General features: G+C 52.6%; 4 protein-coding genes across 6 annotated transcripts; all 4 read right to left on the reverse strand.

The window, feature by feature from the left end:
• Positions 1–5729: 5729 nt before the first annotated feature.
• On the reverse strand, positions 5730–66372 carry LOC145337117 (segment polarity protein dishevelled homolog DVL-3-like). Of its 3 annotated transcripts, none has more exons than XM_080181882.1 (15): positions 66151–66372; positions 40941–41010; positions 33784–33905; positions 31599–31705; positions 30445–30574; positions 27950–28040; positions 25806–25875; positions 23840–23979; positions 20510–20586; positions 16666–16733; positions 15105–15239; positions 12387–12518; positions 11412–11588; positions 9812–10039; positions 5730–6978 (listed from the first exon to the last, which is right to left on the reverse strand). In XM_080181882.1, the coding sequence occupies exons 1-15, from the start codon at positions 66309–66311 to the stop codon at positions 6524–6526; spliced, it is 2163 nt and encodes a 720-aa protein (XP_080038008.1). In that variant the 5' UTR covers positions 66312–66372; the 3' UTR covers positions 5730–6523. The 3 variants fall into 3 exon arrangements, with proteins under 3 accessions (XP_080038008.1, XP_080038006.1, XP_080038009.1); XM_080181880.1 differs by having other exon boundaries at positions 15105–15284; XM_080181883.1 differs by lacking the exon at positions 66151–66372 and adding an exon at positions 65265–65282 and having other exon boundaries at positions 15105–15284.
• Positions 66373–74288: 7916 nt separating this feature from the next.
• Positions 74289–96164, reverse strand: LOC145337130 (uncharacterized). Its single transcript, XM_080181908.1, has 12 exons — positions 94998–96164; positions 92502–92564; positions 91607–91751; positions 88973–89063; positions 88239–88329; positions 84358–85958; positions 82460–82616; positions 81889–82019; positions 80751–80810; positions 77927–78085; positions 76856–76945; positions 74289–74485 (listed from the first exon to the last, which is right to left on the reverse strand). Exons 1-11 carry the CDS (start codon positions 95035–95037, stop codon positions 76907–76909), a joined length of 2577 nt encoding a protein of 858 aa, XP_080038034.1. The 5' UTR covers positions 95038–96164; the 3' UTR covers positions 74289–74485; positions 76856–76906.
• Positions 96165–100448: 4284 nt separating this feature from the next.
• Positions 100449–113025, reverse strand: LOC145337101 (uncharacterized). Its single transcript, XM_080181856.1, has 5 exons — positions 112997–113025; positions 107367–107462; positions 104627–104817; positions 102173–102230; positions 100449–101016 (listed from the first exon to the last, which is right to left on the reverse strand). The coding sequence occupies exons 2-5, from the start codon at positions 107460–107462 to the stop codon at positions 100939–100941; spliced, it is 423 nt and encodes a 140-aa protein (XP_080037982.1). The 5' UTR covers positions 112997–113025; the 3' UTR covers positions 100449–100938.
• Positions 113026–124323: 11298 nt separating this feature from the next.
• On the reverse strand, positions 124324–134327 carry LOC145337086 (PHD finger protein 23-like). Its single transcript, XM_080181834.1, has 4 exons — positions 134310–134327; positions 133792–133884; positions 131937–132513; positions 124324–124601 (listed from the first exon to the last, which is right to left on the reverse strand). Exons 1-4 carry the CDS (start codon positions 134325–134327, stop codon positions 124402–124404), a joined length of 888 nt encoding a protein of 295 aa, XP_080037960.1. The 3' UTR covers positions 124324–124401.
• Positions 134328–142703: the final 8376 nt, after the last annotated feature.

Raw genomic sequence — 142703 nt, forward strand, 5'->3', positions numbered from 1 at the left:
GGCGGTGGTATTGAGTCTGGATAAGGATGGCAGATTTCCTTCCCTAAAGGGACATGAGTGAACCAGATGGGATTTTCCCACAGTGGATCACCAATACATTCTTAATTCCAGATATTTTTTATTTCCACCATCTGCCATGATGGGATTCGAACCCGGGTTCCCCCAGAACATTACCCCGAGTCTCTAGATTACAAGCCCAGCCACAATACCACCAACTCATTGCAGGTGTTTCCTCAGCACTGTGAATCCCTCTGGAGGGGTCAGTAACCAGGGGGCAGGAGATTTCGAGGGGATTTGAGGGGAAACTTTTTCACCCAGAGGGCGGTGGGGAATCTGGAACTTGTGGGGTCGAGGCAGGAACCATCACAACATGGAAGAAGCATTTAGATTGAGCACCAGAACATACAGGGTTACAGAGAGAGTGCTGGAGAATGGGATTGGAATTTGATGTGTTTGATGGGCTGAAGGGCCTCTTTCTGTGCTGTTCAGCTTCTATTTACAATGTACAGTGTTCCCTGACCACACAGCAGTTGTGGCCATCAGCAAAGACTGAACAGGATGGACAGCACAGTGACACAGTGGGTTAGCGCTGCTGCCTCACAGCGCCAGGGACCCGGGTTCAACCCCAGTGGCACGGTGACACAGTGGGTTAACACTGCTGCCTCACAGCGCCAGGGACCTGGGTTCAATCCCAGTGGCACGGTGACACAGTGGGTTCGCGCTGCTGCCTCACAGTGCCAGGGACCTGGGTTCAATCCCAGCGGCATGGTGACACAGTGGGTTCGCGCTGCTGTCTCACAGCGCCAGGGACCCGGGTTCAATCCCAGTGGCACGGTGACACAGTGGGTTAGCACTGCTGCCTCATAGCGCTAGGGATTAGGGTTCGATTCCCAACTTGGGTCACCCTCTGTGTGGAGTCTGCATGTTCTCCCTGTGTCTGCGTGGGTTTCCTCCCACAGTCCAAAAGTGGGCGGGTTAGGTAGATTGGCCGTGCTAAATTGACCCTAGTGTCAGGTTGTATCACAGCTTGGTCTGGGCTCCTGCTCTGACCAAGATCGTAAGAAACTACAAAACGAATGTAGCCCAATCCATCACACAAACCAGCCTCCCATCCATTGACTCTGTCTACACTTCCCGCTGCCTCGGGAAAAGCAGCCGGCATAATTAAGGACCCCACACACCCCGGACATTCTCTCTTCCACCTTCTTCTGTCAGGAAAAAGATACAAAAGCCCGAGGTCACGTACCGACCGACTCAAGAACAGCTTCTTCCCTGCTGCTGTCAGACTTTTGAATGGATCTACCTTATATTAAGCTGATCTTTCTCTCGCTCTGACTATACATTCTTCACCCTCTCCTTTCCTTCTTCCCGTCTACTCTATGAACAGTATGCTTTGCCTGTAAAGACACAAGAAACAATACTTATCACTGTATCCCAACACACATGCCAATAATAAATCAAGAGCCCCTCTTGTCCTACACCGTTCACTTAAAGATTCTGACATTCTCCACCCGATGGACAGCATGGTGGCACAGTGGTTAGTACTGCTGCCTCACAGCTGCCAGGGACCCAGGTTCGATTCCCGGCTGGCGTTACTATCTGTGTGGAGTCTGCACATTCTCTCCTGCATGTGTTTCCTCCGGATGCTCCGGTTTCCTCCCACACTCCGAAAGACGTGCTGATTAGGGTGCTAAATTCTCCCTCAGTGTACCTGAGCAGGCGCCGGAGTGTGGCGACTAGGGGATTTTCACGGTAACTCCACTAATAAATAAATCTTAATCTCACTCGATCACCTTTGGTCTGAATTAAGAGGCGGAAAGAATGTGTGTTTTACAGCTTTGTATGTTCCCTCCCGCTGAGAGGGCAGATTGGGCCTCCATTTATGACCCAAAAGACAGCGTCACCAACCGAGCAGCACTCCCACTGTACCCAAACCGGAGCCTCGACAGCCTCAGATTTCACTCATCTCTCTCGAGAATGGGGCCGAGATCACCTCTGAACAACCCCAGCCCAAAAAAGAACAGTTCCTCTCAAACCACATGTTCAAATCTCTTTGTTTTAAATACTATTAAACCCAAGGAAATAAATGGCCAAGCTGGTTCTGTATCCATCCTGCCAGCTCACCTCTGATCCCATGCAACTTCACCTTCTGTACCAGTCCGCCATGAGGGACCTTGTCAAAGGCCTTACTGAAGTCCATGTAGACAACATCCACTGCCCTACCCTCATCAATCATCTTCGTCACTTCCTCAAAAAACTTGACCTCCCCTTCACAAAACCATGTTGCTTCTCACTAATAAGTCCAAATGTGAGTGAATCCTGTCACTAAGAAACTTTTCCAATAATTTCCTGGGTTATCCCTCCTGCTGCCCTTCTTAAACAATGGAACAACATTAGCTATTCTCCAATCCTCTGGAACACAAATCAGTTAGATACTCAACATCTTTTCCCAAAAGTAGGGGAGCCTAGAACTAGAAAGCACAGGGGTTTAAGGTGAGAGAGAAGAGATACAAAAGTGTCCAGAGGGGCAATTTTTTCACACAGAGGGTGGTGAGTGTCTGGAACGAGCTGCCAGAGGCAGTAGTAGAGGTGGGTACAATTTTACCTTTTAAAAAGCATTTAGACTGTTCCATGGGTAGAGAGGGACATGGGCCAAACGCGGGCAATTGGGATTAGCTCAGTGGTTAAAACAAAAGGGGTGGCATGGACAGGTTGGGCTGAAGGGCCTGTTTCCATGCTGTAAACCTCGATGACTGTAAGGCCAGGTCCCTGTGGTCCAGGGCAATGTCTGCTTGGATCACCGTCAGCCACATTGATCTGCATCTGCCATCTGCTGGCCAAACCACACAAGTACAGTTTGAGCTCAGACTGAAAAGTGAGTTCCTTCATCACTGACTTGGAAAACCTGGACTCCGAAAACTCTTCGTCTATCCCTGATGGTCTGTTTCCCAGTGTTAGGATAACTCCTGATCCTGCGAAAGCTCAGCAATGTGCTCTCCTAATCATAGAATACCTAACACTGCAGAAGCAAGCCATTCGGCCCATCGAGTCTGCACTGACTGTCCCCAGTAGAACATAATACCTCGACTCTATCCCCATAGCCCCACATATTTACCCTGCTAACCTGCACACCTTTGGACACTAAGGGGCAATTTTAGCATGGCCAATCTACCTAACCCACACATCTTTGGACTGTGATTGGAAAGCAGAGCGCCCGGAGGAAACCCAACGCAGACTTCATACAGTCACCCAAGGCTGGAATTGAACCCAGGTCCCTGACAGTATGAGACAGCAATGCTAACCACCGTGTCACTATAGTGAGTGAAGTTAGCCCAGGTACAATTCACACAGGGTACTGGAGCAGATTTCTCTGTCCTGGGTCGGAGCATTTTGTTTTCAACCTCCACAAAAAAGTCTACTCCAACTTTGTACTCTAAGGTCTGTCACCAATCCTCTCCCCCTCCAGCCCAGCCTCCGAAATATCCAGTGTGTGCACAGATCACGAACCCTCCTGGACTGGCATTCTGGCACATCAGATGTTAACCCCCCCGATCTTACCAGGCAACCAGGTGGAAATATCGCTTCGTGCAAAGCTCCCCACATCCTCCCTAGGGAATGTAATTCTAATCTCACCAATTCCTCCGTGCCCCTGGCTGATTGTCCTTGCATGCTCTCCACACCTCCACCCACATCTCCTGCCCTCCATCCATCATCCAGACCGGCATTCCATCTCCCTGTCTAGACACACCCAGGTGTTTCACTTCCCCTGTCTAGACACACCCAGGTGTTCCAGTCTCTGTCTAGACACACCCAGGTGCAAGGGGTAATATTGCAGAATCTGTCAGGATGTTTGCAAACCTCTGCAGCCTGATGGAGTCCCTGCTCTATGTCTAGTGTCACAGTCGGCTTACATTAACACTGCAATGAAGTTACTGTGAAAATCCCCAAGTCGCCACACTCCAGCGCCTGTTCAGGTTACACTGAGGGAGAATTTAGCACCCTAATCAGCACGTCTTTCGGACTGTGGGAGGAAATTGGAAAACCCGGAGGAAACCCACACAGACACAGGGAGAACGTGCAGACTCCACCCAGACAGTGACCCAAGGCCAGGAATTGAACCCGGGTCCCTGGTGCTGTGAGGCAGCAGAGTTAACCCACTGTGCTGCCCCAATGTTTGGTCTGAACGGAGGGATGGGGGACAGTGGTACGCCCCGTGGTGAGTATTGCTTGGTTGAGGTTGGAAGGGGGTCGATAGAGCGGGAAACCCTATGGCCTGCCTGATACTTCTGAGCTAATGTCCATGTCCCCAAGGAAGGAGAGTTCCCTGTTCGCCAGTCACTGCCTTCTGGAAAAGCAGGATGCAGTATCCCAAGGACTTTTGCAGAGTGTCATTTTGAGTGTTTTAATAAGACCTTCCTCCACTGTAATGGTTTCACCGGCATCCATTGAGGATTCAAAATATGTGTGGGTTTTTCTCAGTCTGCAAGAGGGCAATCTGTAAATAAAACCTGTTTTTCTCCTGTTCCTGTTTTCATTGTTATCACTGCTATTGCCATTCTACTGAGTTATTCTTGTTAAACTTCCTTATTTCTTTATATAAGGTCGCCCCTTCTTTAAACGACACTACCTTGATCACTCCGGACAGTTTCCAAGCTTCCCTTTATTTTTAATTAGAGATCCCGGTTGTCTAACACCAGCTGAACATAAGAAATAGGAGGAGTAGGCCATCTAGCCCTTCGAGCCTGCCCCGCCATTCAATAAGATCATGGCTGATCTGAAGTGGATCAGTTCCACTTTCCCGCTCTCTCCCCATAACCCTTAATCCCCTTGTCTGTCAAAAACTTACCTACCCATGACTTAAATATATTTAGCAAGGTAGCCTCCACCACTTCAATGGGCAGAGAATTCCAGAGATTCACCACCCTTTGAGTGAAGAAGTTCCTCCTCAACTCCGATCTAATGGTGATGGGTTTGAGGTGAAAATCATTTGACAGAATGTGGGCTATTGTTGCCCATCCCTAACTGCCCTTTCAGAAGGTAGTGATGCGCTACCTTGGTGTCAAACAGCACAGAAACAGGCCCATCGGATCTAAACCAACCAGCAATCTGTTCATTCATCCCATTTACCAGTGCTTACCCACAGCCTGCTACAGCTTAGCAATACAATTCCTCATCCAGATGCTTCTGAAATGTTGTGAGAGTACCTGCCACCGTTGCCCTCTCAGGCAGCACATTCCACCACCTTCTGGGTGAAAAATATTTCCTCAGATGCCCTCTAAACCACCTACTCCTCACCTTAAACCTACGTATGCCCTCTCGTCTTAGACATCTCTGCCACAGGGAAAAGATTTTTACAGTCTGCCCCATCTACACCTCAGCGCCAGGGAAAACAAGCCCAGCTTTATCCAGTCTCTCCTCAGAGCTGAATCTTTCCATCCCAGGCAACACACTGGTGAATCTGAGCTGAGGGGAAATTTCTTCACCCAGAGGGTGGTGAATGTGTGGAATTCACTCCCAAAGTAATTGAGGCCAAAACATGTTATTTCAAGAAATTAGATCTAGCTCTTGAGGCAAAAGGGATAAAGAGTTTAGCAGGACTGGGTTGGGGGGGGGGGCGGGATCTTATTGAAAGAAGTGACACCGAGTTACGTTGAGTCAGGTTGAGAATCGCAGCTCTCAAAACAGGACAGGAAGCGTTGAGCCAGACCAGACCAGATCTGCTGCCAAGATTCACGACTTTAAAGTTTATTTTTTTTATTTTTTTTTTTAAAAACTCCAAAATCATTACAATGCAGCACTAACAACTTGATTACCAACAGTCTTTCCTTCCGAAACAAAAAAAAATTTCCAATAACGTAACCGGGTTACTTTTAATCTACAATTTTAAAAAGTAAAAAATACAAAGCCCAGACTTTCATCTGAAGAAACACCGCAAGGCACCAAGACACCTGCAAAGCTCGACTGCCACCCCCCCGTACAAGGCCGCAATTTCCAACGTAACCCTGCTGGAGGAGGTGGTGGGCAGCTGCTGTGCAGTGAGTTTTGAGTTTTATTTAGTGTTGAGGTGATGAGGTGGTGTTTGTACTATAAACCTGTCAGGGACTTTGTGATTACAGTGGACGATAATACTCAGTCCTGGTATATAATATTTCGTTTTTTTTCTTTTAAAAAAAAAGGAAAATAGAGAGAAGTAATGAGGCTAGGAAAATTGCACTTGTTAATTGTACTTCAATTAAATTATACTAAAACGCAGTTAATCTGAAAATACTTGTCTCGGTTTCTGCCCCCACCCTGGAACAACGGCTGCTCTGGTTTCCAGAGAGTCAGTAACAGCTACCCAGAGACTGCCAATTTCAGAGTGGCAGCTCTGTGCGGAGCTCCTTATCTACAACGTTCACAAGATTAGTGTCGGATCTTTTGGTCGCGCTCTCTTGCGGCCGACGTGAGGCAGGAGGGTTCAGAAGACGGGTCTCTCTCGCTCTCTCTCTCTCTCTCCCGCCACCCCCTCCCGCTACTGCCCGAGTCACATGACGTCCACAAAGAACTCACTGGGGTTTCCCATGGCCATATGGAAGGACTGGCGGCTCGCGGTCAGCTCGGGGGGCACGGAGCCCAGGTCGCGGACGGGCGGCGCCCCCGGTGGCACGGCGGTGGCTGCAGCCGAAGGCGGGGGCGCGGGCTGAGGCACCATCATCACCATCAGGGGGTTGTACTGCAGCGGGACCCCCGGAGGGCCGTAGGCGTGGACCGAGTGGTGGGAGCGCACGCTGCCCATCACCGAGTGGTGATGGCTCCGCTGGCTGTGCTCACTGTTGGCCGCAGAGCGCTCGCTGCTGGCGTGCTCGCGGCGCACGCTGCTCCGTGTGGAATACTCCGACTCGCTGCCGCTTCCCGACTTCGAATCCACCGTTTTACCATCCTTGTCTTTGCCGGTGCGCCTCTCGCTCTCGCTGCGGTTTGACCCACTGCTCCGGCTCCCTGAAACACGGTCAGAGAGAGTTCACGGTAATTTATTAACATTAACGCTGCAATGAAGTTACTGTGAAAAACCCCCCAGTCACCTGTTCCGGTAAAACTGAGGAAGAATTTAGTGCCCTAACTAGCACGTCTTTCGGACTGTGGGAGGAAACCCACGCAGACATGGGGAGAACACGCAGACTCCGTACACACAGTGACCCCAAGCCGGGAATCGAACCCGGGTCCCTGTGAGGCAGCAGCGCTAACCCACTGTGCCACCCCCTATCAGAGTGAAGGGAAACTGCAGGATAGCAATGCACCCGTAACCCTGAGAGACCTGGTCAAATCCCATCACAGCGACTGAGGGAGGTGATGCACTAGTGTTATCACTAAACTATTAATCCAGAAAACTCAGCTAGTGTTCTGGGGAACCCGGGTTCAAATCCCACCACGGCAGGTGGTAGAATTTGAATTCAGTAAAAAAAATCTGGAATTAAGAATCTCCTGATGACCCATTGTCGGAAAAACCCATCTGGTTCCTTTAGGGAAGGAAATCTGCCGTCCTTACCCCGGTCTGGCCGACCTGTGACTCCAGAGACACAGCAATGTGGCTGACTCTAACCTCTCCTCTGAAATGGCCAAGCTGGGTTCAAGGGTTTCCCCCTCAGCCTCACCCCACCAAAATATAGACGCTGAACTCCTTTTCCTCCCCCCTCATGGTATCATTAATCCATTTGACCCATCAGGTCGGCACCAACCACAATCCCACCCTGGCCTTATCTCCGTAACCCCACATTTACTCAGCAAACTTCCTGACACTAGGCTCAATTTAACACAGCCAGTCCCCCTAACCTGCACGTCTTTGGACTGTGGAAGGAAACCCACGCAGACATGGGGAGAACATGCAGGCTCTGCACAGACAGTGACCCAAGCCGAGAATCGAACCCGGGTCCCTGGCGCTGTGAGGCAGCAGTGCTAACCCACTGTGTCACCCACTGGCTGTTGACCTTTTTCGTGTTTGATGTGAGAACTAGAGAAAGAGAGAGTCCAGCTTGCAATGTTTTGGGGGCGAGGTCAGAGAAGGAAGTATGGCCGGCCATTTGTCTGGGCAGAGAGAGAGAGAGATAAAAGCTCGGATTTCTATCTAACCGTACCACGATGCTGGACAGCAGTGCCGGAATTCGGAACAATTCCATTAACCAGAGTGGATATCCCTGACAAAAACAATTTAAACAAAGCCCACCTCCTACACAGCAAACACTGTCACTGCAAATACAGCTTGCTCGGACACGGGTCAACGAGAGGGTGCAGTCTGGAATCCAGTCCAGTGGCTCCCAACAGTTCCAAATAACAGCAGACCCACCCCACCGCCCTCCCGACCTGCACGGCGCTGCAAACCATCTCAGGGTTGGAGTTATATAAAAATCAACTTACTCTGAAACCCAACACAGTGTGAAGGAGAAGGGAACAGCAGTCAGCTGGTCAGTATATCCTGTCACACACCTCCCCCCCCACCCCACTCCGCCAGCCCAACCTTCACCCACGTGTCCAACTCACCCTCCTTGCAGTGAAAAATCTCCCTCCAAGACTCAATCTGAAATATTCAATTCATTTTCTCTGGTCCCACGAACCGGAGCAAAGTCTCCTGAGTATTTTATATCCCTCAATGACCACGCCTTGTCTGCCTTCGTTTCTGGACAGCAGTGTCCAGCGAGGGTAGGCTTTAGGGGCAGCACAGGTGCCACATATAAAGTTCAGCTCGCTGTCCCCTTTCATCCCCGGATACCAGGCACCAACGCCTCTACTTTCTCAGAAGACTAAGGAAATTCGGCATGTCAGCTCCGACTCTTACTAACTTCTACAGATGCACCAGAGAAAGCATTCTTTCTGGTTGTGACGATGTGGCGATGCTGGTGTTGGACTGGAGTGGACAGGATGAGAGGTCACAAGACACCAGGCGATCGTCCAACAATTTTATGTAAAATCAAACTAGACTATAAATCTGGTGTTGTGTAATCTCTCATTCTTTCTGGTTGTATCACAGCTTGGTCTGGGCTCCTGCTCTGACCAAGACCCCAAGAAACTAACAAAGGGTCGTGAATGTAGCCCAATCCATCACACAAACCAGCCTCCCATCCATTGACTCTGTCTACACTTCCCGCTGCCTCGGGGAAAAGCAGCCAGCAGAATTAAGGACCCCACGCACCCCGGACATTCTCTCTTCCACCTTCTTCTGTTGGGAGAAAGATACAAAAGTCTGAGGTCACGTACCAACCAACTCAAGAACAGCTTCTTCCCTGCTGCTGTCAGACTTTTGAATGGATCAATCTCGCATTAAGTTGATCTTTCGCTACACTCTGACTATGTCTGACAGCAGCAGGGAAGAAGCTGTTCTTGAGTCGGTCGGTACGGGACCTCAGACTTTTGTATCTTTCCCCAACAGAAGAAGGTGGAAGAGAGAATGTCCGGGGTGAGTGGGGTCCTCGATTATGCTGGTTGCTTTTCCCGAGGCAGCGGGAAGTGTAGACAGAGTCAATGGACGGGAGACTGGTTTGTGTGATGGATTGGGCTACATTCATGACCCTTTTGTAGTTTCTTAGGGTCTTGGGCAGAGCAGGAGCCAGACCAAGCTGCAATACATTCTGCATTCTCTCCTTTCCTTCTCTATGAATGGTATGCTTCGTCTGTATAAGAAACAATACTTTTCACTGTATCCCAGTACATGTGACAATAATAAATCTGTGGGGATATAGGGAGTCGGGTGATCACTCAGCTCCTCCCTTGGTTAAATCTCCCAGCACTGACAGGGTGGGGCTGAATGGCCATGCCACATGTCCACAAACCGTTGTCTCACCTTCACTGTGCTGGCTGCCGGCACTCCCACCTCCCCCGTAGCTGTAGGTGGTGAGCTCATGGTAGCTGGGCGGCTGAGTGGAGTAGGGGTGCGGAGGCGGGTACGGATACTGGAAGGAATGCATGATGGGCCAGGGGGTGGTGCCCGGGTGAGGAAGGGGGGCCAGCGTGTCCTGGTCCGAGGCCCCGCTGGAACCATCGTTGTCGTTCAGGGAGAGGTTGGCCAAGTCTGGGTCAAAGAGAAACACAGCAGTTAGTTAACAGCCGGACACAGAGTCAGATCCCAAACACCAACCGGGGAGGGGGGGGGGGGGGGAGATGGGGGTTCCATCACATCACAAACCCCAGCGCAGGGATAGAGGGAGGGGGTGCTCGGTTAGGCCAAACCTCATTTCATCTCAACCCCGACACTCCCCGGATACCCAACCCATCCCTTCCCCCACAAACACACCCCATTGACAGAACCTTCCCAAGGTAACGCAGTCACTCGATATGCATCAAATTACCATCCCATTCCATAACTCCCACACTTCCCAATCTTCCCAAGAAAATCATAGAATCCCTACATCCCACACAGGCCCTATCCCTATAACCCAAAGTATTTACCCCGCTCGTCTCCTGGGCACTAAGGGGTAATTTAGCATGGCCAATCCACCTAACCAGCGCATCTTTGGACACTAAGGGACAATTTAGCACGGCCAATCCACCCAACTACATCTTTCGGACTGTAGCAGGGAACTAGAGCACCCGGAGGAAACCCACACAGACACGGGGAGAACTTGCAGACTCTGCAGAGACAGTGACCCAAGCCGGGAATCGAAGCCAGGTCCCGGTGCTGAGAGACAGCAGCGCTAACCCACTGTGGTCTGCCCTGTTCAATAAGAGGAGTAGGAGGCCATTCAGCCCCTCGAGCCTGTTCTGCCATTGAACTGGACTGAGATTGGTCTGTACATTCATTACACACATTCGAATGAAGAATAGTCAATCCAAGCTGAGAAATTCGATATTGACCCTGTGAGGTTCAATAGCATTTTGCAAAGGGTGGGGGGGGTGTGTGTGTGTTCCAGATTCCCACTCCCCTCTGAGGGGGGGAGTGTGTCCTGACATCCCTCCCCTGAAGGTTCTTGCCCCTTGTTCTGGGACCCCAATCTCCTTAACTGTCTCCCTGGATTAGATTGCCCCTTATCGCCTGCACGAGAGAATGCAGTCGATGAGGGCAGAATGGCCTCCTTCTGTAGTGTAGGGATTCCCTGGATACAAGCTTGCCTTTACAATTTAACACTTTAACCCTGGTATATCTGCAAGGCACCCACTTCAAGTTGCTCTTTCTCAACACCCTGGCTGTGACTGTAACACTACATTCTGCACCCTCTCCTGTCCTTCTCTATGATACTTTGTCTGTATAGCGCACAAGAAACAATACTTTTCACGGCATCCCAGTACATGTGACAATAATAAATCAAACCAAAACCCAAGGCCAGTACTCCTCCACCCACAAGTATGACATTAATTGGGAAAGATTTGCCCTGAAACTCTCTCCCTGCCCATGGTAGGGAAGAGGCTCCATTCTCTCTCTCTCTCTCTCTCTCCGGCACACTCACAATTTTCGCAGCCACTGAAATCACCAAAGATGTAGTAGCATTGCTCGGAGAAGGTGATTTTGTTGACCGTGTGACGAATGAAGCCAGCTTTCAGCAGGTTGCTGGCGTACTTCCTTGCCTCCCTGCGATCCTGGAAGCCCTCGATGTGGTGGTATAACCAGTCCACCACATCAGAGCCTGCGAACACAATAAAAAAAGGTTCGATTAGTCCCAATCACTGATCCCATCCACTGACTCTGTCTACACTTCCCGCTGCCTCGGGGAAAAGCAGCCGGCATAATCAAGGACCCCACGCACCCCGAACATTCTCTCTTCCACCTTCTTCCTTCGGGAAAAAGATACAAAAGTCTGAGGTCACGTACCGACCGACTCAAGAACAGCTTCTTCCCTGCTGCTGTCAGACTTTTGAATGGACCTACCTCACATTAAGTTGATCTTTCTCTACACCCTAGCTATGACTGTAACACTACATTCTCCACTCTCTCCTTTCCTTCTCTATGAATGGTATGCTTTGTCTGCATAGCGCTCAAGAAACAATACTTTTCACTGTGTCCCAGTACACGTGACAATAATAAATCAAATCAAAAGCCAGCAGTGAGGTTATGAATGTCATCACACTGTGAATGTTAAGACAGGCCTGGGTGGAGAGTGACACACACCAGGCAGTGTACTGAGTGACACAGTGAGCCTGCTGAGGACGGACCCTGCACACTTTACACTGTGAATAAGACTGACACTGCTGAACGAACAGCAGCCACGCCGAGTTAGTCAGCAAGGCAGATCAGTAACTTGATAATTACACAGCAACTGACCACAATCTCGGAACAATCGAGGAGTTATGGAGCCCTGGTTACACGTTAATTAGACACCTTGGTGATGAGAATGCTTGCACTGAGCTCCTTTCCAGTGTTTGTGTTTACACCTGTGGGTGTGAACGACAGTGGATCAACCAGGTCTTGTTGGCGAATTACCCACCTAAGAATGCGTTGGGGATTGTAATTTTCAACCACATTCTGTCACGAACTTCAAGGCCGGAATCAGGGGAAGCCATCGCTTTGGCAACCGACATCATATCCGTGTGGATCGACAGGTTAAAGTCATCAAAGCCTGCAGACAGAGATTGGAGACCAATTAGGACCCAGGCCACTCAGCCCAACACACAAACACAACGTCTGCTCCCTCACACCGTCCACCTCTGGGTTCCTCAACAGCCAGCGATCAGACTCTAGTAACACATCACTAACTGGGGGCAGGGGGCACAACATCAAGCGGAAACACGTGTGGGGGTGTCTAACCAACAAGATAACCCCACCACAAGCAGAACCAACTGGAGATCCCAGCTCTTTGCTCCAACATTGTGCCCCCTCGGCCAACAGTTACCCAACATCACAGGAACAGATGGTCCAGCCATCATTACACAGGCCATTTGGCCCTTCGAGCCTGCTCCACCATTCATTTTGATCATCAAATTCAATATCCTGACCCCCTCATCCCTCCATACAAGTTGGTGAGAGTCGTAACGGACATGTCAAATTTCCTTAGTCTTCTGAGAAAGTAGGTGGGGCTTTCTTAACTGTAGTGTCAGCAATGGGGGGACCAGGACAGGTTGTCCCTCCTGCTCCCCGCATCTCTGATTCTCTGAGATACCAAATATCTGTCCCTCCCAACCTTAAACATAATTCACCCACAACCCTCCGAGTGCAGTTATTTGTCCTCAGCTCCGTCCTCCTATCCCGAGGCCCTGGCCTCCCCGATCCATGGAAACGATCTCTCTGTGTCCACCCTACAGCCACCCTTCCCATGTCCCAGTGAGATCACCTCTCATTGAGGGGTGTGGACAGAGTGGATAAGCAGCAGCTTTTCCCCTTCATTCAGGAGTCAGTCACATGGGTTCACGGTGAGGGGCAGAAGGGGATGTGAGGGAGATCAGTTTCACCAGAGGGTGGTGAGGGTCTGGATCCCTTTAGCCCCAAGAGCGATATCTAATTTCTTCCTGAAATTACACAATGTTTTGGCCTCAACTACTTTCTGTGGGAGTGAATCCCACACATTCACCACCCTCTGGGTGAAGAAATTTCCCCTCACCTCAGTCCTGAAAGGTTTACCCCCTTATCCTCAAACTCTGACCTGCCCAAGTGCTCATCGAGGTACTTTCTGAACGATGTGAGGCATCCCGCCTCCAGCCCCCTCCCAGGCAGCACATTCCAGACCCTCACCACCCTCTGGTGAAACTGATCTCCCTCACATCCCCTCCTGCCCCTCACCCTGAACCCATGTGACTGACTCCTGAATGAAGGGGAGAAGCTGCTTCTTATCCACTCTGTCCACACCCCTCAATGAGAGGTGATCTCACTGGGACATAGGACAGGTCACGGTAGGGTGGACACAGAGAGATTGTTCCCACGGGTGGGGGAGGCCAGGGCACAGTCTCAGGATAAGAGGATGGAGATGAGGACAAATAACTTCACTCAAAGGGTTGTGGGTGAATTATGTTTAAGGTTGGGAGGGACAGATGTTTGATATCTCAGAGAACCAGAGATACGGGGAGCAGGAGGGAGACAGTGGACAATCTGTCCTGGTCCCCCCATTGCTGACACTATAGTTAAGAAAGCCCCACCAACGCCTCTACTTTCTCAGAAGACTAAGGAAATTTGGCATGTCCGCTACGACTCTCACCAACTTTTACAGATGCACCATAGAAAGCATTCTTTCTGGTTGTATCACAGCTTGGTATGGGCTCCTGCTCTGCCCAAGACCACAAAAAACTACAAAGGGTCGTGAATGTCGCCCAGTCCATCACACAAACCAGCCCCCCATCCACTGACTCTGTCTACGCTTCCCGCTGCCTCGGGAAAAGCAGCCAGCATAATTAAGGACCCCACACACCCCGGACATTCTCTCTTCCATTGGAAAAAAGATACAAAAGTCTGAGGTTACGTACCAACCAACTCAAGAACAGCTTCTTCCCTGCTGCCGTCAGACTTTTGAATGGACCTACCTTGCGCTTGTACTCTATGATCTTTCTCTCCACCCTAGCTATGACCGTAAAACTACATTCTGCACCCTCTCCTTTCCTTATCTATGAACGGTATGCTTTGTCTGTATAGCGCACACTGTATGTTAATGCATGCGACAATAATAAATCAAACCAAACCTGAAGCGCACAGTCCTGATAATATAAGAGCCTCCTGCTACTACATCACATGAAGGGAGCGTGCGGGAGAGTGCGAGTGAGTGAGAGAGAGAAGTTGGGAGAGTGAGAGAGTAAGAGAGACAGAGTGAAAGTGAGCGAGTGAGAGAGTGGGGGAGAGAGAGAGTGTGCGTGATTGAGTGAGTGTGCGTGAGTGAGATCTCACTGCCTGCACTTGGCTCTGTCCCACTGGAGAGGCACAGTAAAAAGTCTGACAACACCAGGTTTTAGTCCAACCGATAAACCTGGTGTTGTCACACTTTTTACTGTGTTTACCCCAGTCCAACGCCGGCACATCCACATCATGACCACTGGAGAGGCAGCAGGTTATCCACATTCCACTGGTTCAGTTTTCAAAGGATCGATCGGTGACTTCATCACATTCCACACACTGGCTCACCAGGACGCAAGGGGAACCACCTCTCCCGCCTCCGACACCCACCCCCTCCCCGCTTTTGTCCGGCACGGCAGAGACACACCGCCCCCGGAGGGGGTGAACTTACGCTCGGTTTCAGTGATGGAGCTGCTGGAAGTGATGGTGCTCATGGAGGAGCTGGCTCCGTAAGCTGGGTACGCCCCGGTCAAGGCAACAGAGTGAGAGACCCAGGCAGCCGGGTCAATAGGCCTGATGGGCTCATCTACAGAAAGAGGCACAGAGAATCTCATCAGTGAGTGAGGGACATCTGCAGAGGAGACAGAAGGACAACAACACAAAAAAAAACACAAGAGAATGGGTTCAACACAGTAGCTCAGCAACAGGTTGAAACAGAAAGTGACAACGCGTTTCAATATTCCAGCTCCTGTCTCTGTACTGCCCCTGCTTATTTACCCAGCCCTCTCCCGACAGCACTGAGCTATGGTGTTGCAATGTCAGCCCATTCACACAGGGAAATGTGGACCCGGAGAACACACACACAGCCGTCCCCGCCCAAGGTGGAAAACACTTCTTAAATATACTTCAGAACAACACCCCGACCGTTCCCCAATCAGCAGCAGACACTCACTCACAACAAGCACACACACTCCACCATGTCTGGGCAGCACACTGTCCAACTGATCTAACCTTCACCCACAACTCACTCAAACACAGGGGACAAAGGAGTGCATGGAACCGGCCCAGATTCTGGCTCAATGGTAATCCACACATTCACCGTCCAGCACAGTCACCAGGTAGACTCAAACAGGAGACCATTCAACACATCAAACCCACTCACTGGAACAGGTAACTGGTTAATCCCAGCGCAGAAGGAGCTTTACTCTGTATCTAACCCTGTGCTGTACCTGTCCTGGGAGTGTTTGATGGGGGACAGTGTAGAGGGAGCTTTACTCTGTATCTAACCCCATGCTGTACCTGTCCTGGGAGTGTTTGATGGGGGACAGTGTAGAGGGAGCTTTACTCTGTATCTAACCCCATGCTGTACCTATCCTGGGGGTGTTTGATGGGGGACAGTGTAGAGGGAGCTTTACTCTGTATCTAACCCCGTGCTGTACCTGTCCTGGGAGTGTTTGATGGGGGACAGTGTAGAGGGAGCTTTACTCTGTATCTAACGCCGTGCTGTACCTGTCCTGGGAGTGTTTGATGGGGGACAGTGTAGAGGGAGCTTTACTCTGTATCTAACCCCGTGCTGTACCTGTCCTGGGAGTGTTTGATGGGGGGACAGTGCAGAGGGAGCTTTACTCTGTATCTAACCCTGTGCGTACCTGTCCTGGGAGTGTTTGATGGGGGGACAGTGTAGAGGGAGCTTTACTCTGTATCTAACCCCGTGCTGTACCTGTCCTGGGAGTGTTTGATGGGGGGACAGTGCAGAGGGAGCTTTACTCTGTATCTAACCCTGTGCGTACCTGTCCTGGGAGTGTTTGATGGGGGGACAGTGTAGAGGGAGCTTTACTCTGTATCTAACCCCGTGCTGTACCTGTCCTGGGAGTGTTTGATGGGGACAGTGTAGAGGGAGATTGAGATATTGAAGCCTCTACTCAAGTTAATAAAAGTTATTGCTGTGGAACAGAACATTCTGCTCTGAAAGTGCAATGTAATATTTAGTCTTTAAACAGCTAGCCACTTACTTCTGGGCAAAGTGAAATAGCCCTGAGGCGATGGGTCCCAGCATTTGGCAACTGTTAAAATGATTGGCCTTAAAAAGAAATGGAAAAACATGCAAATTAATATTGGACAAAGTACACAAGCTTTCAAGTGAGGGAAACACATCACAGAGGGCACTGGGGGGGGTGGAAATCACAGAGTCGTGTCCAGACCTGCTTTAATAAAGATTCAGAGAATCCCTACAGCTCATCGAGTCAGCACCAACTCACTGATAGTACCATACCCACACCCTATCCCCGTAACCCCATTAATCCACCTAACCTGCAATCTTTGGGACACTAAGGGACAATTTAGCATGGCCAATCCCCCTAACCTACACATCTTTGGACACTAAGGGGCAATTTAGCATGGCCAATCCCCCCTAACCTGTACATCTTTGGATTGTGGGAGGAAACCGGAGCACCCGCAGGAAACCCACGCGGACACTGGGAGAATGTGCAGACTCCACACAGACAGCGACCCAAGCTGGGAATGGAACCTGGGTCCCTGGCACTGTGAGGCAGCAGTGCTAACCCACTGTGCTGCCATGCCCATCAAAAATCTATCCATTTTCTGTTGAAATTTGCAGTTGGACTGCAGAATTGACAGCTTTTCAGGAACATTAAGAAATAGCAGCAGGAATCACACATCCAGCCTGCTCCTCCAGTCTATACCACCACGGCTGATCACGGATTCAACTCCATTTTCCAGCCCGCTCCCCACATCCCTTAATTCCCCCAGAGACCGAAGATCTATCTGCCTTCCCCACCTTAGATATATTCAACGATGGAGCATCGACAACCCTCCGAGTGAAGAAATTTCTCCCCGTTTCAGTCCTAAACGGCTGCCCCCTTCTCCTGAGACTGTCCCCCCCGACCAGCAGGAAACAATCTCAGCGTCCACCCTCAGGATCCTGTACCTTTCTCACTGAGATCACCTCTCATTCTTCTGAGCTCCAGAACACATCAGCATAAATCACTCACCATCAAATCCTTTACCCTGAGACCTTCCCTACTCCGCCTTCATTACAAGAATATCCTTCCTGGAAACCGTACACAGACGTGATCTCACCAAGACGCAGCAGCAGATGTAAGCCCATTCGGCCCATCGAGTCTGCTTTGCCAATCAATGAGATGGTGACTGATCTGGAGTGATGAACCTCAGCTCCACTTTCCCGCCTTATCCCCATAAACCTCGATTCCCTAATCAGAGGGTCTCAGCGTTGAAAACACTGATTGACCCAGGAAGTAAAGAATTCCACAGATTCACGCCCCCCTCGGAGAAGAGTTTCCTCCCCATGTCTGTCTCCAATGGGCGACCCCCTCACTCTGAGATTCTGCCCTCTGGACCCAGACTCTCCCACGAGGGGAAACAACCTCTCAGCACCACCCTGTCAAGCCCCCCCCTGAGAATGCGATACATCGCAATAAGATCACCTCTCATTCTTCTCAACTCCAATGAGTACAGGCCCAACCTACTCAACCTCCTGAGAGGATCCCTCCATTCCTGGGACTGACTGAGTGAGCCTGGGACCTCCTCCAACGCCAGTCTCTCTTTCATAGAGACGTAGAGGTTCACAGGCCCCTCCGCCCAGCTTGTCCATGCTGTCCTTTTTTTATTATCACTAAGGCAGTCCTAATTGCCCGCAGTTGGCCCACATCCCTCGACACCCACCCTTCCTTAGATAAGGGGACTAAAACTGTTCACAGTATTCCAGCTGTGGTCTAACCGGTGCCTGGTGTAGCTTTAGGAAGATTCCCTATTTTTATAACCCATTCCCTTTGAAATAAAGGCCAACATTCCATTTGCCTTCCCTATCACCCGCTGAACTTTCCGCGTTCCTTCTGCAAGCACACCTGAGCCTCTCTGAACAGTAACACTTGCAAGAACAACGGACGGCACAGTGGGTTAGCACCGCTGCCTCACAGCGCCAGGGATCAGGGTTCGATTCCCGGCTCGGGTCACTGTCGGCACGTTCTCCCCGTGTCTGCGTGGGTTTCCTCCCACACTCCGAAAGACGTGCAGCTTAGGTGGTTTGGCCGTGTTAAATTGCCCCTTAGTGTCAGGGGGATTAGCAGGTTAACAATTGTGGTCCCAACACTCATCCCTGAGGCACTTCCGTCTGCCACGGTGGGATCTGAACATGAGCTAAGTTTGTGAATTAATAATCTGGCGATAATATCGCTAAACCATCGTGTCCCCGTTTTACGGGGATAGAATCTGGGTGGGATTGTGGTGGGTGCAGGCTCGATGGGCTGAACAGCCTCCTTCAGCGCTGTCGGGATTCTGTGATTCTATGATTTTAAATTTCTCACTTTCTCAAAAATATTCTGCTTTTCTAATTCTTACCAAAGTGAATAATTTCACATTTTTGCTGAATACTTCTGAACTGTTTGGGGGTGCGGATTCCTGCGCAGTGTGTGAGAGAACAGGAATCACCCCTGCTGTCACCCGTGAATATCTTGGTTCTGGTGTTGAGGTTATCACACCTTTCCCGATTCTCCCACCCCATCCCACCACAGAGTGAATAGATTCCCCCTATTTAAGTTTAAAGTTTGTTTATCAGTGTCACAAGTAAGGCTGACATTAACGTCACAATGAAGTTACTGTGAAAATCCTCTAGTCGCCACACCCTGGGACCTGTTTGGGTTACACTGAGGGAGAATTTAGCACCTAACCTGCACGTCTTTCGGACTGTGGGAGGAAACCGAAGCACCCAGAGGAAACCCACGCAGACATGGGGAGAATGTGCAGACTCTACACAGACCCCGACCCAAGGCTGGAATCGAACACAGGTCCCTGGTGCTGTGAGGCAGCAGCGCTAACCCACTGTGTCACCGTGCCGCTGGGATTAAACCTGGGTCCCTGGCGCTGTGAGACAGCAGCACTAACCCACTGTGTCACCGTGCCACTGGGATTGAACCCGGGTCCCTGGCGCTGTGAGGCAGCAGCGCTAACCCACTGTGTCACCGTGCCGCTGGGATTGAACCCGGGTCCCTGGCGCTGTGAGGCAGCAGCGCTAACCCACTGTGTCACCGTGCCGCTGGGATTAAACCTGGGTCCCTGGCGCTGTGAGACAGCAGCACTAACCCACTGTGTCACCGTGCCACTGGGATTGAACCCGGGTCCCTGGCGCTGTGAGACAGCAGCGCTAACCCACTATGTCACCGTGCCACCCTATTTACTTTAATCGATCAAATCGCCCCCCACTAATCTTCTGTTGATGACAACACAAGAGATGCCAGAACCTATCATTATAATTTAACGGTCTCAGGCCTGGTACCATCCTTGTACATCGGCACGGCATCTGCGCCAAGGCCAGTTCGTACAACTATCGTCAGAATCCACGTTGGCAGGCGTGTGATCAAAGAACAACAACACAGCACAGGAACAGGCCCTTCGGCCCCTCCAAGCCTGCACTGACCATGTCGCTAACTAGACCATCCGTTTGTATCTCTCTATTCCCAGTCTGTTCATGTGCCTATCCAGATAAGTCTTAAATAATCCCAGCGTGTCTGCTTCAACCACCTTGCTTGGTAGTGCATTCCAGGCCCCCACCACCCTCTGTGTAAAATACGCCCCCCACCCCTGACCTTGAACTCGTTTGTCATTTCTGGCCTGGGAAAAAAGCTTCCACCCCATCCGTGCCCCTCATAATTTTATAAACCTCAATCAGGTCACCCCTCAGCCTCCGTCTTTCCAGGGAGAACAATCTCAGTTTATTCAATCTCTCCCATAGCCAATACCCTCCATGTCAGCAGGCTCGCTCCGTGTGTGTGCGTGTGTGGCAGGGGAATGATTCAGTGTTCGGGTGGCGATGTCACTTACCCAGGCTTGTGCACGATCTCCCTCAGAACCCGCACAGCGTCATCATTACTCATGTTCTCAAAGTTTATATCATTAACCTGAGGGAGAGAGAGAGAGAGAGGGAGAGAGAGCTGGAGTGAGTGACGCAGGAGGAATCCAATCCACTCAGACACACAACCATCAGACAAAGCAATCCCACATCCACTTACAACGGGATGGCAACACTTCACAACCATACCCGCCCGGATAATAACACCACCCCCAGTGAATCACCCACTGTCTACAACTCGGGAAGAGTTTGGGGAGGGTGCGGGGTGGTGGTGGTGGTGGTGGACCACCAGAGGCTGGGAATCCTGCGGAGAGTAACCTCACCTCCTGACTCCCCCCCCGTGCCTGTCCACCGTTTACGAGGCAGAAGTTCAGGATGTCTGACGGAGCGCTCCCCCCCCACCTGCCTGGATAAATCGAGCCCCCAACAGCTCGCCGAGTGCGAGACCACCCTGGACAAAACAGCCCCATCCACACCTTAAACCATTCACTCCCACCACGCAGTGGCAGCACTGCAGAAACTCAGCAAGGCTGCGACAACAGCACCTCCTGAACCGAGACCATCTCGAAGCACAAGGGGGTGCTAATGCTGCCGTTCCCCTTCTCACTGAAATATTTTTCTGTGCACCCCACAGACAAAGGAAAAGTGCAGCTCAGGAACAGGCCCTTCGGCCCTCCAAGCCTGTGCTGGTCACGGGGCCCTAACTAACCCGAAATGAAACTTTCTGCCCCTTACTCAGTCCCTATCCCTCGATTCCCTCCCTATTCACGTTCCATCCAGATGCTCCTTAAATATTGATAACGTTCCTGCTTCCACCACCTCCTCCTCTGGCAGCGCGTTCCAGGCACCCACCGCTCTCTGTCCCCCCCCCCCCCCCCCCCCACACCCATCACCCTTAAACATTTCCCCTCTCACCTTGAGCCTGTGACCCCCGTGTAATTTAAACTTCCACCCTGGGGAAATGCCACCTCCCGGTCGATGCCTCTCAAATTCCATAGACCTCTTTCAGGAGGCCCCCCTCAGCCTCCACTTCTGCAGTGAGAAGTAGGGGAGTGGGTCAGGAGGGGGTCATGGGTTGGAGGTGGGGGGGGGGGCTGTCGGGTGTTTGGAGTGGATGGTCAGGTGATTGGGGTAACAGGGTGGTTACTGAGGGGAGGAGGAGGGGTGTAGTCTACTGGTTCGTTGGGGGAATGGTCAGTTATGTAGTTTTCCAGACGTTTGACCAGAATTTAATCTGTCGCATCGTTCCTGGGTAAGATCCTCATAACGTCTCTGGGTGGAGACTCGGGGCGCGCACACACACACACAGACAGGGACACACACACAGACAGGGACACACACACACACTCAGACAGGGACACACACACACACTCAGACAGGGACACACACACACACTCAGACAGGGACACACACACACACTCAGACAGGGACACACGCACTCAGACAGGGACACACGCACTCAGACAGGGACACACACACACACTCAGACAGGGACACACACACACACTCAGACAGGGACACACACACACACTCAGACAGGGACACACACACACACTCAGACAGGGACACACACACACACTCAGACAGGGACACACACACACACTCAGACAGGGACACACACACACACTCAGACAGGGACACACACACACACTCAGACAGGGACACACACACACACTCAGACAGGGACACACACACACACTCAGACAGGGACACACACACACACTCAGACAGGGACACACACACACACACACACTCAGACAGGGACACACACACACACTCAGACAGGGACACACACACACACTCAGATAGGGACACACGCACACACTCAGACAGGGACACACACACACACTCAGACAGGGACACACACACACACTCAGACAGGGACACACACACACACTCAGACAGGGACACACACACACACACACACTCAGACAGGGACACACACACACACTCAGACAGGGACACACACACACACTCAGACAGGGACACACACACACACTCAGACAGGGACACACACACACACACACACTCAGACAGGGACACACACACACACTCAGACAGGGACACACGCACACACTCAGATAGGGACACACGCACACACTCAGACAGGGACACACACACACACTCAGACAGGGACACACACACACACTCAGACAGGGACACACACACACACTCAGACAGGGACACACACACACACTCAGACAGGGACACACACACACACTCAGACAGGGACACACACACACACTCAGACAGGGACACACACACACACTCAGACAGGGACACACACACACACTCAGACAGAGACACACACACACACTCAGATAGGGACACACGCACACACTCAGACAGGGACACACACACACACTCAGACAGGGACACACACACACACTCAGACAGGGACACACACACACACTCAGACAGGGACACACACACACACTCAGACAGGGACACACACACACACTCAGACAGGGACACACACACACACTCAGACAGGGACACACACACACACTCAGACAGGGACACACACACACACTCAGACAGGGACACACACACACACTCAGACAGGGACACACACACACACTCAGACAGGGACACACACACACACTCAGACAGGGACACACACACACACTCAGACAGGGACACACACACACACTCAGACAGGGACACACACGCACACTCAGACAGGGACACACACACACACTCAGACAGGGACAGACGCACACACTCAGACAGGGACACACACACTCAGACAGGGACACACACACTCAGACAGGGACACACACACACACTCAGACAGGGACACACACACACACTCAGACAGGGACACACACACACACTCAGACAGGGACACACACACACACTCAGACAGGGACACACACACACACTCAGACAGGGACACACACACACACTCAGACAGGGACAGACGCACACACTCAGACAGGGACACACACACTCAGACAGGGACACACACACTCAGACAGGGACACACACACTCAGACAGGGACACACACACTCAGACAGGGACACACACACTCAGACAGGGACACACACACTCAGACAGGGACACACACACACACTCAGACAGGGACACACACACACACTCAGACAGGGACACACACACACACTCAGACAGGGACACACACACACACTCAGACAGGGACACACACACACACACACAGACAGGGACACACACACACACTCAGACAGGGACACACACACACACACACACACACTCAGACAGGGACAGACGCTCTGACAGAATGCAGGTTTGTCTTTGCGGTTTGAGGGTCGCCTGCGCTTACCTGTAACAGCATGTCACCCGGTTCAATCCTCCCATCTGCTGCCACTGCTCCTCCTTTCATTATTGAACCGATGTAAATCCCTCCATCCCCTCGCTCGTTGCTCTGACCAACGATGCTGATACCCAGAAAGTTGTATTTCTCTGGAGTTGAAGGAATCACAGTCAGTGGAGTGTTTTCCTGATGGTGGCGACAGGTTTTGAGATAAACTATTGCGATTACTGCGTTTGATTTATTCGTTTTCTCACAGCACCATCCCCTCTGGACTCCACTCCACAGTAAATAAAATACTGTTTGACGTGTACTCACATGTTGTAATACAAAAAACGTGGCAGTCAACTTACACACAGCAAGATCCCACAAACACCAACGAGATCATCGGATAATCTGTTTCAGCAACATTGATTCGGGGAAAATATCCACCTAGTCTTTCCCTGACACTAAGGGGCAATTTGTCATGGCCAATCCACCTAACCTGCACATCTTTGGAGTGTGGGAGGAAACCGGGGCACCCAGAGGAAACCCACGCAGGCTCGAGGAGAATGTGCAAACTCCACACAGACAGAATCGAACCTAAGTCCCTGGCACTGTGAGGCAGCAGTGCTAACCACTATGCCACCGTGCCCTCTCCAAAGCCTCCACATGGCGACCGGAACTGTGCGCGGTATTTCAGAAGTGTCCTCACAGAAGCTATGGGATGATTCCCATGAAACATATAAGGGGTTGGAAAGAGCAGCCAGTCTGAGGTTGCTCTGCCCCGAGCGGTAATCTCGAATACAGGGTCTCATCACACTTCCTGACTGAGCTGAGGAGGATCACTTTACTCAAAGGCTTTTGGATCTTTATGATTCTCTCCCCCAGAGTTTAAGGTGCTCCATCATTGAAAATGGAAGCAGATAGAGGAACAGATGGATTTTTAGTATCTCGGGGAATCGAGGGATACAAGGATCAGGCAGGGAGAGTGCAGAGACTCTGCTTTAGCCGAGATCAGCCAGGTCCGATGGGCAGAATGGCCTACTCCTGCTCCTATTTATATGGATAGACTGGGATATTTCTCCCTGAAGCGTAGGAGGCTGAGGAGTGATCTTATACAGGTCTATAAAATAATGAGGGGCACAGATCAGCTCGATAGTCAATATCTTTTCCCAAAGGTAGGGGAGTCTAAAACTAGAGGGCACAGGTTTAAGGGGAGAGGGGAGAGATACAAAAGGTCCAGAAGGGCAATTTTTTTTTTACACAGAGGGTGGTGAGTGTCTGGAACAAGCTGCCAGAGGTAGTAGTGGAGGTGGATACAATTTTGTCTTTTAAAAAGCGTTTAGACAGTTCCATGGGTACGATGGGTACAGAGGGATGTGGGCCAAACACGGGCAATTGGGACTAACTTAGTGGTTAAAAACTGGCCAGCATGAGCAGGTTGAGCCTGTTTCCCTGCTGTAAACCGCCATGAGGCCTTCAGGCCCGGCACCGCGGGGCGCACTCACCCAGGCCCGGCACCGCGGGGCGCACTCACCCAGGCCCGGCACCGCGGGGCGCACTCCCCCAGGCCCGGCACCGCGGGGCGCACTCCCCCAGGCCCGGCACCGCGGGGCGCACTCCCCCAGGCCCGGCACCGCGGGGCGCACTCCCCCAGGCCCGGCACCGCGGGGCGCACTCACCCACGCCCGGCACCGCGGGGCGCACTCACCCACGCCCGGCACCGCGGGGCGCACTCACCCACGCCTGGCACCGCGGGGCGCACTCACCCACGCCTGGCACCGCGGGGCGCACTCACCCACGCCTGGCACCGCGGGGCGCACTCACCCAGGCCCGGCACCGCGGGGCGCACTCACCCACGCCTGGCACCGCGGGGCGCACTCACCCACGCCCGGCACCGCGGGGCGCACTCACCCACGCCTGGCACCGCGGGGCGCACTCACCCACGCCTGGCACCGCGGGGCGCACTCACCCAGGCCCGGCGCCACGCACTTACCCATGTTCAGTGTGACGGTGATGATGTTCAGAGACATGGTTGAGTCCGTGACACTGCTAAATGAGGAGGCCTGAGAGGAATTAAAAACAGAAAAGCTTCAAAGACACATTACCACAGACTGACAGCCCGTAACCCAACCCCAATCTCTAACCTCCCCCTGCCCCCCATCTCTGAACCCCTACGCTCTCGATAACCACCCCCCCCAATCAGTAACCCAACCCCAATCTCTAACCTCCCTCGCCCCCCCAATCTCTGAACCCCCACAGTCTCTATAACCACCCCCCCCAATCAGTAACCCAACCCCAATCTCTAACCTCCCTCTGCCCCCTATCTCTGAACCCCCACACACTCTGTAACCCCGTCCCCAATCAGTAACTCATCCCCAATCTCTGAATCCCCACACTCTCTAACCTCCCCCCTACCCCCCATCTCTGAACCCCCACACTCTCGATAACCACCCCCCTCAATCAGTAACCCCCTGCCCCAAATCTCTAACCTCCCCCTGCCCCCCATCTCTGAACCCCCACACTCTCGATAACCACCCCCCTCAATCAGTAACCCCCTGCCCCCAATCTCTAACCTCCCCCTGCCCCCCATCTCTGAACCCCCACACTCTCGATAACCACCCCCCTCAATCAGTAACCCCCTGCCCCCAATCTCTAACCTCCCCCCGCCCCCAATCTCTAACCTCCCCCCGCCCCCAATCTCTAACCTCCCCCCGCCCCCAATCTCTAACACCCCCCACCCTCAGTCTCTAACCTGCTCCCCACCCCTAATCCCCAGAATCTCTGCACCACAAGATGCCAACTTTTACTAGAATACAAAGCCTCGCGGCGCCAGAGGCCTGGGTTCGATTCCCAGCCTTGGGTCACTGTCTGCGTGGAGTCTGCATGTTCTCCCCGTGTCTGCATGGGTTTCATCCGGGTGCTCCGGTTTCCTCCCACATACGAATGACGTGCTGGTTAGGGTACATTGACCAGAACAGGCGCCAGACTGTCTCAACTAGGGGAATTTCACAGTAAACTCATTGCAGTGTTAATGTAAGCCTTATTTGTGACTAATAATTAATCTTTATTTTAGGTTAGGGGGATTGGCCATGATAAATGGTCCCTTAGTGTCCAAAGATGTGCAGGTTAGGGGGATTGGCCACGATCAATGCACAGTGTTATGGGGATAGAGAGGAGGAGGAATGGGCCACAGTCGAGTGCTCTCTCGGAGGGTCAGTGCAACTCGAAAGGGCTGAATAGCCTCCCTTCTGCACTGTAGGGATTTTACACTCAGCACCGCCCACCACCCCCCCCCCGCAGTGCCTCATCCAAGTAGCAACGGCAGACTCTGAGGTGCCCATCTAAAGTAAGGTTTATTTATTCGTCATGTGGAGAATACTTAACACTGCAATGAAGTTACTGTGAAAATCCCCAAGTTGCCACACACCGGCACCTGTTCGGGGTACACTGAGGGAGAATTTAGCAACCTAAGCAGCACGGCTTTCCGACTGTGGGTGGGAACTGGAGCACCCAGAGGAAACCGGCAGCCGGGGACTGGGGGAGGCACGCGCGCGGGGACCAGGGGGTGGGGGTGTGGGTGTGGGGGGCGCGCGGGGACCAGGAGGTGGGGGGGGGGGGGGGGGGGGCGTGCAGGGACCGGGGGTGGGGGGTGTGGGGGGCACGCGGGGACCGGGGGTGGGGGGCACGCGGGGACCGGGGGTGGGGGGCACGCGGGGACCAGGGGGTGGGGGGTGTGGGGGGCGCGCGGGGACCAGGGGGTGGGGGGCGTGCGGGGACCAGGGGGTGGGGGGCGCGCGGGGACCGGGGGGTGGGGGGCGTGCGGGGACCAGGGGGTGGGGGGTGTGGGGGGCGCGCGGGGACCAGGGGGTGGGGGGCGTGCGGGGACCAGGGGGTGGGGGGCGCGCGGGGACCGGGGGGTGGGGGGCGTGCGGGGACCAGGGGGTGGGGGGTGTGGGGGGCGCGCGGGGACCAGGGGGTGGGGGGTGTGGGGGGCGCGCGGGGACCGGAGGAGGGGCAGAGATTTAAGAGTCCAGTGTTCCTGCTCGTTTACACAAGGTTTTTGTGATTCCACCGATACAAAAGGCAGCCCCTTGGGGCCACTAAACCCAACAACAGGGTGGGCGACAGCCCTCTTACCCTCTCGAGCCGGGGAGGTCTCTGCTTCCGTCTGCGCCGGTGACGTTTCAGAATCCGGGAGGAGTTGCTTTGCTCAGTGGAGCTGCTGAATCTGAGGAGGAAAATGAAAAGACGGATAAAACACCTGAACGAAACCCAACGTTACCTGCTCTCCCTGCGCCTGGGGTGAAGGTCGCGACCACCAGCTTGCTGCAGGAGTGGCTTTTCGAGAGTAATAAAAATAATGAAGCAGCGGTGGGCCATTTGGCCCCTCGAGCCTGCTCCACCCGAAGGTGATCACAACTCAACTCCACTTTCCCGCCTACCCCCATTTACCACCCCCCCACTCTCCTGGTAATCAGGAATCTGTCCAGCTCAATGTTAAATATGACTCTCCACTGCTCTGTGGGGGACTGTAGAAAAGCTACAGCACGGGAGGAGGCCATTAGGCCCATGCTCGCCCAAGGACACCCAGATGTCCTCTCTCATCCCTCCTTCCTTGCACCCAGCCCATAACCCTGTAGCTTACAGCACTTAAGGTGCCCATCCAGGTACGGTGGCACAATGGGTTAGCACTGCTGTCTCACAGCACCAGGGACCCGGGTTCAATCCCAGCAGCACGGTGACACAGTGGGTTAGCGCTGCTGCCTCACAGGGACCCGGGTTCAATCCCAGTGGCACGGTGACACAGTGGGTTAGCACTGCTGCCTCACAGGGACCCGGGTTCAATCCCAGTGGCACGGTGACACAGTGGGTTAGCACTGCTGTCTCACGGCGCCAGGGACCCGGGTTCAATCCCAGTGGCACGGTGACACAGTGGGTTAGCGCTGCTGCCTCACAGGGACCCGGGTTCAATCCCAGCGGCACGGTGACACAGTGGGTTAACGCTGCTGCCTCACAGGGACCCGGGTTCAATCCCAGCGGCACGGTGACACAGTGGGTTAACGCTGCTGCCTCACAGGGACCCGGGTTCAATCCCAGCGGCACGGTGACACAGTGGGTCAGCATTGCTGCCTCACAGCACCAGGGACCCAGGTTCGATTCCCGCCTTGGTTCACTGCCTGTGCGGAGCTCCCTCCCCGTGTCCGTGTGGGTTTCCTCCGGGCACTCCAGTTTGCTCGCACACTCTGAAAGACGTGTTGGTTAGGGCAGGCGCCGGAGTGTAGCAACAATGTGGCTTCCACCGAAACTGCATTGTTAAGGCTTACTTCTGACTAATAAATAAATCTTAAAAGAAAACTTTTCTAAAAAAAAGAGTTTCGGGTCTCTGCCTCCACCACCAAATTAGGCAGCGAATTCCAGCAACCCAGAACCCTCTGCGTAAAAAAGTTCTTCCGTACATCCCCCTCCACATGCAACACCTACTGCCACTTAACCTGGATCTGCGTCCCCCTGGTTCTAGAACTCTCCACCCAGAGAAACAACGTTATCCTGTCCACTCTATCTCTTCTCCTCAACCCCCCCAAGCCTTCTCTGTCCCAAGGAACATGACCCCAGCCTCTCCAATCTCTCCCCCCGGCTACACTTCTCTGGCCCTTGATGGTAAGTCAAGACAACGGTTAGTATTCAACAACAAATGTACAACCTTCTCCAAGATGCAAAACACCCAACAGGAAAGGTCAATCAATTCTGCTCAACAAGAGATTACATTTGGTCAAAACAGAAAGTGGTTGAGGGGGTGGCCAGCCACAGGGTCGAGAACAGTTTAGAATCCAGGAAGGGAAGGCCAAGGAAATAACAAAACAGAGGAATACAAGCTAGAGAGAAACAAAGGCAAACCGTAAAGATTCTTTCCATACGTGAACAGGAAAAGTGTCGCGAGGACAAACGCTAGCCCATTACACGCGGAGAAGACAGGAGAATTCTGAAATGCGGAACGGGGGGAAACTAAACAACTAATATGCGTCTTTATTCTGTTTCAGAGAAAAGCTCCCAGGGAACCAAGAGACAGTAGTTCCAAAATTAACCAGTTTGGAGGTTGGCAAATCCACTGGACTTGATGAGGTGTGTGCACGAGGATTCAGAGAAACACGGTGGCACGGTGGGTTAGCATTGCTGCCCCTCAGCGCCAGGGACCCGCATTCAATTCCCAGCTCAGGTCACTGTCTGTACAGAATCTGTACGTTCTCCCCATGTGTCTGTGTGGGTTTCCACCGGGTGCTCCAGTTTCCTCCCACAGTGCAAAGATGTGCAGGTTAGGGGGATTGGCCATGCTAAATTGCCTCGGTGTCAGTGGATTAGCTAGGGTAAATACATAGGGTTATGGCATAGGGCCTGGGTGGGATTGGGGTCAGTACAGACCCGATGGGCCAAGTGGCCTCCTCCTGCACTGTGGGGATTCTGTGAAAGTCAGACAAAGTAGTGACAGGAGCTGGTCAAAGGGAGGGAAACCAATAATAGAGCAGAAGGGGAGGCAGGGAGGTGAACTTTCTCTCTCTGAGGGTAAATAGGTTAAGAATGCGAGGGGGCTCGGTGAAGCAGAACATGAGGAAGAGTTTGTTCGGTCAGAGGAGTACCTGCTTGCGGCATCATCTTCATCTGAATCACAGAAACTGGTTGTTTCCAGCTCGCTGCTTAGGAGGGTGGATGAGCTCTCGTAGCCGGCAAGGTGACGCTCCATCTTTGGGTGCCCATTAATTCTGGGACCTGGAGGAATACAGAACACATCACTCTGAAACAGTCACAACAGCCACGTGCCAAAACCTGCCCCAGCTAGACACACACACAAACATTACAGCAGGAGAGGCTAAGCAGGAGTACGGGAATACTTCACCCTCTTCCTGAGAACACAAACTGAGAGGAACATAATATAGAGGGCAGCAATTAGCACTGCTGCCTCACAGCACCAGGGAGCCAGGTTCAAACCTGACCTCGGGTCACTGTCTGTGTGGAGTTTACAAGTTCTCTCCACATCTGTGTGGGTTTCCACTGGGTGCTCCAGATTCCTCCCACCGTCCAAAGATGTGCAGGTTAGGTGGACTGGCCATGCTAAACTGTCCCTTTGTTTCCAAAGATGTGCAGGTTAGGTGGATTGGCTATGCTAAATTGCCCCTTAGTGTCCAAAGATATGTAGTTTAGGTGGATTGACCATGCTAAATTGCCCCTTAGTGTCCAAAGGTGTACAGATTAGATGGATTGGCCACGCTAAATTGCCCCTCGGTGTCCAAAGATGTGTCGTTTAGGTGGATTGGCCATGCTAAATTGCTCCTTTGTGTCCAAAGATGTGCAGGTTAGGGGGATTGGCCATGCTAAATTGTCCCTTAGTGTCCAAAGATGTGCAGGTTAGGGGGATTGGCCATGCTAAATTGTCCCTTAGTGTCCAAAGATATGTAGGTTAGGGGGATTGGCCATGCTAAATGTTTAGGTTAATGGGGATGGGGCAGGGGAGAGGCCTGGGCAAGATAGTCTGATGCAGACTCGATGGGCCGGATGGCCTCGTCCTGCACTGTAAGGATTCTATGACTAACTCACTATGGTTCAGTGCATTTGATTCAGTTACCAGGTCAGGTGGGCATTACATCTTCCCCAGGTATCTCCAATGTTGGAACAATGTGAAAGCGGCCTCCCCAAAGAGTTAGTTACAAACTAGTTTGTACGTACAGCCAATCTCTCACTGCCGAGCTCGGTTACAACATTCTCTCAAGGTTCAGTCCCCGCCCTTGTCTCTCACCGTGCTCCATACTCTCTCGCCGTCGAGGCTTCTCTCTCCGTGACATCACCACTGATTCCGTCTCTGTCTCATTGTCCAAATTCTCCCGGCTCCCGGTCACGTTGGCGCTGCGAGAAAGTGAGGAAACCATTCAGGGGAAGCCCCACGAGAACAAGAGGCAGAACTTTACAACTGTGAGGTAACGCATTTTGGAAGGTCTAATACAGATGGGAAATATACAGCAAATGGGAGAACCCTTCAGAGTATTGATAGGCAGAGGGATCTGGGTGTACAGGTACACAGGTCACTCAAAGTGGCAATGCAGGTGGAGAAGGTGGTCAAGAAGGTATACGGCATGCTTACCTTCATTGGTCAGTGCATTGAGTTTAAAAATTGGCAAGTCATGTTGCAGCTTTATAGAACCTTAGTGAGGCCGCACTTGGAATATAGTGTTCAATTCTGGTCGCCACACTACCAGAAGGATGTGGAGGCTTTGGAGAGGGTACAGAAAAGATTTACCAGGATGTTGCCCTGGTATGGAGGGCATTAGCTATGAGGAGAGGTTGGAGAAACTCAGTTTGTTCTCACTGGAGTGACGGAGGTTGAGGGGAGACCAGATAGAAATCTACAAGATTATGAGGGCCATGGACAGAGTGGATAGTCAGAAGCTTTTCCCCCAGGGTGGAAGAGTCAATTACTAGGGGGGGGCACAGGTTTAAGGTGCGAGGGGCAAGGTTTAAAGGAGATGTACGAGGCAGGTTTTTTTTAACACAGAGGGTGGTGGGTGCCTGGAACTCGCTGCCGGAGGAGGGAGTGGAAGCGGATATGGTAGTGAGTTTTAAGGGACATCTGGACTATTCCATGAATAGGATGGGAATAGAGGGATATGGTCCCTGGAAGGGGAGGGGATTTTAGTTCAGTCGGGGCAGCATGGGTCGGTGCAGGCTTGGAGGGGCCAAAGGGCCTGATCCTGTGCTAGGATTTTCTTTGTTCTAATTGTAACCAAAAGAGACAAATTGCAAAACAAGGCAGCAGCGCAGACTGTCGTTCCACGAACCAGTTCGAGCTTCTCCTCCTGTAGCCCTCCACCCTGCTATGCTCCCTTTTTAAGTACCATTCCTCAATCTCAAAAATACATCATGTAGAGTCATAGAGGTTTACAGCAGGGAAACAGATCCTTCAACCCAAATTGTCCATGCCACCCTTCTTTTTAAAACCCTGAGGCTCGTGCCAATTGCCTGCATTTGGCCCATATCCCTCTATACCCATCTTACCCATGTAACTATCTAAAAGCTTTTTAAAAGAAAAAATTGTACCTGCCTCAAATACTACTTCTGGCAGCTTGTTCCAGATACTCACCACCCTGTGTGTGAAAAAATTGCCCCTCTGGACCCTTTTGTATCTCTCCCCTCTCACCTTAAACCAGCCCCCTAGTTTTAGACTCCCCTACCTTTGGGAAAAGATATTGACTATCGAGCTGATCTGTGCCCCTCATTATTTTATAGACTTCTATAAGATCACCTCTCAGCCTCCTACGCTCCAGAGAAAAAAGTCCCAGTCTATCCAGCCTCTCCTTATAACTCAATCCATCAAGTCCCCATAGCATCCCAGTAAATCTTTTCTGCATTCTTTCCCGTTTAATAATATCCTTTCTATAATAGGGTGACCAGAACTGTACACAGTATTCCAAGTGTGGCTTTACCAATGTCTTGTACAACTTCAACAAGACGTCCCAACTCCTGTACTCAATGTTCTGACCGATGAAACCAAGCATGCTGAATGCCTTCTTCACCACTCTGTCCACTTGTGACTTCACTTTCAAGGAGCTATGAACATGTACCCCTAGATCTCTGTAACTCTCCCCAGCGCCCTACCATTAACTGAATAAATCCTGCCCTGGTTGAATCTACCAAAATGCATCACCCTGCATTTGTCTAATTAAACTCCATCTGCCGTTCGTCAGCCCACCGGCCCAATTGATCAAGATCCCGTTGCAATTGGAGATAACTTTCTTCACAGTCCGCTATGCCTCCAATCTTGGTGTCAACTGCAAACATACTAACCATGCCTCCTATATTCTCATCCAAATCATTAATATTAATGATAAATATTCTAACAGAGTCTCTGCTCCCTCCCTCCCGCCAGGTTAAACATGAGGAACCTATACCTCAGTGGCATTGCTTGACACACTGGTGACATTACTCACTGGAAGGACGGAGGCCTCGAGTCGCCAATCCCACCCGTTCGTTCTATCGGCGGGGGCACATCTGCCACGGTGCTAACCGGGTGGGGCGCTGGTTCCGACTGCGTACTTTCGGCAGACACCAACTACGACCGGGGGGAATGGGAGGGGGGAGAAAGATCAACAATGATAAAAGTGTAAAACAACATACGTGGGCAGGAAGGCAAGAGGGATTGGTTCAAACAACAATCATCCAAAGATTACCATCATTCAGCTTTCTGACTAAACACTGAACAAAGAAAATTACAGCACAGGAACAGGCCCTTCAGCCCTCCAAGCCTGCCCTGACTGAACTCAAGCTCCCGACCCTTCCGGGGACCATAACCCTCTATTCCCATGCGATTCATGTATTTGTCCAGACGCCCCTTAAAACTCACTACCGTATCTGCTTCCACCACCTCCCCTGACAGCGAGTTCCAGGCACCCACCACCCTCTGTGTAAAGGAAACCTGCCTCGTACATCTCCTGAAGAACTGCACAGGAAAACTCTGCCCCTCATCAGGCTCCCAGCTCGGGGTGGAAGCCATTTCGTTTTCCCTCTCGAGTGAAAATTCTGCTGTGGGTGGTTAGTTAGCCTGTAACTAGAGGTGAGGGTTGCCTCTGTCTCTTGCTGGCTAAAAACTAGAAGTCAGCAGTGGTATCTTCCTCGCCTCAAAGTCTGCTGAAGGTTACAAAGCTGGGAAGCTTCAACTCTTCAACCAAAGGACTAAGTTCCAGCATCACTTGAGCATTCGTATTTTCTGTGTTAAACCTGGGACAGGTGTGTGTTTATGAGGAGGTTTCGTTATGCTGGAACATTTAGTTGTTAACGTTTGTACAATATCATGGTTATGATTTTTCTTGTTTCGAAGTGATAAAAGCCATTGCTAATTCTCTTTCTGTGTGTTAACTGTTTTCTGAAATAAACTTTGATAGAACTAAAAGCAAAATATTGGATGCAGGAATCTGAGACAAAAACAGAAAAGGCTGGAAAATCTCAACAGGTCTGGCGGCACCAGTCAGGAGAGAATAGAGCCAACGTTTCAGGTCTGGATGACTCTTTGTCAGAGCTCCAGCTCTGATGAAGGGGCATCCAGACTCAAAACGTTAGCTCTATTCTCTCCCCACAGATGTCGTCAGACCTGCTGAGATTTTCCAGCCTTTTCTGTTTTTGCTTGTACCGTGGGCAGCACGTTAGCACAGTGGGTTAGCACTGCTGCCTCACAGTACCAGGGACCCGGGTTCAATCCCAGCGGCACGGTGACACAGTGGGTTAGCGCTGCTGCCTCACAGCGCCAGGGACCCAGGTTCAATCCCAGTGGCACGGTGACACAGTGGATTAGCGCTGCTGCCTCACAGGGACCCAGGTTCAATCCCAGCGGCACGGTGACACAGTGGATTAGCGCTGCTGCCTCACAGCTCCAGGACTCAGGTTCAATTCCTGGGTTGAGTCACTTTAGGTATGATTGAAATGACCCATGAGGGACCTTTATCCATAGAATCCTACAGTACAGAAGGAGGCCATTCGGCCCATCCAGACTGCAACGATCACAATCCCACCCAGGCCGTATCGCCACAATCCCATCCATTTACCCTAGGTCGTCCTGCTGACACTAAGGGGCAATTTAACGTGACCAGTCCATCCAACCCACATATCTTTGGAGTGTGGGAGGAAACCTGAGCACCTGGAGGAAACCTATGCAGACACAGGGGAGGAAGTGCAGACTCCACATAGACAGTGACGCAAGCTGGGAATTGAATCCGGGTCCCTGTGAGGTAGCAGCGCTAACCCACTGTGTCACCGTGCCGCTGGGATTGAACCCGGGTCCCTGTGAGACAGCAGCGCTAACCCACTGTGTCACCGTGCCGCTGGGATTGAACCCGGGTCCCTGTGAGGTAGCAGCGCTAACCCACTGTGTCACCGTGCCGCTGGGATTGAACCCGGGTCCCTGTGAGACAGCAGCGCTAACCCACTGTGTCACCGTGCCGCTGGGATTGAACCCGGGTCCCTGTGAGGCAGCAGCGCTAACCCACTGTGTCACCGTGCCGCTGGGATTGAACCCGGGTCCCTGTGAGGCAGCAGCGCTAACCCACTGTGTCACCGTGCCACTGGGATTGAACCCGGGTCCCTGTGAGGCAGCAGCGCTAACCCACTGTGTCACCGTGCCGCTGGGATTGAACCCGGGTCCCTGTGAGGCAGCAGCGCTAACCCACTGTGTCACTGTGCTGCTCGGATTGAACCCGGGTCCCTGGCGCTGTGAGACAGCAGTGCTAACCCACTGTGTCACCGTGCCGCTGGGATTGAACCCGGGTCCCTGTGAGACAGCAGTGCTAACCCACTGTGTCACCGTGCCGCTGGGATTGAATCCGGGTCCCTGTGAGGTAGCAGCACTAACCCACTGTGTCACCGTGCCGCTGGGATTGAACCCGGGTCCCTGTGAGACAGCAGCGCTAACCCACTGTGTCACTGTGCTGCTCGGATTGAACCCGGGTCCCTGGCGCTGTGAGACAGCAGTGCTAACCCACTGTGTCACCGTGCCGCTGGGATTGAACCCGGGTCCCTGTGAGGCAGCAGCGCTAACCCACTGTGTCACCGTGCCGCTGGGATTGAACCCGGGTCCCTGTGAGGCAGCAGCGCTAACCCACTGTGTCACCGTGCCACTGGGATTGAACCCGGGTCCCTGGCGCTGTGAGACAGCAGCGCTAACCCACTGTGTCACCGTGCCACTGGGATTGAACCCGGGTCCCTGGCACTGTGAGACAGCAGCGCTAACCCACTGTGTCACCGTGCCACTGGGATTGAACCCGGGTCCCTGGCGCTGTGAGGCAGCAGCGCTAACCCACTGTGTCACCGTGCCGCTGGGATTGAACCCGGGTCCCTGGCGCTGTGAGGCAGCAGCGCTAACCCACTGTGTCACCGTGCCGCTGGGATTGAACCCGGGTCCCTGTGAGACAGCAGCACTAACCCACTGTGTCACCGTGCCGCTGGGATTGAACCCGGGTCCCTGTGAGGCAGCAGCACTAACCCACTGTGTCACCGTGCCGCTGGGATTGAACCCGGGTCCCTGGCGCTGTGAGGCAGCAGCGCTAACCCACTGTGTCACCGTGCTGCCCACGTTACAAGCAAAAAACAGAAAAGGCTGGAAAATCTCAGCAGTACTGACGACGCCTGTGAGGAGAGAATAGAGCTAACGTTTTGTGTCTGGATAACCCTTCATCACTTTAGGTGTGCTTACCCCAGCCAAATTGAAATGGCCAGACAGATAGACTAGGCTGACTCCGTAGAGTAACCTGGAGTCTCACACTCTGCACACGATGGATGTACACTTTCTGATGCCCATAGACAGGAACCCCCTCTGTCTGTGTCAACTGTCCTGGGAGGCCACCTGGGTGTGCGTGTGGGTGAGTGTGCGCGCAGGCGGTGGTGGTGGTGGTGGGTTGGGGTGAGTGCGGGGGTCCAGCAGCCAGGCAGAAAGCATCACGGGTCAAATGCTGCCTGTTCTACTTTTGACAGCCCAGCAGCTCGGCCGTTCAATAAACTTAACGCCGTGATGGAAAGTGATCCCACAACAAGCAGCGAACAATAAGATTTTAGTGGAGCAGCTTCCTGTAATAAGTCAGCCACTGCAATGTACGCCAGCTCCAAAACACCATCCAAACTTTCTACTCTGTGACAGCTGTTTCCCATCAGAGCAGCGATTGTTTCCTTAATGAGCATCCTGAAGGAAAACAACATCCACAGGCACTCAGCCAGGACAACTCATAAAAGGCCCCGCTGACTTAACCCTGCAAAGACTCTGACGTGTCCGCCACCAACAACAGGCAGTCTGCCAAGACAGCTAACAAAGACAGAGGGCCTCACTGGTATAACCAGCCCGCTCACTCCATCTTCTCTCGTCCCATCTTGGGCTCAAAGGATTACGGAATAGGAAACAGCGACACCCTTTCCATTCTGCTCTTCCCCACAGCACCCCCCCCACATCTGCTCAAGTCTCTCACCAGAGGTTAGCAGGCTCCTTGCTCGCACCCAAGGATCTGACCCCATCACAGCTCAACTCCTTTCCCCGTGTCCACGTGGGTTTCTTCCAGATGCTCCGGTTTCCTCCCACACTCCAAAGATGTGCAGGTTAGGGTGGATTGGCCATGCTAAACTGTCCCTTAGTGTCCAAAGATGTGTAGGTTAGGGGGATTGGCCATGCTAAACTGTCCCTTAGTGTCCAAAGATGTGTAGGTTAGGTGGATTGACCATGCTAAACTGTCCCTTAGTGTCCAAAGATGTGTAGGTTAGGGGGATTGGCCATGCTATATTGCCCCTTAGTGTCCAAAGGTATATGTAGGTTTAGGGGGTTAGTAGAGTAAGGGTCAGTACAGACTCGATGGGCTGATTGGCTTCCTCCTGCGCTGTAGGGATTCTACGATATTTTCTATAGCAGCTGAACCACCATGGGGCGAGGCAGGGATCCTGGTATAGTTACAAAACATAGTGAACATCCCAGGACTAACATTCAATGTTCCAGCAGCCAGCTTCACATCTCTGGCAAGACGTATAAGATAATGAAGGGATGGATGGGGTTGAGGTAGAGAGATTCTTCCCGCTTAGAAAGGACAGCAGGACTAGAGGGCACAGCCTCAAGATAAGCGGGGGCAGTTTAGATCGGAGTTGAGGAGGAATTTCTTCACTCAAAGGGTGGTGAATCTCTGGAATTCTCTGCCCGTTGATGTGGTGGAGGCTACCTCGCTAAATATATTTAAGTCATGGGTAGATAGGTTTTTGACAGACAAGGGAATTAAGGGTTATGGGGAGAGAGCGGGAAAGTGGAACTGATCCACTTCAGATCAGCCATGATCTTATTGAATGGCGGGGCAGGCTCGAAGGGCTAGATGGCCGACTCCTGCTCCTATTTCTTATGTTCTTATGTCCCAAGAACCGAGGAGGACACAGAGCTCGGATTACTTTAACTGTGAGGTATTAGATCCAAGGTGGTTTAATCAGCCAATTACAATCATAGAATCCCTATAGTGTAGAAGGTGGCCATTCAGCCCATCGAGTCTGCACTGACAACAATCCCACATAGCACCCATCCCCTATCCCCTGTATTTTGCTTATAGGCATGTTTTGTGCATGGGTTTCTGGCTAGAGGTGTCATTGATGCCAAGTACAAATTAATTTGAGGTTTATTTATCAGTGTCACAACTAGGCTTACACTGCAATGAAGCTGCTGTGAAAATCCCCCCCTCGTCACCACACTCCGGCGCCTGTTCGGCTACAAGGAGGGAGAGAATTTAGCGCCCTAACCAGCACGTCTTTCAGAGTGTGGGAGGAAAACTGGAGGAAACCCACGCAGACACGGGGAGAACGTGCAGCCTCCGCACAGACAAGACGGGAATTGAACCCGGGTCTCCGGCGCTGCAAGGCAGCAGTGCTAACCACTGTACCGCCATCAAATTAGTTCTTGGGCTAACTGCTGTTTTGTAAGAAGCAGGAGCAGGGGTGGGCTTTTCAGCCCCTCCAGCATGTTCCGCAATTAAATGTGATCGAGGCTGATCTAATCTCTACTTTCCCCGCCCGTTCGCCCCTCAAACCCTGACTCATTAAAAACCTGCGCACCTCTTCCTTAAATACATTCAGTGTCCCTCCAACCACCGCGCTCTGGGATAGTGAATCCCACAGCCCTTTCAGAGAAAGTTCTCCCCATCTCCGTTTTAAATCAGCACCCCCGCCCCGGTTATTCTGAAACTATGATTTCTCGTTTGAGAAGGTTCCACAAGAGGAAGAATCCACTCCACTTTATCCAGAACCTTTTATCATCTTGTAGACCTCAATTCGATCTCCCCTCATTCTTCTCAATCCCAGAGAGTATCGGCCTGAACTGTTCAATCTCCCTTCATACGACACACTCCTCATCTCTGGAATCAATCTAGTGAACCTCCTCTGGAACTGCCTCCAATGTCACTCCATCTTTCCTCAAATAAGGGGATCCCAACTCTATTCCGAGTGCAGTCTCAGTAATGCTACGTAGAGTAGCAGCAACACTTCACTACTTTTATATTCTATTCCTTGAGCAATAAATGCCAAAATTTCATTTGCCTTCCCTATTGCCTGCATACTAGTTTTCTGAAATTCATGCACAATGGCACCCAGATCCCTCTGCACCAAAGTTTCCCTCCATTTAGATAATAATTTGTTTCTGTACTTTTCCTCCCAAAAGGGATAACCCCAAACCGATCCACGATAAACCCCACCCGCCCAATTTTGCACCATTCAGCTCACCGTTCCACATCGTAGAGTCCATACAGTGCAGGAGGAGGCCATTCGGCCCATCGAGTATGCACCGACAATCATCCCACCCAGGTCCTATCCCTGTAACCCCATGCATTTACCCTGCTGATTCCACCTGACACTTAAGGGGCTGTCTAGCACGGCCAATGCACCTAATCCGCACATCTTTCAGACTGTGGGAGGAAACCGGAGCACCCGGAAGAAACCCACGCGGTCACGGGGAGAACATGCAGGCTCCACAGATAGTGACCCAAGGCCGGGAATCGAACCCGGGCCCCTGGCGCAGTGCCAACCACTTTTGTAAATTTCGTATTTCATCTTTCAACTTATTAGAGTCAAGTGCAAATAAGTTTTATTTAGTGCCATAAGTAGGCTTACATTAACACTGCAATGAAGTTACTATGAAAATCCCCACGCTCCAGCACCTGTTCGGGTTACACTGAGGGAGAATTTAGCACAGCCAGTGCACCCTAACCAGCACGTCTTTCAGACTGTGGGAGGAAACCAGAGGAGACCCACGCAGACACAGGGAGAATGTGCAGACTCTGCACAGACAGTGACCCAAATCGGGAATGGAACCCGGGTCCCTGGCGCTGTGAGGCAGCAGTGCCTACCATCCCTGCACCCAGGTCATTAATACAGCTGGGGCCCTGAGGGCTGAAGCCTGTGGGGTTGTCTGAAATCTGGTCTGAACAGAGAGAATGAAACAACAGTCCCAGAGGTGAGAGGGCAAAGGATTACCCTGACACCATCTGCTTTTTCCTTCCCCCACCCCTGCCGTACACACACACTTATCAATTCCCTCTCCCCGTTCCTGCCCCCAACACACACAAATCAATGCCCCCACATTGAGATTTCTTACCCAGGATACAACTCTCCCATTAAAACAAGGCAGCTTTGCATTGTCGTCGGAGATTTCTTCCTTTACAACACTGAAAAAAAATCAAAGATCGGAATTAAATGCCGTTAGCTTAGGGTTAGCGTTACACAAATTAAAAAAAAAGCCACAAATAGTGGACATTTCAACAGAATTCCAATCGAAATACAGCCATAATCATAAAACACCATCGCACATTGGCACAGTGGTTAGCACCGCTGCTTCACAGCTCCAGGGTCCTGGGTTCGATTCCCAGCTCGGGTCACTGTCTGTGTGGAGTTTGCACGTTCTCCTCATGTCTGTGTGGGTTTCCTCCGGGTGCTCCGGTTTCCTCCCACAGTCCAAAGGTGTGCGGGTTAGGTTGATTGGCCATGGTAAGAAGTTGCCCCTTAGTGTTCTGGGATGCGAAGGTGAGAGGGATTAGTGGGTATAATATATGGGGGTAGGGCCTGGGTGGGATTGTGGTCAGTGCAGACTCAATGGGCCGAAGGGCCTCTTTCTGCACTGTAGGGTTCTCTGATTCCCTGGCCTTTGGAACTCCCAGGTTGTGCTAAACAAAAAACTTTTGCACTTTTAAAATCAGGACGTCCCCAGTGTATTATAACCAATGACACCGACCCAAGGGTAATCACACTCTGCGGGCAGCGTAGGACTTTACTCAGGACACATTTGGAAGACTGCATACAGTTCGATGTTGCCACATTACCAGAAGGACGTGGATGGAGATTTTGGAGAGAGTGCAGAAAAGGTTTACCAGGATGTTGCCTGGTTTGGAGGGTCTCAGGAGAGATTGGACAAACTTAGTTTTGTTTGGACGTCAGGGGCTGAGGGACAGCCTGATAGAAGTCTACAAAACTATAAGAGGCATAGATAAAACGGATAGATCATCACAGAATCCCTACAGTGCAGGAGAACAGCCATTCGGCCCATCGAACCGACACCGACAACAATCCCACCCAGGTCCTACCTCTGTAGACCCACATATTTACCCTGCTCATCCCCCCAGACACTACAGGGCAATTTAGCTTGGCCAATCAACCTAATCCACATATCTTTGCAGCGTGGGAGGAAACCCACGCAGACACGGGGAGAACGTGCAGTCCCCACACAAGACAGTGACCCGAGGTTAGAATTGAACCCAGGTCCCTGGCGCTGCGAGGCAGCAGTGCTGACCCACCGTGCTGCCCTCCCTGGATAGTCCGGGGTCTTTTTCCCCAAGGGACATAGGATTAAGGTAAAAGGGGGAAAGTTTAGAGGAGATGTGAGGAGCTAGTTCTTTTTTTTTTTACACAGAGGGTGGTAAGTGCCAGGAACACACTGCCAGAGGAGATGGTAAAAGCGGATACAATAACAACCTTTAAGAGGCATCTTGACAGATACATGAAAAGTTCGGGAATAGAGGGTATACAGACAGTAGAGAGAGACAGAAGCAAAATACTGCGGTTTGCTGGAATCTGAAACAAAAACAGAAAATCTCAGCAGGTCTGACAGCATCTGTAAGGAGAGAGAATAGACCCAACGTTTCAAATCTGGATGACCCTTTGTCAGAGACAAAAGGTCTTCAGTTTAGATGTTCATACGTTGGTACAGGCTAGGTGGGCCAAAAGGCCTGCTCCTGGGCTGCACTGTTTTGTTCTTGCACTGTGGGAACTGTAGCAGCCAAATTTGTGCACAGGAAGATCCCACTGATAGCCATGGCCCAGGTAATCTGAGAAATTTGGAACAGGGCACAGGAGAAAATTCCCCTACTCCTCAAATGCCATAGAGTCATAAAGGTTTACAGCATGGAAACAGGCCCTTCGGCCCAACTTGTCCATGCTGCCCCTTTTTTTTAAACCACTAAGCTAGTCCCAGTTGCCCGCGTTTGGCCCATATCTCTCTATACCCGTGTAACCGTCCAAACCCTTTTTAGAAGACAAAATTGTACCCGCCTCTACTACTAACTCCAGCAGTTCGTTCCAGATACTCACCACCCTCTGGACACTTTTGTATCTCTCCCCTCTCACCTTCAACCTATGCCCTCTAGTTTTAGACTCCCCTACCTTTGAAAAGAGCTGATCTGCGCCCCTCATTATTTTATAGACCTTTATAAGATCACCCCTCAGCCTCCTACGCTCCAGAGAAAAAAGTCCCAGTCTATCCAGCCTCTCCTTATAACTCAATCCATCAAGTCCCAGTAGCATCCTAGTAAATCTTTTCTGCACTCTTTCTAGTTTAATAATATCCTTTCAATAACAGGGTGACCAGAACTGTACACAGTATTCCAAGTGTGGTCTTACCAATTTATTATTTATTAATCACAAGTAAGGTTTACATTAACACTGCAATGAAGTTACTGTGAAAATCCCCTAGTCGCCACAGTCTGGCGCCTATTCGGGTCAATTCACTGAACCAGCAAGTCTTTCAGAATGGAAACCGGGGCACCCGGAAAAAACCCACGCAGACACAGGGAGAACGTGCAGACTCCACATAGACAGTGACCCGAGCCCCGGGAATCGAACAGTCTTTGGTGCTGAGGGTCTTGTACAACTTCAACAAGACGTCCCAACTCCAGTACTCAATGTTCTGACCAACGAAACCAAGCATGCCGAATGCCTTCTTCACCACTCTGTCCACCTGTGACTCCACTTTCAAGGAGCTATGAACATGTACCCCTAGATCTCTTTGTGCTGTAACTCTCCCCAACGCCCTACCATTAACTGAGTAAGTCCCGCCCTGGTTCGATCTACTAATAATGCATCACCTCACATTTACAGGATCTTATAAATTTAACACCTGGGGGGATGGGGGGGGAAGGGGGGGGAAGGGTGGCGGTTTAGTAGCTTGCTGGACGACCAGCACCTCTGGCAGTGCTGCACTCTCTCAACAGTCACTGGAGCGTCAACCTGGATTTGGGGTGGAAATTTCTGCAGTAGGTGGGACCTCAGCTCCTAACTCTCCTTCTCGGCAGCAGGAATGCCAGGTGCCCGATCATAGCCAACGTGAAGGGATTTCGCCGAATCGAAGTTTGAGTGTGGCCTCTGTCCAGAGAGTCTGACCCACTCCCGCTCCCATCTTGTCAGTGGAATGCGGAGGCAGCCCACCCAGGCAGATAACATAACAGCCTTCATAACCGTGGGAGTCATAACTCTTGCATTAAGACGGACTGAAACTTGGAGCAGCAGAGGAAGGCGAGGGGGGGGCCCCCGTGCCAAGAATATGAAACAAAAGGAGTTTATTCTCCGCCGAGGACAGCGTCCAAAGTTATGCTCCTTTGGAACACGCTGGCTTACAGCACTGGGCTGCTTTCCTGCACAGAAACAGTCGCAGAGTTGGACGGAATAGCGGATTCAGAATAACCTGGCTGCACTCCACTCTTACAACTATGTAAACAGGACTGTTTATGTTGGCTGGATGGTGGGAGCACGGAGGGAGGGAGGGAGGGGGGAGGCAGAGAGTGTGTGTGTGTGGGGAGAGGCTGAAAAGAAGTGTCAGACTATTACTTGTCTCACTCAGGCAAAGAAAGGTTCCTTCATCGTGACAAGCGGCACTGGGACACTGGTCAAGGTCACTGCCAGGGCTGTGACGTTCGGCCCTGGAGCCAGTTGTTGGGTGTGTGACCCTGGGGTTCAGGAACGACGCGCCACGCTCCCCGGAGAGTGGGAGAGCAGGCATGCGTCCACTGAAATGTCATAGCTTCTGCTCACTCGCTGAACTTGCAAGGGATTCAAGCACCTGACCCGTAGCTGGGATTCCTGTCTCCGATCGGAGTTTCCGCTTGGTCAGCGAGGGGACAACCCAATCGTTGCTACTCTCGTGAATCACTTCATTCCGGGGTACTCCCCATCACCTCACTGGCCATTCCCAGTATTCCCCATCACCTCACTGGCCATTCCCCCATCACCTCACTGGCCATTCCCAGTATCCCCCATCACTTCACTGGCCATTCCCAGTATCCCCCATCACCTCACTGGCCATTCCCAATATCCCCCATCCCCTCACTGGCCATTCCCAGTAGCCCCCATCCCCTCACTGGCCATTCCCAATATCCCCCATCACCTCACTGGCCATTCCCAGTATCCCCAATCACTTCACTGGCCATTCCCAGTATCCCCCATCACCTCACTGGCCATTCCCAATATCCCCCATCACCTCACTGGCCATTCCCAATATTCCCCATCACCTCACTGGCCATTCCCCCATCACCTCACTGGCCATTCCCAGTGTTCCCCATCACCTCACTGGCCATTCCCAGTATCCCCCATCACCTCCCTGGCCATTCCCAGTATCCCCCATCACCTCCCTGGCCATTCCCAGTATCCCCCATCACCTCACTGGCCATTCCCAGTATCCCCCATCACCTCACTGGCCATTCCCAGTGTTCCCCATCACCTCACTGGCCATTCCCAGTATCCCCCATCACTTCACTGGCCATTCCCAGTATCCCCCATCACTTCACTGGCCATTCCCAATATCCCCCATCACCTCACTGGCCATTCCCAGTATCCCCCATCACCTCCCTGGCCATTCCCAGTATCCCCCATCACCTCACTGGCCATTCCCAGTATCCCCCATCACCTCCCTGGCCATTCCCAGTATCCCCCATCACCTCACTGGCCATTCCCAGTGTTCCCCATCACCTCCCTGGCCATTCCCAGTATCCCCCATCACTTCACTGGCCATTCCCAGTGTCCTCCATCACCTCACTGGCCATTTGCAGTATCCCCCATCACCTCACTGGCCATTCCCAGTGTTCCCCATCACCTCCCTGGCCATTCCCAGTACCCCCCATCACTTCACTGGCCATTCCCAGTGTCCTCCATCACCTCACTGGCCATTTGCAGTATCCCCCATCACCTCATTGGCTGGGATCACTCCCAGATTATCCTGTCCTCTCCTCCCTAGGAACTTGGCCACAATCTCCACAAAACTACGGCCTACCTTTCAACAACATCTCCGGGGAGGGGGCAGGAAGCAACGTCAAGCTAATGTCATTGGAGTAGTGACCCAGAGGCCCAGGGAAATGCTCCAGGGACACAGGAATCTACTCGCACTCCTCCTCCTTACACCCCCTGCCACACATCTGCTAACTCTGCCCGATAAATTGTGGAGTTGAGTTTGTCTGTGTCGGGAAGTGGTGGGTCAGAAGTACATAGGACATAAGAAATAGGAGCAGGAGTAGGCCATCTAGCCCTTCGAGCCTGCCCCGCCATTCAATAAGATCATGGCTGATCTGAAGTGGATCAGTTCCACTTTCCTGCTCTCTCCCCATAACCCTTAATTACCTTGTCTGTCAAAAACCTATCTACCCGTGACTTAAATATATTTAACGACGTAGCCTCTGCCACTTCAACAGGCAGAGAATTCCAGAGATTCACCACCCTTTGAGTGAAGAAGTTCCTCCTCAACTCCGTTCTAAACTGCACCCCCCCCCTTATCTTGAGGCTGTGCCCTCTAGTCCTGCTGTCCTTTCTAAGCGGGAAGAATCTCTCTACCTCTACCCTATCCATCCCCTTCATTATCTTATACGTCTCTATAAGATCCCCCCTCATCCTTCTAAACTCCAACGAGTATAAGCTCAGTCTATTCAACCTCTCTTCATAGTCCAACCTCCTCAACTCCGGTATCAGCCTAGTGAACCTTCTCTGCACTCCCTCCAAGGCCAAAATATGCTTGCGCAGGTGCAGCGACCAAAACTGCACACAGTACTCCAGCTGCGGCCTCACCAGTACCCTGTACAGTTGCAGCAAGACCTCCCTGCTTTTATATTCTATCCCTCTCGCTATAAAGGCCAGCATCCCATTCGCCTTCTTGATCACCTGCTGCACCTGCAGACTGGGTTTTTGCGACTCATGCACAAGGACCCCGAGGTCCCTCTGCACCATCGCCTGCTGCAGCTTTTCGCCCTTTAAATAGTAATCCCTCCGACTACTATTCCTGCCAAAGTGGATAACCTCACACTTGTTAACATTGTACTCCATAGAAACAACCTCTGCTCTGTACTGACTTGGTTTATCTCAACATAGGGTCAGACACAAGCGCTGCGATTCATTTCTTAAGAGCAGGAGTGGGCCATTCATCCCCTCGAGCTTGCTCCATTACTCAATGCAAACATGGTTGATCTGACCTCAGCTCAAGCTCCACGTTCCTGCCTGTTCTCCCTAACCCTTAACCTAACTCCTCCATAAATTTACTCAACATCCTGGCATCCTCCGCCCCCCCCCAGGGTACTGATTTCACCATCCTTTGATTGCAGACTTGCGACCCTTGGAGCCCCAGGGTTCAGGGCAGCAGTCGGCAAGGCTTCCTGCACAACCACTCAAACTGCACCCAAAGACAGGCTCCTGAATGTTCACATTCAAAGAGTTTTCACCGTCAAGGCTCCCACTGTTTGGCTAAGGGAGGGTGGCACAGTTGGTTAGCAATGCTGCCTCACAGTGCCAGGCATGCAGGTTCTATTCCCGGCCTCGGGTCACTGTCTGTGTGGAGTCTGCACGTTCTCCCCGTGTCTGCGTGGGTTTCCTCCAGTTTCCTCCCCAGGTCTGAGGGTGTGCAGGTTAGGGTGGATTGGTCGTGGAGCTACGTGAGAATGGCCACAATACTGAGCAGCTGAAGATGTCCGAAGGTTGTGGGAAGGTTAGAGAAGGTTACAGAGCGAGGGTCAGGGATTTGAAAATTCTCACCTGAGTTTTAAAATGGAGATGTTGTTTGACTGGGGGGGGTCCCTTTGCACCACTCCAATTCTGGTCTCTTACACACTCCTGATTTCCATCACTCCACCATTGGCAGCTGAGCATCCAGACGGAGTCTGAGGCTCTGGAATTTCCTCCCAAAACCTTTCCCTCTCTTCCTCTTTCACAAACTTCAGCCTCCCAATATCGCGGCCAATTCCACACAATGCCATGGCCAATCCACCTAACCTGTACATCTTTGGACACTAAGGGGCAATTTAGCATGGCCAATCCACCTAACCTGTACATCTTTGGACACTAAGGGGCAATTTAGCATGGCCAATCCACCTAACCTGTACATCTTTGGACACTAAGGGGCAATATAGCATGGCCAATCCACCCTAACCTGCACATCTTTGGATACTAAGGGGCAATTTAGCATGGCCAATCCACCCTAACCTGCACATCTTTGGATACTAAGGGGCAATTTAGCATGGCCAATCCCCTAACCTACACATCTTTGGCCACTGAGGGACACTTTAGCATGGCCAATCCCCTAACCTACACATCTTTGGCCACTGAGGGACACTTTAGCATGGCCAATCCACCTAAATCCACATCTTTTGGACTACTGAAGCACTCGGAGGAAACCCACACAGACACGGGAAGAACGTGCAGACTCTGCAGAGTGACCCAAACCAGGGGTTAACAGGGATAAGGCAGAGGGAGAGTCTGTGCAGACTCCAAAGGGCTTTCTGCACTGTTGGGATTGTTAGAAGCTGAGAAAGGCACTCCAGCGCTGCTGAGAAAGGAAAGGTGGGTTTGACGTTGAGTGACAGGGTAAGGTTGAATCAGTTTAAACTCTGTCTTTTAAACACACATTTGTTCAGGGATGTGGGTGCCAGTGGCTGGGGCCAACACTTATTGGCATCCTTCGAGGAGGTGGTGGTGAGCTGCCTATTTGAACCGCCGCAGTCCCTGTGGTGTAGGTACACCCACAGTGCTGCGGAGCTGAAAGGATTTCACTGACCCGGTCACACCACAAACTCCACACAAAGCCAAAATGAGGCAACGGTCTCCTGAGTACCCAGTGGGGTTGTACCCATCTGCCTGCTGCTTAGCTCTTACTGAAAGTACACCCAAGAGGACAGGCGCATCATTCAGCAACCGATAACACAAAGGCAAGGCATTCAAACCCAATTTCTTTTCAGCAGCGGGGGGAGGGGGGGGGGGGGGGGGGGGGGGGTGCTGGAATCCGCAGGGTGGTCAGGGGCCGTTAATTGGAGGGTAGGGTTTGTGTCCCTCCCCGTGGATAGGCTCCCGGCTCCTTTCCAAAGAGCCACGGGCTCTGAAGGAGGTCTTGTTCAGAGAGAGAATAGCACAATGCACGAACTAACAAGCTGCTTAATATTCAGAGTTCAAACAGGCCAGCTAATCAGTTCGTTAGAAGGAACATGAAAGGCTGGGCCCCACTGGGGAGGAAAGAGCTCCCATCCCCCCCCCAGTCCCCCGCCGCACTGAGCCTGTCGCTGTCGCATGGAGAGTGGTGACTAGTTTAAGGTGGGGTGTTCTGAGAGTTCACTCACGTTCAGATGTTGTACACAAGCATGTCTAACAGCTGGTTCCAGGGTGACCCAAACAGCACTGGGATATGGTGGCAAAAGTACTGAGACTATCCTCTCAAAACAGGGGTGACACCTCTAGACGATTCACAGCCCCTGCGTCAAACTGGACTTGGGAAAGAGCTTCCGATCGCATATCAAGACTGCCTACTTTCATCGCTTGTCTCCACTCCTGTGCCAACTTATCTGCTGCTGAAACCGTCACCTGTGCCACCATAATCTGGGGATTTAACCATTACAGCGTATTCCCAATCCTCCACACAGCCCAGCTTATCGAAAACTCTGCTGCCCACGTCCTCACAATGAAGTCTCAATCAAGCTTTAAACTTTATTTATCAGTGTCACAAAGCCAGCTTACATTAACACTGCAATGAAGTTACTGTGAAAGTCCCCCAGTCGGCACACTCCGGCGCCTGCTGGGGACACTGAGGGAGAATTTAGCATGGCCAATACACCCTAACCAATGCATCTTTCAGGCTGTGGGAGGAAACCGGAGCACCCGGAGGAAACCCACGCAGAGAAGGTGCAGACTCCACGCGGACAGTGATCCAAGCCAGGAATCAAATCAGATCCCTGGCGCCATGAAACAGCAACGGTGTCCACTGTGTCACCGTGCCACCCCCAAGCTGGCTGCTTTTCCCGATGTGGGTATGCCGGCATTGGACTGGCGTAAACACAGTAAAAAGTCTGACAACACCAGGTTTTAGTCCAACCGATTTATTTGATAATAGACTCACAAGCTTTCGAGGTTTCCCTCTTCGTCAGGTGAATGGAGAGTTCTGGCCTCAGACAGAGCATATAAAGCAATCTCTATATATATATCATATAATCATAGAAATCATATAAAGTAATCTCTAAACTGTGCTTTATATGCTCTGTCTGAGGCCAGAACTCTCCATTCACCTGACGAAGAGGGAAACCTCGAAAGCTTGTGAGTCTATTATCAAATAAATCCGTTGGACTAAAACCTGGTGTTGTCAGACTTTTTACTGTGCTTTTCCCGAGGCAGCGGGAAGTGTAGACGGAGTCAATGATGGGAGGCTGGTTTGCGTGATGGACTAGGCCACGTTCACAACCCTTTGTAGTTTCATAAGAACCTAAGAACTAGCAGCAAGAGGAGGAAGCCAGGCCCCTTGAGCCTGCTCCGCCATTCAATGAATCATGGCTAATGTTACTGTGGACTCAGCTCCACTTACCCACCCGCCTGGCACTGGTCCCTGGACAAATATTTTAAAACCCTCTCCCGAGTTTTCAAATCCCTCTCCAATGCTCTGTAATTTACTCTAGTCCCACAACACTCAAACATCTTTGCACTGCTCCAAATCCCGGTCTCTAACACACTCCTGATTTCCATCACTCCACCACTGGTGGCTGAGCCTGTAGCTCTGGAACTCCCTCCCAAAACCTCTCTCTCTCTCTCTCTCTCTCCTCTTTCACAAACTTTTAAAAATGACTTCTTGGACAAAGCTTTTCACCATCGCCCTGAATCAGGCCTGATGCAACTGTGTGTCAAATATTGCTTCATAATGGGCATGATTCAGAATATCTGATTAAAGACAAGATAGAAATTCTAGTTGCTGTTGTGACTGGAGAACACAACAGAGCTGCCTGATACTGTACATCTCCGAGTCAGCAACAACTGTGGGACCAAAGTCTGTCGCTGTGCAACACTGGGGTACAGTACTGGTGGGGACGGGTCTGTCTCTGTATAACACTGGGGTACAGTACTGGTGGGGACGGGTCTGTCGCTGTATAACACTGGGGTACGGTACTGGTGGGGACGGGTCTGTCACTGTATAACACTGGGGTACAGTACTGGTGGGGACGGGTCTGTCACTGTATAACACTGGGGTACAGTACTGGTGGGGACGGGTCTGTCTCTGTATAACACTGGGGTACAGTACTGGTGGGGACGGGTCTGTCACTGTATAACACGGGTACAGTACTGGTGGGGACGGGTCTGTCACTGTATAACACTGGGGTACTGTACTGGTGGGGACGGGTCTGTCACTGTATAACACTGGGGTACAGTACTGGTGGGGACGGGTCTGTCACTGTATAACACTGGGGTACAGTACTGGTGGGGACGGGTCTGTCGCTGTATAACACTGGGGTACAGTACTGGTGGGGACGGGTCTGTCACTGTATAACACTGGGGTACTGTACTGGTGGGGACGGGTCTGTCACTGTATAACACTGGGGTACAGTACTGGTGGGGACGGGTCTGTCACTGTATAACACTGGGGTACAGTACTGGTGGGGAGGGGTCTGTCACTGTATAACACTGGGGTACAGTACTGGTGGGGACGGGTCTGTCACTGTATAACACTGGGGTACTGTACTGGTGGGGACGGGTCTGTCACTGTATAACACTGGGGTACAGTACTGGTGGGGACGGGTCTGTCACTGTATAACACTGGGGTACAGTACTGGTGGGGACGGGTCTGTCACTGTATAACACTGGGGTACAGTACTGGTGGGGACGGGTCTGTCACTGTATAACACTGGGGTACAGTACTGGTGGGGACGGGTCTGTCACTGTATAACACTGGGGTACAGTACTGGTGGGGACGGGTCTGTCACTGTAACACGGGTTCAGTATCAGTCTGGTAAGTAGTAATCATTGCGGTTTCCCCATAGCCTCAATGTGGATCTAAGATGTATCCATCAGGTACATGGAAGCTCAGCACTGGCCCCAAAGAGGAGATCGGTGGATCATGTGGGGAAATAGAGGTTTACATCAATCAGAAACTCATGCTCTGTCCTACTGCAACAGAAACTGTGCCTGAAATATTCCACATCGTCACACAGATATTTACCAAAGTCGTGAAAGACAGAGATGAATAGAGTGCTGGGAAAAGGGCTGAACTGTGACTAACTGGATCGCTTTTTCAATAACACTTTAACTTTATTTATTAGTCACAAGTCAGCTTATATTAACACCGCAGTGAAGTCACTGTGAAATTCACACAGTCGCCACACTCTGGTGCCTGTTCGGGTTACACTGAGGGAGAATTTAGCATGGCCAATCCACCCTAACCAGCACGTCTTTCAGACTGTGGGAGGAAACCGGAGCTCCCGGAGGAAACCCACCCGGAGAACGTGCAGACTCCACACAGACAGTGACCCAAGCCAAGAACTGAACCCGGGTTCCTGGCACCGTGAGGCAGCAGTGCTAACCCAGTAAGACAGAAGTGGCACAACGGGCCAAAGAGTTTGCTGTGTGGAGTATGATTCTACCTGCAGCAGAATACTGGGGAAGGGACAGTGTCGAACAGGTTAATTGGAAATGTCCAAATCTCACTAGCTCAGCTTTCAGACGGTGTTTATCATTGAGGAGTTCAGGCACACAGGAACTAAACCCAGTGACATCCGAGCTCAGGCAGTCTGCAGGAACCCAAAGACCCCGAAACAAGCACCAGCTAACCCATCAGAGACAGGTAAAGGATTTTGCCAGCTGCTAACTACCTGGCAGCTTTGTGGTCGAACATTGCACCCGCTCAAATATCAAGCTATGCAGAAGATCCTGCTCTGCCCAAGGCCATAAGAAACTACAAAAGGGCGTAAACATAGCTCAATCCATCACACCTCCCGTCCATTGACTGTCTATACTTCCCACCGCCTCGGGAAAAGCAACCAGCATAATTAAGGACCCCACACACCCCGGACATTCTCTCTTCCACCTTCTTCCATCAGGAAAAAGATACAAAGGTCTGAGGTCACGTACTAACGGAGTCAAGAACAGCTTCTTCCCTGCTGCTGTCAGACTTTTGAATGGACCTACCTCTCATTAAGTTGATCTTTCTCTGCACCCTAGCTGTGACTGTAACACTACATTCTGCACTCTCTTCTTTCCTTCTCTATGAACGGCATGCTTTGTCTGTGCTGTGCGCAAGAAATAATACTTTTTACTATATTGCAACACGACAATAATAAATCAAAATCATTTAAGTAGAAAAACCCCAGGGCCCAGACAGTGAAAACAGACGTTCTGTCATTCACACAGTTGAGGAATGTGTCAAATTGTTGGTGTGATGTAGGTACAGAGGCCGTACATCCCAGTGAGTGAATCAAACAGCTTGTTCCTCTGTTTGTTCAGAGCAGGCACAATTACAGATCATGCCCAAAACAGCCCGTGCTCGCAAAAAAAACCCCCCGAAACAATGTCTGCTAAATACAATTCCAGAATTGGTCAGCACTTACTGAATAACACAGAGTGTGCCACAACCAATTTAAGATAGTCCCTCAAGCTTGCAACATGCCTCGTTTACGCTTGGTTGAAGCAACAGATATTCACATGCAGGGGCCCATTCTCTGAAAATAAAATATATTTAAGACCTGCACCTTTATTCTATATTACCCGGAGCCTGTAGTCCCCAGCACCCTCTCCATAGCAACAGCATGACCAGTTAGCTTACTGATCAATCAGCATCCCTTCTCTCCCTGTAGTCTACATTGTGATGGGGTGAATTTTGGTCTGACTGTCCTGGTGAGTGCCCAGTTTCCAACATTACAACACTAAGTGCCCTTCAATAAGAGTTTCACTGGCTGTAAGGCACTGGAGCTCCTTGTGCACGACGTTGGGCACCTTAACACAAGGTGGCACAGTGGATTAGCTCTGCTGCCTCACAGCGCCAGGGTCCCAGGTTCAATTCCGGCCTCGGGTCACTGTCTGTGTGAAGTTTGCACATTCTCCCCATGCCTGCGTGGGTTTCCTCCGCATGCTCCGGTTTCCTCCTATAGTCCGAAAGGCGTACTGGTTTGGTGGACTGGCTGTGCTAAATCACCCCTTAGTGTCCAAAGATGTGTAGATTAGGTGGATTGGTCATACTAAATTGTCCCTTAGTGCCCAAAGATGTGATTAGGGTGGATTGACCATGCTAAATTACCCCTTATTTTTCAAAGATGTGCAGGTTAGGTGGATTGGCCATGCTAAATTGTCCCTTAGTGTCCAAAGATGTGCAGGTTAGGTGGATTGGCCATGCTAAATTGTCCCTTAGTGTCCAAAGATGTGCAGGTTAGGTGGATTGGCCATGCTAAATTGTCCCTTAGTGTCCAAAGATGTGCAGGTTAGGGGGATTGGCCATGCTAAATTGTCCCTTAGTGTCCAAAGATGTGTAGGTTAGGTGGATCATGAAGAAACTTTGTTATTCCCGCTCTGCTTCCAAGTCTCATTGGAATCCTGTAGTAAGTTGTCCCAGGGGTTACGTACACCAAACTGTTCTCACCAACTTTGTAAAGACCTTCAAAGTATGGATTTAAAAAAGCAGCAAGAGGAAAAAAATCTGCCCAGCATGGGTATGACCTGAGAGAATCAGGCTGATGTCTGATGTATCCAAAGCTGTGCAAGTTAGGGGGATTGGCCGTGCTAAATTGCCCCTTAGTGTCCAAAGATGTGCAGGTTAGGGTGGATTGGCCATGCTAAATTGTCCCTTAGTGTCCAAAAATGTGTAGGTTAGGGGGATTGGCCATGCTAAATTGTCCCTTAGTGTCCAAAAATGTGCAGGTTGGGGGATTGGTGGGGTAAATACATGGGTTACAGGAATAGGGTCTGGATAAGATGCTTTACTGGAGAGTTGGTGCGGACTCGATAAGCCAAATGGCTGCCTTCCGCAGTGTAGCGGTTCTACAATAACAGCATAACCAGGCCTAAAAGAGCAGTGTGCCAAGTGTCAGGGCTGATCGCGTGAGAGAAGGGAGAGCTCTGTGGAAGAGACGAGCTTCGATCTCCACATCCTCACACAGACATTTCTAAAAAAAAGTGTGATGAACGGATAGGACATCTGAAGGAATACTAATACACAGCAGCAAAACAAAGTGAGAATTTAGCACAACATGGCAGGAAATACTGAATTACACAACAATGGAAAAAATAAAGTTAATTGGGAGAAAGGTCAGACTGGCCTGGATCAGAGGAGATTGGGTTCTGGGAGCACGAGATGGGATAAAATGAAGTTAACTTGCCCCTTCATCTAAATACATTTCCTTATTGCAAACCTATACCAGTGTGATGGAAATCATGTGTCCTACTCGCCGTGCACAGGATGTTCGAATGAAAGAATCCCTACAGTACAGGAGGCAGCCATTCGGCCCATCACGTCTGCACTGACCCTCCAACACAGCACCTTACCCAGGATCACCACCATAACCCCACACATTTACCCCACTAATCCCCCAAATGGCATGGCGGGTTGGCACTGCTGCATCGCAGCACCAAGGAGCTGGGTTTAACCCTGGCTCGGGTCACACTGTCTGTGCGGGGTCTGCACAGGTTTCCTCCCAAAGTCCGAAAGACGCGCTGGTTAGGGGTACATTGGCCGTGCTAAATTCTCCCTCAGTGTTCATAGATCATGAAACCCTACAGTGATGAAAGAGGCCATTCGGCCCATTGAGTTTGCACCAAACACAATCCCAGCCAGGCCCTATCCCCATATCCTCTACATATTTTACCCACTAATCCCTCGAACCTACGCATCCCAGGACACTAAGGGGCAATTTCTGAACATGGCCAATCAACCGAACCCGCACATCTTTGGACTGTGGGAGGAAACCGGAGCACCCGGAGGAAACCCACACAGACACAGGGAGAAGGTGCAAACTCCACACAGACAGTCACCCGAGCCGGGAATCGAACCCAGGTCCCTGGAGCTGTGAGGCAGCAGCGCGAACCCACTGTATCACCGTGCCGCTGGGATTGAACCCGGGTCCCTGGTGCCGTGAGGCAGCAGCGCTAACCCACTGAGTCACCGTGCCGCTGGGATTGAACCCGGGTCCCTGTGAGGCAGCAGCGCTAACCCACTGTGCCGCTGGGATTGAACCCGGGTCCCTGGCGCTGTGAGGCAGCAGCGCTAACCCACTGTGTCACCGTGCCGCTGGGATTGAACCCGGGTCCCTGTGAGGCAGCAGCGCTAACCCACTGTGTCACCGTGCTGCTGGGATTGAACCCGGGTCCCTGGCGCTGTGAGGCAGCAGCGCTAACCCACTGTGTCACCGTGCCGCTGGGATTGAACCCGGGTCCCTGGCGCTGTGAGGCAGCAGCGCTAACCCACTGTGTCACCGTGCCGCTGGGATTGAACCCGGGTCCCTGTGAGGCAGCAGCGCTAACCCACTGTGTCACCGTGCTGCTGGGATTGAACCCGGGTCCCTGGCGCTGTGAGGCAGCAGCGCTAACCCACTGTGTCACCGTGCCGCTGGGATTGAACCCGGGTCCCTGGCGCTGTGAGGCAGCAGCGCTAACCCACTGTGTCACCGTGCCGCTGGGATTGAACCCGGGTCCCTGGCACTGTGAGACAGCAGCGCTAACCCACTGTGTCACCGTGCCGCTGGGATTGAACCCGGGTCCCTGTGAGACAGCAGCGCTAACCCACTGTGTCACCGTGCCGCTGGGATTGAACCCGGGTCCCTGGCGCTGTGAGGCAGCAGCGCTAACCCACTGTGCCACCGTGCCGCTGGGATTGAACCCGGGTCCCTGGCACCGTGAGGCAGCAGCGCTAACCCACTGTGTCACCGTGCCGCTGGGATTGAACCCGGGTCCCTGGCACTGTGAGGCAGCAGCGCTAACCCACTGTGTCACCATGCCACTGCAATTGAACCCGGGTCCCTGGCGCTGTGAGGCAGCAGCGCTAACCCACTGTGTCACCGTGCCGCTGGGATTGAACCCGGGTCCCTGTGAGGCAGCAGCGCTAACCCACTGTGTCACCGTGCCGCTGGAATTGAACCCAGGTCCCTGGCGCTGTGAAGCAGCAGCGCTAACCCACTGTGTCACCGTGCCGCTGGGATTGAACCCAGGTCCCTGGGGCTGTGAGACAGCAGCGCTAACCCACTGTGTCACCGTGCCGCTGGGATTGAACCCGGGTCCCTGTGAGGCAGCAGCGCTAACCCACTGTGTCACCGTGCCGCTGGGATTGAACCCAGGTCCCTGGGGCTGTGAGACAGCAGCGCTAACCCACTGTGTCACTGTGCCGCTGGGATTGAACCCGGGTCCCTGGCACTGTGAGGCAGCAGCGCTAACCCACTGTGGCCAGCGCGCCACCTACATATTCACTGCACTCCATTACTGATGTCTAGGTCTGGTTGACCGCTATACTACTTCTAAACAGCATGGCTGGAACTTTGGATTACTTTGACAATAAGTGCTCGGGACACACATTCTGCCTTTATTGGTGGTTGGGGGCGGGGGTTTGGGGGGTCTGATGTGCAGCGAAGGGGGCAGAGGGAGAGACAGAAACGCAGAGATCTGTCAAATGCAGGCAGGCTGGCTCATGTACTTGATTGGAACGCCACATTTCCAACCTGCGGGACTGGAGCTTATTCCCAGCCCAGACGAGTGGAACGAGAGTCTCTTATAACGATCTGGGCCTCCTGCAGAATGAGCTTGTTCCAATGGCAGCCCAGTGATTCAGGGAAGGGGGGGGGGGAGGAGAGGCGGCTGGTGTGGGAATAAAACCACGCGTGTGATTTTTGGGCTGTTTCCCTCAGAATCAGCATTTTGCTGAAGAATCTGAGCTCTGGGCTCTACGCGGAGCTGGGAATATTTGCTGCGACTGCATCAAAGTCTCTGAACCACAAGCCTCGTTGTGCCAGATTATTACACAGCCACATTCCTACGTGGCTTTGCTAGACCAGGAACCCACTGACTCAACTCACCTCAAAAAAAAAACCCCAACTCGTTTCAACGGTGGAATCACAGGATTGCCACAGCGCAGAAGGAGCTACTCGGCCCGAGTCCACACTGACTCTTCAACAGAACACATTCCCCAGGATCACCCTCCCCTCCCCATCTCTGTAACCCCACTAATCCCCTCATGGCACAGCGGTTACCGCAGCTGACTTACAAGCAGCTGCGTCTAAAACTGCAGGGCACTGGGGTTTAAGGTGAGAGTGGACAGACACAAAAGGGTTCAGAGTGGGCAACTGTTTCACACTGAGGGTGGAGAGTGTCTGGAACGAGCTGCCAGAGACAGTAGTAGAGGCAGGTATAATTTTGTCTTTTAAACAAAGCATTTAGACAGTTACATGGGTACGATGGGTATAGAGGGATATGGGTCAAACACAGGCAATTGGGATTAGTTTAATGGTTTAAAAAAGAAAGGGCGGTATGGACAAGTTGGGCCGAAGGGCCTGTTTCCATGCTGTAAACCTCTCTGACTCTATGAGAGCATTGTATCCTGGCCCTACCCCCACAACTCCACATATTTAACACGTCAATCTCCACATCCTCGGACACTAAGGGACAGTTCAGCACGGCCAATCAACCTAACCCGCACATCTTTGTAAGTGTGGGGGGAAACCCGCACAGACACGGGGAGAATGTGCAAACTGCACACAGATAGTGACCCGAGGCCCGAATTGAACCTGGGTCCCTGGCGCTGAGAGGCAGCAGTGCTCACCACTGTGTGCCACCCGCATCCACAAGTGCTGTAACCTGCAAGGCCAGGAAAGTAAGCTTAAAACCAGCGGCTAATTTTGTCTCTTTTCTGCCTCTTTTTGCATGGTAACCTTTCTGTAAGTAAATAAAGAACAAAGGGCATTACAGCAGGGGGACAGGCCCTTCGGCCCATCAAAACGTACGCTGTTTCTATCTTTCTGTTCACCTCCTGTTCATGTGACACTGCATCGAACACGGGAGAAGGCAGTTACCAAACCGGGTTGCGTAGCAATTCAAGTGGGGCGGGGAGACACCGAGATACAAATCTAACTCTCACACTCTGCAGCAAGGACTCTCCCCAAGGAGCGATATTTCAGACTGCCGCTTGGGGAATGTGGAAGCAGTGAGCAAACCCTGGCTCGCTCGCTGAGTTCCCGAGTCGATCTCAATTAAGACAGATGTGGAACAGGCTCAGAGGGCATGAGGAACAGCGTGGGCAGGAAGAAAGTTTCCAGTTGAAGGGTGAGAAGGGCCGGAAACCCACAGCAGAGTGAAAGCTCAACAAGGCATCCGGACTATTGCTCGGAGCCAGCCTGGAAACGTTCCCCTGATGCACGAGGCAGCCAAGTACATTTATCCTCAATGGCAGAGTCATGCTTACTCTGTGAGTCCCTATAGTGCAGGAAGAGGCGAATTGGCCCTGTAACGACAATGATTCCACCCCACAATCCCATATATTTACCCGACACTCAGGGGCAATTTAGCACAGCCAATCCACCTAACCAGCACATCTTTGGACACTCAGGGGCAATTTAGCATGGCCAATCCCCCTAACCCGCACATCTTTGGATACTAAGGGGCAATTTAGCATGGCCAATCCCCCTAACCCGCACATCTTTGGATACTAAGGGACAATTTAGCATGACCAATCCCCCTAACCTGCACATCTTTGGACACTAAGGGGAAATTTAACACGGCCAGTCCACCTAATCCGCACATCTTTGGACTGTGGGAGGAAACCGGAGCACCCGGAGGAAAGCAACACAAACACAGTGCAAATTCCGCACAGTGAGGAAGCAGTGCTAACCACCTGTGCCAACCCTGTTTCTACCTCAAAGCTGTAAGCCCTGCATATGCTGCAAATGATTAGCTTACGGGGGTAATTTTCAGGACTGTTTATCCGTGTGGTAATGACCAGCTCTCCGAGGGGGATATTTCCTCCTGATGATGCTGGGCGTCCAGGGGGTCGCCAAGACCAGTATCAGGTGATTTTCCTTTATATCCCCCTCCCTCCCACCCCTCGGCAGGGAGATCCCTCCTGCCGGCGCGCGCGCGCACACACACACACACACACACACACACACACACACACACACACACACACACACACACACACACACACGCCTGCTGAATCACAGCCAGCCACCAGCCGGCACAGCAGCTCAAAACACCCGGCAAAAATATGGAAAACACAAGCGTCTCTCTGTGGTTTGGCTGGAAGCCAATTCGAAATCTCGACTGGAAACATCATTGATCTGCTCCTGCTGTCACCACTCTCAGAGGAAAGTAACAGCCCATCACCCCAACTAACTACAGCCACTTCCATACAATCCCTGCAGTGCAGGAGGCCATCTGGCCCATCGAGTCTGCACTGACAACTATCCCACCCAGGCCCTATCCCCATAACCCCATACATTTACCCTAGCTAGTCCCCCAACACTAAGGGGCAATTTATCATGGTCAAGTCACCTAACCTGCACATCTTTGGACACTAAGGGACAATTTAGAATGGCCAATCCACCCTAACCTGCACATCTTTGGACACGAAGGGACAATTTAGAATGGCCAATCCACCCTAACCTGCACATCTTTGGACACTAAGGGACAATTTAGCATGGCCAATCCCCCTAACCTACACATCTTTGGACACTAAGGGACAATTTAGAATGGCCAATCCACCCTAACCTGCACATCTTTGGACACGAAGGGACAATTTAGAATGGCCAATCCACCTTACCACACAGAGGGTGGCACTGTGGTTAACAGTTGCTGAGGATGTTAACTGGGGCCTTGTAGCTGGAATCTCCCTCTCTGTGAACTATCAACAGGGTTGATTCCCTTCGCAACAACATCAAACTGCTGCTAAGAAACACACACACCGAAGAATGGCCTCCTACGGTCCATGCTGTGACTGGAAGATTTAAGATGTGGCATTAGCTCTGAGAGACACAGAAGGAGGCCATTAGGCCCATCGAGCCTGCACCGACAACAATCCCATCCAGGTCCTATCCCCGTAACCACAGCCTGCTAGCCCGGTGGCACTAAGAGGCAATTTAGCATGGCCAATCCACCTAACCAGCACATCTTTGGACACTAAGGGACAATTTAGCATGGCCAATCCGCCTAACCAGCACATCTTTGGACACTAAGGGGCAATTTAGCATGGCCAATCCCCCCTAACCTACACATCTTTGGAATATGGGAGGAAATCGGAGCACCCGGAGGAAACCCACACAGACACAGGGAGAATGTGCAGACTCCGCACAGACCCGGGTGGGGGGCGGGGATGGGCCGCACTACCAGAAGGATACAGAAGCTTTGGAGAGAGTGCAGAGAAGATTCACCAGGATGTTGCCTGGTCTCGAGGGTGTTGGCTATGAGGAGAGGTTAAATAAACTAGGATTGTTTTCACTGGAAGGACAGAGGCTGAGGGGAGACCTGATAGAGGTCTACAAAACGATGAGAGGCACAGACAGGGTGGACAGTCAGAGGCTTTTTCCCCAGGGTGGAAGTGTCAATTATAAAAGGGGGGCACAGGTTCAGGGTGAGAGGGGGGGAGTTTTTCTCAGAGTGTGGTGGGTACCTGGAATGCGCTGCCAGAGGTGGTGGTGGTGGAAGCAGGTACATTAGCAACATTTCAGAGGCACCTGGATGGGTACAGGAATAGGGAGGGAATAGAGAGATACGGACTGAGTAAGGGGCAGAAGGCACGGTAGCACAGTGGATCAGCACCGCTGCTTCACAGCTCCAGGAGCCAGGGTTCGATTCCCGGCTCGGGTCACTGTCTGTGTGGAGTTTGCACATTCTCCTCATGTCTGCGTGGGTTTCCTCCCAAAGATGTGCAGGTTAGGTTGATTGGCTGTGCTAAAACTTGCCCTTTAAGGGTGCTGAGATGTGTAGGTTAGAGGAATTAGTGGGTAAAATATGTAGGGGTATGGGGGTAGGGCCATGGGGGTAGGGCCTGGGTGGGATTGTGGTCAGTGCAGACTCGATGGACCGAATGGCCTCTTTCTGCAGTGTCGGGTTTCTACGATTCGGAGGAGGTTTATTGTTTAGTTTAGTTAGAGCAGGCTTGGAGGGCCGAGGGGCTTGTTCCCGTGCTGCAACTTTCTTTGTTCTAAGTGACTACTCCATCCCAACGCAAGAAAGCACAACATTAGATCCGATGCAGTAACAGCGGGCAGGCTGGAATCTCCAGCCGACAAGAGGTTCAGGTGCTGAGTAAGGTTTTGTCCAAAGTCAGGAAACCCAAAGCCGATTTGCTTGGACCCCTTTCTGGCTGGAGTTCAGTAAAGTTTAGCAGAGAGAGAGAGAGACATAAACAGATTCCTTTCTGCCATTTCTCCCCCCTCCACTCTCTCCCGAATCCAATCCACTTATAGCAGTCAAAGCACACAACTAGACATTTTTAACAGAAGCTGGATTTTTCTGGGGAGAGGTTGGGCCGCTGCGGGTACAAAGGGAAGGAATGAGGGACGTGGTGAGGAGGGAGAGAAAGGACAACATTTGCTGCTCAAAATTGTGGCAGAAATGGGGGCAGGGAAGAGAGAGAGAGACAGAGAGGAGCGAACCTTGGAGACAAAACAGATTCATCACACTCTGCAAAGGACAGTGAGAACTCCAGACCCAAAACACCCTCCAGATTCCTCAGCAGGGGGAAAACTACAAGAAATATAGGGAAACGGGAATGCAACTCGTCAGCACGATGGGAAAATTCTGGTTAGAAAGTGGCAAGTGGGAGACAGTCTCCTGCACTGTCCCCCACCCCGAGGAAACATCAAATTCAACCTAAAAAACTGAGCGGAAATGCATTTTGAGTGTCTAGTTCAGCAAGGTTACATCGGGATTTGTACAATATCCCTGGGACAAGGGGGAGGGGGAATGGAAAGTTTCCAAGATTTCCAAGGGAGGGCAGCTTTAAGTGGATCCAGCTTTGAACAGTTCGGGATGAGACTCACTCACTCGGGAATTCAGAACTTTCGGATTGCTGGCAAAAAAACACAGGCACGCACACGCGAACAGCGCGACACACGCACACGCGAACGGCGCGACACATGCACGCACACGCGAACGGCGCGACACACGCACGCACACGCGAACGGCGCGACACACACACGCACACAGCGCGACACACACACGCACACAGCGCGACACACACACGCACACAGCGCGACACACACACGCACACAGCGCGACACACACACGCACACAGCGCGACACACACACGCACACAGCGCGACACACACACGCACACAGCGCGACACACACACGCACACAGCGCGACACACACACGCACACAGCGCGACACACACACGCACACAGCGCGACACACACACGCACACAGCGCGACACACACACGCACACAGCGCGACACACACACGCACACAGCGCGACACACACACGCACACAGCGCGACACACACACGCACACAGCGCGACACACACACGCACACAGCGCGACACACACACGCACACAGCGCGACACACACACGCACACAGCGCGACACACACACGCACACATTCTTCTTCATTCTCTCAGAATGCGGTACACAGAAGCACACCGGCACACCGAGAGACAGACAGACACACACAGACACCCACCCACAGACCCAGACAAACCTGTGCCCCGAGAGCGAAGGCCCCCTCACTCAAATCCACCCCCTCCCCGCCTGACCAAACCCAAACTCAGGAGGAAACTTTCCAGAAGAAACCATGATGAGAGAAAATCCAGAAATAATCCGATCAAATCCCAAAGGGAGCGAATCAGGAACCTCAAATGGAGAAAAGACTGGAAAGCAAAACTAAATCCCAGGCTGCGGACAAGCGGGATGGATGGGCACGACGGGGCACGGGATGGGGTGCACAGGGGGTGGGCGCCACGGGGCACAGGGGGTGGGCGGGCGGGAGGGGGGGCCACAGGGCACGGGGGGGTGGGTGGGCGGGCGGGAGGGGGGCCACAGGGCACGGGGGGGGTGGGTGGGGGGGCCACGGGGCAGGGGGGCAACAGAGGGGGGCCACGGGGCAGGGGGGCAACAGAGGGGGGCCACGGGGCAGGGGGGCAACAGAGGGGGGCCACGGGGCAGGGGGGCAACAGAGGGGGGCCACGGGGGGGCAAGTGGTTGTGGGGGTGTTTGTGTTGAAGGCGGATGTGGGGGTATGGTGAGGTAATCTGTGTTGTGGGGGCAGGGGGTGATCAGTGCCTTGGGGGTTGCTTGTGTTGAGGGGATGCGGAGAAGGGGGTGATCTGTGTTCTGGGGGGGGGGGGGGGCAGTGTTGGGGGGTGATCTTGGCTGTGAGGTGTCGGGGTCATGGGTGTGGGGGCTGTTCAGTGCTGTGAGGGGGGGGCGATCACTGCTGTGAGGGGGGGGCGATCACTGCTGTGAGGGGGGGGCGATCACTGCTGTGAGGGGGGGGCGATCACTGCTGTGAGGGGGGGGCGATCACTGCTGTGAGGGGGGGGCGATCACTGCTGTGAGGGGGGGGCGATCACTGCTGTGAGGGGGGGGCGATCACTGCTGTGAGGGGGGGGCGATCACTGCTGTGAGGGGGGGGCGATCACTGCTGTGAGGGGGGGGCGATCACTGCTGTGAGGGGGGGGCGATCACTGCTGTGAGGGGGGGGCGATCACTGCTGTGAGGGGGGGGCGATCACTGCTGTGAGGGGGGGCGATCACTGCTGTGAGGGGGGGGCGATCACTGCTGTGAGGGGGGGGCGATCACTGCTGTGAGGGGGGGGCGATCACTGCTGTGAGGGGGGGGCGATCACTGCTGTGAGGGGGGGGCGATCACTGCTGTGAGGGGGGGGCGATCACTGCTGTGAGGGGGGGGCGATCACTGCTGTGAGGGGGGGGCGATCACTGCTGTGAGGGGGGGGCGATCACTGCTGTGAGGGGGGGGCGATCACTGCTGTGAGGGGGGTGCGATCACTGCTGTGGGGGGGGGCGATCACTGCTGTGGGGGGGGGGCGATCACTGCTGTGGGGGGGGGGGCGATCACTGCTGTGGGGGGGGGCGATCACTGCTGTGGGGGGGTGATCAGTGCTGTTGGGGGGGGGGGGGCGTTGTTTGTGGTGTGTGTTAAGGGGAGGACCTCCTACCCCACACTCACCCGAAATCCTGGTCCATGGATTTGAGAGGGTGTCAGGAGGGAGGGGCTGTGTGGCTGTAGGGGGGAGGGGGTGTTGGATGGGGGGGTGTGTTGGAGGGGGTGGGGGTTGTGTGTTAGAGGGGGTGGGGGTTGTGTGTATTATGGGGGGGCGTTTGTATGGGGGGGGGTCCCCCTCCCCCGCTCTCACCCAAAGTCCTGGTCCATGGATTTGGGGGGGGTGGGGGGGTTGTTATGGGGGGGGGGTGGTGTGTGTATTATGGGGGTGGCCCCCTCCCCCGCTCTCACCCGAAGTCCTGGTCCATGGATTTGGTGGGGGGGGGGGGGGTGTTGTTGTGAGGGGGTGTGTGTATTCTGGGGGGGTGGGGGGTGTTTGTACGGGGGGGGGGTCCCCCTCCCCCGCTCTCACCCGAAGTCCTGGTCCATGGATTTGAGGGGGGGGTGGGTGTGTGGGGGGTTGAGGTTGGGGGGGTTGTTGTGGGGGGGTGTTGTTGTGGTGGGGGGGTGTGTATTATGGGGGGGTGGGGGTTGTTTGTATGGGGGGGTCCCCCTCCTCCTCTCTCACCCGAAGTCCTGGTCCATGGATTGGTGGAGGGGGGCTGGTGTGTGGGGGGTTGAGGTTGGGGGGGTGGGGCGGTGTGTGGGGGGTTGAGGTTGGGGGGGGGGGCGGTGTGTGGGGGGTTGAGGTTGCGCGGGGGGTTGTTGTTGGGGGGTGGGTTGGGGTGTATTGGACAGGGGGTGGGTCCCCCTCCCCCACTCTCACCCGAAGTCCTGGTCCATGGATTTGAGGGGGGGGGGGGTTGAGGTTGGGGGGTGTTGTTGTGGGGGTGGTGTGTGTATTATGGGGGGTGGGGGTTGTTTGTATGGGGGGGTGGGGGTCCCCCTCCCCCGCTCTCACCCGAAGTCCTGGTCCATGGATTTGAGGGGGGGGTTGAGGTTGGAGGGGTGTTGTTGTGGGGGGGTGGGGTGTATTGGATGGGGGGGTGTGTATTATGGGGGGGTCCCCCTCCCCCACTCTCACCCAAAGTCCTGGTCCATGGATTGGGGGGGGGGCGGTGTGTGGGGGGTTGAGGTTGGGGGATGTTGTTGTGGGGGGGGTGTTGTTGTGGGGGGGGGGGGTGTATTGGATGGGGGTGGGTGTATTATGGGGGGGGTCCCCCTCCCCCGCTCTCACCCGAAGTCCTGGTCCATGGATTTGAAGAAGAATTTGTAGTTGGGTTTGTTGAGAACCAGTTTGAAGTCGGCCAGAGTCACCCTGTCCGCCGGCAGCTGCAGCTTCACCAGGTACGGAGTCTCCTCCTCATCCATGTGGTAAATGATTTTAGTCTCGGCCATGGCGGCGGCGCCCGGGGCTCAGCTCCCGATCCCAGCGCCCCCTCCCCCCCAACAGCCAGCACCGCGCCTGCGCCGGTACCCCCCCCCAACCACCAACAGCCAGCACCGCGCCTGCGTCGGTGCCCCCCACAACAGCCAGCACCGCGCCTGCGCCGGTGCCCCCCCCCCCCCCCCCCCCGGAACAGCCAGCACCGCGCCTGCGCCGGTGCCCCCCCAACAGCCAGAACCGCGCCTGCGTCGTTCCCCCAAACAGCCAGCACCGCGCCTGCGCCGTTTCCCCCAAAACAGCCAGCACCGCGCCTGCGCCGTTTCCCCCCCCTCAACTGCCAGCACTGCGCCTGCGCCGGTCCCCCAAACAGCCAGCACTGCGCCTGCGCCGTTTCCCCACAAAACAGCCAGCACCGCGCCTGCGCCGTCGCCCCGCCCCCCCCCACAGCCAGCACCGCGCCTGCGCCGTTACCCCCAGCAGCCAGCACCGCGCCTGCGCCGAGACCCTCACACCGCGCGTGCGTCAACTCCCCCGCCCCCTCACACCGCGCCTGCGCCGACACCCCCCCCCAACGGCCCCTCGCACCGCGCCTGCGCTGTCTCCCCCTCCCCGCCCCCCTCAAGTAGCGCCTGCGCCCGGCACCCACCCAGCCCTCTCACACCGCGCCTGCGCCCAGCACACCCAGCCCGCCCCCTCACACGGCGCCTGCGCCCCAACCCCCTCGCACCGCGCCTGCGCCCCCAGCCACCTCACACCGCGCGTGCGCCAATACCCGCCCCTCTCCCTTATACCGTGCCTGCGCCAATACTCCCAACCCGCCTCATTGCGCCTGCGCCAATACTCCCACTCTACCACACTGCGCCTGCGCCAATTCCCCACCACTCCCCGCACCGCGCCTGTGCCAACCTCCACCTCATCACGTCAGTGCACCCTCCTTCCACGCTGCGCCTGCGTATCCTCTTTCTCGCTGCGGCCCGTATCAATGGATACGTGGTGACGTCAGCGGGTTTAGTGGGCGTGTAATTTTTCTGGCTACGGTTTGAAGCCATTGAGCCCTTCCTGGGCTGTGCTAGCCCAAAGGCCAGACATTCCCCATTATAACAGAAACAGGCCATTCAGCCCTTCACCACCTGTGCTAGCCCAAAGGCCAGACATTCCCCATTATAACAGAAACAGGCCATTCAGCCCTTCACCACCTGTGCTAGCCCAAAGGCCAGACATTCCCCATTGTAACAGAAACAGGCCATTCAGCCCTTCACCACCTGTGCTAGCCCAAAGGCCAGACATTCCCCATTATAACAGAAACAGGCCATTCAGCCCTTCACCACCTGTGCTAGCCCAAAGGCCAGACATTCCCCATTGTAACAGAAAGAGGCCATTCAGCCCTTCACCACCTGTGCTAGCTCAAAGGCCAGACATTCCCCATTATAACACAGAAACAGTCCATTCAGCTCAACTTCTCCATGCCACTTTGAACAGAAGTGGCACAGTGGTTAGCACTGCTGCCTCACAGCGCCAGGGACCCAGGTTCAATTCCCGGCTTGGGTCACTGTGTGTGTGGAGTCTGCCCGTTCTCCCTGTATCTGCGTGGGTTTCCTCCTGCAGTCCCAAGATGTGCGGGTTAGGTGGATTGGCCACGCTAAATTGTCCCTTAGTGTCCAAAGATGTGCGGGTTAGGTGGATTGGCTATGCTAAATTGTCCCTTAGTGTCCAAAGATGTGCAGATTAGGTGGATTGGCCATGCTAAATTGCCCCTCAGTGTTACCCAAACAGGTGCCAGAATGTGGTAACGTGGGGATTTTCACAGGGATTTATACAGGGCTGTGGGGAGAGAGTGGAACAGTGGGATTAGTTTGGGATTGATACTGGGCTATGAGGAGAGTGAGCGGGGCAGTGGGGTTCGTTTGGGATTGATACTGGGCTACGGGGAGAGAGCGGAGCAGTGGGATTAGTTTGGGGATTGATACTGGGCTATGGGGGGAGTGAGCGGGGCAGTGGGATTAGTTTGGGATTGATACAGTGCTATGGGGGGAGTGAGCGGGGAGTGGGATTAGTTTGGGATTGATACTGGGCTATGGGGGGGAGTGAGCGGGGCAGTGGGATTAGTTTGGGATTGATACTGGGCTATGGGGGGAGTGAGCGGGGCAGTGGGATTAGTTTGGGATTGATACTGGGCTATGGGGGGAGTGAGCGGGGCAGTGGGATTAGTTTGGGATTGATACAGTACTATGGGGGGAGTGAGCGGGGCAGTGGGATTAGTTTGGGATTGATACAGTACTATGGGGGGAGTGAGCGGGGCAGTGGGATTAGTTTGGGATTGATACTGGGCTATGGGGGGAGTGAGCGGGGCAGTGGGATTAGTTTGGGATTGATACTGGGCTATGGGGGGAATGAGCGGGGCAGTAGGATTAGTTTGGGATTGATACTGGGCTATGGGGGGAGTGAGCGGGGCAGTGGGATTAGTTTGGGATTGATACTGGGCTATGGGGGGAGTGAGCGGGGCAGTGGGATTAGTTTGGGATTGATACTGGGCTATGGGGAGAGTGAGCGGGGCAGTGGGATTAGTTTGGGATTGATACTGGGCTATGGGGGGAGTGAGCGGGGCAGTGGGATTAGTTTGGGATGTGTCTAGGGCGGTGGATAGAGGAGAGCCGGTGGATGTGGTCTTTCTAGATTTTCAGAAGGCGTTTGACAAAGTATCTCACAAGAGGTTATTGCAGAAGGTCGAGGGACATGGAGTTGGGGGTAGGGTGTTAGCGTGGATAGAGGATTGGTCCTCAAATAGGAGGCAGAGAGTGGGGGTCAACGGGTGCTATTCGGATTGGCGGATGGTGACTAGTGGAGTGCCCCAGGGGTCGGTGCTGGGGCCTCAGCTTTTTACCATTTATATAGATGATCTGGAGGAGGGAACCGAGTGTATGGTGTCGAAATTTGCTGATGACACCAAGATTGGGGGAACGGCAAATTGTGCGGAGGGTGTGGAGAGTCTGCAGAAGGATCTAGATAGGCTGGGCGAATGGGCCAGGAAATGGCAAATGGAATTTAATGTTGGCAAGTGTGAGGTGGTCCACTTTGGTAGGAAAAATGGTAGGAAGGACTATTACTTACGGGGCGAAAAACTGCAGCAGGCGACGGTGCAGAGGGACCTCGGGGTCCTTGTGCATGAGTCGCAAAAACCCAGCTTGCAGGTGCAGCAGGTGGTCAGGAAGGCGAATGGGATGCTGGCCTTCATAGCGAGGGGGATTGAATATAAAAGTAGGGAGGTCTTGCTGCAGCTGTATAGGGCATTGGTGAGGCCGCAGCTGGAGTACTGTGTGCAGTTTTGGGCGCCGCACCTGCGCAAAGATATTTTGGCCTTGGAGGGAGTGCAGAGGAGGTTTACTAGGCTGATACCGGAGTTGAGGGGGTTGAGCTATGAGGAGAGGCTGAATAAACTAGGCTTGTACTCGTTAGAGTTTAGAAGAATGAGGGGAGATCTCATTGAGACGTATAAGATGATGAATGGGATGGATAGGATAGAGGTGGAGAGACTCTTCCCGCTCAAAAAAGACAGTAGGACTAGGGGACACAGCCTCAAGATAAAGGGGGGGCGGTTTAGAACGGAGTTGAGGGGGAACTTCTTCACTCAAAGGGTGGTGAATCTCTGGAATTCTCTGCCCGTTGAAGTGGTGGAGGCTACCTCGCTAAATATTTTTAAGACGCGGGTTGATGGGTTTTTGATAAGAGAGGGGATTAAGGGTTATGGGGAGAGGGCGGGAATGTGGAACTGAGCCACGACAGATCAGCCATGATGTTATTGAATGGCGGGGCAGGCTCGAAGGGCTAGATGGCCTACTCCTGCTCCTATTTCTTATGTTCTTATACTGGGCTATGGGGAGATGGGTCAGTGAGCCTTACATCAGTGGTAGGGAAATTATTGGAGAGGATTCTTCGAGACAGGATTTATTCCCACTTGGAAATAAGCGGATGTATTAGTGAGAGACAACATGGTTTTGTGAAGGGGAGGTCGAGTTTTTCGAGGAAGTGACGAAGATGATTGATGAGGGTAGGGTAGTAGATGTTGTCTACATGGACTTCAGTAAGGCCTTTGAGAAGGTTTCTCATGGCAGACTGGTACAGAAGGTGAAGTCACATGGGCTCAGAGGTGAGCTAACAAGGTGGATACAAAACTGGCTCAGTCACAGAAGAGAGAGGGTAGCAGTGAAAGGGTACGTTTCTGAATGGAGGCTAAGACAAGTGGGATCAGTGCTGGGACCTTTGCTGTTGTAATATATATATAAATGATTTGCAGGAAAATGGAACTGGTTTGATTAGTGAGGTTGTGGACGACACAAAGGTTGGTGGATTTGTGGAAGGCGATGAGGACCATCAGAGGATACAGCAGGATATAGACCAGTTGGAGACTTGGGCAGAGAGACGGCAGATGGAGTTTAATCCAGACAAATCTGAGGTTATGCATTTTGGAAGGTCTAATAAAGATGGGAAATATACAGTAAATGGCAGAACTATTAAGAGTATTGATAGCAGAGGGATCTGGGTGTACAGGTAAACCAGTCACTGGAAGTGGCAATGCAGGTGGAGAAGGTAGTCAAGAAGGCATACGGCATGCTTACCTTCATCGGCCGGGACACTGAGTTTAAAAATTGGCAAGTCGTTGCAGCTTTATAGAACCTTAGTGAGGCCGCACTTGGAATATAGTGTTCAATTCTGGTCGCCACACTACCAGAAGGATGTGGAGGCTTTGGAGAGGGGACAGAAAAGATTTACCAGGATGTTGCCCTGGTATGGAGGTCATTAGCTATGAGGAGAGGTTGGAGAAACTTGGTTTGTTCTCACTGGAGCGACGGAGGGTGAGGGGAGACTGATAGAAGTCTGCAAGATTATGAGGGGCATGGACAGAGTGGATAGTCAGAAGCTTTTCCCCCAGGGTGGAAGAGTCAATTACTAGGGCGGGGGGCACAGGTTTAAGGTGCGAGGGGCAAGGTTTAAAGGAGATGTACGAGGCAAGTTTTTGTTTACACAGAGGGTGGTGGGTGCCTGGAACTCACTGCCCGGGGGAGAGAGTGGAAGTGGATACGATAGTGAGTTTTAAGGGGCGTCTGGACAAATCCATGAATAGGATGGGAACAGAGGGATATGGTCCCCGGAAGGGTAGGGGATTTTAGTTCAGTTGGGGGGTAGCATGGTCGGTGCAGGCTGGGAGGGGCTGAAGGGCCTGTTCCTGTGCTGTAATTTTCTTTGTTCTAAGTCTCACAACAGGTTAAAGTCCAACAGGTTTATTTAGAATCATGTGCTTTCGGAGCATCACTCCTTCCTCAGGTGAGTGGAGAGTTGGGTTCACAAACACTGCCAAATAAAGACAGAGACACAATTACAAGGGAATGGTTGGAATGCTTGAATGCAAGTATTTACAGACATTGAGTGTGAGTGGAGAGAGGGTTCATCACAGGGTTCAAGAGCTGTGAATTGTCCCAAGCCAGGACACTTTTTAGGAGGATTTTGCAAGTCCAGGCCAAATGGTGGGGGTTACAGATAGTGTGACATGAATCCAAGATCTCGGTTGAGGAACTCAACCTCCTGTTCCTCAAGTTCCTCGCGTGCAGAACTTGGCTAACCGTCTCTGCTCAGCGACTCTGTGTTGTCAGTGTCTTGAAGGCCGCCTCAGAGAATGTTTACCCGAAGATCAGAGGCTGAATGTGCTGAACTGCTGAAGTGTTCCCAATGGGAAGATCTTGGAGATGGTACACACGGCTGCGACTGAGTGTCGGTGGTGGAGGGAGTGAGTGTTTGTGGATGGGGGGCCGGGGCTGCTTTGTCCTGGATGGTGTCGAGCTTCTCGAGTGTTGTTGGAGCTGTACCCATCCAGGCAAGTGGGGAGTATTCCATCACACTCCTGACTTGTGTCCTTGTAGATGGTGGACAGGCTTTGTGGGGGGGAGACAGGAGGTGAGTTACTCACTGCAGGATTCCCAGCCTCTGACCTGCTCTGGGAGCCTCTGTGTTTATCTGGCTGGGTCCAGTTCAGCTTCTGGTCAATGGTAACCCCCAGGATGTTGACAGTGGGGGGGATTCAGTGATGGTAACGCCCAGGATGTTGATAGTGGGGGGGTTTCAGTGATGGTAACCCCCAGGATGTTGACAGTGGGGGGGATTCAGTGATGGTAACCCCCAGGATGTTGATAGTGGGGGGGTTTCAGTGATGGTAACCCCCAGGATGTTGACAGTGGGGGGGGATTCAGTGATGGTAACCCCCAGGATGTTGACAGTGGGGGGGGGGGATTCAGTGATGGTAACCCCCAGGATGTTGACAGTGGGGGGGGGGGGAATTCAGTGATGGTAACCCCCAGGATGTTGACAGTGGGGGGGGGGGATTCAGTGATGGTAACCCCCAGGATGTTGACAGTGGGGGGGGGGATTCAGTGATGGTAACCCCCAGGATGTTGACAGTGGGGGGGGGGGATTCAGTGATGGTAACCCCCAGGATGTTGACAGTGGGGGGGATTCAGTGATGGTAACCCCCAGGATGTTGACAGTGGGGGGGGGGGATTCAGTGATGGTAACCCCCAGGATGTTGACAGTGGGGGGGGGGGATTCAGTGATGGTAACCCCCAGGATGTTGATAGTGGGGGGGATTCAGTGATGGTAACCCCCAGGATGTTGACAGTGGGGGGGGATTCAGTGATGGTAACCCCCAGGATGTTGATAGTGGTTGGGGGGGCGGGGGGGGATGGATTCAGTGATGGTAACCCCCAGGATGGTTTGATCCTTAGAAATTCATAGAATTCCTATAGTGCAGAAGGAGGCCATTCGGCCCATCGAGTCTGTACCCACCACAATTCCACCCAGGCCCTATCCCCATAACTCCACATATTTACCCCGCTAATCCCTCCAACTTAGGGGGGCAATTTAGCAGGGCCAATTACGCACGTCTTTGGACGGGAGTTTGTCTCTTGTTGAAGGTCGTCAGTCATTGCCTGGCACTTGTGTGGCGCAAACATTCCCTGCCACTTGTCAGCCTGAGCCTGGATATCGTCCGGGTCTTGCTGCATCTGGGACACAGGCTGCACGGATCACAAAGAGAGGACCCCTCCCTCACCGATATACCACCACCTCCCAATTCCTGAATCCGTGCGGCTGAAGACAGGGACTCAGTCACAGAAAACTGGCAGGCAGGTACAGCAGATAATAAAGAAAGTGAATGGGATGTTGCCATTTATAGCTAAAGGAATAGAATATAAAGGTAAGGAAGTGTTGTTGTAACTATACAAGGAATTAGTGAGGCCGCCCCTGGAGTATTGTACAGTTTTGGTTTGAGGAAAGATGTAGTGACATTGGAGGCAGTTCAGAGGAGGTTCACTAGATTGATTCCAGAGATGAGGAGTGTGTCGTATGAAGAGAGATTGAACAGTTTAGGCCGATACTCTCTGGAATTGAGAAGAATAAGGGGAGATCAAATTGAGGTCTACAAGATGATAAAAGGTTCTTCCTCTTGTGGGACATTCTAGGACGAGAGGTCACAGTCTGAGGAGAAGGGGCAGCAAATTTAAAACCGAATTGGAGGAGAAACTCCTTCTCCCAAAGGGCTGTGAATCTGTGGGATTCGCTCCCCCCAAAGTGCAGTGGGTGCTGGGACAGTGAGTACATTTAAGGAGGAGTTAGACAGATTTTGGGGATTGAACGGTTACGGGGAGAAGGCAGGGAAATGGGGATGAGGAGTGTATCAGCCAGGATCGAATGGCAGAGCGGACCCGATGGGCTGAATGGCCTCATCCTATATCTTATGAATTTATGACTCTGACTGGGGTGCGGGTCTCAGGTCCCTAACCTTCCAGCATTGGGAAACCCCCCACAGCACAGAAAAACTGGAATTCCCACTAACTCCCGGCTATGTCCGGTGACTGACGGGGCTGACAGGGATGTGATCCGTGTGAGATACAGTTCAGTGCTTTAGTTCCACCACCACCCCACCTGCAATAAAGTTGAGCGTATCAATTCGTCAATTTAATAAAAATATAGTCTCTGATTCTGTACACATTGTTAAATAAGAAATAAATACAAATCCTTTCACAATTAAAAGATGAGAACTCAGTCGTTTGCGCTGGGCCTCGCTGCCCAGTGTCTCTGTGACAGCCCACACAGGTAAAACACCTTCTCCCTCCGCGGTGACCACAGGCCGACCTTCCATCTGTCAGCAAAACACAACACAGCGTTAAGTAGCCAAACCGGAGGCCACTCAGCCCCTCCAGCCTGTTTTCCCTCCCCCCACACGTCCCACAATGCCACAAACATCTATCGGGCCACGTTTTAAACGAACAGTGGAGACCGTATCGCAGAAAATTCCCAACTTGCAGTAGCCCGGGCCGGGGGAGACAAGCCTTTCCGTATTCAAATCCTAACAAAGCCAATCCTGTATGCGCCTGATTCTCACTGAGGGAAAGATCCCAGACTCACCCGATTGCATCAGAACGAGGAGCAGGAGTCGGCCATTCGGCCCCTCGAGCCTGCTCCGCCATTCAATAAGACCATGGCTGATCTTTAGGTGGACTCAGCTCCACTTACCCGCCCACTCACCATAACCCTTAATTCCTTTACTGTTCAAATCTCTCTCTCTCTCTCTGCCTTAAAAACATTCAGTGAGGGAGCCTCAACTGGGCAGGGAATTCCATAGATTCACAACCCTTTGGGTGAAGAAATTCCTCCTCAACTCAAACCTAAATCTGCTCCCCTTTCAGGTTTTTAGGTGCCTAGATCACCAACCACCTGTCCTGCTCCCCCCATGCTGACACAACAGTTAAGAGCACTTCCCGGACTACCCAAATCCACTACAGTTTGCCAGCCATCGTAACAGGTCCACAGCAGACGCCATCTCTCTGGCCCTACACTCAACCCTGGAACACCTGGATAACAAGGACATCTACGTCAGACTCCTATTTATTGATTACAGCTCAGCCTTCCACACCATTATTCCCACAAAACTCATCTCCAGACTCCATGGCCTGGGCCTCAGCATCTCCCTCTGCGACTGGATCCTGAACTTCCGAACCCACAGACCACAATCAGTGAGGACAGGCAACAACACCTCCTCCACCACCATCCTCAACACCGATGCTCCACAAGGCTGTGTTCTCAGCCCCCTCACTCTACTCCTTATACACGATGACTGTGCAGCCAAATTCCCCAACAATACAATTTTCAAGTTTGCTGATGACACCCCCGTAATGGGCTGGATCTCAAACAATAACGAGGTAGAGAATCTGGTGAACTGGTGCAGTGACAATAATCTCTCCCTCGATGCCAACAAAATAAAAGAGATTGTCATTGACTTCAGGAAGTGTAAAGGAGAACATGAAGTAGAAATGGTCGAGAGCTTCAGGTTTTTAGGTGTCCAGATCACCAACAACCTGTCCTGGCCCCCCCCATGCCGACACTATTGTTAAGAAAGTCTGATCAACACCTCTACTTTCTCAGGAGACTAAGGAAATTTGGCATGTCCGCTACGACTCTCACCAACTTTTACAGATGCACCATAGAAAGCATTCTTTCTGGTTGTATCACAGCTTGGTCTGGGCTCCTGCTCTGCCCAAGACCACAAGGAACTACAAAAGGTCGTGAATGTAGCCAAATCCATCACACAAACCAGCCTCCCATCCATTGACTCTGTCTACACTTCCCACTGCCTCGGGGAAAGCAGCCAGTATAATTAAGGACCCCACACCCCGGACATTCTCTCTTCCACCTTCTTCCATCGGGAAAAAGATATAAAAGTCTGAGGTCCTGTACCAACCAACTCAGGAACAGCTTCTTCCCTGCTGCTGTCAGAGATTTGAACGGACCTACCTCGCATTTAAGTTGCTCCTTCTCAACACCCTAGCTATGACTGTAACGCTACATTCTGCACCCACGTTTCCTTCTCTATGAACAGTATGCTTTGTCTGTACAGTGCATGAGAAACAATACTTTTCACTGTATCCCAGTACATGTGACAATAATAAATCAAATCAAAATTAAACCTAATTTTGAGGCCATGCCCCCTCGTTTTAGTTTCACCCACCAGTGGAAACAACCTCCTTTTGCATCTACTTTATCGATTTCTTTAATATGTTTCTATAAGATCCAACAAGGTACTGTCCCTGCTCACCACCCCTCATCTCCCAGGATCCCTGAGGGACCACACCACCGCCCCCCCCCGCCAACCACCGGGCGTCCCCGCGGGAACGGCCCCCTGACCCCCGGGCGTCCCCGCGGGAACAGCTGCCCCCCGACCCCCCCCCGCGGGAACGCCCCCCCCCCCCCCGGACCCCTGGGCGTCCCCGCAGGAACGGCCCCCCCCCCGACCCCCGGGCGTCCCCGCGGGAACGGCCCCCCCGACCCCCGGGCGTCCCCGCGGGAACGCCCCCGCCCCTGACCCCCGGGCATCCCTGCTGGAACGGGCCCTCTCCCTGAGTGTCCCTGTGGGAATGACCTTTACTCGGGATCCCACACCCTCTGGGATTCAGGCCTTTCAATCCCGACACCTGAATGAATGGAAAGGTGCGGTGGACATTGTGTTACTCACTGGAGCAGGGGGTCCAGATCAAAGTGGCTCACAACTCATTCTGTCATCGTCTTAGAAATAAGCCGGCTTTTCAATGTCTGCTTCTTCATCCTGTAATCAGAGTGACACTGTCACAAACAATCAGTGTGTGTGTGTGTGGGACCCGTACCCCAGTGAGAGTCAGTGTGTGTGTGTGTGTGTGTGTGGGACCCGTACCCCAGTGAGAGTCAGTGTGTGTGTGTGGGACCCGTACCCCAGTGAGAGTCAGTGTGTGTGTGTGTGTGTGTGGGACCCGTACCCCAGTGAGAGTCAGTGTGTGTGTGTGTGTGTGTGTGTGTGTGTGTGTGTGTGTGGGACCCGTACCCCAGTGAGAGTCAGTGTGTGTGTGTGTGTGTGTGTGTGTGTGTGTGTGGGACCCGTACCCCAGTGAGAGTCAGTGTGTGTGTGTGTGGGACCCGTACCCCAGTGAGAGTCAGTGTGTGTGTGTGGGACCCGTACCCCAGTGAGAGTCAGTGTGTGTGTGTGTGTGTGTGGGACCCGTACCCCAGTGAGAGTCAGTGTGTGTGTGTGTGTGTGTGGGACCCGTACCCCAGTGAGAGTCAGTGTGTGTGTGTGTGTGGGACCCGTACCCCAGTGAGAGTCAGTGTGTGTGTGTGGGACCCGTACCCCAGTGAGAGTCAGTGTGTGTGTGTGGGACCCGTACCCCAGTGAGGGTCAGTGTGTGTGTGTGGGACCCGTACCCCAGTGAGAGTCAGTGTGTGTGTGTGTGTGTGTGTGTGTGTGTGTGTGACCCGTACCCCAGTGAGAGTCAGTGTGTGTGTGTGTGTGTGGGACCCGTACCCCAGTGAGAGTCAGTGTGTGTGTGTGGGACCCGTACCCCAGTGAGAGTCTGTGTGTGTGTGTGGGACCCGTACCCCAGTGAGAGTCAGTGTGTGTGTGTGGGACCCGTACCCCAGTGAGAGTCAGTGTGTGTGTGTGGGACCCGTACCCCAGTGAGGGTCAGTGTGTGTGTGTGGGACCCGTACCCCAGTGAGGGTCAGTGTGTGTGTGTGTGGGAGTTAACAGAATGGAACTGCAGTGGGACTCACTCACCCAGTCCACGTTGAGTGAGCAGGGGCTGCAGCTCCTGTGATCCTCATCATTCTCCCTCTCCGGGGAGTAGGCCCCTTTCTGGGATCGAGGTGGCAGTTTCTGACCTTTGTCCATTCGCAGTGCCATCATCTCGTTGCGCAGGAGCTGCAAAGCATATTCCTGAAGGAGGAGAGAGAGGGGAGAGTGTGGGCTGTCACTCACTGCTCACTCCGTCACTCTCTCCCTGCTACGCCCCCCCCACTCAATCTCACCCTGACAGCCTCTCCCTGTCCTGTCCAACACAGCGGACAGGAACCACACTCGTGTGTGGAATCAGCTGCCGGAGGAAGCGGTTAAGGCAGGGACATTTAGAACATAGAATATAGCACAACCACAGCACAAGCAGGCCCTTCGGCCCACAGGTTACGCTGAACATATCCCTACCTAATAGGCCTATCTATAACCCTCAATCCCATTAAATCCCATGTACTCATCCAGAAGTCTTTTAAAAGACCCCAGCAAGTTTGCCTCTACCACCACCGACGGCAGCCGATTCCACTCACTCACCACTCTCTGAGTGAAAAACTTACCCCTAACATCTCCTCTGTACCTGCTCCCCAGCACCTTAAACCTGTGTCACCTCATAGCGACCATTTCAGCCCTGGGAAATAGCCTCCGAGGATCCACCCTATCTATACCTCTCAACATTTTATAAACCTCTATCAGGTCGCCTCTCAACCTTTGTCTCTCCAGGGAGAAGAGTCCCAGCTCCCTCAACCTATCTTCATAAGGCATGCCTCCCAATCCAGGCAACATCCTTGTAAATCTCCTCTGCACCCTCTCAATAGCTTCCACATCCTGTAGTGAGGCGACCAGAACTGCGCACAGTACTCCAAGTGGGGTCTGATAAGGGTCTCATAAAGTTGGAGCATTACCTCCCAACTCCTAAACTCAATCCCTTGATTAATGAGGGCCAGTACACCATACACCTTCTTGACCACATCCTCCACCTGCGAGGCCGATTGAAGAGTCCTCTGGACCTGGACCCCAAGGTCCTTCTGCTCCTCAACACTGCTAAGACTCCTACCCTTGATATTGTACTCCTTCATCCCATTGGACCTGCCAAAATGGACCACTACACATTTGTCCGCGTTGAAGTCCATCTGCCACTTCTCCGCCCGGTCTTGCATCCTATCTATGTCAAGCTGCAACTTCTGACAACCCTCCAGACTATCCACAACATCACCAACCTTTGTGTTGTCGGCAAACTTACTAACCCGTCCCTCCGCTTCCTCATCCAGGTCATTTATGAAAATTACAAACAGCAAGAGGCCCTTGGACAGATACAAAGAGAGGAAAGGTTTAGATCTGGGCCAAATGCAGGCAAATGGGGTTAGTTTAGATGGTCTTTTTTGGTCGGCGTGAGCCAGTTTGGGCCGAAGGGCCTGTCTCTGTAGATTCTATTAAAAGCCAAATTTAAAATCCAATTGAATCCAATTCATGGTCAGGACAAGAGATCTGGCAGCACGGTGGGTTAGACTCAGGTTCCCGGCTTGGGTCACCGTCTGTCTGGATTCTGCACGTTCTCCCCGTGTCTGCGTGGGTTTCCTCTGGTGCTCCGGTTTCCTGCCACACTCCAAAAGATGTACGGGTTAGGGTGCATTAACCTGAACAGATGCCAGAGTGTGGCCACGAGGGGATTCTCACAGTAACTTAGCCTAGTAATTCAGAGATCCAGGGTAATACCCTGGGGACCCAGGTTCGAATCCCACCACGCCAAATGGTGGAATTTGAATTTTGTCGAAACCTGGAATTAAGAATGAATGAATTAATTAAGAATTAACTGATGACCCATTGTGGGGAAAACCCATCTGGTTCACTACTGTCCTTCAGGGAAGGAAATCTGCCATCCTTACTCAGTCTGGCCTACACGTGACTCCAGACTTCAGGAAGCGTAGTGTCTACATCAACGGGTACAAAGCAGAAATGGTCAAGACTTGAAGTTTTTAGGTGTCCAGAGCATCACCAACAACCTGTCCTGGTCTCCCCATGCTGACACTATAGTTAAGAAAGCCCCACCGACGCCTCTACTTTCTCAGAAGACTAAGGAAATTTGGCATGTCTGCTACAACTCTCACCAACTTTTACAGATGCCCCATAGAAAGCATTCTTTCTGGTTGTATCACAGCTTGGTCTGGGCTCCTGCTCTGCCCTGCCCAAGACCGCAAGGAGCTACAAAAGGTCGTGAATGTAGCCCAATCCATCACGCAAACCAGCCTCCCATCCATTGACTCTGTCTACACTTCCCGCTGTCTCGGGGAAAAGCAGCCAGTATAATTAAGGACGCCACACACCCCGGACATTCTCTCTTCCACCTTCGGGAAAAAGATACAAAAGTCTGAGGTCATGTCCCGACTGACTCAAGAACAGCTTCTTCCCTGTTTTGAATGGACCTACCTCACATTAAGTTGATCTTTCTCTACACCCTAGACTGTAACACTGCATTCTGCACTCTCTCCTTTCCTTCTCTATGAACGGTATGCTTTGTCTGTATAGCAAACGAGAAACAATGCTTTTCACTGTATCCCAGTATGTGTGACAATAATAAATCAAATCTATGTACTCTATGAACGGTATGCTTTGTCTGTATAGCGCATAATACTTTTCACTATATGCTAATACACGTGACAATAATTAAAATCAAATCCAAGACTCTGAAATACTCTCAGGGATGGGCAATAAACGCTGGCCCAGCCAGCGTGCCCATGTTCCGTGAACAAATAAATTAAGAAGATTGCCTCCGAGCGCAGATATTGATCAGGGATCTCCTCCCCATCGCACTCACCTCATCCTGTACCTCCTGAGCCCGTTTCTCATCTCTCCTTACCTTCTGGAGTCGTGCCTTCTGCAGGAAGGTCAATGAAAACACGGTAAATCCCAAGAAACCTTTCATTCCCCGAATTCTGCACCCCCCCCCCGCCCCTCACCCCCCACACAAGGGGGCTCTCTACGCCCAGTTCATTAGTCCAGGGAGCAAATTTCTGAGGAAGGCCATCACAGGCTAAAGATTAAAGTTTATTTATTGTTCATGTCACAAGTACGGTGACACAGTGGGTTAGCGCTGCAGTCTCACAGCGCTAGGGACCTGGGTTCAATCCCAGCGGCACGGTGACACAGTGGGTTAGCATGGCTGCCTCACAGCGCCAGGGACCCGGGTTCAATCCCAGCGGCACGGTGACACAGTGGGTTAGAGCTGCTGTCTCACAGGGACCCGGGTTCAATCCCAGCGGCACGGTGACACAGTGGGTTAGCGCTGCAGCCTCACAGCGCTAGGGACCTGGGTTCAATCCCAGCGGCACGGTGACACAGTGGGTTAGCATGGCTGCCTCACAGCGCCAGGGACCCGGGTTCAATCCCAGCGGCACGGTGACACAGTGGGTTAGAGCTGCTGCCTTACAGCGCCAAGGGCCCAGGTTCAAATCCGGTCTAGGTTCGCTGACTGTGCTGAGTCTGTACGTTCTCCCTGTCTGTGTGGGTTTCCTCCGAGTGCTCCAGATGTGTAGGTTAGGGTGGATTGGCCATGCTAAATTGTCCCTTAGTGTCCAAAGATGTGTAGGTTAGGGGGATTGGCCATGCTAAATTGCCCCTTAGTGTCCAAAGATGTGTAGGTTAGGGGGATTGGCCATGCTAAATTGCCCCTTAGTGTCCAAAGTTGTGCAGGTTAGGGTGGATTGGCCATGCTAAATTGTCCCTTAGTGTCCAAAGATGTGTAGGTTAGGGGGATTGGCCATGCTAAATTGTCCCTTAGTGTCCAAAGATGTGTAGGTTAGGGGGATTGGCCATGCTAAATTGCCCCTTAGTGTCCAAAGTTGTGCAGGTTAGGGTGGATTGGCCATGCTAAATTGCCCCTTAGTGTCCAAAGATGTGCAGGTTAGGGGGATTCTCCCACAGTGGGGGGTCAGGGGGGAAGATTTTGCACTCACTCTCAATTCAATTGCTTGGAGCTCCTTCAGTGTCTCATCGCTGAGCCAAACGGGAACGCTGATTCCATTCCTCAAGTTCCCAGACTTGTCACCAGGAAACTTCCTCCTGTCTTCCGGAATTCTCTGCTCTCCTACACAAAAACACAAAGCTGAAATTCAGCGGCTCCAGCTGAAACCGTGTCCGCTCCTTACAGAGTGTTGTACCTGTGCCCACCCCATCCCCCCCCGCCCACATCCCTGCTCCCGCTCCTGTCCCTCCCACCCACATCCCTGCTCCCGCTCCTGTCCCCCCCGCCCACATCCCTGCTCCCGCTCCTGTCCCTCCCGCCCACATTCCTGCTCCCGCTCTCCCCTACCCACGTCCCTGCTCCCGCTCCTGTCCCTCCCGCCCACATCCCTGCTCCCGCTCTCCCCTACCCACGTCCCTGCTCCCGCTCCTGTCCCTCCCGCCCACATCCCTGCTCCCGCTCCTGTCCCTCCCGCCCACATCCCTGCTCCTGCTCTCCCCTACCCACGTCCCTGCTCCCTCTCCTGTGCCAGTCCCACGCCAATCCTGTGCCCACTCCGGTACCTGTACGGGCTCTGTTATCCCACTGGTTCCGTGGCGAGGGGTTTCGGTAGCGATCCACTCTGCTCCTTCCCGGTTGATTCTTGGCTGTGTCCTGATGATCCCTGATCCGGTCAGATTCTCCCCGTGTGCCGCTCAGTAACTTCCTGGGAATCTCTCTCTTTACAAAAAAATGAACAAAAGGATCTGTCACCCGGAAAACTCTCCGCGATTTTCCCCCATCCCACCCAGACAGCGAGGGGGCCTCAGGGACAGGAGGGGGGAATCAACACATCCCAAAGACGAACAAACCTCACTAATGGATTACACGCCACCAGATCCCCATGGATAGATCCCTGCCACCATATCCCCACAAGGAGAGATCCTCTTCACCAGATCACCACAGAGAGATCCTCACCACCAGATCCCCAAAGAGAGATTTTCTCTGCCAGATCACCATGAATAGATCCCTGCCCCCATATCCCCATGGAGTCTCCCCACCACCAGATCATCATGGATAGATCCCTGTCACAGATCCACTTGGGGAGATCCTCTCCACCAGATTCCCCCAGGAGAGATCCTCGCCACCAGATCACCACGTAGAGACCCCAACACCAGATCCCCAAGCAAAGATCCTCTCTGCCAGATCACCATGGATAAATCCCAATGTGGAGATCCTTACCATCAAATCCCCAACACAAAATCACCATGGAGAGATTCCCACCATCAGATCATTGTGGAGGGATCCCCACGTAGACATCCTCACCACCAGATCCCCATGGATAGATCCTTAACACCAAAGCAACGTAGAGAAATCCCCACCACTAGATCACATTTACAGAGATCCCACCACCAGATCACAATGTAGACAGTTACCTAGCACCAGAAATAGTGGAGAGAGATCCCTACCATGACATCTCTGTAGACAAGGACCCCTACCACCAAATCAGAGAGATCCACACCTAGATCACCAACTCACTGTGGAGACAGATTCCCAACACCAGATCACCACACAGGTAGATCCCTAACACCAGAGATGCCTCCTACCAGGTCTTCACAGAGATAGATACCTGCCACTAGATCACCAGAGAAATTCCAGCTAACAGGTCACCACATCCAACCCTAATACCAGAGCACCGTAGGGGGACATAAGAACATAAACATAAGAACATAAGAAATAGGAGCAGGAGTAGGCCATCTAGCCCTTCGAGCCTGCCCCGCCATTCAATAAGATCATGGCTGATCTGTCGTGGCTCAGTTCCACTTTCCCGCCCTCTCCCCATAACCCTCAATCCCTTCTCTTATCAAAAACCCATCAACCCGCTTCTTAAAAATATTTAGCGAGGCAGCCTCCACCACTTCAACGGGCAGAGAATTCCAGAGATTCACCACCCTTTGAGTGAAGAAGTTCCTCCTCAACTCCGTTCTAAACCGCCTCCCCTTTATCTTGAGGCTGTGCCCCCTAGTCCTACTGTCTTTTTTGAGCGGGAAGAGTCTCTCCACCTCTATCCTATCCATCCCATTCATCATCTTATACGTCTCAATGAGATCTCCCCTCATTCTTCTAAACTCTAACGAGTACAAGCCTAGTTTATTCAGCCTCTCCTCATAGCTCAATCCCCTCAACTCCGGTATCAGCCTAGTAAACCTCCTCTGCACTCCCTCCAGGGCCAAAATATCCTTGCGCAGGTGCGGCCCCTGCCATTGGATCCTGACAGAGGCCCCTACCACCATGGTGGGGGTAGAGGAGGAGGGGGGGACAGTCCCTACCCTGGGATCATCTTGGAGGGGCAAGATCCACCCCCCGCCACCCCACCAGCGATCATGGTGAGATTTCCCCAGTGCCGGTCCCGGATTCAGTGGGATCAAGGGGGAAGGATGTGACGGACACTCTGACTGGGAAAGGAAGAATTTCTCTTCACCTCTGCTCCACCTGCAGCCCTCGGTGTTGACTCCTCCCTCCGGCGGGGGCCGCCCGGGTCAGCAGGCAAGGCCTTGGACCGATCGCTGCCGGGATCTTTCTCTGCGCCCGGACGAGGTGGCGGGGTGTGGCCATCCTGAGAATTGCCAGGTGGCAGGGACGCTAACAGCTTCCGATTGGTTGACGAAGCTTCCAGGGGTTTGCCGGCATCCATTCCCGTAGAGCGGGTTCCTTTGAAAGGCGGTGATGGTGATTCGCTGGGGCGTTTGCGTGGCAATGAGCCTCCTTTCCGCTTGTCCAATAGGTAATCGATAATCGTATCCATGTCCTTGTTGTCTAGCCGGTATTGGATGGGATTTCTTTGGGCAGCCAATGGGAAATGAGACGGGTTTTTCCTCTCTTTGCCAGCCAATGGGGATTGGACGTCTTTTCCCTTGACGGCCAATGGAATTTGGACGTGCTTGCCCTTCTCTTCAGCGGCCAATTGGGAGCGGGCTTGCATCTGCCTGCCCGCCATTGGGCAAAAGATTTCCTTTCCCTTCCCCTCCAATAGGCGTTGCTCTTGTTTGGACTTGCTGGTCATTGACCAATGGGCAGGCTTCACCTTCTCCCCATCATCCAATAGGAAGTGGACTTGCTTGGCCTTCACCTTGGTGGGGAGTGGGTAATGGACGGGCATTTCGGCCAATGGGTGAGGGGCATGCGTCTGACTGACGCCCAATGGTTGATGAGCTTGCGCCACTACCAATGGGTAGGGGGCTTGCTTCTTCTTGTCTTCCCGAGCCAATGGGTGATGACCTTTCTCGGCGTCCAGTCTCATCGCCTGTTTCGGCCTCTCTGTGGGATCCGGTGGATCATGGAGATGATTGGCTCTTTGCTGAATGTCCAATCGGCTGTGACGATCCCTTTGGGGATCTCCCATCAAGCTGGGATCCCCCTGGATTCTGTGTCTGTGCCGGACCTTCTCCTGGAGGTTTCCGGACCGGGAATCGCTGTTCTGTCGTAGCCGGACAGGCCGGTGTCCGATCTCGGATCCGGCCCGAGGACGGAGATCCGCAGCATTCCGTTTGTGTTTCCGACGCCTGGAGTGCGACTCGGGGTCAGAGGAGCTCTGCCAGGCGGAGTGGGAACCCCCGGGGGAGCGGGATCTCTCCCTGTCCCAGCCGCGGGGGCTTCGGCGTGGGACTGACAACGTTGACCCCGGCTGCTTGCTGCCCTCGGTACGACTCCGATCCGGCTGACGTTCTCGCAGTGGACTGCCTCTTTCTCGGACGCCACCGACCATGTCCTGGGTGCTGTTGGACCGAGTCCTGAGCCTGTGGCGTTGGGGCTTTGACCTTGCAGAGGAAGCGTGGGGAGGGTCTTTCCCGAGGGCCGGCCTCGGTTCCGCCATCCCTCTTCGATCACCACGGACGCCGGGAACTGGAGACGGAGACTCTCCCAATCCGAGGTCTGATCCAGCGTCGCGGCTCCCATCTCCCCGACCCTCACCCCACCCGGCACCCTCCTGCGTCTCTCTCCAGACAAAGGGCTGGCGAGACCGAGGCTGGCCGTAGCGGGGAGATTCCTGTCGCACAGCAAGATCCCAGGGAGCCGGTGAAACTGCGGACAGGAAGGAAAGAGAAAATCAGTGCAATGAGGAGGAGCACAGTCCCCCCCATCCCCCATATAGGGTCATCGAGGTCTACAGCAGGGAAACAGGCCCTTCGGCCCAACCTGTCCACGCTTCCCTTTTCTTAAAAACCATTAAACTAGCCCCAACTGCCCGCATTTGGCCCATATCCCTCTGTACCCATCGTACCCATGTAACTGTCTAAATGCTTTTTAAAAGACAAAATTGTACCCGCCTCTACTGATACCTCTGGCAGCTTGTTCCAGACACTCATCACCCTCTGTGTGAAAAAATTGCCCCTCTGGACCCTTTTGTATCTCTCCCCTCTCACCTTAAACCTGTGCCCTCTAGTTTTAGACTCCCCTACCTTTGGGAAAAGATATTGACTGTCTAGCTGATCTGTGCCCCTCATTATTTTATAGACCTCTATAAGATCACCCCTCAGCCTCCTACACTCCAGAGAAAAAAGTCCCAGTCTATCCAGCCTCTCCTTATAACTCAATCCATCAAGTCCTGGTAGCATCCTAGTAAATCTTTTCTGCATTCTTTCTAGTTTAATAATATCCTTTCTATAATAGGGTGACCAGAACTGTACACATTATTCCAAGTGTGGCCTTATCAATGTCTTGTACAACTTCAACAAGACGTCCCAACTCCTGTATTCAATGTTCTGACCAATGAAACCAAGCATGCTGAATGCCTTCTTCACCACTCTGTCCACCTGTGTCTCCACTTTCAAGGAGCTATGAACCTGTACCCCTAGATCTCTCTGTACTGTAACTCTCCCCAGTGCCCTAACATTAAATGAGTAAGCCCTGCTCTGGGTCGATCTACCAAAATGCATCACCCCACATTTGTCTAAATTAAACTCCATCTGCCATTCGTCAGCCCACTGGCCCAATTGATCAAGATCCCTTTGCAATCCTAGATAACCTTCTTCACCATATATATTACATACATATACAATGTGGGAAACTGTGAGGTTATGCACTTCGGAAGGAAGAAAAGAGGCATAGACATTTTTTTCTAAATGGGGAGAGAATTTAGAAATCAGAAACACAAAGGGATTTGGGGGTCCTTGTTCAGGATCCTCTTATGGTTAACGTGCAGGTTCAGTTGGCAGTTAGGAAGGCAAATGCAAGGTTAGTATTCATGTTGAGAGGGCTAGAATACAAGAGCAGGGATGGACTTCTCTGGTCAGACCCCATTTGGAGGATTGTGAGCAGTTTTGGGCCCTGTATCTAAGGAAGGATGTGCTGGCCTTGGAAAGGGTCCAGAGGAGGTTCACAAGAATGATCCCTGGAATGAAGAGCTTGTCATATGAGGAACGGGTTGAGGACTCTGGATATGTACTCGTCGGAGTTCAGAAGGATGAGGGGGGATCTTATGGAAACTTACAGGGTACTGCGAGGCCCTGGATAGAGTGGACGTGGAGAGGATGTTTCCATTAGTAGGAAAAACTAGAACCAGAGGGCACAACCTCAGGGTAAAGGGAAAACCTTTTAGAACTGAAATGAGGAGGAATTTCTTCAGCCAGAGAGTGGAGAATCTGTGGAACTCATTCCCACAGAGGAGACCAGGTCATTGAGTGTGTTTAAGACAGAGATAGATAGGTTCTTGATTAATAAGGGGGTCAGGGGTTATGGGGAAAAGGCAGGAGAATGGGGGATGAGGAAAATATCAGCCACGACTGAAAGGCAGAGCCGACTCGATGGGCCGAGTGGCCTGATTCTGCTCCTGGTTTTATCTCTCCCATGCCAGAGATGAGGAGTGTGTCGTATGAAGAGAGATTGAACAGTTTAGGTTGATACTCTCTGGAATTGAGAACAAATTGAGGTCTACAAGATGATAAAAGGTTCTTCCTCTTGTGGGACATTCTAGGACGAGAGGTCACAGTCTGAGGAGAAGGGGCAGCAAATTTAAAACCGAATTGGAGGAGAAACTCCTTCTCCCAAAGGGCTGTGAATCTGTGGATTCACTACCCCCAAAGTGCGATGGGCGCTGGGACAGTGAGTGAATTTAAGGAGGAGTTAGACAGATTTTTAATTGGGAATGGGGGGGGGGGGGGGGGTTGAAGGGTTATGGGGAGAAGGCAGGGAAATGGGAATGAGGAGCGTATCAGCCATGATTGAATGGCAGAGCGGACTCAATGGGCCGAATGGCCTAACCTTAGTCTTATCCCTCCCGAATGTAAAACCCACATCAACAAAGATAAAATGACGGACCTCACCAAAGCAGAAACTCCAAGGTCAACCTGGGAAATTAATTACCTTGATCACCGAGACCCAACACAGGATCCATGCTCCCTGCATCGTGACGCTGTCCCATCTCCCTCACCCACTTTCTCAACCTCCTGTCCGCCTGTGAATAAAACAAGATCAGTAATAGCTTAAAACACCAATCCCCAGAGCGAGGGAGTGCCGCACTGTCAGAGGGTCAGTGCCGAGGGAGCGCCGCACTGTCAGGGGGTCAGTGCCGAGGGAGTGCCGCACTGTCAGAGGGTCAGTGCCGAGGGAGCGCCGCACTGTCAGAGGGTCAGTGCCGAGGGAGCGCCGCACTGTCAGAGGGTCAGTGCCGAGGGAGCGCCGCACTGTCAGAGGGTCAGTGCCGAGGGAGCGCCGCACCGTCAGAGGGTCAGTGCCGAGGGAGCGCCGCACCGTCAGAGGGCCAGTGCCGAGGGAGCGCCGCACTGTCAGAGGGTCAGTGCCGAGGGAGCGCCGCGCCGTCAGGGGGTCAGTGCCGAGGGAGCGCTGCGCTGTCAGAGGGCCAGTGCCGAGGGAACCCCCAGTGACCTGGGGACCAGTATTTATCCCTGATCGGGGTCAGTATAATATTGGTGTTTGTGGGATCGTCCTGTGTAGTAATTGGCAGTTCCCTTTCCTGCAAGAGTGACTCTAATCTAGGAAGTATCTTAGTGGTTGTAAAGCACACAGTGAGGATGGGGCTGTCGCTATAGAAATGCACGTTCTCCTATTCTGACCACCCAGCTGGGCGAGAACCTTACCTCTCTGGACGTTCGCCGGCGATCTTTCTTATCTTCTTCCCAGTCTCCGTCCTCCTGGATGGTCCGAGTGTAATCACTGCCCGTGCTCTCACTGCAAAGGGAAGGGATGCCAGTTAAAGTTGTCCAAACTCTGGGGATGTCTGCCCCGCTGTTCCGAGCCCCGTGTTCCCGATGACAAACTACCTCAGGAACTCAGCAAGGTTCCTGAGACAGCACCTTCCAACTCCGACCATCTACAGGGTTAAAGGGCAGCAGACACACGGAGAACACCACAACCTGCAAGTTATCTCCCTCTGTTCCTTCACTGGGTCAGAATCCCCTCCCTAACAGCACTGTAGGTGTACCTACACCACAGGGACTGCAGCGATTCAAGGAGGTAGATCACTGACCACCTTCTCAAGGGGCAACGGGCAAAAGCACTGAGGAATTGGGCTGAAGTTTTGACTTATTATCGTCACGCGTATTAACATACAGCGAAAAGTATTGTTTCTTGCGTGCTATAAAGACAGCATACCATTCATAGAGAAGGAAAGAATGGAGAATGTAGTGTCACAGTCACAGCTAGAATGTAGAGAAAGATCAGGTTAACGTGAGGTAGGACCATTCAAAAGTTTGACGGCAGCAGGGAAGAAGCTGTTCTTGGTACATGACCATAGAAACATAGAGGATAGGAGCAGGAAGGAGGCCATTCAGCCCTTCGAGCCTGCTCCGCCCTTCATCACCATCATGGCTGATCATCCAACTCAATAGCCTCATCCTGCTTTCTCTCCATAACCTTTGATCCCATTCACCCCCAAGTGCTCTATCCAGCCGCCTCTTGAATACATTCAATGTTTTGGCATCAGCTACTTCCTGTGGGAATGAATTCCACAGGCTCACCGGGTGAAGAAATGTCTCCTCACCTCCGTCCTAAATGGTCCACCCCCAATCCTCAGACTGTGATCCCTGGTTCTGGACTCCCCCCACCATCAGGAACATCCTCCCTGCATCTACCCTGTCCAGTCCTGTTAGAATTTTATAAGTATCTATGAGATTCCCCCCTCATTTGTCTGAACTCCAGTGAAAACAATCCTAACCTGGTCGATCTCTCCTCGTACATCAGTCCCTCCATCCCCGGAATCAGCCTGGTAAACCTTCACTGCACTCCCTCCAGAGCAAGAACATCCTTCCTCAGAAAAGGAGACCAAAACTGCCCACAATACTCTAGGTGTGGCCTCACCAAGGCCCCTGGATAATTGTAACAACACATCCCTGCTCCTGTACTCCAAACCTCTCACAATGAAGTGACCTCAGACTTTTGTATCTTTTTCCCGATGGAAGAAGGTGGAAGAGAGAATGTCCGGGGTGTGTGGGGGTCCTTAATTATACTGGCTGCTTTTCGCCGAGGCAGCGGGAAGGGTAGACAGAGTCAATGGATGGGAGGCTGGTTTGTGTGATGGATTGGGCTACATTCACAATCCTTTGCCGTTCGTTGTTGAACAGTTGCGGGGGGTGGGGGGGAGGTGTAACTGCGTCAGGGAGCACATGGTGGGGGATGGAGGAATGGGACTTAACGCGGGAACTGGAGCAGGAGATTACTCCGACGAGTTCAGGTTTACAGAGGGTGGGAGACCAGCCAGGAGAGCGGAGAAACCATCCAGATTCCTCACAGCGTAGCAGGCAAGGCAATAGATGGGAGGGGACACCCAGGATTCAGGCCAATGGTAGGACAGGTTGGAGGGGCTGAACGGCCTTCCCAGCGAGAGTCAAAACCTACTGAGGAGGAGAGAAAGTGAGAGCAGGAAGAACATAGAGAAAGCTGGGGGAGTTTGCTACTTCCCTGCTGCCAATAGGCTTTTGAATGGACCTACCGAGCATTAAGTTGATCTTTCTCTACACCCGAGCTATGACTGTAACACTACATTCTGCACTCTCTCCTTTCCTTCTCTCTGAACAGAGTCTGCAGTCTCTGCTTCAGCTTCCAGAGTGCAGACAGCACGCCCTCCAGCCCCGCTTTCCCCACTCACTCTCCACTCCTCCAGAGTGCAGACAGCACGCCCTCCAGCCCCGCTTTCCCCACTCACTCTCCATTCCTCCAGAGTGCAGACAGCACGCCCTCCAGCCCCGCTTTCCCCACTCACTCTCCATTCCTCCAGAGTGCAGACAGCACGCCCTCCAGCCCCGCTTTCCCCACTCACTCTCCACTCCTCCACAGTGCAGACAGCACGCCCTCCAGCCCCGCTTTCCGCACTCACTCTCCACTCCTCCAGAGTGCAGACAGCACGCCCTCCAGACCCGCTTTCCCCACTCACTCTCCACCCCTCCAGAGTGCAGACAGCACGCCCTCCAGCCCCGCTTTCCCCACTCACTCTCCACTCCTCCAGAGTGCAGACAGCACGCCCTCCAGACCCGCTTTCCCCACACACTCTCCATTCCTCCAGAGTGCAGACAGCACGCCCTCCAGCCCCGCTTTCCCCACTCACTCTCCACTCCTCCAGAGTGCAGACAGCACGCCCTCCAGCCCCGCTTTCCCCACTCACTCTCCACTCCTCCAGAGTGCAGACAGCACGCCCTCCAGACCCGCTTTCCCCACACACTCTCCACTCCTCCAGAGTGCAGACAGCACGCCCTCCAGCCCCGCTTTCCCCCACTCACTCTCTGCGGTCTCCCGTGTGTTTGTGGAGTTTCTCACTCAGCCGCCTGCTCCTTTCAATCTCCTCCTCCTGCAGCCTCCTCGCCACTCGCAGGTTATGGCGGACACGCTGGTTCTTCAGCCGGTTGGCACTGAGGTGTTGGTGAACTGTAACAGGAATTGAGGGGGGGCGGGGGGGTTCATGAAATTACTGAGGGCATGTACACAACACATGGGCGCGGGCAGGCGCAAGCAGAAACGCGGGCGAGTGCAGACCCACACACACACAAATCTGGGCGTGCGCAGACACACACACAGATACAGACCGACAGAACCATCCACACACAGGCATAAACATACAGAGAGGCAGGTACATATAAACATTAACACAGAGTTACACGCCCACTCCTTTTTCCTCACACACTCACATACACACACACACACACACACACACACAGGCATAAACACAGAGACAAAATTAGACATAAAGAGACAGAGAGGAACACAGGTTTCAGCATACAAACAGATACAAGCTAAACAGGTACAGCCACATGTCTGAAAACACAGATACAGACAGACAGAGTCACAGGCATAGAGTTAACATATAACAACAGACACGCGCACACACACAGACACAGACACGCGCACACACACAGACACGCGCACACACACACACAGACACGCACACACACACACACAGACACGCACACACACACACACAGACACGCACACACACACACACACAGACACGCACACACACACACACACAGACACGCACACACACACACACAGACACGCACACACACACACACAGACACGCACACACACAGACACGCACACACACACACAGACACGCACACACACACACAGACACGCACACACACACGTTTGTGTATACACAGAGGCGTGCATACTCACTCTCTTCTTCCTGCAGCTCGCGGGCAACTGTCTGATCTTCCAGAATCTGAAATTTCTGACAAACTGCGAGAGAGCAGAGGAATGAGATCAGGAATGCGATCGGGAGAGGGAGAGGAGTTGGCACGCTGTCTGTCCCAGTGAGGGGAACAAAGTCCCGAGCTGTGCCCGTCTGCCTGCAGACATTAACTGAGGACCAGGCTAGCCTCGCCCTCTCATTAACCCTTCACTGGATGGATAACCCCTTGGCTGGCAGTGAGATTCTGTTCTTAAAGGTGGCACAGTGGGTTAGCACTGCTGCCTCGCTGCGCTAGGGACCTGGGTTCGATTCCCAGCTTGGGTCACTGTCTGTGTGGAGTCTGCACATTCTCCCCGTGTCTGCATGGGTTTCCTCCGGGTGCTCCGGTTTCCTCCCACAGTCCAAAAGATGTGTGGGTTCAGTGCTAAATTCTCCCTCAGTGTACCCAAACAGGCGCTGGAGTGTGGCGACTAGGGGAACTTTCACAGTAACTCAACTGCAGTGTTAATGTAAGCCTACTTGTGACACTAATAAATAAACTGAAACTTTAGATTTTAAAATTCTCATCCTTGATTGTAAATCCTCCCCAGACCTATTCCCGCCCATCCTTTCCTCTCTCTGGGGCCTGCAGCACTCCAACCCTCCGTGATCTCTGCATTCCTCCAATTCTGCCTCTCACGCATCCTCTGATTCCCGTTACTCCATCACTAACAGCCATGCCTTCAGCTGCCAAGAATTCCCTTCCTGAACCCCTTCTACTTCCATCCCCTCTCAAGTTTGATTTGATTTGACTTATTACTGTCATACGTATTGTGAAAAGTATTGCACTTTGGCAAGGACAAACCAAGGTAGAACATACAAGGTAGGACACTGAAGAGTGCAGCAGAACAGAGGGATCTGGGAATACAGATACATAATTCCCTAAAAGTGGTGGTCACAGGTAGATAGGGTCGTAAAGAACGCTTTTGGTACACTGGCCTTTATAATTCAAAGTATTGAGTGTAAGAGTTGGAATGTTATGGTGAGGTTGTGTGAGACATTGGTGAGACCGAATTTAGAGAACTGTGTGCAGTTTTGGTCACCCCATTACAGGAAGGATATTAATCAGGTTGAAAGAGCGCAGAGAAGGTTTACAAGGATGTTGCCAGGACTTGAGAAACTGAGTTACAGAGAAAGGACTTTATTCCCTGGAGTGTAGAAGAATGAGGGGAGATTTGATAGAGGTGTATAAGATTATGATGGGTATAGAGAGTGAATGCAAGCAGGCTTTTTCCACTGAGGCTAGGGAAGAAAAAAAACTAGAGGATATGGGATAAGGGAGAAGGGGGAAAAGTTTAAAGGGAATATTAGGAGTGGGGCTTCTTCACACAGAGAGTGGTGGGAGTGTGGAATGAGCAGCCAGGTGAAGTGGTGAATGCGGGATCAGTTTTAACATTCAAGAAAACCTTGGACAGGTTCATGGATGAGAGGGGCGTGGAGGGATATGGTCCGGGTGCAGGTCAGTGGGACAAGGCAGAAAAATGGTTCAGCACAGACAAGAAAGGCCAAAAGGCCTGTTTCTGAGCTGTAATGTTCTATGGTTCTATTGTTTCTTGCGCACTATACAGACAAAGCATACCGTTCATAGAGTAAAAGTTATAGTTTATTTATTAGTGTCACCAGTAGCTACTGTGAAAACCCCCCAGTCACCACACTCCGGCGCCTGTTCGGGTTACACTGAGGGAGAATTTAGCACCCTAACCAGCACATCTTTCAGACTGTGGGAGGAAACCGGAGAACCTGGAAGAAACCCACGCAGACCTAGGGAGGACATGCAGACTCCACACAGACAGTGACCCAAGCTGGGAATCAAATCTGGGTCCCTGACGCTGTGAAACAGCAGTGCTAAGCACTGTGCCACCATGCCACCAGGAGAAAAGGAAAGGAGAGGGTGTAGAATGTAGTGTTACAGTCATAGCTAGGGTGTAGAGAAAGATCAACTTAATGCGAGGTAGGTCCATTCAAAAGTCTGACAGCAGCAGGGAAGAAGCTGTTCTTGAGTCGGTCGGTACGTGACCTCAGACTCTTGTATCTTTTTCCCGACGGAGGAAGGTGGAAGAGAGAATGTCCAGGGTGTGGGGGGTCCTTAAGGCTTTTTTGCCGAGGCAGCGGGAAGCGTAGACAGAGTCAATGGATGGGAGGCTGGTTTGTGTGATGGATTGGGCTACATTTACGACCCTTTTTGTAGTTCCTTGTGGTCTTGGGCAGAGCAGGAGCCCAGACCAAGCTGTGATACAACTCAGAAAGGATGCTTTCGATGGTGCATCCCCTGGGTCTTGACCCAGTAGCTCTTTACCGTGTCAAAATTACTTTTTGACAAGAAGCAAATGCTTCAAAACAAAAAAAAAACACAGTAAATCCAAACCGAGCTGAATTTACTTCAAACTTTAGCCACACACCGTCCAGAAATTTCGTTAGAAATTTAAAATTCTTGTTCTTACCATCTTGGACTTGGCTCCTTCCCATCTCGCCATCTTCCATTTTCTACCGGCTCTCCATCAAGTCCTGCTGACCACGAACAAACTGGCAGGAATCTCGGTGCTCATGGCGCTCCCCCCCTCCACCAAGCCTTCACCGTCTGTCAGCTGAAGGTCCGACCCGTCCCGGATTCACAGAGCCTGCTCTCTCTCTCTCTCCCAAACCTCCCGGCGGTTACTGGAGTCACCAGCCCGACTCCGTTGAGTTGTCTTCGTTCAGCACGTCTCACAGGGCTGCCTCACCAGGTTAACTCAGCGCACGGTTAAATTGCATCTAGCTCAGTCAACTGGGTCTATCACCGGGCAGTTCGATTTACTGAGGTCAGCGAGAAACAGTCATTCCTAAACTCATCGACGATACTTTAATTAGTTACTGCCGTTCGATTAGTTGCTCTGATTGCTACAACTTGTTTCGCTGGCTATGGTAGTTCCTGTAATTTACTGATGAGCAGATACGGGTTACCGACTTGCTGACAAGTTACTGCCATTTACTGGATTAGTTACTTGATCACTTTAACTAGTTTAACAAGAAATTTTAGCAGATTAATGTTTAGTTCTTGTATTCAGTCAGTTCCAATAATTTAGCAATTAACTGAAGTTCAGTAACCAGTTCCTGGAGCTCAGAAAGGTTATTGATGACTATTCCTGTAGTTTAACAACGATTTAAGGTGGTTAAATTAATTACGACAGCGTTAATAGGTTATTGTAGTTTACTATTTCCTGTAGTTCAATGAGTTAGAGTTTAGTAACTATAGCTTAAAGACAGGCTTTTGTAGCTTAATGACTATTTTCTGCAATTTAATGATGTCTTACAGTAGTTTTATTATTGTAGCTTAACTACAGATTAATTTAGCGTGATGACAATTTCCTGCAGTTTACCAATGGTTTACAGTAGTTTAATTAGTTACAATAGCTTAAAGTCAGGTTACTGTAGTTTACTATTTCTTGCATATTAGTGATGGATTACAGTAGTTTAATTACTGTAGCTTAAAGACAGGTTAATCTAGTTTACTGACTATTTCCAGCAGTTTTAAGATGAGTTACAGTAGTTTAACTAGTTACTGTACCTTAAAGCAAGGTTACTGTAGTTTATTGACCAATTCTTGTCATTTAATGATGAGTTACTCGAGTTAAGTAGTTACTGTAGTTTAAAGCCAGGTGACTGTAGTTTACTGACCAATTCCTATCACTTAATGATGAGTAAGAGGAGTTTGATGAGTTACTGTAGTTTAAAGCCAGGTTAATCTAGTTTACTGACCATTTCCCACAGTTTAATGCTGGTTAGAGTAGTTTAACTAGTTACTGTAGTTTAAAGCCAGGTTAATCTAGTTTACTGACCATTTCCCACAGTTTAATGCTGGTTAGAGTAGTTTAACTAGTTACTGTAGTTTAAAGCCAGGTTAATCTAGTTTACTGACCATTTCCCACAGTTTAATGCTGGTTAGAGTAGTTTAACTAGTTACTGTAGGGTAAAGCCAGGTTAATCTAGTTTACTGACCATTTCCTGTAGTTTAATGATGGTTAGAGTAGTTTAACTAGTTACTGTAGGGTAAAGCCAGGTTTACTGACCATTTGCCGCAGTTTGCTCAGTGCCAGCAGTTGAATGGTTAGTTAGAGCTTGCTCCAGCGGTGTGGATTTGCTCCCTCTCTCAGGGTTCGGCTGTTCTCTCTACCTGAGGCCCTGGAGTCTGAATCAAACTAGGCCTCACCTGCTGAGGCGGGGCGTGTTCCCTGTGGGCGGGGCCTGTCTCTGTGGGCGGGGCCACATTCTGTCAGCGGAGATTCTGTGGGCGGGGCCTGTCTCCGTGGGCGGGGACAGTCTCTGTCAGCGGTGATCGTCTGTGGGCGGGGCCTGTCTCTGTGGGCGAGGACAGTCTCTGTCAGCAGTGATCGTCTGTGGGCGGGGCCTGTCTCTGTGGGCGGGGCCTGTCTCTGTGGGCGGGGCCTGTCTCTGTGGGCGGGGCCTGTCTCTGTCAGCAGTGATTGTCTCTCTGGGCGGGGCCTGTCCCAATGGGCGGGATGTGGGTATGCCGGCGTTGGGACCGGGGTAAACACAGTAAAAAGTCTGACAACACCAGGTTTTAGTCCAACCGATTTATTTGATAGTAAACTCACAAGCTTTCGGGGTTAGTCCCTTCGTCAGGTGAATGGAGAGTTCTGGCCTGAGACAGAGTATATAAAGCACAGACAGTTTACAGATTACTGATTAGAATGTGAGTCTTTACACCTAACCTGCTGTTCATTGTCGGCCACTTCAGGACTTGAACAGCAGGTTAGGTGTAAAGACTCACATTCTAATCAGTAATCTGTAAACTGTCTGTGCTTTATATGCTCTGTCTGAGGCCAGAACTCTCCATTCACCTGACGAAGGGACTAACCCGAAAGCTTGTGCGTTTACTATCAAATAAATCGGTTCGACTAAAACCTGGTGTTGTCAGACTTTTTACAGTGGGCGGGTCCTGTCTCTATGGGCGGGTCCTGTCTCTATGGGCGGGGACTGTCTCTGTGGGCGGGCCCTGTCTCTGTGGGCGGTGATTGTCTCTGTGGGCGGGGACTGTCACTGTGGGCGGGGCCTGATTCTATGGGCGGGGCATGATGTGGAGATGGCGGTATTGGACTAGGGTAAACACAATAGGAAATCTCACAACACCGGGTTAAAGTCCAACCAGTTTATTTGGTAGTAAACCCACAAGCTTTGGGAAACGCTGCTCCTTCCTCAGGTGTGAGGAAAGTTCTGATCAGGGTCTATAAATGCGAGTCTTTACAGCTAATCTGCTATTCAAGTCTTTCAAGAAATTGTCTCTGTGGGCGGGGTCTGTCCCAGTGGGCGGGGACAGACTGTCAGCAGTGATTGGTTCTGTGGGCGGAGCTATCTCTATGGGCGGTGCCAGTCTCTGTGGGCGGGGCCTGTCGGTGGTGATTGTCTTTGTGGGCGGGGCCTGTGTGTGGTCAGAGGGTCAGTGCCGAGGGAGCGCCGCACTGTCAGAGGGTCGGTGCCGAGGGAGCGCCGCACTGTCAGAGGGTCAGTGCCGAGGGAGCGCCGCACTGTCAGAGGGTCGGTGCCGAGGGAGCGCCGCACTGTCAGAGGGTCAGTGCCGAGGGAGCGCCGCACTGTCAGAGGGTCGGTGCCGAGGGAGCGCCGCACTGTCAGAGGGTCGGTGCCGAGGGAGCGCCGCACTGTCAGAGGGTCGGTGCCGAGGGAGCGCCGCACTGTCAGAGGGTCGGTGCCGAGGGAGCGCCGCACTGTCAGAGGGTCAGTGCCGAGGGAGCGCCGCACTGTCAGAGGGTCGGTGCCGAGGGAGCGCCGCACTGTCAGAGGGTCAGTGCCGAGGGAGCGCCGCACTGTCAGAGGGTCAGTGCCGAGGGAGCGCCGCACGGTCAGAGGGTCAGTGCCGAGGGAGCGCCGCACTGTCAGAGGGTCAGTGCCGAGGGAGCGCCGCACGGTCAGAGGGTCAGTGCCGAGGGAGCGCCGCACTGTCAGAGGGTCAGTGCCGAGGGAGCGCCGCACTGTCAGAGGGTCAGTGCCGAGGGAGCGCCGCACTGTCAGAGGGTCGGTGCCGAGGGAGCGCCGCACTGTCAGAGGGTCGGTGCCGAGGGAGCGCCGCACTGTCAGAGGGTCGGTGCCGAGGGAGCGCCGCACTGTCAGAGGGTCGGTGCCGAGGGAGCGCCGCACTGTCAGAGGGTCGGTGCCGAGGGAGCGCCGCACTGTCAGAGGGTCGGTGCTGAGGGAGCGCCGCACTGTCAGAGGGTCAGTGCTGAGGGAGCACCGCACTATCTTTCAGACAAGTATGAACCTACCTCCCCTTTCAGCTGAAGGGAATTGGATCCCAATGCCATGAGTTGGGGAACAGCTGGACAATCCTCCCAGCTGCTTTGGACCAAAATTATCCCTCAAACAACACCAATAAAAACACACAGTGTGGACATTTATCAGACTGCTGCCTGTGGGAGCTTGCTGTGCACAAAATGGCTGTCAAGTTTCCTAAATTGCAACAATTAGACGTCACAAAAATACCTTGTTAGCTTTGGAGCACAGAGGTTAGGGAAGGCGCTACAAAAATGCAAGCTTTTTTGTCTCCCTACACACGCTGCAAATATGTAAGCTGAGAAAGCAATGTTTCGCATGCATGCTAAGAGTGAAACAACCATTTGATTACAACTTCAAACTCTCAGGATAAGGTTACACGTGATAAGAACATAATAAGAACATAAGAAATAGGAGCAGGAGTAGGCCATCTAGCCCTTCGAGCCTGCCCCGCCATTCAATAAGATCATGGCTGATCTGTCGTGGCTCAGTTCTACATTCCCGCCCTCTCCCCATAACCCTTAATCCCCTTGCCTATCAAAAACCTATCAACCCGTGTCTTAAAAATATTGAGCGAGGCAGCCTCCACCACTTCAACGGGCAGAGAATTCCAGAGATTCATGACCCTTTGAGTGAAGAAGTTCCTCCTCAACTCCATTTTAAACCGCCCCCCCTTTATCTTGAGGCTGTGCCCTCTAGTCCTACTGTCCTTTCTGAGCGGGAAGAGTCTCTCCACCTCTATCCTATCCATCCCATTCATCATCTTATATGTCTCAATGAGATCTCCCCTCATTCTTCTAAACTCCAACGAGTACAAGCCTAGTTTATTCAGCCTCTCCTCATAGTTCAACCCCCTCAACTCCGGAATCAGCCTAGTAAACGTCCTCTGCACTCCCTCCAAGGCCAAAATATCCTTGCGTAAGTGCGGCGACCAAAACTGCACACAGTACTCCAGCTGCGGCCTCACCAATGCCCTATACAGCTGCAGCAAGACCTCCCTACTTTTATATTTAATCCCCCTTGCTATGAAGGCCAGCATCCCATTCGCCTTCCTGATCACCTGCTGCACCTGCAAGCTGGGTTTTTGCGACTCATGCACAAGGACCCCGAGGTCCCTCTGCACTGTCGCATGCTGCAGTTTTTCGCCATGTAAGTAATAGTCCTTCCTACCATTATTCCTACCAAAGTGGACCACCTCGCACTTGCCAACATTAAATTCCATTTGCCAGTTCCTGGCCCATTCGCCCAGCCTATCTAGATCCCTCTATAGTCAGGCCTGATTTTGATTTGATTTATTATTGTCACATGTATTGGGATACAGTGAAAAGTATACAGACAAAGCATACTATTCATAGAGTAAAAGTTATAGTTTTTTTCTATTAGTGTCACCAGAAGCTACTGTGAAAACCCCCCTACTCACCACACTCCAGCGCCTGTTCGGGTAACACCGAGGGAGAATTTAGCATCCTAACCAGCACATCTTTCGGACTGTGGGAGGAACCCGGAGCACCCGGAGGAAACCCACGCAGGGGAGAATTACAGACTCCACACAAACAGCGTTACACAAGATCTGTAATCAGGTCAGATTTTCATATGACTTGATTTATTATTGTCACATGTATTGGGATACAGTGAAAAGTATTGTTTCTTGCACGTTATATGGACAAAGCATACAGTTCATAGAGAAGAAAAGGAGGGGGTGCAGAATGTAGTGTCACAGTCACAGCTAGGGTGTAGAGAAAGATCAACTTAACGCAAGGTACGTCCATTTAAAAGTCTGACAGCAGCAGGGAAGAAGCTGTCCTTGAGTCGGTTGGTACGGGACCTCAGACTTTTATATCTTTTTCCCGACGGAAGAAGGTGGAAGAGAGAATATCGGGGGTCCTTGATTATGCTGGCTGCTTTTTCCGAGGCAGCGGGAAGTGTAGACGGAGTCAGTGGATGGGAGGCTGGTTTGTGTGATGGATTGGGCTACATTCACGACCCTTTTGTGGTTCCTTGCGGTCTTGGGCAGAGCAGGAGCCCAGACCAAGCTGTGATACAACCAGAAAGAAATCTGTAAAAGTTGGTGAGAGTCGTAGCGGACATGCCAAATTTCGGTTAATATTGTTGGCCATTTTCAATCGTGGGTTCGGAAGCTTCGTTGTCATTGTAATCCCACTCTGTGTCCGGATATTCCTGAAGGAGAAAGGTTAAGAGTTAGCGAGAGTTCCTGCAGTGAGACAAAACGTCGCATCGTCGATTCTGAGGGGGGGATTTTACAGACTTGCTCGATTTCAGACTGTAAAGACCCATCCGAGGGCAGGGATGTGTTGTTACAATTATCCAGGGGCCTTGGTGAGGCCACACCTAGAGTATTGTGGGCAGTTTTGGTCTCCTTTACTGAGGAAGGATGTTCTTGCTCTGGAGGGAGTGCAGTGAAGGTTTACCAGGCTGATTCCGGGGATGGAGGGACTGATGTACGAGGAGAGATTGACCAGGTTAGGATTGTTTTCACTGGAGTTCAGACAAATGAGGGGGGAATCTCATAGAGACTTATAAAATTCTAACAGGACTGGACAGGGTAGATGCAGGGAGGATGTTCCCGATGGTGGGGGGAGTCCAGAACCAGGGATCACAGTCTGAGGATTCAGGGTGGACCATTTAGGACGGAGGTGAGGAGACATTTCTTCACCCGGTGAGTCTGTGGAATTCATTCCCACAGGAAGTAGTTGATGCCCAAACATTGAATGTATTCAAGAGGCGGCTGGTTACAGCACTTGGGGGTGAATGGGATCAAAGGTTATGGGGAGAAAGCAGGATGAGGCTATTGAGTTGGATCATCAGCCATGATGGTGAAGCAGGCTGGGTTCGATTCCCAGCTCGGGTCCCTGTCTGTATGGAGTCTGCACATTCTCCCCGTGTCTGCGTGGGTTTCCTCCGGGTGCTCCGGTTTCCTCCCACAGTCTGAAAGACGTGCTGGTTAGGGTGCATTGGGCCGTGCTAAGTTCTCCCTCAGTGTTACCTGAACAGGCGCCGGAGTGTGGGGACTAGGGGATTTTCACAGTAACTTCATTGCAGTGTTAATGTAAGCCTACTTGTGATGAATAAATAAACTTTTTACTTTGCTTTTTTACTTCACTCTCTCCACTCTCAGTAGCAGCCGTGTGCGCCATCTACAAGATACACCATCTACAAGATGCACTGCAGCAAGTCACCAAGGTTCCTTCGACAGCACCTTCCAAACCCAGGACCGCTTCCATCTCGAGGGACAAGGGACAGCAAATACCTGGGAACACCAAAACCTACGAGTTCCCCGTCTGAGCCACTGAGTGAAGGGGATGGGGCTACTCACCCTCCTGTGAGCCAAGTGGGAACCACCGATTTGATCCAGAGGAGTGGATATCCGCCTCCTGTCGGAAGAGTAGAAAGGATATTATTAAACGAGAAAGATTTACTGGGATGCTACCGGGATTTGATGGATTGAGTTATAAGGAGAGGCTGGATAGACTGGGACTTTTCTCTGGAGTGTAGGAGGCTGAGGGAGTGATGTTATAGAGATCTATAAAATAATGAGGGGCACAGATCAGCAAGATAGTCAGTATCTTTTCCCAAAGGTAGAGGAGTCTAAAACTAGAGGGCACAGGTTTAAGGTGAGAGGGGAGAGATACAGAAGTGTCCAGAGGGGCAATTAAAAAGCATTTAGAAAGTTACATGGGTACGATGGGTATAGAGGGATATGGGCCAAATGCGGGCAATTGGGATTAGCTTAGGGTTTCAAAAACAAAAGGGACAGCATGGACAAGTTGGGCAGAAGGGCCTGTTTCCCTGCTGTAAACCTCTATGACTCTCGGTCAACAAAATACTGGCGTCAGACCACAGAGCGACACATATCCAGCTGCCAATCCTAGCGCCATAGCCCCCGGATCGAGTTTCTGATCATCTCCAAGACTGCCTCACTCCATCTCTGGAATAACAGCACCCCCAATCCTCGGACACAGGGTCCGGACAGGGAGGAGAAGATGTTTCCACTCCGAGGGCCAGAACCAGTAGCACCATCCATCCAAGACAAGTGAATCCATACAAGTGACTCATGAATCTCCTGGGGAGTTGAGGGGAATCTTCTTCACCCAGGGAGTGGGGGAGAATGTGGGACTCACTCCCACGGGGAGTGAGGAGAATGTGGGACTCGCTCCCATGGGGGGAGTGAGGGAGAATGTGGGACTCGCTCCCACGGGGAGTGGGGGAGAATGTGGGACTCACTCCCACGGGGAGTGGGGAGAATGCGGGACTCGCTCCCACGGGGAGTGGGGGAGAATGTGGGACTCGCTCCCACGGGGGAGTGGGGGAGAATGTGGGACTCACTCCCACGGGGAGTGGGGAGAATGTGGGACTCGCTCCCACAGGGAGTGGGGAGAATGTGGGACTCGCTCCCACAGGGAGTGGGGGAGAATGTGGGACTCACTCCCACGGGGAGTGGGGGAGAATGTGGGACTCGCTCCCACGGGGAGTGGGGGAGAATGTGGGACTCGCTGTCACGGGGAGTGGGGGAGAATGTGGGACTCGCTCCCACGGGAGAGGTAGGGAATGTGGGACTCGCTCCCAAGGGGAGTGGGGAGAATGTGGGACTCGCTCCCAAGGGGAGTGGGGAGAATGTGGGACTCGCTCCCACGGGGAGTGGGGAGAATGTGGGACTCGCTCCCACGGGGAGTGGGGAGAATGTGGGACTCGCTGTCACGGGGAGTGGGGGAGAATGTGGGACTCGCTCCCACGGGGAGTGGGGAGAATGTGGGACTCGCTCCCAAGGGGAGTGGGGAGAATGTGGGACTCGCTCCCACGGGCAGTGGGGAGAATGTGGGACTCGCTCCCACGGGGAGTGGGGAGAATGTGGGACTCGCTGTCACGGGGAGTGGGGAGAATGTGGGACTCGCTCCCACGGGGAGTGGGGAGAATGTGGGACTCGCTCCCACGGGGAGTGGGGAGAATGTGGGACTCGCTGTCACGGGGAGTGGGGAGAATGTGGGACTCGCTCCCATGGGGAGTGGGGAGAACGTGGGACTCGCTCCCACAGGGAGTGGGGAGAATGTGGGACTCGCTGTCACGGGGAGTGGGGGAGAATGTGGGACTCAGTCCCACGGGGAGTGGGGAGAATGTGGGACTCGCTCCCACGGGGAGTGGGGGAGAATGTGGGACTCGCTCCCACGGGGAGTGGGGGAGAATGTGGGACTCACTCCCACGGGGAGTGGGGAGAATGTGGGACTCGCTCCCACGGGGAGTGGGGAGAATGTGGGACTCGCTCCCACGGGGAGTGGGGAGAATGTGGGACTCGCTCCCACGGGGAGTGGGGGAGAATGTGGGACTCAGTCCCACGGGGAGTGGGGGAGAATGTGGGACTCAGTCCCACGGGGAGTGGGGAGAATGTGGGACTCGCTGTCACGGGGAGTGAGGGAGAATGTGGGACTCGCTCCTACGGGGAGTGGGGGAGAATGTGGGACTCACTCCCACGGGGAGTGGGGGAGAATGTGGGACTCAGTCCCACGGGGAGTGGGGAGAATGTGGGACTCGCTGTCACGGGGAGTGGGGGAGGTGAATAGTATCGATAGCGGTGGGAGGAAGAGAGGGATGAGGGGCTTGTTTGGAACAGGAACGCCAGCTTGGAGCAGAGGGGCCGAATGGCCTGTTTCTCTGCTGGAAAGTCTGTGTGATGACCCCTTGCGTGCGTGGCCCCCTTGCGCTGCTACACTGCAGGTGAGAGCACCGACCCCCGGGGAGGAGCGGAGGGAAGGGTTAAGAGAGACAGGGGACTTACTGAGGGGCTTGGCGAGCTCGAGGCACTGTCTGCTTCTCCGAAAAGATCCGGTCCAGGGGTCTTCCGAAGTTGGGAATGAGGGATCGCCTTGCTCCTCGCTGCTCACTCATTACCCCGGAGTAACTGTCCAGGTAATCCTCATTGTCCGTGAACTGTAATTGTCCGTAATCCCAGTCAGGGGGAATGTTAGCCTGGGAAAGGATTCACAGCTTTACCCTCCAACATGGGAGACAGAAACAGCAAAGGGCCAGTACTGACATCTACCCATCTCTCCGTCTCCCTCTCTACCCATCTCTCCATCTCTCTCTCTGCCCATCTCTCCGTCTCTCTCTCTACCCATCTCTCCGTCTCTCTCTCTCTCTCTACCCATCTCTCCGTCTCTCTCTCTACCCATCTCTCCGTGTCCCTCTCTACCCATCTCTCCATCTCTCTCTCTACCCATCTCTCCGTCTCTCTCTCTGCCCATCTCTCCATCTCTCTCTCTGCCCATCTCTCCATCTCTCTCTCTGCCCATCTCTCCATCTCTCTCTGCCCATCTCTCCATCTCTCTCTGCCCATCTCTCCATCTCTCTCTCTGCTCATCTCTCCGTCTCTCTCTCTGCCCATCTCTCCATCTCTCTCTCTGCTCATCTCTCCATCTCTCTCTCTGCTCATCTCTCCGTCTCTCTCTGCCCATCTCTCCGTCTCTCTCTGCCCATCTCTCCGTCTCCCTCTCTACCCATCTCTCCGTCTCTCTCTCTGCCCATCTCTCCATCTCTCTCTCTGCCCATCTCTCCATCTCTCTCTCTCTACCCATCTCTCCGTCTCTCTCTCTCTCTACCCATCTCTCCATCTCTCTCGCTACCCATCTCTCCGTCTCTCTCTACCCATCTCTCTGTCTCTCTCTACCCATCTCTCCGTTCTCTCGCTACCCATCTCTCCGTCCTCTCGCTACCCATCTCTCCGTCTCTCTCTCTCTACCCATCTCTCCGTCTCTCTCACTGTCTCTCTCTCTCTCTACCCATCTCTCTGTCTCTCCATCTCATTCTTTCTTTGTCTGTTTCTCCATCTTACACTCTCCACCTCTCTTTGTCTCCATCCATCTCTTTCTCTCTCTCTTTGTCCATCTCTCTCCCTGTCCATCTCTCCGTCTCTCTTTAAATGTCTCTCTGTCTCACTCTCTCTTTGTCTGTTTCTCTGTCCTTCTCTCTGTCTCACACTCTCCAAATCACTCTCTCTTTGTCTGTCTCCCTTTATCAGTCTCTCCATCTCAGTCTCTCTCTGTCTCACTCTCTTGTTCTCTGTCCATCTCATTCTCTCTCTCTCTTGCTCTCTGTATCTCTCTCTGTCTCACTCTCCCTATCTCACACTCTCCATCTCTCTCTCTCTCCCTATCTCACGTTCTCCATCCCACTCTCGGTCCATCTCTCTTGCTCTCTGTCCATCTCTCTCTTTTTATCTGTCTCTCCATCTCACTCTCTCTTTGTCCGTCTTTCCATCTCTCTCTCTCTGTCTTTCACACTCTCCATCTTACTCTCTCTGTCTCACTTTCTCTCTCTGTCTCTCACACACACTCTCCATCTCTCTCTGTCTCTCTCTATCTCTCTCTCTCTCTTTTACTCTCTCTCTCTCTCTCTATCTCACACTGTCCATCTCCCTCTCTTTCTCTCCCCCCCCCGTGACTCTCTCTGTCTCTCTCTCTCTCTCACTCTCTGTATCTCTCTCTCACACTCTCCATCTCACTCTCTCTCTCTATCTCACTCTCTCTCTATCTCTTTCTCTCAATATCTCACTCTCCCTATCTCACACTCTTTCTGTCCGTCTCACTCCCTTTGTCTCGCATTCTCGGTCCCACTCTGTCTCTGTCTCTCTCTCTCTGTTCATTTCTCCATCTGTCTCACTCTGCCCATCACAGTGGCACACTGGTTAGCGCTGCTGCCTCACAGTGCCAGGGACCCGGGTTCAGTTCCCAGCTTGGGTACTGTCTGTGTAGAGTCTGCATGTTCTCCCTGTGTCTGCGTGGGTTTCCTCTGGGTGCTCCAGTTTCCTCCCACAGTCCAAAGATGTGTGGGATAAGTGGATTACTCATGTAAGTTGACCCTTAGTGTCAGGGGGGCTAGCAGGGATCGAGTGCTGTTGTTATCGGTACAAGCTTGATGGGCCAAATGGCCTTCTTCTGCACTGTAGGGATTCTATGATTCTCTCTATTCTATGATCTCTTTTAAAGTTTATCAGTGTCACAAGTAAGGCTTACATTAACACTGCAATGAAGTTACTGTGAAAATCCCCTAGTTGCCACACTCCAGCGCCTGTTTGGTTACTCTGAGGAAGAATTTAGCATCTAACCAGCACGTCTTTCGGACTGTGGGAGGAAACCGGAGCACCCAGAGGAAACCCACACAGACATAACACAGCAACCCAAGCTGGGAGTTGAACCCGGGTCCCTGGCACTGTGAGGCAGCAGTGCTAACCACTGTGCCACCCCCTGTCTCACTCTCTCTCCATCATTTCACTTTCTCTTTGTCTGTTTCCATTTCAATCTTTCCATTCATCTACTGTCTCATTCTCTCTCTCTCTCTCTCTCCGTCTCATTCTCTCTCTCTCTCTCTCTCCGTCTCAGTCTCTCTCTCTCTCTATCCATCTCTCTCTCTCTGTCACCGTCCCTCCCACTCCTCTCTCTCCAACTCCCCCTTCACCCCGTTCCTCCTCTCCCTCTCTGTCTCTCCCCCCCCCTGCCGCTTTCTCACTCTCACAATCTCACCTGTCTCTTGGCCCTGCTCAGCAGCCATCCAAAGCCTGTCTGCGAAAGCAGCAACAGCAGCAGGTAGCAGCGGACAGCGGACTGGGTCAGGAACATCTGTGGGAGAAGGACGTGTTAGTGACCAGCCTGAGACAGGCGTAACCGACAGTATAACTGGAATCCAACCGCGGCACCGATCCTGCTCCCGGGGGTGATTTCCCTTGATTCCCAAGGAAACCCCCCGCTTTGTGGTGAGAATCCCGGAAAGACCCTAACTCACCCGGAAAAGCCTCCTCCCTGACCCCCCCCGGGGAGCCGCACGGATCCGCAGCAAATCCCGCCCGGATGGCAATCGCGCTGGGCAAGATGAGGGATCTACTCCGATGCCCACTGCAGTCGAAGAGTCCAGACAAAAGGCACAGGGCCGGGGAGGGCGAGGGTGGGGACTGGTGGCAGCCGAGCCGCTCTCACGGAGGGACGGCACGGGCAAGATGGGCTGAACGGCCTCCGTCTGTCAGTTCACATTTCCGGCTGTCTCACCTCGGACTCAGGCGGGTCGTGGGTTCCATTCCACCCTTCCCACCCCCTCCAGAGATTACAGTGTAAAAGAATCCCCCCCAACCCCCTGCCCACTGAGGGAGTGCCGCACTGTCACAGGAGCTGACCTTTCTCTTTGGATGGAGATATGAATCCGGTCCTGCCAGGCTAACCAGTCCGACGGGTGGGGAGGGGTGCCCTGGAGAAAGCCGGTGAAGAGGACGGTGTGGCCTTTATCACGGTGCTGTTTCTTGGGATCTTGCTGTGCACTCGGTTCTCCGCATCACAGCAGAGCAGGCTGAGGGCGGGGTGGGGAGGGGGCGACCTGGTGGAGGTGTTGTCAGATTATGAGGGGTGTCCCCTTTGGTTGAAGGGTCAATCATGAGAGGTGGGGGTGCGGGGGGGTGGGGTGGTCATCGTACAGCGAGGGGCCGGAGGTTTAGAGGGGATTTGAGGGAATAGCTTTTCAGTCAGAGGACGGTGGGAGTCTGGAACGCGATGCCTGGGAGGGGAACATCATAGAGTCACTGTACAGGAGGAGGCCATTTGGCCCATTGAGCCCACGCCAACAACAATCCCACCCAGCCCCTATCCCCATAACACTATTTAGACTGTTAATCCCCCCAACACTAAGGGACAATTTAGCATGGCCAATCCACCTAACCTGCACATCTTTGGACACTAAGGGGCAATTTAACATGGCAAATCCACCCTAACCTACACATCTTTGGACACTAAGGGGCAATTTAGCATGGCCGATCCACCTAATCTACACATCTTTGGACACTAAGGGGCAATTTAGCATGGCCAATGCACCCTAACCTACACATCTTTGGACACTAAGGGGCAATTTAGCATGGCCAATCCACCTAACCTACACATCTTTGGACACTAAGGGGCAATTTAGCATGGCCAATCCACCTAACCTACACATCTTTGGACACTAAGGGACAATTTAGCATGGCCAATCCACCTAACCTACACATCTTTGGACATTAAGGGGCAATTTAGCATGGCCAATCCACGTAACCTACACATCTTTGGACATTAAGGGGCAATTTAGCATGGCCAATCCACCCTAACCCACACATCTTCAGACACTAAGGGACAATTTAGCACGGCCAATCCACCTAATCTGCACATCTATAGACTGTGGGAGGAAACACACGTAGACACAGGGAGAACGTGCACACTGCATACAGACAGTGACCCGAGGCTGGAATCGAACCTGGGTCCCTGGCGCTGTGAGGCAGCAGCGTTAACCCACTGTGTCACCGTGCTGTCCAGTAGAGGTGGAAAACCTCGCAACGTTTAAAAGGTTACATGTTTGAGCACTCAAAATAAGAACACAAGAACTAGGAGCAGGAGTCGGCCTCCTGGCCCCTTGAGCCTGCTTCGCCATTCAATAAGACCATGGCTGATCTTTTTGTGGACTCAGCTCCACCCACTCACCATAACCCTTAATTCAAAAATCTATCTATCCTTGCCTTAAAAACATTCAATGAGGTAGCCTCAACTGCTTCACTGGGCAGGGAATTCCACAGATTCACAACCCTTTGTGTGAAGAAGTTCCTCCTCAACTCAGTCCTAAATCTGCTTCCCCGTATTTTGAGGCCATGCTCTCTTGTTCTAGTTTCACCTGCCAGTGGAAACAACTTCCCTGCTTCTATCTTATCTATTCCCTTCTTTATAAGAACATAAGAAATAGAAGCAGGAGTAGGCCATCTAGCCCTTCGAGCCTGCCCCGCCATTCAATAAGATCATGGCTGATCTGTCGTGGCTCAGTTCCACATTCCCGCCCTCTCCCCATAACCCTTAATCCCCTCTCTTATCAAAAACCCATCAACCCGCGTCTTAAAAATATTTAGCGAGGCAGCCTCCACCACTTCAACGGGCAGAGAATTCCAGAGATTCACCACCCTTTGAGTGAAGAAGTTCCTCCTCAACTCCGTTCTAAACCGCCCCCCCCTTTATCTTGAGGCTGTGCCCCCTAGTCCTACTGTCCTTTCTGAGCGGGAAGAGTCTCTCCACCTCTATCCTATCCATCCCATTCATCATCTTATACGTCTCAATGAGATCTCCCCTCATTCTTCTAAACTCTAACGAGTACAAGCCTAGTTTATTCAGCCTCTCCTCATAGCTCAATCCCCTCAACTCCGGTATCAGCCTAGTAAACCTCCTCTGCACTCCCTCCAAGGCCAAAATATCCTTGCGTAAGTGCGGCGACCAAAACTGCACACAGTACTCCAGCTGCGGCCTCACCAATGCCCAAACATACAATCTTGTATGTTTCTCTCAGATCTCCCTTCATTCTTCTGAATTCCAATGAGTATAGCCCCAGTCTGCTCAGTCTCTCCTCATAAGCCAACCCTCTCATATCAGAACATTTATGGTTATGGGAGAGTGCAGGGAAGTGAGATTGGTGTAGATTTAATATGGTTTTGTCAGTGCAGTTTCGATGGGCCGAAGGGTCTCTTCAGCACTGTATAACTCAACAACTTACCCATCAGGAACGGACAGGGCAGCAGGTAGATTCTGGCGTTCCCCCCCGTGCCAGTGCCTACAGGAAGGGGGGGGGGGGTAAACGCAGGGGTAAAACATAGAAACATACAGCAAGGAACAAGGCCTTACAGCCCATCCTGCCATGCTAGCCCTTTGCAAGAGCAGTACAATTAATTCTGCTCTCCCTCGTTCCAACCCTGTCAAACTCTTTCCATTTTTAACCATTCATCTGGTTGGGGTGGCACGGTGACACAGTGGGTTAGCGCTGCTGCCTCACAGCGCCAGGGACCCGGGTTCAATCCCAGTGGCACGGTGACACAGTGGGTTCGCGCTGCTGCCTCACAGCGCCAGGGACCCGGGTTCAATCCCAGTGGCACGGTGACACAGTGGGTTAGCGCTGCTGCCTCACAGCGCCAGGGACCCGGGTTCAATCCCAGCGGCACGGTGACACAGTGGGTTAGCGCTGCTGCCTCACAGCCCCAGGGACCCGGGTTCAAGCCCAGCGGCACGGTGACACAGTGGGTTAGCGCTGCTGTCTCACAGGGACCCGGGTTCAATCCCAGCGGCACGGTGACACAGTGGGTTAGCGCTGCTGCCTCACAGCCCCAGGGACCCGGGTTCAATCCCAGCGGCACGGTGACACAGTGGGTTAGCGCTGCTGCCTCACAGCCCCAGGGACCCGGGTTCAATCCCAGCGGCACGGTGACACAGTGGGTTAGCGCTGCTGTCTCACAGGGACCCGGGTTCAATCCCAGCGGCACGGTGACACAGTGGGTTAGCGCTGCTGCCTCACAGGGACCCGGGTTCAATCCCAGCGGCACGGTGACACAGTGGGTTAGCACTGCTGCCTCTCAGTGCCAGGGACCCAGTTCGGGTCACTGTGCAGAGTCTGCACTTTCTCCCCATATCTGCGTGAGTTTCCTCCGGGCGCTCCAGTTTCCTCCCACCGTCTGAAAGACGTGTTGGTTAGGGGGATTGGCTGTGCTAAATTGACCCTTAGTGTCAGAGGGAGCAGCTAGGGTAACTAAGTGGCGTTATGGAGATAGGGCCTGGGTGGGATTGTGGTCAGAGCAGACACGATGGGCTGAATGGCCTCCTTCTGCACTGTAGGGATTCTATGATTCTAACCTGCCCTGTTCCCCCCATGCCGACACACTAGTTAAGAAAGCCCCACCAACATCTCTACTTTCTCAGGAGACTAAGGAAATTTGGCATGTCCGCTACGACTCTCACCAACTTTTACAGATGCCCCATAGAAAGCATTCTTTCTGGTTGTATCACAGCTTGGTCTGGGCTCCTGCTCTGACCAAGACCACAAGGGACGACAAAAGGGTCGTGAATGTAGCCCAATCCATCACACAAACCAGCCTCCCATCCATTGACTCTGTCTACACTTCCCGCTGCCTCAGGGAAAAGCAGCCAGTATAATTAAGGACCCCACACACCCCGGACATTCTCTCTTCCACCTTCTTCCGTTGGGAGAAAGACACAAAAGTCTGAGGTCACGTACCGACCGACTCAAGAACAGCTTCTTTCCTGCTGCTGTCAGACTTTTGAATGGACCTACCTCGCATTAAGTTGATCTTTCTCTACACCAAGAACACTACATTCTACACCCTCTCCTTTCCTTCTCTATGAACAGTATGTATAGTGCACAAGAAACAATGCGGAAGAAGGTGGAAGGGAGAATGTCCTCAGTGTGTGGGGTCCTTAATTATGCTGCCTGCCTTCCCCAGGCAGCGGGAAGTGTAGACAGAGTCAATGGATGGGAGGCTGGTTTGTGTGATGGATTGGGCTACATTCACAACCTTTTGTAGTTTCTCCCTCAACTTTTTTTAATTCATTTGTGGAGATGGGTGTCGCTGGCTGGGTCCAGCATTTATTATCCATCCCTGGTCACTCTTGGAGGGCAGATGACAGTCACCCACATTGCTGTGTCTCTGAAGTCACATGTAGGCCAGACCGGGGTAAGGACGGCAGATTTCCTTCCCTATAGGAACCAGATGGGTTTTTCCGACAATGGGTCATCAGGAGATTCTTAATTCCAGATATTTTTAAATATTGAATTCAAATTCCACCATCTGCCGTGGTGGGATTCGAACCCAGGTCCCCCAGAACATCAGCTGAGTTTCTGGATTAACAGTCTGGTCGTAATCCCACTGGGCCATCACCTCAACTGTCCTCTGAACAAGGGTAACTAGGGATGGGCAATAAACGCTGGCCCAGCCAGCGACACCTGTTTCCCAGGAATAGATTCCCAGAGGTTTACAGCATGGAAACAGCCCTTTGGCCCAAACTGTCCTTTTTTTAACCACTAAGTTAGTCCCAGTTGCCTGTGTTTGGCCCATATCCCTCTATACCCATCGTACCCATGGAACTGTCTAAATGCTTTTTAAAAGATAAAATTGTACGTACCTCTACTACTACCTCTGGCAGCTTGTTCCAGACACTCACCACCCTCTGTGTGAAAAAACTGCCCCTCTAGACCCTTCTGTATCTCTCCCCTCTCACCTTAAACCTGTGCCCTCTAGTTTTAGACTCCCCTACCTTTGGGAAAAGATACTGACTATCTCGCTGATCTGTGCCCCTCATTAAGACCTCTGTAAGATCACCTTTCAGCCTCCTATGCTCCAGAGAAAAGAGTCCCAGTCTATCCAGCCTCTGATGATGGAGCTAAAGAAAAATGGTACAAGATATTAAGGTATAATATTATCTACGTATTTCTGTCACGTAAGAATAAATCAGGTTAATATAAGGTTCGACTCGTCCGCCCCAACTCCTTGAAGAAGACTCATACCTTCCGTTTCGCTCCGAATCCTTCTCTGATTGAATTGTGCAGATGTTGGGATCTTCCTTCGCCTCTGGTTTTGAAGATCTGTCGCTCTCTCGTCCTGCACTGTGGCTTTTATACAGTGGCCTGGGAGGATTTTTTTTAAAAAAAATCCTTTTCTATTAAGTGACGTGTGTGGGTTCGACCCAGGTTCAAGTTGGAGATTTTTTTTTCCCTGTTCATTTGAATTTTTGTTATTTATTTTCTGTTTAATCTGGGCGCAAAATCAGTGAAAACACAGGACTAAATTAAACAAGTATCCCCTCCCAAAAGTGCCAGGCGGTACCAGCAGAGACAGACAGACATGAGATGAGAACCCCTGTTTGACTCAGGTCTGGTCTGGGTCATCGGTCACTTTGGACAAGATTCTGTCCATCTTTTTGATTTGATTTATGGTCGTCCCATGTGTTAGTACACAGTGTTTCTTTCACGCTGTACAAAGCATACCGTTCATAGAGAAGGAAAGGAGTGCAGAATGTAGTGTTACAGTCATAGCTAGGGTGTAGAGAAAGATGAACTTAATGCGAGGTAGGTCCATTCAAAAGTCTGACGGCAGCAGGGAAGAAGCTGTTCTTGAGTCGGTCGGTACGTGACCTCAGACTTCTGTATCTTTTTCCCCGACGGAAGAAGGTGGAAGAGAGAATGTCCGAGGTGCGGGGAGGTCTTAATTATGCCGGCTGCTTTTCCCGAGGCAGCGGGAAGTGTAGACAGAGTCAATGGATGGGAGGCTGGTTGCGTGATGGATTGGGTTACATTCACGACCCTTTTGTAGTTCCTTGTGGTCTTGGTCAGAGCAGGAGCCCAGACCAAGCTGTGATACAACCAGAAAGAATGCTTTCTATGGGGCATCTGTAAAAGTTGGTGGGAGTCGTAGCGGACATGCCAAATTTCCTTAGTCTTCTGAGAAAGTAGAGGCGTTGGTGGGGCTTTCTTAACTATAGTGTTGGACTGAACTACATTCACGAACTTGCTTTCAAGTCAACCCAATACCAATGGATTTCCTTAACCCCACTTCACACACATTCAATTTCATACCACTTGCAACGGGTTACAAAAAAGTTTATTTGTTAGTGTCACAAGTAGGCTCACATTAGCACTGGTTAATAGGAAGCATATTATTAAACTCGAAACAGTGTGGAAAAGATTTACTAGGATGCTACTGGGACTTGATGGATTGAGTTGTAAGGAGAGGCTGGATAGACTGGGACTTTTTTCTCTGGAGCGTAGGAGGCTGAGGGGTGATCTTATAGAGGTCTATAAAATAATGAGGGGCACAGATCAGCTAGACAGTCAATATCTTTTCCCAAAGGTAGGGGAGTCTAAAACTAGAGGGTATAGGTTTAAGGTGAGAGGGGAGAGATATAAAAGTGTCCAGAGGGGCAATTTTTTCACACAGAGGGTGGTGAGTGTCTGGAACAAGCTGCCAGAGGTAGTAGTAGAGGCGGGTACAATTTTGTCTTTTAAAAAGCATTTAGACAGTTACATGGGTAAGATGGGTACAGAGGGATATGGGCCAAATGTGGGCAATTGGGACTAGTTTAGTGATTAAAAAAGGGGGCAATATGGACAAGTTGGGCCAAAGGGTCTGTTTCCATACTGCAAACCTCTAGGACTCTTTAATGAAGTCACTGTGAAAATCTCCTTGTCGCCACACTTCAGCGCCTGTTTGGGTACACTGAGGGAGAATTTAGTACCTAACCAGCGTGTCTTTCAGACTGTGGGAGGAAACTGGAGCACCCGAAGGAGACCCACGCAGACACGGGGAGAACATACAGACTCAGCACAGACTGTGACCCAAGCCAGGAATCGAACCCAGGCACTGTGAGGCAGCAGTGCTAACCCACTGTGCCACCGTGTCACCCAACGACAAATCTTTAAAGAAAAATAACTTAGACCTCAAACCATTTATTGAAAAGGACAACTGTCTAAAATCATCAAGAGGGAAGTTTGCAACTCATTTTACATAAAAAACTGAGAACGCAAACTTTATGAAACCAGCTCTGCCTCGAGTATCTACATTGCATTAAGTTGATCTTTCTCTACACCCTAGCTATGACTGTAACACTACATTCTGCACTCTCTCCTTTGCCCCTATGTCCCTTGCCAGACAATTAATCTAGAAACTCAGCTAATGTTCTGGGGGACCCCGGGTTCGAATCCTGCCATGGCAGGTGGTGGAATTTAAATTCAATAAAAAATATCTGGAATTAAGAATCTACTGATGACCCATTGTCAAAAAAACCCAATTAGTTCACTACGGGATTTTCACAGCAACTTCATTGCGGTGTTAATGTAAGCCTACTTGTGCCACGAATAAATAAACTTTGAAAGATTAATGTTCCTTTCGGGAAGGAAATCTGCCGTCCTTACCTGGTCTGGCCTACATGCGACTCCAGGGCCACAACTCACCAACGCCTCTACTTTCTCAGAAGGAAATTTGACATGTCCACTATGACTCTCACCAACTTTTACAGATGCCCCATAGAAAGCATTCTTTCTGGTTGTATCACAGCTTGGTCTGGGCTCCTGCTCTGCCCAAGACCGCAAGGAACTACAAAAGGTTCTTGTCATGACTAACCTTTCGAAACACTTCATAGTGATGGATGTCAGAGCCACCGGCCGATAGTCATTACGGCACCCTGCCTGGTCATCTTCTTGAAGCAGATAGGGAGCTTTGTCTGTTTAGCGCGCAAGAAACAATACTTTACACTGTATACTTTTAAACATGTGACAATAATAAATCAAATCAAATCTTTGTAATGAAAATATGTTTCTTTTTGCTGTGACTAAAACCATTTCTTTAACGAAGATTACAACTAAATTACACAAACAGATCCAGGACAAGAGGCTGGAAATCCTTCAAGATATTCGTAAATTAGGAGACCAAAACTGAACACACACTCTAGGTGTGGTCTTGACAATCCTGGACACTCATCGCAATCCCTCCCTCATTTTATACTCCATCTCTCTTGCAATAAAGGCCAACACTCCATTCGCCTTCTGAATGACCTGTCGTACCTGCATGCTGACTTCTTTACGAGTTCACCCCTCTGTGTGTTCTATACTCTCTCTCTCCGTTTACCAAAATGGGGGCGGCAAGGTGGCACAGTGGGTTAGCACTGCTGCCTCACAGTGCCGGGGACCCGGGTTCAATTCCGGCCTCGGGTGACTGTCTGTGTGGAGTTTGCATGTTCTCCCCGTGTCTGCGTGCGTTTCTTCCAGGTGTTCCGGTTTCCTCCCACAGTCCGAATGATGTGCAGGTTACGTGGATTGGCCGTGCTAAATTGCCCCTTAGTGTCCAAGAATGTGTAGGTTAGGTGGATTGGCTATGCTAAATTGCCCCTCGGTGTCACCCAAACAGGAGTTGGAGTGTGGCAACTAGGGGATTTTCACAGTAACTTCATTGCGGCGTTAAGGTAAGTCTACTTGTGACAATAAAATAAAACTGAAAACATTGCCGCTCGTGTGTGTGTATAAATCAGCCGCTCAAAGGAAAATCCTTTGAGAATGTTCTGAGGTTGGGAGAGAGGCGCAAGTTCTTCATTATTTTCCCCGATTCTCACCCGTTTTGCCCTCACGGATCGGGGAGTGAGCGGGAAGGCCCTGAATTCTGGCCCAGACACCACGCTGTGTCTCTCCATGGGAGGTACGGCCCTCTGCCAGAACTAATTTATTTCTGATTGTTCCGGGCAGTTTAGAAGGATCCCTCCCAAAAGAACATCTTTGATCTGTATCTGGGGTGGTGCTAATGCGCAGACACCCCAAGCCTCGGCCTCCCTTTCTTCTCTTTTGTTCTCCGGCTGGATTCCTGTTTCCCACCAAACGTCCTGAGTGGCTCGAGGAAGACTGGCTGCCAGAACGTGCCTCCCCGGGACTGCGCCTAATTGCAGGAAGAGAGGGGCTGTTTAAACAAGGCTTGCAGAGGCACACGTTTGCAAGGCTCCCGGGGGACGGCGTGTGCTGCCGCTGGCTGCGGTTCATGCACACTGCCCGCACGAAGCAGGATAAATTTAGCCACTGTTGACACTCGGTCAATTTTCCTGCTGCCCCACTCCCAGCCATCCCGAGGGCCCACCCCGGGGTGGGGGGTCCCCCACCCCCAATCTGAGCCTAATTGGACCTCATTTGCGTGGGCAAGGACAAGCGATTAAAAGCTGCAGATAATTTAAGGGAGGGTGCCGCACACAGCTTCAGGGAAGTGGTTCCCAGGTCTCGGTCCTCACGGCCGATTCACTCACCCGAGTCCTTGGGCTTGGGGGGGCGGGGGGAGGCCTGGATCCTATTTTTAGTACCCGCCACCACTTGCCAAGTTAACTAAATAAACGTCAGTGACCCTTCAAGGCCAGGGCAGGTCAAACCTGCTTATCTCATCCAGAGGATCAGACAGGCCTGCCCTGCCCTGCCGTGCCAGGACCTTTTAGCCGCCGCCGTGTGTAGCTCAGAATCTCACGCCCTCTCTCTCTCTCGCCCTCACCAGATCCCACCCGCCCTCCAGCCACGGTGCTGCACAGACCCTCCACTCGATTCGATCCTGCTGTACCCACCGCCTGTACCACTGGATGGCGTGGGTGGCAGCAGTGGGGTTAGCGCTGGTGCCTCACACAGCCAGGGACACGGGGTTCGATTCCCGGCTTGGTGTTCCTGTGGAGACTGCACATTCTCCCCGTGTCCGCGTGGGTTGCCCCCAGGCGCTCCGGTTTCCTCCCACAGTCCAAAAGACGTGGAGGTTAGGTTTTGATTTGATTTATTATTGTCACATGTATTGGGATCCGGTGAACATAGAACAGTACAGGCCCCTCGGCCCTCAATGTTGTGCTGAGCTATGTTGAAACACAAGACCCAGCTATCCCACTCCCTATCATTCTGGTGTGCTCCATGTGCCTATCCAATAATCGCTTGAAAGTTCCTAAAGTGTCCAACTCCACTATCACAGCAGGCAGTGCATTCCACACCCCAACCACTCTCTGAGTGAAGAATCTACCTCGGACATCCCTCCTATATCTCCCACCATGAACCTTAAAGTTATGCCCTTAGTAACAGCTACATCCCCCCGAGGAACTCGTCTCTGTACGTCTGCTCGATTCCCCTCATCATCTTATAAACCTCTATGAAGTCGCCTCTCATCCTCCTCCATTCTAAAGGGAAAAGCCCCAGCTCCCTCAACCTTTCCTCATAAGACCTACCCTCCAAACCAGGCAGCATCCTGGTAAATCTCCTCTGCACTCTCTCCAATGCTTCCACATCCTTCTTATAGTGAGGTAGACCAGAACTGCACACAATATTCCAAATGTGGTCTCCCCACCGTCCGTTAGAGTTGCAGCATAACCCCACAGCTCTTAAACTCAAACCCCCGTTAATAAACACAAACACACTATAGGCCTCCTTGTTTCTTGCATAGAGACAACATACCGTTCATAGAGAAGGAGAGAGTGCAGAATGTAGTGTTACAGTCATAGCTAGGGTGCAGAGAAAGATCAACTTAATGTGAGGTAGGGTCCATTCAAAAGTCTGACAGCAGCAGGGAAGAAGCTGTTCTTCAGTCGTTCAGTACGTGACCTCAGATTTTTGTATCTTTAACCCGACAGAAGAAAATGGGAGAGAGAATTGGCCCTTAATTATGCTTAATTCATTAATTAATCCATCCCGCCATACCCAGTTGTCCCCGGTAAGGGCTCTGATGGTCAGGGTTATCCACAGTGGGCAGTGGAACCAGCCAATTCTCAGTGGTGATGAGGGAGGGGGAACAACAGTTGGCTGCAGGACTCTTTTGGGGGGGAGGTCTCGTGTCTCCTACAAGCTCAGACGAGAACCCGTTTCCCGATCTTCTCCCGAGTTGTACAGTTCATGGAAACTGGAGGAGGAGGAGGCCATTCGGCCCTTCCAACCTGCTCCACCATTCATCTGATCATAGCTGATTGTCAAATTCAATATCCTGGTTTCACCCCCTCCCCCCATCCCTTTAGCCCCCAAAAACAACATTTTGGCCTCAACTACTTTCTGTGGGAGTGAATTCCACACATTCACCGCCCTCTGGGTGAAGAAATTTCTCCTCACCTCTGTCCTAAAAGGTTAGTCACTTTGGAAGCAAAAACAAGAGGCAGATTGCTACCTGAACGGCTGAAAATTGGGAGAGGGCAGGTGTGCAGAGGGACCTGGGTGCACCAGTCGCTGAAGGTAAGCGTGCAGGTGCAGCAGGCGGTAAAGAAGGTAAATGGTATGTTGGCCTTCAGTGCAAGAGGTTGTGTAGAGGAGCAGGGACATGTTGTTGCAATTATACAGGGGCCTTGGTGAGGCCACACCTAGAGTATTGTGGGCAGTTTTGGTCTCCTTTTCTGAGGAAGGATGTTCTTGCTCTGGAGGGAGTGCAGTGAAGGTTTACCAGGCTGATTCCGGGGATGGAGGGACTGATGTACGAGGAGAGATTGACCAGGTTAGGATTGTTTTCGCTGGAGTTCAGACAAATGAGGGGGGAATCTCATAGAGATTTATAAAATTCTAACAGGACTGGACAGGGTAGATGCAGGGAGGATGTTCCCGATGGTGGGGGGAGTCCAGAACCAGGGATCACAGTCTGAGGATCAGGGGTGGACCATTTAGGACGGAGGTGAGGAGACATTTCTTCACCCGGTGAGCCTGTGGAGTTCATTCCCACAGGGAGTAGTTGATGCCAAAACATTGAATGTAATCAAGAGGCGGCTGGATACGGGTAGCACGGTGGTTAACACTGCTGCCGGGGACCTGGGTTCGATTCCCAGTTTGGGTCACCATCTCTGTGGAGTTTGCACATTCTCCCCGTGTCTGCTTGGGTCTCCTCCCACAGTCCAAAGACGTGCCGGTTAGGTGGATGGGCTGCACTAAAATTGCCCCTCAGTGTCAAGGGAACGAGCCAGGTCAAATGTACGGGGAGAGGGTCTGGGTGGGATTATGGTGGCTGCAGATGGCCTCTTCCTGCACTGTAGGGTTTCTATGAAGCTCCTACCCTGCCACAGGGAAGGGAAGTGGAGGGGGCTCGAGGTGTGGAGAAATGAGAAGGGGACTTCCCCCCTGGGCTGGTCACTGTTACTGTGCAAGATGCCCTCACATTAAACAGCGAGCGGCTACCTCTTACAAAGAGAAGGAGAAACAACAAGTATAAGCAAGCATTACAAAAAAAAAGTGTTTATTTTCTTCCAAAAAGAAAAATTGGTGAATTATTTGCCCACACCGTTGGGAAAACACTTATTTACACCAGCACATTTGCAAAAAAAAACCCCACTCTGTTTTAGTCCACATTCCAGGCAGACGCTCCACCTTCGGACAAAGACTGGGGTTCATTCCCCACACTGCATTCAGCATCTAACATGGGTGGGGTGGGGGGAGAGGGCCGCCAGCAAAAAGGTATCTGCCTCCATCCCATTTCCCCGGAGGTTGATTGCTGGGGCAAAGGGAGGGGAGAACGGGACCAGCTGCTGCTCAAGTGATCCTTCTCCCTGTGTGCTCCCTCCATTGAGGCGCAACGGGGTGGGGGGTGGAGGAGGGGGCACAATGTGTCCAATGCATTGACTCACCCTGTGCCTTAGCACCGTGACGTCCGGATGAACCCTAACAGCACCACCTCCTCGTGGTCGGTGTACATCGGGCAGTCTGAGTGCCGAACCAATTCCGGGTGGCGCAAGCGCACACGCGCACACAATGTGGCCCCCATTAAACTTGCAACGCACCCTGCCCCGGCCTACCCCCCAAAACTCAGAACGCTACATTCAAGTCATCAGTACAGCAAGGAATTAAAAGAAAACAGGGCAGACCAGTTCAATATATAATCTCCCCACCCCACTCACCCTCCCTGTCCACGACAGCACCGTGGTAGCAGTATACTAACTGGCTGTGTGTCTACACCGCTGGGAGTTCACTGCGGGACTGACTAAAACCACCCCCCCCCCCTTATTCTGCACAGGCACGAGGTTTAAATATTTACAAGATTGCATCGCTGAAGTACGCCGAGTCCTGAGTAATTGAACATTTTTGTTAAAAAAGTGATTCGCTTCTAACCCGCTTTCAAATTCCACCCCCCCTCAACCCTCCCCATTATTTGGACTGCTGCCCCTCCACACAGGAATGGACAGTGGAATGTCTGATCCCTCTACTCCCCTCCTCCAGCCCCCCCTAATCCCAAAGGCACAGCCAGACGGAAGCAGATTTGACAGAATTGCTGCACGGTGCTGAGTATTAAAACAGGGAGAGTGCGGACAATCTTAACACCAGCACTGGGTAAACGCCACAGGTACTGACCACCCGCCACCATCTCACCCCAAAGTAGATCTAATGCGTCATTCTGTGCTTTCATGTCGGTCTGCACATGGGTCTGTGCATGCACGTGTCTGCATATGCGCGCATTGGTCTGTGTGTCAGTCTACGTGTGTTGGTGTGTGTGTCCATGTGTTGGTCTGCAAGTGCATGCATTGGTCTGTGTGTGTGCGTGTTGTTCTGCATGTCTGTGCATTGTTGTGTGTGTCAGTCTGTGTGTGCGTGCGTTGGTCTGCGCGTGCGTGCGTTGGTCTGTCGCGGTCTGCGCGTGCGTGCGTTGGTTTGTGTCGGTCTACATGTGCGTGTTGGTCTGCGTGTGCGTGTGTTGGTCTGCGTGTCGGTCTGCGTGCGTGTGTTGGTCTGCATGTGCGTGTGCTGGTCTGTGTGTCAGTCTGCGTGTGCTGGTCTGTGTGTCAGTCTGCGTGTGCGTGCATTGGTCTGTGTGTCGGTCTGTGTGTGCGTGTGTTGGTCTGCGTGTGCATGCGTTGGTCTGTGCGTGTCAGTCTGTCTTTTTGATTCACTGACAGGATGTGGGTGTCACTGGGCCCTGTATTTACTGCCCATCCCTATTTGCCCCTTGAATGCTCGGCCATTTCAGAGGGGCATTTAAGACTCATCCACATTGCCATGGCTCTGGAGTCTCAGGTAGGCCAGGGCGAGGGAAGGATGTCCCTAAAAGACATTAGTCAACCTGATGGGGCTTTCTTTTCAAAACGACAAACAAACAAGTTTCATTTCAGACTTTTTAAAATTCAAATGTCACCAGCTACTGTGGCGGGATTCGAACCTGGGTCCCCAGAGCATCACGCCGGGGCTCTGGATTATGAGTGCAGTGACAATAACACGTCGCCATCTCCCCCCTCCCGGTCTCTGTGGATGATATGGAGATGCCAGCGTTGGACTGGGGTAAACACAGTAAGAAGTCTCACAACACCTGGGTTAAAATCCAACATTTGGTAGCACGAGCCACGAGCTTTCGGAGCGCTGCCCCCTTTGTCAGGCGAGTGGGAGTTCTATTCACAAACAAGGCAGATATAGATATTTCTGTTGGACTTTAACCTGGTGTTGTGAGACTTCTTACTGTGCCAGAAGGACGACAGAGGCTGGACCCCTGCCCTCAAAGCCACAGGGGCAGTTTGCAGCAGGGGTCAGCGGAGAGCCATTCTCTGAGCAAACCAAGACAACAGGGAATCGCAGCCTCAAGCGGCTGTGCTTGTCTAAGTATTAAACTGAGCGATTCACTTCGGGAACGGCAGAGAGGGAAGGGAGCTTATCAGTGCTTTCAAACCACAGATCACGGCAGTGGGAGGCGGGACTGGTTAAAAACGCCGCCAGATGACCCAATGAGTGGACAAGCAGGCTACATTTCCCCAGCCGTGTCATTAGGTGGCAATTCTGTGCACATAGTAGCACCTCCCCACCCGACCCCCACAGCTTCCAGACTGCAAGGGCATCTTTCAAAAACAAAACACAACATAAGCACGCAAACAAGTTTCCCTCCACCCCGTCTCCACGGCTGGTGGTTTCCAACCAGGTTCCACCGTACACAGACATGGCAACTCACACCGGATCCGCTCTGGGGACCATGCCACATCCAGATCTGCTCTGTTTGTGATCAGAAGCTCCCCACTCACCCGACGGAAGGGGCAGCGCTCCGAAAGCTAGCGGCGTTTGCTACCAGATAAACCTGTCGGACTTTAACCTGGTGTTGTGAGACTCTTTACTGACCACGCCATACCCAGTAACGCTCACACGGGCAGCAGGAATAAAGTCAGTCTCCTCCTTTGCGACGGAAATACCCATTTCACGCGGGTGGGGAGGGGAGACTGGGGGGGGCGGGAGGCGGGGGGGGTGTCACTGAACCGGCAATTTTGAAACGGCTCCCCCACCCCCTCACTATCCTTTCCCCTCTGGCCCGGCATCAAGATTGTGACTCGATTGCCTCGGACTGGTTTCCTCCGGCAGCCCAGCCCCCCACCAGGGGAACCGGAGAGAAAGGAAGCAACAGGGATGTGTGGGAGCTCAACGCTGAGGGGGACTCCCCCCCCCCCACCACCCAAACCCCTCGGCTGCACAAAATTCAAGGCAGCTTTTGCAAGACTGGAAAGCGAAGAGAAAGGTTGATAAAATGTTACGGGGGGGGGGGATGATTTAATTCGATGAGAAGTTCTGCCTTCCCCGCGGCTTGTTAAACCTGAAGCTTCCAACAAGGTGCCCGTTCTCTCCCCCCGCCGTGTACGGACCGACCACACGGCTTGCGGTCTGGATAGGTGGCTGCGTCCATCTGAATCCCCTCCGCCTCCGAACCGGGGAGTGGGGCGGAGGGGGCTCCCTGTGCTGATAGACCCTTCATATAAAAAAATAAGAAACAGGTGGATCCACTTCTCTCAAACAAAAGTCAATCTTTTTTTTGTCCTTTTTGTCTCGTTTGCTGCTTTTGCAATATTGCGAGGGGGGAATGGGGGTTCCTGGAGGGAGGGGGGGGGGGGGGGGGAGGGCGGAGGAAGAAGGGGGGGCAGGGGGTGGAAGTACTATGCGGAGGCCACTTCTCTGACTCCCCCCCTCACCAAGTTGGGTGGGGTAAACTCCCGGACAGCGACCGGAGTCAGAGGCTGGAAGTCGCTCTGCAACAGGACCCTTCCTCGCATTCAGTCGCCTCTTTACGAGGCGAACAGTTCCCAGGCCGACCCCCCCCCCTTTCACTTTCCCCCTGACCCCCCCCCCCGCCCCAACTTCCCCGGCGTTGTCTTTCACCACTCCTCGTTACGCCTGTGCTTTCGTTTCCCCACCCCTTCCCCCCTTTACCCCCACCCCCTTCCCCCCGCACCGAGTCTTTTCAATGTTTGTTTCTCCTCCTTCAGCCTCGCTCGCTCCAACGGAGTCACGGACGCGAAACCGCTGGATTCAGGGGACTTTCTTCCGACTGGGATTCGGCTTCTTGCCCTCCCGGCACCTCTGGCAGAAGAAGACGTCAGGCACCTTGGACTTGCGGATCTTGGCGCAGGACAGGTGGATCCAGGTGTTGCACTGGTTACACTCGATCATGGGCCGGCCCGCAAAGGGTTTCTGGCAGTAGCAGGTCACCAGGCCCCAGGAGTCATCGTCTGCAGGGACAGGCAGTGTCAGCTCCCCAGTCACAACAGAAAGCCCTCTGTCCCCCTCCCCCCCCCAAACCCGCCTCGCCCTGTCCTGCCACACTCCCCCCCCCACCCCCCCCTCCCCAAAATGGAATAGTTTAGGTTAGAGGGTCATTAGATTGGTTCCACTGGTTGGCACAACATTGTGGGCCGAAGGGCCTGTACTGCGCTGGAATGCTCCATGTTCTAAAACACAACCCTCGGGAAGCAGCCAATCAATTCCATTTGATTTCCCAAAGATGTGGAGATGCCGGCGTTGGACTGGAGTGGGCACAGTAAGAAGTCTCACAACACCAGGTTGAAGTCCAACAGGTTTATTTGGAATCACGAGCTTTTGGAGTGCTGCCCCTTCATCAGGTGAGTGCGGAGAATGTGGAGCAGCGCTCTGAAAGCTCATGATTCCAGGTAAGCCTGTCGGACTTTAACCAGTTCTGAGACTTTTTACTGCGTCCATTTTACACTAAAATGGTAGAACCTTCAGGAGTATTGATAGGCAGAGGGATCTGGGCGTACACGTCCACCGATCACTGAAAGTGACAACGCAGGTGGAGAAGGTAATCAAGAAGGTATACGGCATGCTTGCCTGCATCAGTTTAAAAATTGGCAAGTCATGTTGCAGCTTTATAGAACCTTAGTGAGGCCGCACTTGGAATATAGTGTTCAATTCTGGTCACCACACTCCCAGAAGGTTGTGGAGGCTTTGGAGAGGATGCAGAAGAGGTTTTTTTTCAAATTCATTCCTGGGACATGGGTGTCACTGGCTGGGTCCAGCATTTATTGCCCATCTCTTGTTGCCTTGGAGGGCAGTTGAGAGTCACCCACATTGCTGTGTCTCTGGAGTCACATGTCGGCCAGACCGGGGTAAGGACGGCAGATTTCCTTCCCTAAAGGAACCAGATGGGTTTTTCCGACAATGGGTCATCAGGAGATTCTTAATTCCAGATATTTTATATTGAATTCAAATTCCACCATCTGCCATGGTGGGATTCGAACCCAGGTCCCCAGAAACATTAGCTGAGTTTCTGGATTAATAGTCTAGCGATAATACCACTAGGCCATCTCTTCTGCATTTACCAGGATGTTGCCCGGTCTGGAGGGCATTAGCTGTGAGGAGAGGTTGGGTAAACACAGTTTGTTCTCACTGGAGTGACGGAGGTTGAGGGGAGACCTAATAGAGGTCAGAGTGGATAGCATGATGCTTTTTCCTAGGGTAGAAGAGTCAAGTACTCAGGGACATCGGTTTAAGGTGCGTGGGGAGAAGTTTAGAGGAGATGTGCGAGGCAAGTTTTTTTTTACACAGAGGTTGGTGAGTGTCTGGAACGTGCTGCCTGGGGAGGTGGTGGAAGCAGGTATGATAGCAGCATTTAATGGGCATCTAGATGGATACATGAATAGAACAAAGAAGAGAAAATTACAGCACAGGAACAGGCCCTTCGGCCCCTCCAAGCCTGCACTGACCATGCTGCCCCGACTGAATTAAAACCCCCTACCCTTCCGGGGACCATATCCCTCTATTCCCATCCTATTCATGGAATAGTCCAGACGCTCCTTAAAACTCACTACCGGATCTGCTTCCACTCCCTCCCCCGGCAGCGAGTTCCAGGCTCCCACCACCCTCTGTGTAAAAAAAACTTGCCTCGTACATCTCCTTTAAACCTTGCCCCTCGCACCTTAAACCTGTGCCCCCGTAGTAACTGACTCTTCCACCCTGGGGAGAAAGCTTCTGACTATCCACTCTGTCCATGGCCCTCATAATCTTGTAGACTTCTATCAGGTCTCCCCCCTCAACCTCCGTCGCTCCAGTGAGAACAAACCGAGTTTCTCCAACCTCTCCTCATAGCTAATGCCCTCCATACCAGGCAACATCCTGGTAAATCTTTTCTGTCACCTCTCCAGAGCCTCCACATCCTGGAATGGGATGGGAATGGAAGGATAAGCACTCCGTAAGTGCATACGGTTTTAGTTTAGGCAGGCATCATGGCCGGCGCAGGCTTGAAGGGGCTGAAGGGCCTGTCCCTGTGCTGTCCTTAATGGCAAACCAGTCTGGGCCCTCTGTAGCTGTGGTCTACTGCACAGGATCGAGGGCGCTATAACAGGCCTCTTCACCCAAGCTGCAGTTTGTAAGACCATTAGAAATATGCACTGGAGGGATTCTATGAAATCAGATACCACTCAGCCCATCAAGCATGCTCCATCATTCAATACTATCTGGGCTGATATTGGATTTACCTCCAATTTTTCCACCCCCTCTCCGTACCTTTTAATTCCCCAAAGGGCCAAAAACACGGGCAGTCACAGTGGCTCACACTGCTGCCTCACAGCGCCAGGGACCCAGATTCGATTCCCAGCTCGGGGTCACTGTCTGTGTGAAGTTTTTGCATGTCCTCCCCGTGTCTGTGTGGGTTTCCTCCGGGTGCTCCAGTTTCTTCCCACAGTCTGAAAGGCGTGCTGGTTAGGTGTTAAATCCTCCCTCAGTGTTACCCAAACAAGCACCAGAGTGCGGCGACTTGGGGATTTTCACAGTAACTTCATTGCAGTGTTAATGTAAACCTTACTTGTGACACTAATAAATAAACTGAAACCTTATCTGTCTATCCCACAGCTGTAGATAAATTCAACAATGGAGCATCTATAACCCTCTGGGAGACAAAATTCCAGGAGCGAGTCCCACGTTCTCCCCACTCCCCGTGGGAGCGAGTCCCACGTTCTCCCCACTCCCCGTGGGAGCGAGTCCCACGTTCTCCCCACTCCCCGTGGGAGCGAGTCCCACGTTCTCCCCACTCCCCGTGGGAGCGAGTCCCACGTTCTCCCCACTCCCCGTGGGAGCGAGTCCCACGTTCTCCCCACTCCCCGTGGGAGCGAGTCCCACGTTCTCCCCACTCCCCGTGGGAGCGAGTCCCACGTTCTCCCCACTCCCCGTGGGAGCGAGTCCCACGTTCTCCCCACTCCCCGTGGGAGCGAGTCCCACATTCTCCCCCACTCTCCATGGGAGTGAGGTCTACAGTGTCCCTGGTCAAAGAACAAAGAAAAGTACAGCACAGGAATAGGCCCTTCAGCCCTCCAAACCTGTACCAATCCCGATGCCCTAACTAAACTTAAAAAAACCTTCTGCCCTTACTCAGTCCCTATTCCTCTGTACCCTCCCTATTCATGTACCCATCCAGATGCCTCTTAAATGTTGCTAACGTGCCTGCTTCCACCACGACCTCTGGCAGCACGTTCCAGGTACCCATCTCTGCATGAAGAACCTCCGCCACACATCTCCCTTAAACTTTTCCCGCTCTCACCTTAAACCTTTGCCCGTTTGTAATTGACACTTTCACCCGGGAGAAAAAGCCTCTGACTATCCACCCTGTCTGTGCCTCTCATCATTTTGTAGACCAAGTCTCCCCTTGGCCTCCGTCTTTCCTAGTGAAAACAATCCTAGTTTATTCATCCTCTCCTCATAGCCAACGCCCTCGAGACCAGACAACATTGTGGTGAACCTTCTCTGCACTCTCTCCAAAGCTTCTGTATCCTTCTTGTACTGTGGTGACCAGAACTGCACATAATACTTCAAATGTGGCCTAATTAAGGTTTTATATAGCTGCAACATGATTTGCCAACTCTTGTACTCAGTGCCCCAGCCGATGGAGGCAAGCGTGTGTCATGCCTTCTTAATCACCTTGGCCACCTGTGTGGCCATTTTTAGGGAACTGTGGAGCTGCACGCCCAGATCCCTCTGCATGTTCATGTTCCTCAGGGTTCTGCCGTTTACAGTATAATTCACACCTGAACCCGATCCTCCAAAATCCATCATCTCGTGTTTATAGAGATGTAGACGATTTGTCTGGATTAAACTCCATCTGCTGATTCTGTGCCCAGGTCTCCAAGCCATCCATATCCTGTTGTATCCTCTGACACTCCCCGGTACTATCAGTAACTCCACCAACCTTCATGTCACCTGCAGACTTACTAATCAGACCACCCACATTTTCCTCCAAACCATTTATATATTACTACAAACAAACACAGGTGCCAGCACTGATCCCTACAGAACACTACTAGCTGCAGATCTTCATTCTGTAAAACTCCCTTCTATCGCTACTCTGTTTTCTGCAGCCAAGCCAGTTCTGTCTTCCATCCAGCCAGCCCATCCCGAATCCCATGCGATTTTGTACCAGTCTGCCACGTGGAATCTTGTCAAACGCCTCACTAAAGTCCATATAAACTACATCCACAGCCCTTCCCTCATCAGTTATCTTTGTCACCTCTTCAAAAAAACTCAATCAGGTTGGTGAGACATGATCTTCCCACACAAAACCATGCCGCCTGTCACGAACTGGTCCATTTTCCTCCAAATGCGCATATATCCTGTCCCTCAGTATCTGATGTCAGGCTCACCGGCCTGGAATTTCCTGGATTACCTCTGCTTCCTTTCTTAAACAAGGGAACAGCATTGGCTCCTCTCCAATCCTCTGGAACCTCACTTCTGGTGAAAGAGGATGTGAAGATACCTGTTAAAGCCCCAGCTATTTCTTCCCTTGCCTCCTGCAATACCCCGGGATAAATCCCATCCGGTCCTGGGGACTTGTCTACCTTAATACAATTTAGAATGCTCAACCCTTTCTCCTTTGATACACTGACATTCTCTAGAGCGTTCACACACATCTCAACCCTCAACATCAATCATGTCCTTCTCCTTGGTGAATACCGATACAAATGACTCATTAAAGATCTCACCCACTTCCCTTGGCTCCACGCACACCCTCTCTCCATTGTCCTTGAGCGGGCCAATTCTTTCTCTTGCTAGCCTCTTGCCCCTAATATTGCCCCTCTGTTCCTCCCTCCACAGACGATGATGCCAAATCTGTCAGGATTTCCAGCACTTTCTGCTCTTATTACTAAACATTACAACCACCCTCCACCCTCAATCTTCAAGTGGCCAGTCCTGGAAAGTTAAGCAGCGTCACGAAAGCCACTCCCAAAAGGAGACCGAGATCACGCCACCAATTCCAGCCCCTTCCATGCTCCCACTGCTGGACACCATCGACCTGCCAATGACCACCTTGGGCCAAGTTCAGCTTGACTGTGTTGCATTTGACCCACTAAAATGATTCCAATTCCTTTAAGTGAGCAGCCCTCCAGCTAAAAACACAAAGTGTTTTAACACTTCATTTGCTCAGCACGTCCCAGGATACTTCATAGAATCCCATTCGGCCCATCCAGTCTATACTGACTCCCTGGCAGAGCATCCTACCCAGGTCCTCTCCTGCACCTTGTCCCTGCAACTCCACACATTTACCACCTACCGAACCTACACATCTTTGGACCATAAGGGAGCGGAGAACTAGGCCATTTGGCCCATTGAGTCCGTTCCACCATTCAATCATAGCTGATATGATTATCATCCCCATCCTCCTGCCTTCTCCCTGTAACCCTTGATCTCCTTATTGATCAAGAACCTATCTGTCTCTGTCTTAAAGACACTCAATAATCTGGTCTCCTCTGTGGCAATGAATTCCACACAACCACCACTCTCTGGCTGATCTTGGTTTTGAAGGAGCGTCCCTTCGCTCTGAGGTTAAGGCTCTCCCACTAGTGGAAACATCCTCTCCATGTCCATTCTACCCAGGCCTCGCAGTATCTTGCGAACCTCAACCATTCCTCAAACCACAAGCTCTTCATTCCAGGGATCATTCTTGTGAACCTCCTCTGGACCCTTTCCAAGGCCGGCACACCCTTCCTTAGATACGGGGCCCAAAACTGCTCACCATACTCCAAATGGAGTCTGACCAGAGGTTTACACAGCCTCAGAAATACATCCCTGCTCTTGTATTCTAGCTCTCTCGACATGAATGCTAACATTACGTTTGCCTTCCTAACTGCTGACTGAACCTGCACGTTAACCTTAAGAGAATCCTGAACAAGGACTCCCAAATCCCTTTGTGTTTCTGATTTCCTAAGCATTTTCACATTTAGAAAACAGTCTGTGTCTCTATTCCTCCTTCCGAAGTGCATAACCTCACACTTCTCCACACTGTATTCCACCTGCGACTCCTGGCCCACTCGCCGAACCTGCCCAAGTCCTTCCACAGCACCACCGCCCCCCCCCGACCTCTTCCTCAACACAACCTGTGCCTCTACACATCTCTGTCATCTGCAAATTTAGCAGCCAAGCCCTCAGTTCCATCTTCCAGATCACGAATGTAGATTGTGAAAAGCTGTGGTCCCAGCACCAACCCCCAGGCACACCACCAGTCACCAGCTGCCATCCTGAAAAGGACCCCCTTATCCCCACTCTCTGCCTTCTGTCTGTCAGCCAATCCTCTACCCGTGCCAGTATCTTGCCTCCAACACCATGCTTCTTTAGCAGCCTCCTGTAAGGCACCTTGTCAAAGGTTTTCTGGAAATCCAAACAAATCACATTGACTGGCTCTCCTTTATCTAATGTCTTTGTTACCTCCTCAAAGAATTCTATCAGATTTGTCAGATATCACCTCCCTTTGATAAAGCTGTGCTGACTAGGAGGTACTAAGGGTCAATTTATCATGGCCAATCCACCTAACCTACACGCCTTTGGACACTAAGGGTCAATTTATCATGGCCAATCCACCTAACCTACACATCTTTGGACACTAAGGGACAATTTAGCATGGCCAATTCATCTAACCTGCACAACTTTAGACACTAAGGGACAATTTAGCATGGCCAATCCTCCTAAACCACACATCTTTGGACACTAAGGGGCAATTTAGCATGGCCAATCCCCCTAACCTGCACATCTTTGGACACTAAGGGGCAATTTAGCATGGCCAATCCCCCTAACCTGCATATCTTTGGACACTAAGGGGCAATTTAGCACGGCCAATCCACCCTAACCTGCACATCTTTGGACACTAAGGGGCAATTTAGCATGGCCAATCCCCCTAACCTGCACATCTTTGGACACTAAGGGGCAATTTAGCACGACCAATCCCCCTAACCTGCACATCTTTCAGACCGTGGGAGGAAACCCATGCAGACACGGGGAGAACGCCACACAGACAGTGACCCAAGGCCTGAGTCGAATCTGGGTCTCTGGTGCTGTGAGGCAGCAAGGTCATCCACACTCGAAACTCTATTCTCTCTCCACAGATGCTGCCAGACCCGCTGAGATTTTCCAGCACTTTCTGCCGAGGCAGCTTGAGATTCAGTCCTGTGTGAAATTCCAACCAGCTACCGAAAGGAAATTGGCCAGACTTTCACCCGCCCAGTGGTTTTCTTTGTTGTTTCAGGCCTAAGAATTAAAAAACTGTGCGGAAATATTTGCTCTGAACTGACCTGATTCCACCATGATGTCTTCATCCATGATGCGGGTTTCACCTTCACTGGAGCTGCTAGCCCCATCGTGGCTGTTTCCCATACACAGGGACTCTTTGATCTCCAGCGGATAGTTCTCAGAGTAAGCCACAGCCGCTTCCGCCCTCAGCGGCTCGGGAAGAAAGCTGTCCTTCACCACCTCCTCGTCCGAGTCTGTCTCACTCAGCGACGCCTTAATCTTCTTCTCCGCCCTCTCCTTCTTCACCTTCCACTTCTTCCTCCTCTTGATGCGGGAGAAGCCGGACTTCTCCCGGTCCGGCGCCCGCTGCTTCTCCGCCTCCGCGCCCCAGCCCTTCTTCCGCTTCTCCTTCTTCTGCTCGGGGGGCGGGTAGAGGGAGTCCCTGAGCTGCAGCCGCTCCAACAAGCCGCCTGCTGGTTTCAGCTGCTGGAAGCCGTTCCTCTTGGCAGAGTTGGCCTTTTTTACAAAGTTCTGGATGGTGTCAAAGTCAACGGATTGGGTGGAGTCCCAGCTGTCACTGTCCAAGACGCTGTCCGTCTGCGCGGGCGAGTTCGAACTCGATGGCGTCCAGTCACACTCCTGAGAGAATTCAGAGCGAGGCGGCGGTGGGTGGGGAGGGAGAAGGAGAGAGGAGAGGATTAGAACGGTGGTATGGCAAGTTTATAGAGTCAGGGAGAGGTTTGTATGTCATTGCTCGCTGCAGGACTGGCGTCACGCAGAGAAACAAAGAGCCGGGGCAGGTGGAGGCCACAGGGGGCAAAGCGGTTAATACCCGCTGCCTCACGAAGAACATTACAGCACAGGATCAGGCCCTTCAGTCCCTCCAAGCCTGAACCGACCGTCAGAACTAAAACCCCCTACCCTTCCGGGGACCGTATCCCTCTGTTCCCATCCTATTCGTGTATTTGTCCAGACGCCCCTTAAAACTCACTACCGTATCCGCTTCCACTCCCTCCCCCGGCAGCGAGTTTCAGGCACCCACCACCCTCTGTGTAAAAAATCTGCCTCGTACATCTCCTTTAAACCTTGCCCCTCGCACCTTAAACCTGTGCCCCCTAGTAACTGACTCTTCCGCCCTGGGAAAAAGCTTCTGGCTATCCACGCTTCAGAGTGCCAGGGACCCGGGTTCGATTCCTGGCTTGGGTCACTGTCCGTGTGGAGTCTGCACGTTCTCCCCGTCTCTGCGTGGGCTTCCACCAGTTCCCTCCCACGCTCCAAAGATGTGCAAGTTGGGCGGATTGTCCATGCTAAATTGCCCCTTCCTGTCAGGGGGATTAGCTAGGGTAAATATGAGGGGTTACGGGAATAGGGTCTGGGTGGGATTGTCGTCGATGCAGACTCGATGGGCTGAATGGCCTAAGGATCTATGAATTCAATATCCTGATTAACCACCCCAATCCCTTTAGCCCCAAGAGCGATATCTAATTCCTTCCTGAAATCACACAACATTTTGGCCTCGACTTCTTTCTGTGGGAGTGAATTCCACACATTCCCCACCCTCTGGGTGAAGAAACGTCTCCTCACCTCAGTCCTAAAAGGTTAAAAGGTTTATCCTCAAACTCTGACCACCCCCCCCCCCCCCCGCCCCCAGCTCCGGATTCCCCCCACCATCGGGAACATTCTTTCTGAATCCACCCTGTCTCATCCTTGCATTCGGAATGTCTGGTCCAGGAGCAGGGAGGTGACCCCACTGGGAGGGACCCAATGCATTGGCCCAGAGGCAGGGAAGGGACCCACCGGCCCAGGTAGGAAGAGGACGCCACAAAGCCTCCCGGTCATTCACTGAAAGGCTTGATGCAGCTGGGAACAGGGAGCAAATGGAGATGGGTTATCCTAGCCCGGCTCGGCGTGTCTCACCTCTCTGCAGGGCGGAATGTAACCCGTGTACGCCAGAACAAAGTTGCAGAACTGATTGAAGTCCTCCACGGTGCGTTTCCGCTTGAGAGCCGGCTGCAGAGTGAAACAAGGGTGAAACAGGAAGGAACAGGGTGATTACAGGAAGTCCAGCAGGGTTGCAAATTCACTACAGCCACAGGAACTGTCCAGGACGGCCACAGATAAACTTTAGTATCACAAGTAGGCTTACATTAACACCGCAATGAAGTTACCGTGTGAAAATCTCTTAGCTGCCACAGTCTGGCGCCTGTTTGGGTTACACCAAGGGAGAGTTTAGCTCCCTAACCAGCACGTGTTTTGGACTGTGGGAGGAAACGGGAGCATCCGGAGGAAACCCACGCAGACACGGGGAGAATGTGCAAATTCCACACAGACAGTGACCCAAGGCTGGAATCGAACCGGGTCCCTGGCGCTTCGAGGCAGCAGTGCTAACCCACTGTGTCACCCGATGGGATCCAGGGTAGATAATCAACACTTACAAAGGGAAATTCCTCCATCGTGTGCGTCGCACATTCACAAACCAAATGGCACAGCTTTGAAACTTGTGCCTTTATTCTTCCTTGCGATGCTGCCCATCCCCAGTTGGCCTCTCTGAGTGTCTCGCTCGGCCCTTTCAGAGGGGCAGCTTAAGAGTCAACCACATTGCTGTGATTACATATAGGCCAGACCAGGTGACACAGTGGGTTAGCACTGCTGCCTCACAGCGCCCGGGACCCAGATTCGATTCCCGGCTTGGGTCACTGTCTGTGTGGAGCCTGCATGTTCTCCCCGTGTCTGCATGGGTTTCCTCTGGGTTCTCCAATTTCCTCCCACAGTCCAAAGATGTGTAGGTTGAGTGGATTGGCCGTGCTAAATTGTCCCTTAGTATCCAAAGATGTGCAGGTTGGGTGGATTGACCATGCTAATTTGCCCCTTAGTGTCCAAAGATGTGAAGATGAGCGGGTTAAGGGGATTAGCCATGATAGATTGCCCCTTAGTGTCTCAGGATGTATCGTTGGAGCGATTAGTAGGGTAACTATGTGGAGTTACAGGAATAGGGCCTGGGTGGGATTGCGGTCGATGCAGACTCGAGGACCAAATGGCCTCCTTCCGCACTGTAGGGATTCTACAATAAATGAGTGAACGTAATGGATTCTTAACAACAATCTACAAGGTGCACAGTCACTATTACTGAGACTAGCTTTTAATTCCAGACTTACTAACTATTCAGGTATAAACCCTCATTTTGGCCTTGCTGGGATTTGAACTGGAGTCCGTGCAGTTTGGTCCTGGCCTCTGGATTAGGAGTGTGGTAACCTTACCAGGAAACTACCCTTCACAGTATCCCATGTTTGGATGAAGGAATTGAATGTCAGGGGAAAAGATGTGAGGAGAATTAGGCACTGGTAGTGCACCTAACCCACCAGAACAGAGGGCACAGCCTCAGGCTGAAGGGACGATCCTTTAAAACAGAGATGAGGAGGAATTTCTTCAACCAGAGAGTGGGGAATCTGTGGAACTCTTTGCCACAGAAGGCTGTGGAGGCCGGGTCATTGAGTGTCTTTAAGACAGTGATAGATAGGTTCTTGATTAATAAGGGGGTGAGGGGTTATGGGGAAAAGGCAGGAGACTGGGGATGAGAAAAACATCAGCCATGATTGAATGGCAGAGCAGACTTGATGGGCTGAGTGGCCTAATTCTGCTCCTATGTCTTAAGGTCTTGTCTGGATTCAAATTCACTCAGTGAGAGGGGGAAAGTTCAAAGGAGATGTGAGGGGCAATTTAGAGAGAGTGGTAGGTGTCTGGAATGGGGTGGTGGTGGAGGCAGAGGCAGGTATGAAAGGGGAGTTTAAAAGGCTTTTGGATAAATCCATGAATAAACAAGAAACAGGGACATGGAGCAAGGGCAGGCAGAATGGGTTAGTTTAATTTGGCATCATATTCAGCACAACATTGTGGGCCAAAGGGCCTGCTCCTGTGCTGTTTGTAATTTTATTTATTGTCACATATACTGGGATACAGTGAAAAGTATTGTTTTTGGAGCACAATACAGACACAGCATACTGTTCATAAGAGTACATACATTAGATTTATTATTGTCACATGCACTGGGAGACAGTGAAAAGTATTGTTTCTTGCGCGTTACAGACAAAGCATTACCGTTCATAGAGAAGGAAAGAAGAGAGTGCAGAATGTACTACTCCAACCATAGCTAAAGTGTAGAGAAAGATCAACTTAATGTGAGGTAGGTCCATTCAAAAGTCTGACAGCAGCAGGGAAGAAGCTGTTCTTGAGTCGGTTGGTACGTGACCTCAGACTTTTGTGTCACGTATTGTTCTATCTTCTAAATCAAATGGCCTTTTTAAAGCATCACTCAAGTTCTAGCCCATTTGGCAGGGTAGCACAGCGGTTAGCACTGCTGCCTCACAGCGCCAGGGACCTGGGTTCGAATCCCGGCTCGGGTCACCGTCTGCGTGGAGTCTACACGTTCTCCCCCTGTCTGTGTGCGTATCCTCCGGGTGCTCCAGTTTCCTCCCACAGTCTGAAAGACGTGCAGGTTAGGTGGATTGGCCGTGCTAAAATTGCCCCTTAGTGTCAGGAGGATTAGCCAGGGTAAATGCGTGGGGTTACCGGGAGAGGGCCTGGGTGGGATTGTTGTCATTGCAGGCTCTGAATGGGCCGAATAGCCTCCTTCTGCACTGTAGGGGTTCTACGATTCTCTGAAAAGCCCCAAGCAGACGAAGCTGATGTGGATAAGCACGGATTGCTCTCGGCTCCAACCCACAGCAGAGAATAACTCTGTGACTTCAAGGGATGTGATGATGGTGCTGTATGGTTAGGCCACAGCTAGAGCACTGTGTGCAATTCTGGTCACCACACTATCGGAAGGATATGATTGTGCTGGAGGGGGTGTGGAGAAGGTTCACCAGGATGTTGCCTGTGCTGGAGCGTTTCAGCCAGGAAGAGAGGCTGATTAGACTGGGGTTGTTTTCCTTGGTAAGAAGATTAAAGTCCAACAGGTTTATTTGGTAGCAAACGCCACTGGCTTTCAGAGATTTACCCCTTCATCAGGTGTTTTCCTTGGAGCAGAGAACGCTGTGGGGTGACCGGATGTGGTGTACAAAATTATGAGGGAAACAGATCAGGGAGCAGAGATTGAAGGTGTGGGGCAGGAGGTTTAGAAAGGAGAGAGAGAGAGGGGAGTCCATGGCACTGTGTGGCCACATTCCCCTCCAACTCGATTTTCAAGTTTGCTGATGGCACCACTGTAGTGGGTCGGATCTCAAACAATGACGAGACAGAGAACAGGAATGAGATAGAGAATCTGGTGAACTGGTGCGGCAACAATAATCTCTCCCTCAATGTCAACAAAACGAGGGAGATTGTCATCGACTACAGGAAGCTTGGTGAAGAACATGCCCCTGTCTACATCAACAGGGACAAAGTAGAAATGGTCCAGAGCTTCAAATTTTTAGGTGTCCAGATCACCTGTCCCCCCCATGCCGACACTACAGTTAAGAAAGCCCCACCAACACCTCTACTTTCTCAGAAGACTAAGGAAATTTGACATGTCCGCTACGACTCTCACCAACTTTTACAGATGCACCACAGAAAGCATTCTTTCTGGTTGTATCACAGCTTGGTATGGGCTCCTGATCTGCCCAAAACCGCAAGGAACTACAAAAGGTTGTGAATGTAGCCCAATCCATCACACAAACCAGCCTCCCATCCATTGACTCAGCAAAGCAACCAGCATAATTAAAGGCCCCACGCACTCTGGACATTCTCCCTTCCACCTTTGGGAAAAAGATATAAAAGTCTGAGGTCACATACCAACCAAGAACTGCTTCTTCCCTGCTGCCGTCAGACTTTTGAATGGACTTACCTCGCATTAAGTTGATCTTACTCTGCACCCTAGCTATGACTGTAACACTACATCCTACACACTCTCCTTTGCTTCTCTATGAACACTTTGTCTGTATAGCGCACAAGAAACAATACTTTTCACTGTATACGAATACGTGACAATAATAAATCAAATCAAAATCAAGTTTGATGAGCATTTGAAAGGCTGGAGCGTAGAAGCCGACAGGGTGAGCGCTGGAAATGGGATTAGTACAGATAAAACATGATGGCTACAGCTAGCACTCACCTGTGAGTCCACACCAACAGTATGCAGTGGATCTGAAAGAGAGGGAGATCCCAGTTTGAGCATTGGGAGCTTTGTTCTGGCCTCAGGCACATATATACTGAGGCTGTCACAACTGTTCCCTTACAGATCACCAGCCAGACATTCTACTACAGCCCCCACTTAAGCTCTCAACCCCATAACACAGTGTGCCTCAATGCCGCCCTGCTATCCTCTCTCTCTCCCACCCAGCAATCTCTCTCTTTTCACCTACCCCCATCGCTCCTCATTCCCTCCACCCTAACTGCAGACAGCCTCCCTCTTTTGATACCTTCCATCTTCTCTGTCCCTCTCACTCCCAACCCACCCTGACACAGAGGCATCGCTCACTTCTGAAAATTCTGCCCTCAGATCCCATTCCAGGGCTTGAGGACAAAAATGAAGGCAGATGTTGCAGTATTGTCAGAGGGTCAGTGCCGAGGGAGCGCCGCACTGTCAGAGGGTCAGTGCCGAGGGAGCGCCGCACTGTCAGAGGGTCAGTGCCGAGGGAGCGCCGCACTGTCAGAGGGTCAGTGCCGAGGGAGCGCCGCACTGTCAGAGGGTCAGTGCCGAGGGAGCGCCGCACTGTCAGAGGGTCAGTGCCGAGGGAGCGCCGCACTGTCAGAGGGTCAGTGCCGAGGGAGCGCCGCACTGTCAGAGGGTCAGTGCCGAGGGAGCGCCGCACTGTCAGAGGGTCAGTGCCGAGGGAGCGCCGCACTGTCAGAGGGTCAGTGCTGGGGGGGGGGAGTCACCCCACATATTTACCCAGCTAGTCCCTCTGACACTAAAGGGCAATTTAGCATGGCCAATCCACCGAACCTGCACATTTTGTGGACTATGGGAGGAAACCCATGCAGACATGGGGAGGATATGCAGACTCCACACAGACAGTGACCCAAGCCAGGAACTGAGCCCAGGTCCCTGGTGCTGTGAGGCAGCAGTGCTAACCCACTGTGTCACTCTCTCCACCTGCCAAAATTATTCCTTTAAAGATCAGTTGTCAGGGGAGGGGGGGAAAACATTGGTGGGATCTTGCTGTCCATTGACTGGGAAGCAACGAGTTCCACCACTCCAAGGGGGGACCACCCAGGGGTGGGGAAGGAGATATAGAAGTGCAACTACTTTCTGACACGCTCTCACACGCACCCCCCCACAACTTCCAATCCCTCCCCTCTCTTCGTCCCAACCCTCCCCTCCCCTTCTCCCACCTCAGTCGCACCCTCTCCCTTGCTCTCCCCCCTCAATCGCATCACCATCGCCCCCCAGACTCCCCCCCCATCACACCCCCTACCTCTTCTCCCCTCAATCGCACCCCCTCCCTATCCCTCCTCCCTCAATCGCAGCTCCTCCCTCACCGTTCCCCCTCAGTCTCACCCCCTCCCTCACCGTCCCCGTCCGTCTCACCCCCTCCCCCTCCGTCTCACCCCCTCCCTCACCGTCCCCCTCCGTCTCACCCCCTCCCTCACCGTCCCCCTCCGTCTCACCCCCTCCCTCACCGTCCCCCTCCGTCTCACCCCCTGCCTCACCGTCCCCCTCCGTCTCACCCCCTGCCTCACCGTCCCCCTCCGTCTCACCCCCTCCCTCACCGTCCCCCTCCGTCTCACCCCCTCCCTCACCGTCCCCCTCCGTCTCACCCCCTCCCTCACCGTCCCCCTCCGTCTCACCCCCTCCCTCACCGTCCCCCTCCGTCTCACCCCCTCCCTCACCGTCCCCCTCCGTCTCACCCCCTCCCTCACCGTCCCCCTCCGTCTCACCCCCTCCCTCACCGTCCCCCTACGTCTCACCCCCCCCTCACCGTCCCCCTCCCTCACCGTCCCCCTACGTCTCACCCCCTCCCTCACCGTCCCCCTCCGTCTCACCCCCTCCCTCACCGTCCCCCTCCGTCTCACCCCCTCCCTCACCGTCCCCCTCCGTCTCACCCCCTCCCTCACCGTCCCCCTCCGTCTCACCCCCTCCCTCTCACCCCCTCCCTCACCGTCCCCCTACGTCTCACCCCCTCCCTCACACCCCCTCCCTCACCGTCCCCCTCCGTCTCACCCCCTCCCTCACCGTCCCCCTCCGTCTCACCCCCTCCCTCACCGTCCCCCTCCGTCTCACCCCCTCCCTCACCGTCCCCCTCCGTCTCACCCCCTCCCTCACCGTCCCCCTCCGTCTCACCCCCTCCCTCACCGTCCCCCTCTGTCTCACCCCCTCCCTCACCGTCCCCCTCCGTCTCACCCCCTCCCTCACCGTCCCCCTCCGTCTCACCCCCTCCCTCACCGTCCTCCTCCGTCGCACCCCCTCCCTCACCGTCCCCCTGTCGCACCCCCTCCCTCACCGTCCCCCTCAGTCGCACCCCCCTCACCCTCTCCCCTCAATCGCACCCCCCTCACCCTCTCCCCTCAATCGCACCCCCCTCACCCTCTCCCCTCAATCGCACCCCCCTCACCCTCTCCCCTCAATCGCACCCCCCTCACCCTCTCCCCTCAGTCGCACCCCCCTCACCCTCTCCCCTCAATCGCACCCCCCCTCATCGCACCCCTCCACGCCCTCCCCTCAATCGCACCCCTCCTCGCCCTCCCCCTCAATCGCACCCCCCTCGCCCTCTCCCTCAATCGCACCCCCCTCGCCCTCCCCCTCAATCGCACCCCTCCTCGCCCTCCCCCTCAATCGCACCTCCCCTCGCCCTCAATCGCACCTCCCCTCGCCCTCCCCCTCAATCGCACCTCCCCTCGCCCTCCCCCTCAATCGCACCCCCCCTCAACTGCACCCCTTCCTCCCTCCCCCTCAGCCGCACCCCCCCTCCCCCCCTCAGCCGCACCCCCCTCCCCCCTCCCCCTCCCCCCCTCAGTCGCACCCCCCTCCCCCTCCCCCCTCAGTCGCACCCCCCTCCCCCCTCCCCCCCTCAGTCGCACCCCCCTCCCCCCCTCCGTCGCACCCCCCCTCCCCCTCTCCGTCGCACCCCCCCTCCCCCTCTCCGTCGCTCCCCCCCTCCCCCGCACCCCCCCTCCCCCCCCTCCCCCCCTCCGTCGCACCCCCCCTCCCCCTCCCCCCTCAGTCGCACTCCCCCCCACCCTCCCCTCCCCTCCCCCCCACCCTCCCCTCCCCAGTCTCTTCCTGAGCCTCCCCGCTCCCTCTCTCTCTCTCCCCCTCCTCCTGTCCCCCCGAGGCCCAAACACCCTCCCTCCCCCATTCCCTTCCTGAGGCCTCTCAGCCTCCCGGGCCCTCTCCCTTCCAGGGGGCCCTCTCCCTTCCAGGGGGCCCTCCCCCCCACTCCCCCTCCCCCCGGTCCGGAGGCCTCTCTCCCCGGAGCCCCGGCTGACCGAACCCCAGTCCCCCCCCCCCCCCGCCCCCGGACCGGGACCCTCCCCCCCGTCTCTCCCTCTGCTCTGTCCCCCCCCCCGCGCTCCCCGTCCCCCCCGCTTCTCTCTCTCTCTCTCACCCTCCGCCATCTTCAGCATCCTTCCCGCCGCCACAACAACAACACCGGGAGCGCGCCCGGCACCGGCAAGCGCGCTCTCACTCTCTGAGCGGGACCGGACACGCGCTCTGTCTCTGTCGGTCACGCGCTCGCTCGCTCCCTCTCTCTGTCTCTATCGGGAACGCTCTCTCTCGCTCGGATCGGGAACGCGCGCCTCCCCCCCTCTCCATATATCGGGCACGCGCTCTCTCGCTCTTTCCCGTATCGGGAGCGCGCGCCGCCCTCGCGCCCTTTTTTTCCCTCCCTCGGGCGGTCCCCGCGGTGACGTCACAGCGCAGCCCGGAGCCGCCCATTCGGCCCCATCACAGGGACGGGAGGGGAGGGAGCGATCAAAATTCTGCTTCCTCTTCAATTCAAAAGCGCACAGGTGCGCATTGCCACAAATCTGACTGAATATTTATCCTCCTGACATCGGTTTCTGTTCAATTAAATTCATGCTGCCGGGGTTAAAACAGTCCTGGAGGGGCGATTGCCCCCCCTTCTCTCCCTTGGAGAGATCCACCTGTCAATCAAGGGGCTCCCGGCCAATCCGATGTGGTGCGCCGAGGACCGTACGTCAGGGCGTGTGTATGGCATTTGCGCCGATACGTCAGTGCGTGTGTGCGGCCCTTGCGTCAATACGTCAGTACGTGTGTACGGCACTTGCGCCTATACGTGTGGACGGCATTTGCGCCGATACGTCAGTACGTATGTGCGGCGGTGTAACGCGTATGCTCGAGCGTCTGTACGTCCGTGCGTGCCTTGTGGTCCAATATCCCGGATGTGGTTGCATTGCGCCCAGGGACGAAGCCGCCGCCATCTTGGTAATGGAGCTGCCCCAAGATGGCGGCTGGGGTTGGATTGATTGGCCTTTCAAATCATTCATTTCCCCTCCCCCGCCCGAGCTTTGGGTGAAAAATTAACAGCTGCTTTTATTATTGCTAAGTTTTATTATTGTACCTGGCAAACTGAACAAAAAGTAAGCCCACAGCTCCTTGTTGAGCCAATTCCCTCCCCCCCCTTCCAGTCAATCCCTCTGAATCCCCAGGTGCCTCTCTCCGCATCCGGGATGTGTCTGCGAGACTTGTCCCTCCATCCCTCCCAACGAGCAACGGGCGAAGCTTTCATGAGGACAAGTTCCTGCCGGCTTTCCCCTTGGCGAGAGACTGGAGACCCAAATGGTTTGGGGACAGCAGCAGCAGCAGCGATGGAGAAGATGTGGAGGATGTGAGGCCCCGGAGGAGATGGTGAGGCCTGCAGTGTACAGGGCAGAAAAGGCCCTTCAGC

The sequence above is a fragment of the Carcharhinus amblyrhynchos genome, unplaced genomic scaffold (assembly GCF_965287045.1).
Source record: "Carcharhinus amblyrhynchos unplaced genomic scaffold, sCarAmb.v2.hapA scaffold_43, whole genome shotgun sequence".
NCBI lineage: Eukaryota > Metazoa > Chordata > Chondrichthyes > Carcharhiniformes > Carcharhinidae > Carcharhinus > Carcharhinus amblyrhynchos.

Bases quoted from the DNA above. Each gene is read 5' to 3' on its own strand.
- LOC145337117 (XM_080181880.1), bottom strand. From the start codon at position 66,311: ATGGCCGAGACTAAAATCATTTACCACATGGATGAGGAGGAGACTCCG. The intron at 30,575-31,598 runs GTGAGAGACAAG...GTATTCCTCCAG, and splicing joins GCGAGAGAGTATGGAGCACG to GTCCCAGAATTAATGGGCAC. The intron at 23,980-25,805 runs GTAAGTGCGTGG...CTTCAACTCCAG, and splicing joins CACCGTCACACTGAACATGG to AGAAATACAACTTTCTGGGT.
- LOC145337130 (XM_080181908.1), bottom strand. From the start codon at position 95,037: ATGGAAGATGGCGAGATGGGAAGGAGCCAAGTCCAAGATG. The intron at 91,752-92,501 runs GTGAGTATGCAC...TTCCTGTTACAG, and splicing joins CGAGCTGCAGGAAGAAGAGA to TTCACCAACACCTCAGTGCC. The intron at 82,617-84,357 runs GTGAAGAGAAAT...TTTTTTGTAAAG, and splicing joins GGGCTGCAGGTGGAGCAGAG to AGAGAGATTCCCAGGAAGTT.
- LOC145337101 (XM_080181856.1), bottom strand. From the start codon at position 107,462: ATGTTCCTGACCCAGTCCGCTGTCCGCTGCTACCTGCTGCTGTTGCTG. The intron at 104,818-107,366 runs GTGAGATTGTGA...ATCCTTTCCCAG, and splicing joins TGAGCAGGGCCAAGAGACAG to GCTAACATTCCCCCTGACTG. The intron at 101,017-102,172 runs GTGAGTAGCCCC...TTTCTCCTTCAG, and splicing joins CCCACTTGGCTCACAGGAGG to GAATATCCGGACACAGAGTG.
- LOC145337086 (XM_080181834.1), bottom strand. The intron at 132,514-133,791 runs GTGAGACACGCC...GAATTCTCTCAG, and splicing joins ACATTCCGCCCTGCAGAGAG to GAGTGTGACTGGACGCCATC. The intron at 124,602-131,936 runs GTCAGTTCAGAG...CTGTCCCTGCAG, and splicing joins AGACATCATGGTGGAATCAG to ACGATGACTCCTGGGGCCTG.